Raw genomic sequence first — 104,726 nt, forward strand, 5'->3', positions numbered from 1 at the left:
ATGGAATTACAGGCATTTATTACCACCAACCAGATGGAATTACAGGCATGTTTTATCACCCACCATATGGAATTACAGGCATGTTTTACCACACAACTTTTGGAGTTACAGGCAATAATTACCTCCCAGAAGGTGGATTTACAGGCATGTATTACCACCAATAAGAGGGAGTTACAGGGATGTACTACGAAACAACAGATGAAATTACAGGTATGTATTGCCACGCACCAGATGGAATTACAGGCATGTTTCACGACATACCATATGGAATTACAGGCAGAAATTACCACCCATCATATGGAATTATAGGCATGTATTACCACAAACAGATGGAATTACAGACATGTATTACCACCAACAACATGGAATTACAGGCATTTATTACCACCAACGAGATGGAATTACAGGCATGTTTTATCACCCACCATATAAAATTACAAGCATGTTTTACCACTCACCTTATGGAATTACAGGAAAGTATTACCACCAACAACGGGGAATTACAGACATGTACTACCACCAACTAGAGGGAATTACAGGAATGTGTTACCAACAACCAGATGGAATTACAGGCATGCATTACCACCCACCGTATGGAATTACAATCATGTTTTACCACACACCTTATGGAATTACAGGCAAGCATTACCTCCCAGATGTTGGATTTACAGGCATGTATTACCACCAACCAGATGGAATTACAGGCATGTATTACCACCAACCACATGGAATTACAGGCATTTATTACCACCAACCAGATGGAATTACAGGCATATTTTATCACCCACCATATGGAATTACAAGCATGTTTTACCACACACCATATGGAGTTACAGGCAAGTATTTCCTCCCAGAATTTGGATTTACAGGTATGTATTACCACCAACCAGATGGAATTACAGGCATTCATTACCACCCACCATATGGAATTTCGAGCATGTTTTACCACTCACCTTACGGAATTACAGGCAAGTATAACCTCCCCAAAGTTGGATGTACAGGCATGTATTATCACTAACCACATGGAATTAGAGGCATTTATTACCCCAACGAGATGGAATTACAGGTATGTTTTATCACCCACCATATGAAATTACAAGCATGTTTTACCACACTCTTATGGAATTACAGGCAAGTATTTCCTACCAGACGGTGGATTTACAGGCATGTATTACCACCAACCAGATGGAATTACAGGCTTGTATTACCACCAACCAGATGGAATTACAGGCATGTTTTATCACCCAACATATGGAATTACAAGCATGTTTTACCACACACTTTATGGAATTACAGGCAAGTATTACCTCCCAGAAGATGGATTTACAGGCAAGTATTACCACCAATAAGAGGGAATTAAAGTCATGTACTACGAACCACCAGATGTAATTACAGGCATGTATTACCAACAACCAGATGGAATTACAGGCATACATTACCACCCACCATCTGGATTTACAAGCATGTTTTACCACTCACCTGATGGAATTAGAGGCACGTATTACCTCCCAGAAGTTGGATGTACAGGGATGTATTGTCACCAACCAGATGGAGTTACAGGTATGTATTTCCATCCTTCAGATGGAATTACAGTCTTTATTATCACCCAATTGATGGAATTACAGGCTTGTACACTACCCACTAGTTGGAATTTCAGGCATGTTTTACAGCCCACCAGATGGAATTACAGGAATTTATAACAATTCAAAGGATGGAATTACAGGCATGTATTACCACCCAATCATGGAATTACAGGGATCTATTACAACACACCATATGGAATACAGCCATGGATTAATACCCACACAAATGGAATTACACGCACGTATTAATACTTCCACAGGCAATTACAGGTATGTGTCATCAACCACCAAATGGAATTACAGGTATGCATTACCCCCAATTAGATGGAATTACAGGCATGTTTCACCACATACCATATTGAATTACAGGCATGCATTACCACTGAGAAGATGGAATTACAGACAAGTGTTACCAACCATCAGATGGAATTATAGGCTGTACTACCATAAAATTGATTTATTTACTGGCATGCATTACACCCCGATTATGGAATTACAAGAATGTATTACTACCCACACAATGGAATTACAGGCATGTATTAATATCACCACATGTAATTACAGGCATCTCTCACCAACACTAGATTGAATTACAGGAATGCATTACCACCCATCATATGGAATTACAATCAATTATTACCTCCCAGAAGTTGGATTTACAGGCATGTATTACCACCAACCAGATTGAATTACAGTCCTGTATTACCAACAACCAGATGGAGTTACTGGCATGTATTACCAACCCTCAGATGGAATTATAGTCTTTATTATCACCCAATTGATGGAATTACAGGCATGTATACTACACAAAAGTTGGAATAACACGGATGTTTCACAGCCCACCAGATGGAATTACAGAAATTTATAACAACTCAAAGAATAGAATTACAGGCATGTATTACCACCCAATCTTGAAATTACAGGCATCTATTACAACGCATTATATGGAATACAGGCATGTATTAATGCCCACACGATGGAATTACAGGCATTTATTAATACCACCACAGGCAATTAAGGCATGTGTCACCAACCACCAGATGGAATTACAAGTACGCATTACCCGCAATGAGATGGAATTACAGGCATGTTTTACCACCAACAAAATATAATTACAGGTAAGAATTATAAGCCACTAGATGGAATTACAGGCATGTATTACCAACCACAAGAAGGAATTACAGGCACATATTACCACCCAATTGCTGGAATTTCAAGCATGTCTTACAAACCACCAGATGGAATTACAGTCATGTTTTCTTACCGACAAAATGTAATTACAAGCACATATTACAACCCTTGAGATGGAATTACAGTCATGTATTACAACTAACGAGATGGAATTACTGGCCTGTTTCACCACAGATCATATGGAATTACAGTCAGAAATTAACACCCTTCATATGGAATTACAGGCATGTATTACCACCAAACAGATGGAATTACAGGCATTTATTACCACCGACGAGATGGAATTACAGACATGTTTTACCACACACCTTATGGAATTACAGGCAAGTGTTACCTCCCATAAGTTGGATTTACAGGCAGGTATTACCACCAACAAGAGGGAATTACAGGCATGTATTACCAGCCACCAAATGGAATTACAGGCATGTATTACCACCAACCAGATGGAATTACAGGCATGCATTACCACCCACCATATGGAATTACAAGCATGTTTTATCACACACCTTATGGAATTACAAGCAAGTATTACCTCCCAGAATTTGGATTTACACGCATGTATTATGACCAATGGGATGGAATTACAGGCATGTATTACCGCCAACCACATGGAATTACAGGCATTTATTACCACCAACCAGATGGAATTACAGGCATGTTTTATCACTCACCATATGGAACTACGAGCATGTTTTACCAACACTTATGGAGTTACAGGCAAGTAGCATCTTCTAGAAGTTGGATTTACAGGCATGTATTACCACCAACCAGATGGAATTACAGGCATGTACTACCAACCACCAGATGGAATTACAGGTATGTTTTATCACCCACCATATGGAATTACAAGCATGTTTTCCCGCACACCTTATGGAGTTACAGGCAAGTATTACCTCCCAGAAGTTGGATTTACAGGCTAGTATTACCACCAATAAGAAGGAATTACAGGCATGTACTACGAACCATCAGATGGAATTACAGGCATGTATTACCAACAATATGATGGAATTACAGGCATGCATTACCACCCACCATATGGAATTACAAGCATGTTTTTCCACTCACCTTATGGAATTACAGTCAAGTATTACCTCCCAGATGTTGGATGTACAGGGATGTATTGTCACCAACCAGATGGAGTTACAGGTATGTATTACCGTCCATCAGATGGAATTACAGTCTTTATTATCACCCAATTCCTGGAATTACAGGCATGTATACTACCCAAAAGTTGGAATTACAGGCATGTTGTACAGTCCAGCAGATGGAAATACAGGAATTTATAACAATTCAAAGGATGGAATTACAGGCATGTATTACCACCCAATCATGGAATTACAGGCATGTATTACAACACACCATATGGAATACAGGCATGTATTAATACACACACAAATGGAATTACAGGCATGTATTACTACTACCACAGGCAATTACAGGCATGTGTCACCAACCACCACATGGTATTACAGATACACATTACCCAAAATGAGATGGAAATACAGGCATGTTTTTCCACTAACAAAATATAATTACAGGCAAGAATTACAAGCCACTAAGATGGAATTACTATCAAGTATTACCAACCACAAAAATGAATTACAGGCACGAATTACCACCCAATTGATGGAATTACAGGCATGTCGTACAAACCACCAATGGAATTACAGTCATGTTTTCTTACCGACAATATGGAATTACAAGCATATATTACCACCCTTGAGATGGATTACAGTCATGTATTACAACTGACTAGATGGAATTACAGGTATGTATTGCCACGCACCAGATGGAATTACAGGCATGTTTCATGACATACCATTTGGAATTACAGGCAGAATTTACCACGAATCATATGGAATTACAGGCATGTATTACCACAAACTGATGGAATTACAGGCATGTATTACCACCAACCACATGGAATTACAGGCATTTATTCCCACCAACAAGATGGAATTTCAGGCAATCTTTACCACCCACCATATGGAATTACAAGCATGTTTTACCACTCACCGTGTGGAATTAAAAGAAAGTATTACTTCCCAGAAGTTGGATTTACAGGCAAGTATTACCACCAACAACGGGGAATTACAAACATGTATTACTACCAACCAGATGGAATTACAGGCATGTTTTACCAACAACCAGATGGAATTACAGGCATGCATTACCATCCTCCGCATGGAATTACAAGCATGATTTACCACACACCTTATGGACTTACAGGCAAGTATTATCTCCCAGAACTTGGATGTACAGGCATGTATTACCACCAACCAGATGGAATTACAGGCATGTATAACCACCAACCACATGGAATTACAGGCATTTAATACCACCAACCAGATGGAATTACAGGCATGTTTTATCACCCACCATATGGAATTACAGGCATGTTTTACCACACACCTTTTGGACTTACAGGCAAGTATTACCTCCCAGAAGGTGGATTTACAGGCATGTATTACCACCAATAAGAGGGAGTTACAGGGATGTACTACGAAACAACAGATGAAATTACAGTTATGTATTGCCACGCACCAGATGGAATTACAGGCATGTTTCACGACATATCATATGGAATTACAGGCAGAAATTACCACCCATCATATGGAATTACAGGCATGTATTACCACAAACAGATGGAATTACAGACATGTATTACCACCAACCACATGGAATTACAGGCATTTATTACCACCAACGAGATGGAATTACAGGCATGTCGTACAAACCACCAATGGAATTACAGTCATGTTTTCTTACCGACAAAATGGAATTACAAGCATATATTACCACCCTTGAGATGGATTACAGTCATGTATTACAACTGACTAGATGGAATTACAGGTATGTAATGCCACGCACCAGATGGAATTACAGGCATGTTTCACGACATACCATTTGGAATTACAGGCAGATTTACCACGAATCATATGGAATTACAGGCATGTATTACCACAAACTGATGGAATTACAGGCATGTATTACCACCAACCACATGGAATTACAGGCATTTATTCCCACCAACAAGATGGAATTTCAGGCAATCTTTACCACCCACCATATGGAATTACAAGCATGTTTTACCACTCACCGTGTGGAATTAAAAGAAAGTATTACTTCCCAGAAGTTGGATTTACAGGCAAGTATTACCACCAACAACGGGGAATTACAAACATGTATTACTACCAACCAGATGGAATTACAGGCATGTTTTACCATCAACCAGATGGAATTACAGGCATGCATTACCATCCTCCGCATGGAATTACAAGCATGATTTACCACACACCTTACGGACTTACAGGCAAGTATTACCTCCCAGAACTTGGATGTACAGGCATGTATTACCACCAACCAGATGGAATTACAGGCATGTATAACCACCAACCACATGGAATTACAGGCATTTAATACCACCAACCAGATGGAATTACAGGCATGTTTTATCACCCACCATATGGAATTACAGGCATGTTTTACCACACACCTTTTGGACTTACAGGCAAGTATTACCTCCCAGAAGGTGGATTTACAGGCATGTATTACCACCAATAAGAGGGAGTTACAGGGATGTACTACGAAACAACAGATGAAATTAAAGTTATGTATTGCCACGCACCAGATGGAATTACAGGCATGTTTCACGACATATCATATGGAATTACAGGCAGAAATTACCACCCATCATATGGAATTACAGGCATGTATTACCACAAACAGATGGAATTACAGACATGTATTACCACCAACCACATGGAATTACAGGCATTTATTACCACCAACGAGATGGAATTACAGGCATGTCGTACAAACCACCAATGGAATTACAGTCATGTTTTCTTACCGACAAAATGGAATTACAAGCATATATTACCACCCTTGAGATGGATTACAGTCATGTATTACAACTGACTAGATGGAATTACAGGTATGTAATGCCACGCACCAGATGGAATTACAGGCATGTTTCACGACATACCATTTGGAATTACAGGCAGATTTACCACGAATCATATGGAATTACAGGCATGTATTACCACAAACTGATGGAATTACAGGCATGTATTACCACCAACCACATGGAATTACAGGCATTTATTCCCACCAACAAGATGGAATTTCAGGCAATCTTTACCACCCACCATATGGAATTACAAGCATGTTTTACCACTCACCGTGTGGAATTAAAAGAAAGTATTACTTCCCAGAAGTTGGATTTACAGGCAAGTATTACCACCAACAACGGGGAATTACAAACATGTATTACTACCAACCAGATGGAATTACAGGCATGTTTTACCATCAACCAGATGGAATTACAGGCATGCATTACCATCCTCCGCATGGAATTACAAGCATGATTTACCACACACCTTACGGACTTACAGGCAAGTATTACCTCCCAGAACTTGGATGTACAGGCATGTATTACCACCAACCAGATGGAATTACAGGCATGTATAACCACCAACCACATGGAATTACAGGCATTTAATACCACCAACCAGATGGAATTACAGGCATGTTTTATCACCCACCATATGGAATTACAGGCATGTTTTACCACACACCTTTTGGACTTACAGGCAAGTATTACCTCCCAGAAGGTGGATTTACAGGCATGTATTACCACCAATAAGAGGGAGTTACAGGGATGTACTACGAAACAACAGATGAAATTAAAGTTATGTATTGCCACGCACCAGATGGAATTACAGGCATGTTTCACGACATATCATATGGAATTACAGGCAGAAATTACCACCCATCATATGGAATTACAGGCATGTATTACCACAAACAGATGGAATTACAGACATGTATTACCACCAACCACATGGAATTACAGGCATTTATTACCACCAACGAGATGGAATTACAGGCATGTCGTACAAACCACCAATGGAATTACAGTCATGTTTTCTTACCGACAAAATGGAATTACAAGCATATATTACCACCCTTGAGATGGATTACAGTCATGTATTACAACTGACTAGATGGAATTACAGGTATGTAATGCCACGCACCAGATGGAATTACAGGCATGTTTCACGACATACCATTTGGAATTACAGGCAGATTTACCACGAATCATATGGAATTACAGGCATGTATTACCACAAACTGATGGAATTACAGGCATGTATTACCACCAACCACATGGAATTACAGGCATTTATTCCCACCAACAAGATGGAATTTCAGGCAATCTTTACCACCCACCATATGGAATTACAGGCATGTTTTACCACTCACCGTGTGGAATTAAAAGAAAGTATTACTTCCCAGAAGTTGGATTTACAGGCAAGTATTACCACCAACAACGGGGAATTACAAACATGTATTACTACCAACCAGATGGAATTACAGGCATGTTTTACCATCAACCAGATGGAATTACAGGCATGCATTACCATCCTCCGCATGGAATTACAAGCATGATTTACCACACACCTTATGGACTTACAGGCAAGTATTACCTCCCAGAACTTGGATGTACAGGCATGTATTACCACCAACCAGATGGAATTACAGGCATGTATAACCACCAACCACATGGAATTACAGGCATTTATTACCACCAACCAGATGGAATTACAGGCATGTTTTATCACTCACCATGTGGAACTACGAGCATGTTTTACCAACACTTATGGAGTTACAGGCAAGTAGCACCTTCTAGAAGTTGGATTTACAGGCATGTATTACCACCAACCAGATGGAATTACAGGCATGTACTACCAACCACCAGATGGAATTACAGGTATGTTTTATCACCCACCATATGGAATTACAAGCATGTTTTCCCGCACACCTTATGGAGTTACAGGCAAGTATTACCTCCCAGAAGTTGGATTTACAGGCTAGTATTACCACCAATAAGAGGGAATTACAGGCATGTACTACGAACCATCAGATGGAATTACAGGCATGTATTACCAACAATAAGATGGAATTACAGGCATGCATTACCACCCACCATATGGAATTACAAGCATGTTTTTCCACTCACCTTATGGAATTACAGTCAAGTATTACCTCCCAGAAGTTGGATGTACAGGGATGTATTGTCACCAACCAGATCGAGTTACAGGTATGTATTACCGTCCATCAGATGGAATTACAGTCTTTATTATCACCCAATTCCTGGAATTACAGGCATGTATACTACCCACTAGTTGGAATTGCAGGCATGTTGTACAGTCCAGCAGATGGAAATACAGGAATTTATAACAATTCAAAGGATGGAATTACAGGCATGTGTTACCACCCAATCATGGAATTACAGGCATGTATTACAACACACCATATGGAATACAGGCATGTATTAATACACACACAAATGGAATTACAGGCATGTATTACTACTACCACAGGCAATTACAGGCATGTGTCACCAACCACCACATGGTATTACAGATACGCATTACCCAAAATGAGATGGAAATACAGGCATGTTTTTCCACGAACAAAATATAATTACAGGCAAGAATTACAAGCCACTAGATGGAATTACTAGCATGTATTACCAACCACAAGAATGAATTACAGGCACGTATTTTCACCCAATTGATGGAATTACAGGCATGTTGTACAAACCACCAGATGGAATTACAGTCATGTCTTATTACTGACAAAACAGAATTACAAGCATATATTACCACCCTTGAGATTGCATTACAGTCATGTATTACAACTGACTAGATGGACTTACAGGTATGTATTACCCCCCACCAGATGGAATTACATCATGTTTCACCACATACCATATGGAATTACAGGCAGGCAATACCACTCATCATATGGAATTACAGGCATGTATTACCACCAACCAGATGGAATTACAGGTATGTATTGCCACCCACCATTGGAATTACAAGCATGTTTTAGCACACACCTTATGGAATTACAGTTAAGTATTACCTCCCAGAAGTTGGAATTACAGGCAAGTATTACCACCAACCAGAGGGAATTAAAGGCATATATTACCACCAACCAGATGGAATTACACGCATGCATTACCACCCACCTTATGGAATTACAAGCATGTTTTACCACACACCTTATGGAATTACAGGAAAGTATTACCTCCCAGAAGTTGGATTTACCAGCATGTATTTCCACCAACCAGATGGAGTTACAGGCATGTATTACCACCTATCAGATGGAATTACAGTCTTTATTATAACCCAATTGATGGAATTACAGGCATGTATACTACTCACAAGTTGGAATTATACCCATGTTTTACAACCCACCAGATGGAATTACAGGAATTTATAACAATTCAAAGTATTGAGTTACAGGTATGTTTTTCCACCAATCATGATATTACAGGCAATATTACAACACACCATATGAAATACCGGTATGTGTCACTAACCACACAATGGAATCACAGTCTTTATTATCACCCGATTGATGGAATTATTGGCACGTATTACCACCCAATTGATGGCATTACAGGATTGTATTACTCCCACCAGATGGATTTACAGGCTGTAGTATAACCAAATTGATGGAATCACAGGCATGCACTACCACCCAATAGATGGAATTAGAGGCATGTATTACCACCTAAGAAATGGAATTGCAGGTTTTTATTATTACCACGAGATGGAGTTACAGGCATGTTTTACCACCCACATAGTGGAATTACAGGCATGTGATATTACCAATATATGGAATCACAGGCATGTGTTATTACCCACGAGATAGAATTACAATCATGTATTACAAACCTTCAAGATGGAATTAGAGATATGTATTACCTCCAACCAGATGAAATTACAGGCATTATATTACCACCCACAAGATGGAATTTCAGGCATGTATTATTAACAAGAAATGAAAGTTTAGGCTTGTATTATTAAGAGATTAAATGATGGTTATTTATTTCCGAGATGGAATTACAGGCATGTGTTATTAACAAGCAATGGAATTATAGGCATGTGTTACCACCCACAGGATGGAATTACAGGCATTTATTATAACCCATGAGTTGGAATTACACACATGTATTACTAAGAGATGGAATTACAGGCATGTATTTCCACCCAGAAGCTGGAATTACAGGTATGTATTACCACCCACCAGATGGAATTACAGGCATGTACTATTACCAAGAGGTGGAATTTCAGGAATGTATTACCAAGGTGGAATTACAGACATGTATAATTAAGAGATGAAATTACAGGCATGTATTATTGAGATGGAATTATAGGCATTATTACCAAGAGATGGAATTACAGGCATGTATTATCACCCATGTGATTGAATTTTCAGTGTGTATTACCAAGCCTACTTACTAGTTTTCACTTTATAGCATACATATTTCCCTCCATTGCCTTACTTCAGTATGTATCCCTTTTTGGTCTCATGATCATAATCCTCCTGCCTCAGCTTCCCAATTGCTACATTTTGGCTCTATCTACTGTATTCTTCAGCTTTACTCTGGTCATTTTTCTTTTTCTTTTTCTTTTACTGATATTTATTGAGCTCTACATTTTTCTCTGCTCCCCCCCCCCTCCTTCAATCCTCCCCCAAGGTCCCCATGCTCTCAATTCACTCAGGAGATCTTGTCTTTTTCTACTTTCTACTTCCCATGTAGATTAGATCTATGTAAGCCTCTCTTAGGGTCCGCATTGTTGTCTAAGTTTTCTGGGATTGTGGTTTGTAGGCTGGCTTTCTTTGCTTTATGTTTAAAAACCACCTATGAGTGAATACACGTGATAATTGTCTTTCTGTGCCTGGGTTACCTCACTCATAATAATGTTTTCTACCTCCATCCATTTTCCTGCAAAATTCAAGCTGTCATTATTTTTTTTCTGCTGTGTAGTACTCCATTGTGTAAATGTACCACATTTTCTTTATCCATTCTTCGATTGAGGGGCATTTAGGTTGTTTCCAGGTTCTGGTTATGATAAATAATGCTATTATGAACATAGTTGAGCACATGTCCTTGTGGCACGATTGAGCATCCTTTGGATATATACCCAAAAGTTGTACTACTGGGTCTTGAGGAAGGTTGTTTCCTGATTTTCTGAGAAATCGCCACACTGACATCCAAAGAGATTGTACCAGCTTGCACTCCCACCAGCAATGTAGAAGTGTTCCCTTTACCCCACAACCTCTCTAGGATAAGTTGTCATCAGTGTTTTTGATCTTGGCCATTCTCACAGGTGTAAGATGGAATCTCTGAGTTGTTTTGATTTGCATTTCTCTGATGACTAAGGATGTTGAACATTTCCTTAAGTGTCTTTCAGCCATTTTAGATTCCTCTGTTGAGAGTTCTCTGTTTAAGGTCTGTACTCCATTTCTTTTTATTGGATTATGTGATCTTTTGGTGTCCAATTTCTTGAGTTCTTTGTATATTTTGGAGATCAGACCTCTGTCTGATGTGAGGTTAGTGAAGATCTTTTCCCATTCTGTAGGCTATTGTTTTGTTTTGCTGACTGTCCTTTGCTTTACAGAAGCTTTTCAGTTTCAGGAGGTCCCTGTAGGCCCATATTTCTGTAAATAAGTTAGATGTGGGATAAGGAAAAATTATTCAGTTATATATGTTGGTAACTTAAGTTAAAGTGGAGCAGAACAATGGCAGAGTTATTGAGAATCTGTAAGCGTGATAGACACAGAACTGCAACTTTTATTGATTGCTAAATGAGTAGGAAAGGTAAAGGAAAAATGACTTTTGGCCCAAGAATCACCAAGTTACAGCTGAGATTGAGTAGCCACGTGCTCACAGTAGCCAGTTAATCTAACCGACCTGTAAGTAAAAGGCAAGGAGGAGCAAAAGCAAGTTTAGAGAACAAATTTTTTTCTTTTCTTTTTTATTTTTTCTTTTCTTTTCTTTTTTTTTTTTTTTTTTTGGTTTTTCGAGACAGGGTTTCTCTGTGGTTTTGGAGCCTGTCCTGGAACTAGCTCTTGTAGACCAGGCTGGTCTCGAACTCACAGATATCTGCCTGCCTCTGCCTCCCAAGTGCTGGGATTAAAGGCGTGCGCCTCCATAGAGAGCAAATTTAACCTCACACAGTCTATAGAACAGAGGAGAGGATTCAGAAATTCTCCTAATTTTATGATTTACAAGTTAAAATAAAAAAATTAAAAAATCCACCCGCCAGAGCTCAGAAAGGCAGTCCAACAAAGTGAGCCTGTGTCCTACCCCCTGCCGTGTAGTGCAGCTTCAACTGAAAGAAAAAAGCCAGGTTTAAATTAAGGTAGCCTCTGAGATAAGCAGGTTAAAATGCTTGTTTTCCATTTCACAATTTTGTTGTTTTTTTTTTCATTTTTTTTTTATTGAGAAAAGGAAGAAAAAAAAACAAGTTTCCACCTCCTCCCAGCCTCCCATTTCCCTCCCCCTCCTCCCACCCTTCTCCTCCTCCTCCCACTCCTCTCCCCCTCCCTCTCCAGTCCAAAGAGCAGTCATGGTTCCCTGCCCTGTGGTAAGTCCTAGGTCCTCCCCACTCTGTCCATATCTAGGAAGGTGAACATCCAAACTGGCTAGGCTCCCACAAAGCCAGCACATTGCGTAGGATCAAAACCCCGTGCCATTGTCCTTGGCTTCTCATCAGCCCTCATTGTTCGCCATGTTCAGAGAGTCCAGTTTTAACACATGCTTTTTCAGTCACAGTCCAGCTGACCTTGGTGAGCTCCCAGTAGATCAGCTCCACTGTCTCAATGGGTGGGTGCACCCCTTGTGGTCCCGACTTCTTTGCTCATGTTCTCCCTCCTTCTGCTCCTCATTGGGACCTTGGGAGCTCAGTCCAGTGCTCCAGTGTGGGTCTCTGTCTCTATCTCCATCCATCACCAGATGAAGGTTCTATGATGATATGCAAGATATTCGTCAGTATTGCTATAGGCTAGGGTCATTTCCGGTTCCCTATCCTCAGCTGCCCAAGGACCTAACTGGGGACCTCGGCTTGGGCTCCTGGGAGCCACTCTAGGTTCAAGTCTCTTGCCAACCCTAAGGTGGCTCCCTTAACTAAGAATTGTGCTTCCCTGCTCCCCTATCCAACCATCCTTTATCCCAATCATCCTTTTTCCCCAAGTTCCCCCCATCCTCCCCTTCTCCCTTTTCTCTCCCCATCTCCCCTTACCCCCATCCCACCCCACCCCCAAGATCCCAATTTTTTCCCCGGCAATTTTGTCTACTTCCCATAGCCAAGAGGATAACTATATGTTTTTCTTTTGGTTCAACTTCTTACTTAGCTTCTTTAGGATCACCAATTATAGACTCCGTGACCCTTATTTATGGCTAGAAACCAATTATGAGTGAGTATATCCCATATTCATCTTTTTGGGTCTGGGTTACCTCACTCAGAGTAGTGTTTTCTATTTCCATCCATTTGCATGCAAAATTCGAGAAGTCATTGTTTTTTACCGCAGCGTAGTACTCTAATGTGTATATATTCCATACTTTCTTCATCCATTCTTCCATTGAGGGGCATCTAGGTTGTTTCCAGGTTCTGGCTATTACAAATAATACTGCTATGAACATGGTTGAACAAATGCTCTTGTCATATGATAGGGCATCTCTTGGGTATATTCCCAGGAGTGGTATTGCTGGGTCCAGGGGTAGGTTGATCCCGAATTTCCTGAGAAACCGAAACACTGATTTCCAAAGTGGTTGCACAAGATTGCATTCCCACCAGCAATGGATGAGGGTACCCCTTCCTCCACAGCCTCTCCAGCAAAGGCTATCATTAGAGTTTTTTATTTTAGCCATTCTGACAGGTGTAAGATGATATCTCAAAGTTGTTTTGATTTGCATTTCCCTGATCGCTAAGGAGGTTGAGCATGACCTTAAGTGTCTTTTGGCCATTTGAACTTCCTCTGCTGAGAATTCTCTGTTCAGTTCAGTGCCCCATTTTTTAATTGGGTTAATTAGCATTTTAAAGTCTAGTTTCCTGAGTTCTCTATATATTTTGGAGATCAGACCTTTGTCTGTTGCGGGGTTGGTGAAGATCTTCTCCCAGTCAGTAGGTTGCCTTTTTGTCTTGGTGACAGTGTCCTTTGCTTTACAGAAGCTTCTCAGTTTTAGTAGGTCCCATTTATTCAATGTTGCCCTAATGTCTGTGCTGTTGGGGTTACACATAGGAAGCGATCTCCTGTGCCCATCTGTTGTAGGGTACTTCCCACTTTCTCTTCTATTAGGTTCAATGTGTTCTGACTGATAGTGAGGTCTTTAATCCATTTGGACTTGAGTTTTGTGCATGGTGATAGATATGGGTCTATTTTCATTCTTCTACAGGTTGACATCCAGTTATGCCAGCACCATTTGTTGAAGATGCTTTCTTTCTTCCATTGTATACTTTTGGCTCCTTTATCAAAAATGAGGTGTTCATAGGTTTGTGGGTTAAAATCCAGGTCTTCTATACGATTCCATTGGTCGACTTCTCTGTTTTTATGCCAGTACCACACTGTTTTCATTACTGTAGCTCTGTAATAGAGTTTGAAGTCAAGGATGGTAATGCCTCTAGACAATCCTTTATTGTATAGGATTGTTTTGGCTATCCTGGGTCTTTTGTTTTTCCATATAAAGTTGATTATTGTCCTCTCCAGATCTGTGAAGAATTTTGATGGGACCCTGATGGGGAGTGCATTGAATCTATAAATTGCCTTTGGTAGAATTGCCATTTTTACTATGTTGATCCTCCCAATCCAAGAGCATGGGAGGTCCTTCCATTTTCTGGTATACTCCTCAATTTCTTTTTTCAATGCCTTAAATTCTTGTCAAATAGATCTTTCACTTCCTTGGTTAGATTTACCCCAAGATATTTTATGCAGTTTGTGGCTATCGTGAAAAGTGAAGCTTCTCTGATTTCCCTCTCTGCTTCCATATCCTTTGTGTATAAGAGGGCGACTGATTTTTTGGAGTTGATCTTGTATCCTGCCACATTACTGAAGGTGTTTATCAGCTGTAAAAGTTCTTTGGTGGAGTTTTGGGGGTCACTTATGTACACTATCATATCATCTGCAAATAACGAAAGTTTTACTTCTTCCTTTCCAATTCGAATCCCTTTGATCCCCTTATGTTGTCTTATTGCTATTGCTAGAACTTCAAGCACTATATTGAAGAGGTATGGCGAGAGTGGACAGCCTTGTCGTGTTCCTGAGTTTAGTGGGATGGCTTTGAGTTTCTCTCCATTTAATTTGATGTTAGCTGTCCGCTTGCTGTATATAGCTTTTATTATATTTAGGTATGACCCTTGTATCCCTAATCTCTCCAATACTTTTATCATAAAGGGATATTGAATTTTGTCAAATGCTTTTTCAGCATCTAATGAAATGATCATATAATTTTTTTCTTTCAGTTTATTTATATGATGGATTACATTGATAGATTTTCATATGTTGAACCAGCCCTGCATCCCTGAGATGAAGCCTACTTGGTCATAATGGATAATTTTTCTAATGTGTTCTTGGATTCGGTTTGCCAGTATTTTGTTGAGGATTTTTGCATCGATGTTCATGAGTGAGATTGGTCTATAGTTCTCTTTCTTGGTTGAGTCTTTGTGCGGTTTTAGTATCAGAGTAACTGTAGCTTCATAAAAGGAATTTGGCAATGCCTCTTCTGTTTCTATATTGTGAAATACATTAAGGAGTATAGGTATTAGGTCTTCTTGGAAGTTCTGGTAGAATTCTGCATTGAAACCATCTGGTCCTGGGCTTTTATTGGTAGGGAGCTTTTTGATAACCTCTTCTAATTCTTCGCGACTAACAGGTCTATTTAGATTGTTCACCTGGTCCTGGTTTAACTTGGGTATATAGTATTTATCTAAAAAAGTGTCCATTTCCTTTACATTTTCCAGTTTTGTGGCATATAGGCTTTTGTAGTAAGATCTAATGATTCTCTGAATTTCCTCTGTGTCTGTGGTTATGTCCCCCTTTTCATTTCTGATCTTATTAATTTGCAAATTCGCTCTCTGCCGTTTGATTAGTTTGGATAGGGGTTTGTCAATCTTGTTGATTTTCTCCAGGAACCAGCTTTTTGTTTCATTGATCCTTTGGATTGTTTTCTGTGTTTCTATTTTGTTGATTTCAGCCCTCAGTTTGATTATTTCCAGTCTTCTACTCCTCCTAGGTGAGTCTGCTTCTTTTTTTTCTAGGGCTTTCAGGTGGGCTGTTAAGTCTCCAATGTGAGATTTCTCTGTTTTCTTTAAGTGGGCACTTAGTGCTATGAACTTTCTTCTTAGGACTGCTTTCATAGTGTCCCATAAGTTTGAGTATGTTGTTTCTTTATTTTCATTGAATTCCAGGAAGACTTTAATTTCTTTCTTTATTTCTTCCTTAATCCAGGTATGGTTCAGTAGTTGACTGTTCAGTTTCCATGAATTTGTAGGCTTTCTGGGGGTAGCATTGTTGTTGAATTTTAACTTTAATCCATGGTGATCTGATAAGACACAGGTGGTTACTAATATTTTTTTGTAACTGTGGATGTTTGCTTTGTTACTGACTATGTGGTCGATTTTTGAGAAGGTTCCATGAGCTGCAGAGAAGAAGCTTTATTCTTTCCTATTTGGGTGGAATGTTCTATAGATGTCTGTTAAGTCCATTTGATTCATTACCTCCATTAATTCTCTTATTTCTCTGTTAGGTTTCTGTCTGATTGACCTGTCCATTGGTGAGAGAGGAGTGTTGAAGTCTCCTACTATTAGTGTGTGCGGTTTCATGGCTGCCTTGAGTTTTAGTAATGTTTCTTTTACGTACGTGGGTGCTTTTGTATTAGGGGCATAGATATTCAGGATTGAGACTTCATCCTGATGAACTGTTCTTGTTATGAGTATAAAATGCCCCTCCCCATCTCTTCTGATTGATTTAAGTTTGAAGTCAACTTTGTTAGAGATTAGTATGGCCACACCTGCTTGTTTCTTAGGTCCATTTGCTTGATAAGCCTTTTCCCAACCCTTTACTCTGAGTAGGTGCCTGTCTTTGTGGTTGAGGTGTGTTTCTTGTAAACAGCAGAATGTTGGATCCAGTTTTTTTATCCAATCTCTGAGCCTGTGCCTTTTTATAGGTGAGTTGAGTCCATTGACATTAAGTGATATTAATGACCAGTGGTTGTTAACTCCGGTCACTTTTTTAGTCGTAGAGTTTGTGTGTTTCCCTTCTTTGATTTGTGTTGGTGAAGGGTCTCTAGATGTCTGAGTTATTGTGGTCATTGTTGGACTCCTTGGTTAGTGATTTTCCTTCTATTACTTTCTGTAAAGCTGGATTTGTGGCTGTGTATTGTTTAAATTTGTTTTTATCCTGGAAAATTTTATTTTCTCCATTTATAGTGAACAAAAGCTTGTCTGGGTATAGTAATCTGGGCTTGCATCCATGGTCTCTCAGTTTCTGCAGTACATCTATCCAGGACCTTCTGGCTTTCATGGTTTCCATGGAGAAGTCAGGTGTAAGTCTGATAGGTTTACCTTTATAAGTAATTTGGCCTTTTTCCTTTGCAGCTCTTAATATTCTTTCCTTATTCTGTATGCTTTGTGTTTTGATAATTATATGGCGAGGGGATGTTTTTTTTTTTTTTTTGATCCAGCCTATTCGGTGTTCTGTATGCTTCTTGAACCTTCATAGGTATATCTTTCTTTAGGTTGGGAAAGTTTTCTTCTATAATTTTATTTAATATATTTTCTGGACCATTGAGCTGTGCTTCTTCTCCTTCTTCTACTCCTATTATTCTTAGGTTTGGCCTTTTTATTGTGTCCCATATTTCCTGAATGTTTTGTGATGAGAGTTTGTTGGATTTGCTGTTTTCTTTGATCAGTGTGTTTATTTTCTCTGTGGTATCTTCAGAATCTGAGATTCTTTCTTCTAACTCTTGTATTCTGTTGGTTATGCTTGTTTCTGTAGACTCTGTTTGTTTACTTAAATTTTCCATGTCCAGCCGGCCCTCTGTTTGTGTTTTCTTCTTTGCCTCCATTTCAGTTTTCAAGTCTTGAACTGTTTCCATTATCTGTTTGATTGTTTTTTCTTGGTTTTCTAGGGTACCATTCACTGATTTATTCAATTCTTCAAACTTTCTGTTATATTTCTCATCCATTTCTATAAGGGCATTTTTTTACATGCTGTTTAAGGGCGTCAATCACTTTCATGAAGTCAATCTTTTCTACTTCTTCTTGATTAAGGTGTTCATGTCCTCCCGTTGTGAGGTCGCTGGTTTCTGGTGGCTTCATGTTGCTTTTCAGCTTGTTGAGCGAATTCTTGCCTTGGCGTCTGCCCATCTCTTCTTCCAAATGCTCCCTTATGGATCTTCTTTTACTGGATCAGGTCTCCTTGCCTACCCAAAGCTGGCTCTCCCCAATGTTGGCTCTCCCCAACGCTGGCTCTCCTGGTGCCCCAACACTGGCTCTCCCCAACGCTGGCTCTCCCCAATGCTGGCTCTCCTAGCGCCGTCAAGAGATCAGGCCTCCGTGCTGATGGGGCAGCTTGCAAACAAAGCACCTACCCTGCTTGGTGCAGGCAGGCCATAGAAGCAAAGGAACTCCCACCCAGTTGGGTGCCCCAAGGATTCGGACCCAGTGCCCAGACAGGCTGGGCTGGGTGATGTTATGTGCCGAAAGAGGGCGGTGGGGCCGAATTGGGGAGGGTTCTGGATGGAAGCTGGGTGGGCTAGGAAGAAAGAGGCAGTATGCCGGGAGTAGAGGCCCTGCAGAGAGCCCAAGAAGGATAGTGGGCCAAGGAACCTCTGAGCTCCCTGTCCCAGGCTGGCGCCGGGCTGGGTCAGAAACCCATTTCACAATTTTGCCTTTTTGTCAAAAGTATGCTGTTTGTAGGCAAGTGAATTCGTATCCAAGGTGGATTGATTTCAGTACTGTGCCTCTGTAGTAAAGTTTAAAGTCAGAGATTGTGATGCATTCAGAAGTTTCTTGATTGTACAGGATTTTAAGATTGCTTAGGCTAGCCTGAGTTTTTATCTTTTCTCATAAGGTTGAGGATTGTTTTTTCAAAGTCAAAAGAATTTTGTTACAAGTTTAATGGGCATTTGCATTAGATCTGTAGATTGCTTTCAGTAACATTGTCAATTTTGCCATGTTGGTGCTTTCTTTACAAGAGAATAGGAGATCTTTACATTTTCTGATGGCTTAAATTTCTTCCTTCAGAGATTTAAAGTTCTTGTTGTACAGGTTTTCAATTTGTGTGATTAGAGTTACTCAAAAATATTTATGGTATTTGTGGCTATCTCATTTATGATGTGTGTAGAAGAGATACATTTGTTTTCAGATTCTGTGTATGATAAAGTAATTCTGCTGTGAACATGGTTGAGCACGTGTCCTTGTGACATGGTTGAGCATCTTTTGTTTATAAGCCCAGAGGAGGTATAGCTGAGTTTTAAAGTGGTTTGTTGCCTAATTTTCTGAAAAGTCGACAGCAGTGGAGGAGTTTCTCTTAAGCATGATCTTGGTCATGTTGCAAAGATAAATAAGATGGAGTCTCAGAGTTGTTCTGATTTGCATCTCTCCAATGGTTAAGGATGTTATATTTGAGTAGTTTTTAAATGTTTTAAATGTCTTTCAGCCATTTTAGGTTCATTTATTGAGAGTTTTCAGTTTAGGTCTGTTGCATATTTTTAGTGGATTAATTGTTCTTTTGGTGACTAATTTCCTTAGTTCTTTGTGTGTTTTTAAAGTGGATTAGTGATTAATGAAGATTTTCAATTCTATAGCCTGAGATTATGTCATGTTGATTAAGTCTTTTGCTATACAGAAGCTTCTCAGTTCAAGAGATCTTATTGTTCCTCTCAGTGTGTAAGCCAGTGAGGCTATGTTAGAGTTGTACCAGTGCATTTAAGTGTTAATTCAAAAATTTTCTTATATGAGGTTAAGTATTGTTGGTTTTATGTTGAGGTCTTAAAAAGAAAAGAGAGGAGAAGATGGATTTGGTTCATCTGGTGCAGTTTGGGTACAGACCATAGGTCCTCGGAGACCATAATTCACTTTGTTTATAAATGGAAAAAGATTTTCTGGCCTCCTGGATCCTGGATACTGGTGCGGATACTTCCGTCATAACCGCCAGTCAGTGGCCTTCTAAGTGGCCAAAAACGGAAACTATTACACAGTTACAAGGAATTGGTCAGACTAGAAATCCTGAACAAAGTAGCAATGAACTGCATTGGAAAGATGAGGAAGGACATGAAGGAACCTTTAAGCCGTATATTATTCCCCATTTACCTGTGAACTTATGGGACAGAGATATCATGTCCAGAATGGGAGTATATTTATATTCTCCTAGCATGGCTGTTACTAATCAGATGTTTCAACAAGGATTATTACCTAATCAAGGTCTAGGAAAAGATAATAAGGGAAAGATTGATCCTGTCGTATCAGACAGTAGACCTTCTAGAGCAGAATTAGGGTATTTTTAGGAGAGGTCACTGAAAGGCCTGCACTCCATGCAGACCCGATAATATGGAAAAGTGATGACCCTGTATGGGTGAGTCAGTGGCCTCTAACACAAGAAAAATTGCAAGTTGCCCAGCGGTTAGTGCAGGAATAGCTGGATAGTGGACATATTTCACCATCTAATTCTCCATGGAACTCTCCAATTTTTGTTATTAAAAAGAAATCGGGAAAGTGGAGATTAATTCAGGATTTCAGAGAGGTTAATGCAACCATGCAGCCAATGGGAGCATTGCAACCACGGTTGCCGTCCCCGGCAGCCATTCCAAAAGGCACACATAAGATTATCTTAGACTTGGAAGATTGTTTTTATTCAATTCCTTTAGCGCCACGAGGTTGTCAAAGGTTTGCTTTTAGTATTCCTCCAGTTAATTTCAGAGAGCCAATAAGGATACTTTACTAGAGACATATGGATTGTTACAGCAGTGTCTAAGCCATGCAGGTTTGGTTACCGCTCCTGAGAAAGTACAGAGGCACCCGCCTTTTCAATATCTAGGTCAATGTTATACCCCAAAGAAATTAAGCCTCAAAAGATAAAAATCAGGAAGGATGACTTAAAGACTCTTACTTTCAAAGGCTATTAGGAAATATACAATGGCTAAGACCTTATTTGAGGTTTCCTACAGAAGACCTTGAGCCTTTAAGTGAGATACTTAAAGGAGACAGTGATCCAAATTCTAGCAGGCAGCTTTTGGAAGCAGCCAAACAGACTCTCTCACAGATAGAGCAGGCTATACAGGAACAGCAGGAGTGCTATATTGATTACAGCCAGGCATGGCAAGCATATATTTTTCTACAAGGCTGACTCCTACAGCAGTCTTATGGCAGAACGGACCACTTTTATGACTACATCTGCCTGTATCACCAGCAAAAGTATTAAATCCTTATTTTGAAGCAGTAGCGTGCTTAGAACCAGCTGTAATCAATGTTCCTTACACTAAGCAGCAAATTGAATGGTTATTTCAAAATAGTGACTCATGGGCAATTGTGTTTGCTCAGTTTCAAGGTCAGATTAATAATCTTTTCCCAGCTGACCAGTTACTGCAGTTGGCGCAACAGCATTCATTTATTTTTCCTAAAATAGTAGCAAAGAATCCCTTAAAGGATGCTTTGTTGATTTTCACTGATGGCTCATCTAATGGAAAAGCTGCTTATGTTGTCAATGGCAAAGGACACGTGGTACAGACAGAACCAACTTCAGCTCAAATAGTTGAACTGTGGGCTGTAGCTCTGGTATTTAAGAATTTTGATAATAAGGCTTTTAATTTTTATACTGATAGCTGGTATATTTATGAAGCGTTAAGGATCCTGGAAACAGTGTCATATATAGCAACTGGCAATGAACAAGTTAAAATATTGCTTCAGCAGATTCAAAAAGCCATACAATGTAGAAAGTTACCATGTTTTGTGGGACATATCAGAGCGCATTCAAGTCTTCCTGGTCCATTAGCTGAAGGTAACGCTCTAGCTGACGAACTTACAAAAATAATTGCTGGATCTCAGGTTGAACTTGCACAGCAGTCACATGCTTTGCATCATCAAAACAGCTTAAGTTTAAGAAAACAATTTAAGCTGACCAGAGAAGCTGCTCGGCAAATTGTTAAACAATGTGAAAGATGCCCACAATATTTACCTGTGCCTCATTTGGGGGTAAATCCCCGAGGACTTCTTCCTAACCATATATGGCAAATGGATGTAACTCACATTACTGAGTTTGGAAAATTGAGATATGTGCATGTGACAATTGATACTTACTCAGGATTCATAATGGCCACAGCACAAACTGGGGAAGCTGCCAAGCATGTAATAACTCATTGCTTAAAATGCTTTTCATGCATGGGAACCCCAAAAGTAATAAAGACGGACAATGGATCCGGATATATTAACAAAGTTTTTCAAAGATTCTGTACTCAATGGAATATCGTTCATAAGACTGGTATTCCATATAATCCTCAAGGACAAGGAATTGTGGAGCGTGCACATAGCTCCTTGAAAACACAACTCCAAAAAATAAAGACAGGGGAGTTGTATCCTCAGATGCCACACAATGCCTTAAATCATGCATTGTTTGCGCTAAACTTTCTAAATACAGATGTCCATGAGCAATCAGCTGCGGACAGATTGTGGCATAACGGTACAAAAACCACATTTGCTAAAGCAAAATGGAAAGATCCTTGCAATGGGGTTTGGAAGGGACCCGACCCCATCCTAATATGGGGTCGAGGGCATGTCTGTGTTTTCTCACAGGACGAAAACCAAGCGAGATGGCTTCCAGAGCGACTAATTCGATGCATTCAGCAGAAGGACAACGGACCTGGAGACAGCGTAGCTGACAACCACACCACAGAAGGAACAGAAATAAAACGGCTCCAGGAGGAATCCGGTAACCCAGCCCACAGAGAGGAGCCTGATCTGGACCCGCAACTCGCAGCGCTGCAAGGAGACTTCGGACAGAGAGATCCTGCTGAGACGAGCTGACTGTGGTGTCTGCCTCTGGCTGTGGTGTGAAACCTGTTGCTTCAGAACCAAGATACAAACTGAACATTTGAGTGTTCTCGGTTTATGGGACAGGACTCATTTTGAATAAAATATTAAACCTAAGAACTAAGACCTAAGCTTTCCCCTCAGGGAAAGAAAGATGCAAAATAAAGTATGTCTAAAACCCCCCTTCACTTAACAAGGGGGCAGACTGAGGGTTTAACAGCTACACAGAGACTGAAAATGAGATTTAATAACAGCAAATGGTATTATGCTCTTAACGTACAGCTGCATATAAGGTGATGGGAAAAATCTGATAATGACCAATAGTGCTAAATACATCGGTAATGACTGAAAAGAATATGAAATTATGGTAAAGAAAGAATATGAAAGAGTTGGTAATAACCAACTAAATATGAGATTATGATAATTGGAGAGCTGGTATTGACCGGCTAAATATGAAATTATGAATAATTGAAGAGTTGGTACTGACCAACTAAATGTGAAGTAATAAATAATCAGAGAGCTGGTATGGACCGGCTAAATATGAAATGAATAATCGGAGAGCTGGTTTTGACTGGCTAAATATGAAATTATGAATAATTTGGAGAGTTGGTACTGACTGGCTAAATATGAAATGATATGAAAAATCGGAAGATCGGTATTGACCGATAATATGGAAAAGTCATGATTGTTGGTAATGACCAACCAAACATGAAATTATGAAAATTGGGAGAGCTGGTTTTGACCGGCTAAACATGAAATTACGGTATTAGAAATTTAAAGATCGGTATTGACCGATGATGTGGAAAAATCATGATTGTGAGTTGCTGCAATTGACAGTTGGCTAAAAGAGAGGTTGTGACGATGAATGTTGAGAGTTGATACGCATGCTGAGAAAGTAAACTCTGAATGATGTTCTGTACCAGCGGAAGAAACATTTTTCAACTCAGGTGATTCTATTCTCCTTTAAGATAGGAGAATATCTTTGGGAGCATAATTATTCATAAAGCATTGTGATACATCCTGACAAGATATGGCTGATACACAGGGCCTGAAAAGTATATTTCTCTCCACTAATCTCTTCTCTTTACAGAGGTCAGCAGTCAATGACGGGTCTGAAGCTTCTTCTCCCCAGATGCCTAAGACAGGGGCTTGCACAAAAGATGCCTGTTCCAATGACGGGAAAATTTGGGTAAATAAAGAGGACTTTGCCCAAATCAGGCGCAACTTATCTGTCCTGTTGCAGAAGCACAGGGATTATTAAAATTAATAAGAGAGAGTGGATTGTAGGCCCATATTTCTGTATGGCACAAAAGCCATAGGCCCAGTCTGAGCCGATCATGTAGCTCTGCAGACAAGATGTCTCTGCCTAACAATAGCAAGGATGTAGATCTCCTGAGGAGAGGTGCTGACTGAAACTGGTCAGGATGTTTGGTGCTTCCTTCCTTTGTAATTTGGAGAATGTCTTATAGATGCTAATTCAAGGCCTACCTGACTGCTAGATGCAGATGTGACCAGAGCCCGTGCATTTGGTTGCCTAGGAGATAGCCTAATGTGTTCCGGCTCTATTCACGTGAGGATATATAAGCTGTTTGGGGAATAAATGAGAGATCTTTGGAGAGAGATCTGGCTTTTCCCATGATGACCATGTAAGCTGTGTCAGTTTTATTCCTCGCGACTCCGTTCCAACCGGGTTAGGGAATCTGTGTTGGACCCTCACGGGCTCCCACAGGTCCCATGTATTAATTATTTCTCTTAGTGTCTGTGCTCCTGGGGTTCTATTTAGGAAGTGGTTTCTGGTGCCAATGCGTTCAAGTGTACTTCCCACTTCCTCTTCTATGAGGTTCAGTGTGGCTGGCTTTATGTTGAGGTCTTTCATCCATTTGGACTTGAGTTTTGTGCATGGTGATAGCTATGGGTCTATTTTCATTCTTCTACATGTTGATATCCAGTTATGCCAGCACCACTTGTTAAATACGCTTTCTTTTTTTCCATTTGATATTTTTTGCTTCTTTATCAAAGATCAGGTGTTTGAAGATGTACGGGTTGATATCCGTGTCTTCTATTCAATTCCATCTAGTCACTTTTCAGTCACTCTGCAGGGCTTTATTTGATTTTATGAAACACTGACCTTCCACAAACATAGACATGTTTATTAAATGACTGAGGAGACTTGGTAGGATAAGGCAGAAAGACGGCCACAAGGCTGAAGACTACCTAGGATATACAGTGAAATCCAGGTCAGCCTGGGCTATGTAGAACAAGGAAGATTCTGTCTGAAAAACTAGTAAGTAGATGAATAAGATGCTGGACGGATTTGTGATGTCATAGGGAAGAGAAAGGCCTTCCTTAGTGGAGCTCAGGAAATATATGCTTAGACTACAGCCAGGCATAGTGGCTCACACCTATAATCCTGGCATAAGGGTTGCTACAATTCGGGCGAGCGGAGACTATATAGTTAGACTGGCCTGGCCTACAGAATGAGACCCTATCTCAAAATAAGAAAAAAGAGCCACGAGATTGTGGCCCATATGTTTAATCCCAGCACTAGGCAAACAGAGGTAGACAGATCTTTATGAGTTCAAGGCTAGTCTGGTCTACAGAGTGAGTTCCAGGACAGCCAGGGCTACACTAAGAAACCTTGCCTGGGTGAGGGTGGGTCGAAAAAGGAAAATGGAAAAGGAAATATATACTTAGGCGAGAAAAAAAGACGTTATGAAGAAGGGGTGTAGTGGGGGTGTCAGTGAGGTACAGAGGCCACATCATGGACTTTTGGCCAGATGTAAGCAGTTCCATTCTGCAGGAGCCCCATGGAGGTTTACATGTCATCAGGGCTATAGAAGGGTTTGGGCATGGGCTTAACAGTCCTGGCTGTCCTTGAACTCACAGAGATCTGCCTTTCCCTGTCTCCCCAGTGCTGGGATTAAAGGCGTGTGCCACTACAGCCCTGCTTGGACATGGGTTTAAGAGGAGCAGTAAGAAGGACTGTTGAGGATAAGAATTATTAAAGCTATAGACAGACAAAACATGCCATAGCTCTAAAGAATTCAGGCCCCAGCCACCACAGACAGACAACATGATGAGCTAGCCGGAGGCAGAAGTCAGGGCCTACATGGCAGAAGCAGGGGTCCCTTCTAACTTTCTGAGGATGGCAACATAATCTTCCACGCTCTCCCATTATAGGCAGGAGGCAGAAAGTAGAAAGAAGGGTGGCCACCAAGACCGTTAGTGTTAGCTAACTTCCTCTAGTCAGAAATCTCATCACGACCTGTTAGCCGTGACTCCCTGACAGTGTCTCAGTAAGGAGCCTGTTGGAATGGGAGGGGGAGATTGCTGTAGTCCTGTGGTCTGGCCATCACCTTCTTCCAGGGTGCACCTTTAAAGGCTCTGCCCATGCCTGGCTCCTGCCACTGTGCTTCCTGGCCAACCGGACTCAACATCTCAGCATCCACTCTCCATGCCTTCTCTCCAGGATGGACCGTAAGCCAAAAGAACCCGTTCCTCCCGTGAAGCTGTTTCTGCCGAGTATCTTGGTTACAGCAACGCAAAAGTAACCACCGCAGGTGACTAGTTTTAAGAGCTAGGAGAATCTTCCTGAGGACACAGAACTTGCAGGGACCTCAGGATAAGGAGGTAGCTACCAGGCCAGAAGCAGAGGGAAAGATGACATTCCAGGGAGAGAGGCCTATGGTGGGATTGAGCAGAGAGCTGGCTAGGGCTGGATCACAGCAGCGTGTGCGCTCTATTCCCAAGGGGGCAGTGAAGTCGTGCGTGGAGAGGATGGGGCAAGAGAGGGTGTGGAGACACTGTTCCGATCCTCTACTGTAATGGTGGCAGGATGACAGGGTGGATTCTTTGATTAGGGCTGGGACAGAGGAGCTGGAGGCAAGCGGATAACTTCAATAAATACATGAGGTAGGATCAAAGGTCTTGTCCCCTTGTACATGCGTGGAGGGAAAGAGAAGAGGACGAAAGCAGAGATGACCTTTAAGTTTCAGGCTAAAAGTGCTGTGGTTGGTGACGTAGACGTACGTGACTAAACCAGGGACAGGTGTGAAGATGGAATAATACGTAAAACATCTCGTTCCGTGCCTGGCACCTGAAACATAATAATAATAATCAATAAATGTGATTATTATTACCTCTGTTATTCTGTGTTCCACAATAATGGCTTCTTGGAAACGGTAAGTTCTTTGACCTTAAACATCCACACACGCCCCAAATACATACACACATGCACACACACAGGGGAGGGAAGCGAGGGAGGGAACCTATAGCACAGCCCACAGGAAGCTGGTGTGTAGCACCATCTGAGAAGGTCTATGCTCCCAATGACAAAGCAAAAGCACTCGAAAGCTTCACATTTAAGCTTTTATTCTGAAAAATAAAATACAAAAGTCATTAGGCTGTAAATGTATACAGTCATTTCCCAACTCTCTGAAACAATACAATCAATCGTTTAAATAAGTAAGGTATTTACTATTATCCACATCAATATATTTAAACAGGCACAAGTGTTCTACAAAAACACGAACGTGTACAGACAACAGATTCTGAACGAGACTGCCAATTTTGTTAACCAAATGCCTTCCTTAAACTCTCCTTCTCTTGAAATTAAGACTGGAATCTGGTAAGAACGACAAGGACAAGAGGAGCTGCAACAGAACCGTGTCCCTGCGGGGCTCCTCATCTTGAGGGCTGTGCGAGTCACTGGGCTCGAGAGCCATCACTCAGGGAGACCGGCTGTGGCACCTCCCTAGGGACAGGAGGCTGGCAGGTGAGCAGAAGCGATGGGTTGGGTCACAGCATTTCTCCCTGCAGGAGACAGCAGTTCCAGAGATTTCCCTTCTGTAGAAAAGGCAGCAGTCATCCCTAGGGCAAACACATAGCATGTGGTCACGGGCACAGATCAAAGCTACCCTTCCCGTACCATCCCCACCTGCTTCCCTGTTTGCACCAGTGGCTAGGTGGGCTCCTGCAGTTCAGGGGCAGGAGGACGAACAACCACGCCTCTGAGGGGCATGGAGGACACACTTTGCCATCTGTGCTGTTTCCAGTGCCTGCAAATAACCTCAAGGTACAAAGCAAGAGAACACAGGGCTGCTACAGACGCTTTCTAATGGTGGCGACAGTCACCTGCATCCACAGCTACCACTAATGTCCAACGTGCAAAGCCACCATGCTGACTTCTCATTATGTGCCGTGACCTTAGGAGATGAATGGGCACTCCGGGATCACTCTTCTCGTCAGCCCTCGGTGACCAGGCTCTCAGTCTCTCGGTCCCTCCTAACGTTAAAGACCCCTTCCAAACGCCATCTCCACACTTACTCCACGCTTTCATTTCACAGATGAGGGAACAGACACAGAGTTAAGCTGCTTGGTACCAGGAGGTGACAGAGCCAATGCCAACCCAGGCTGCCCAAGGCCAGAGCTGTGCTATCTGGACACACAGCTGTCTCTGTCGGCCCAAGTGGAGACTCCCACCCAGCAGCACCCGGCGGGCCTCACCTCACTGTGGGAAGTTGCAGGCTCAGCTACTCCAATCGCTTGGTCTGTGGAAGGAACCATAGATACGTTAAAGTCCTGCAGTCAGCTGGAAGAGGTACGACTGCTCTCACCAACACAGCAGCCATGCCTCAGAGGACTGACGGCTAACATCACATTTAAGGTTTAAACTTACCATGCTTGAGAGACTGGAGAAAAGAAAGCCTCTAGCACGCAAGCCCTGGCCTGTGAAGGCTGTGCTCCAGCGGCCCACTCCCCCTTCCCAAGACACCGAAGACTATTCTTAAAATTGACTGGTCTTGTCAAATCTGCTGTTCTAGCAAAATAGTAGGTCATTACACTGACTGCTATTTCTGCTTTTGTAATTAAGCTTGCTTACTCTGCTCAAAAAGATCACTAGGACAACTGCAAGACATATATGTTACAGTAAGACCCTGCCTTCACACAGACAGAATACATACCATTTTATGGGTTTGCCTTTATACATCCTGGGCTGATATGGCTGGGGACTGCACCTTGGGAGAGCTCTCCGGTGCAGTCCTTCGGGGGGCCAGCACCTAAATAAAAAGCCTCTCCTTACTAAAATATATTCATGGTCATGGTGAATGACCCTCTGAGCGACCCCAGACCCATTAACAGCGTCTGCTCAAAGTTTTAGATAAACTCAGCCTGTAACTGTTCTAAGGAAAGAAACTGGACTGGCCTTTCCCACACTCCAGGGACAGACTAAATCCTTGACATCGCCTGAGTAACAAAGATGCCTTTGTTCCTCACAAATCCCATATAGGTCTGTGTGGGGACACAAGATGACAGGGTGGGCTCACTTTCAGAACCTTCCAATCAGCCTGGCCTCAAGTCAAATGCTGGAGCTTTTGGTTATTCGCATAGGAATGAGCACAGGGAGTGTGGGCTTTGACTCCACAGGGACAGGACACGCAGTGTCTCCAGGGCCCTCCAAGACCCAGCCCCTGTACCTCCTCACTTCTGACTGACCTTGAACTCCACTATGTGGAGTAGGCTGGCTGAACTTGCAGTGGTCCCCCGCCTCTGCCTCCTCACTCTGGGATTACCAGCATGTGCTGCCAAGCTTATCAAGTTTCTGTTTCTTGTTTTGTGACAGGATTTCGTGTAACATACAGGGCCTTGAAAACTCTGTGTAGTTGAAGATGGCCTGGAATTTGATGCTTCTGCCTCTAGTTCACAAATACTGATACTACAAGCATGTGCCCACACTTGGACCCATTTCTTAATTAAACCATAATCTTTCTTTTAAATTTTTACTTATTTATTTAATGTATATGGGTATTTTGCCTACATGTATGTCTATGCATCGTGTGCATGCCTGGTTCCCAAAGAAACTAGAAGAAGGCATCAAATCCCCTGGACCTAGACTTATAGCCACATGGAGGCTGGGAACTGAACCTGGGTCCTCTGGGAGGGCAGTCGTTCTTCTTAACTGCTGAGCCATTGCTATAGCACACTTTTTCAAGATTTCTATTTTTTAACATGTGTGTATGTCTGTGTGTGTGTGTGTCTTTCTGCCTGTGTAAGAGTACATACATGTGAGTGTGATGCCCCAAGGGGCCAGAAGAGAGTGTCAGATCCCCCGGCACGAGTGCGGGCAACAGTGAGTAGCCTGAAGTGCGTATCAAGGCATTTTAAAGCTTTTTCTTATTGTCTTATAAGACTTCTCTATATTCTACAAATTACTGTTGTCCCACTGAAGGCTTGTTTTCTACCATTTATTTATAGTTCTTAGATATTTTATTTTTGGAGTTGGGCATTGTGGCGCACGCCTTTAATCCCAGCACTTGGGAGGCAGGGACAGTCATATCTCTGTGAGTTCGAAGTCAATATGGTCTACATAGTGAGTTCAGGACAGCGAGCATTACATAATAAAATGACCTTGTCTCAAAGGACAAAAACCAATTTTATTATTGGGTTGGAGAGACATCTCAGTGGTTAAGGGCATTTGTTGCTCTTCCAGAGAACTCGGGTTTGACTCATAACACGCACATGCGGGCTCACAAAGGTTTGTTAACTCCAGTTCCAGGGGCTATGACACCCTCTTCTGACCTCTGTGGGCACTGGGCGTGCATGAGGTACACAGATATGCACGCAGGAAAAAACAAGCATACACTTAAGAATAATAATTAAAAGTTTAATATTAGATTACTATATTGAGACAGGGTTTACTATGTACCACTGGCCGGCCTAGAACTCTGTATATAGACCAGGCCAGCCTTGAACTCGTAGAAATCCACCTGCCTCTGTCCCCTAAGCGCTGAGTTCAAGGGTATATCACCATACCCAACTCTGGCATTCATTTTTAAAAATTCCTCGTTTGTTTATTAGGTTTGTGTAGACGGGTGTTTGCGTGGATGCTCTGTGGGGAAGTGCGTACCACAGCATGGATGTGGACGGCAGGAGTCAGTTCATCCTTCCCTCTTTATGTGGGATCAACCTCGGGCTGACAGGCTGGGGGGCAATGCCTTTACTCTCTGAGCCACTGCACCAACTCTAGCATTATTTGTTGGTTCTGCTTGTTTAGGATAGGGTCTGGCTCTATAGCCCAGGCTGACCTTGAGCATATTATCCTCCTGCCTCCATCTTCCCAGTGCTGGGGAACAGACGTGTGCTACTATATCCAGCTATGGCAAGTTTTAATAAGCAAATATTCTCAACTCTGGTGTGTAATTTATCATTCCCCCCTCCCCACTGGAGACAGAGTTTCTAGAGTATCCCTGGCTGTCCTGGAACTCACTCTGTAGACCAGGCTGACCTCAAACTCAGAGATCCACCAGTCTCTGCCTCCCGAGTGCCGGGATTAAAGGTGTGTGCACCACTGTCCTGGACTCTATCAATCTTTAAACTCACGAACATGTCTCTTTGACCAAAGACGGCTTCCTCTCTAAGTTCGGGGACTTTCTCTTGCATGATTCTACCCACCCCCTCTCTATCTGGAGCTACTGGGTGTGTGCTGAAGCACAGGGAAGTCGTCAGTTTCGGTCTCAAATCCCCTTTCTTGGTTTCTTCAAGTTTATCCTGCCTCTTAGATTGCTTTCTGGCAATTTCCAAGGCTGTGAGTAATGGTGTCTTCGGGAATCCACCCAGGGCTCTGGGATGTCATGCGCACTTTGGGCCTGGCCCTGCTCTCCCTCTATACAAACATCAGGTCCTTGAGTTCCTTGAGAAGACTCCGTTTCTCCCAACTCCTGCGGACATATCCTAATTTCTCACTCCTAGCAAATTCCTAGCAACAACTGTTGAATACATGAAAGAATGGTAAAGAGTTAAACAGACACTGCTAAGAATATGCCCTGAATGCACTCTGAGACCCTCTGGTACCACACATCATTCCAGACGGCTGCTAACTGACAGTGGTCAGGTTGGGCACGGCCTTCACTCCTGGTGAGAGACAGCGTCGCTGAGCTCCAGAGGAGGCCTGCTTACTCCAGCCTTGCTGTACGCGACACGTAAGATAGTGTTTCCCCTGCAATCCTAACTCAAACACTTTCAGAAACTGAGTTCAGTATGGACAGCAGCACCCTAGAGATAGGAGCCTCAGCCCATGTGGAACATCAAGGCTAATGACAGGCAGTGATGTCTCTTCTCCCAGCTGTTACACAAGTGACAGGGGACCACAGGACACACTGTGCTACTCCAGGCACGCCATGATAATCTCGGTTTTCCTCCAATTCTGGACACAAAAATGGAATGCAAGTGAGTTGAAACATTACAGTTGTAATTATAGATTGGTTTCTTTTTGTTGTTGTTGTTTTTCCATGTCTCCCCATTCACAATACAGACCAGGCACAGTGGCCTGAGCTGAGGTGTACATGGGGTGGCTTTATTATGCCTCCTCTTTCTGTACAGCCAGTGTAAGAACACAGCCTGTGGTAAGCACAAAGAGGCCTTGTTTTTATTTTTAAGACAGGGTCCTACTATGTAGCCTGAATGATCTGGAACTTACTGTGTATACCAGGCTGGCCTCGAACTCACAGAGATCCGCCTGCCTCTGCCTTCTGAGTGCTGGGATTAAAGGTGTATGCCATCACTGCCTGGCTGGTTTCAATTATTTTTAAAAACAAGGATTACAGGCTTTGAACTCTCACATTTGCTGACAGCCAACTGCTGTGTGCATTATGTATTATAGGTCTTTCAGTTTCCAATGTGAGAACAGCTAAAACACCTCAAACATGAATATAATAAAAATACCAAAGGTACATATTATTATTATTATTTATTATTATTACTTTGCAACTTAATGCAAAGTAGATGCTCAGGCATTCTCCCCATTCCCATGTGAAATCTGTGTGGCTGAGTGTGCACTTCCCTAGCTGCGGAAGACCCTAAATTCTCTCAAATCACAGCCGCTCGCTACCGCCAGCACAGGTCACTGTCTTTTCTACTTCCCTTACTTATCTGCTTGTTGGCACGTTGAGAAGGGAGCTGGCCTGGAACTGCACTATGTAGCCCAGGCAGCCTTGGATTTGTGCCGATCCTCTCCTCTCAGCTGATGACTGGCATTATGAGTACAAAGCAGCACACCTGGATTTTATTTCTTGTTTTCACTTTTTATACTTCATTGTCTTTTCCAAAGCTCTTACAGAAAAGAAGAGGAAGGGGAAGTGGTGTACGTACGGTACCTGGGGCTTTTCTTTCAGAAAGTCAGGTAGCTGAAATTCTCCTTTATAGACCTGGAAAGAACAGAGCAGGAGTGAGTTAGGAAACGGGAGCCTCCTGGTATACAGCACAGCCACTGGGCTGCTGCTTCACTCATGAGAGAGCGACCTGCCAGTTCAGGGCCAGCAAGGGAAACAGAACTCAGTGAGACCTAACTCACTTAGAGTCCATGGCAGCAGCTGCCCCAGTGCTCCTGGGCTGGCTGACTGGGAAGGGGCAGGCCATGTCAGGTAGGAACCACAATCAAGTGCCAGAGCTTGGTTAGGAGTGCGCTCCTCCTGGTTGCCCGTCAGTTCTCCAGTTACAATCCTGGATTTGAGCCAATAGCAGTTTCCTCAGTTTGCCCAAAAAGCCTATTTAAGAAATATTAGATGATTCTTAGAGTAACATCTACTTAAAGCTCAGAGATCTCTTCTTTTGAGACAAGGCCATCCCAGAGTGGCCTTAAATGCATTATTTAGCTGAGAATCACCTTGAGCCCCCATTCCTCCTGCCCGTCTCCACTGTGGCAGTGCTGGGGTTCAGGCCCGAATCACTGTGCCTGGTTTATACAGTCCTGGGATGGAATCCAGGGCTTTGGGCTACATCCCAGTTCCACGCAGAAGTTTGAATACTTGGTTCCCCGCCCCCCACCCAGCATGCAGAACTGTTTCGGAAGGGTTAGAAGGAGTGGCCTTATTGGAGGACGTGTCACTAGGACAGGTTTTAAGATTTCAAAAAATTCACACCATTTCCACTGTGCTGTCTCTGCTTCCTGGTTGTGGACTGGGAAATGAGCTCTCAGCTGCGCTCCGGTGCCAGCAGGCCTGCTGCTGCTGCCATGCCGACTTTCATGATGGACTCTAGCCCTCTGAAACCTTAAGCCCAATTAATTGCTTTCTCTTATGTACTGGTGAAAGACCCCAGCTTAGCTACTGTAATGCCATTTTGCAAAGCCTTCACACAAACAAATGTAAGTTCAAGGTAAAGTCAGTACTCCTAGGCGGTCAAACAGGATATCTATGGTCAGACACCAGGCCTAGGAGGGGAACGAACAGTTCTGGGAAAAACTACATGTACCCTAGATAGGGCCAAGTCTGTTATTATTATCAGACCTTCATGTCTCCAGGGAACTTGTCCCCTAAATGAACCCATCGCCTCATTCGAACTGACCAATGAGATCCCTGTAACCATGCATTGCTTCTGTATGCCTGCTTTTGCTACCCTTTTCCTATAAAAAGACCTTCTCCCAGCCTGCAGGCACGCAAGTCCTCCGAAAGGACTTTGCCGCCCACAGGTACCTGTGCCCACCCAATAAACCTCTTGCTAATTGCAGCCAGTGGTTTCGACTGTTCCTTGGGTTAGGGGTCTCCTCCTGAGGGAAGGACCACTCTGAGGGTCTTTCACTGGTGTTTTGTTACAGCAATTGAAAAGTAACTAATCCAGTGTGTATGCATACACGAACACCCCCCCCCCACACACACACACACAAATTTGTGCTAAACTAATTAAGTAGTTATAATTAGGACAATAAAGTTTTACATAAGGGCATACACTATAACAAACCCTAACTTCCAGATACAGTATGACAAAAGCAGTCCTGAGGAACAACACACTCAGAATGGATAAGTAAAACCGGCACAGGAATGTGCATCTATAATCCAAGCAGTTGGGAGGTGGAGGCAGGAGCATCTCAAGTTTAAGGCCAGCCTCAGCTACACAGTGAGTTCAAGACCAGCACAGACTACTTGACACCCAGTCTCAAAAGAATTCCAAATAGGCAGAATGTGATGGCATATGCTTTTAATCCCAGCACTTGGGAGGCAGAGGCAGGCAGATCTCTGTGAGTTCGAGACCAGCCTGGTCTACAAGAGCTAGTTCCAGGACAGGCTCCAAAACCACAGAGAAACCCTGTCTCGAAAAACAAAACAAAAAAAAAAAAAGAAATATACTGTCTTAATTTTGTAGTATTATGAGGTGTGATCTTTTATTGATATGCTAGGTATACTTCTCTGTATATATATTTAAATAGGAAAAATCAGATAACCAAATTAACTCAATGGCGTAATGTTAACAAGTTATTGTTTGCTGGTTGTGGAGGTTCATATCTGGTATGCAGAACTTGAAAGGCAGAAGCAGGAGCAGAAAAAAATATGAGTTTGAGGCCAGCTTTGGCTACACAGTGAGAACCTATGTCTCTCTCCAAATAAATAAATAAATAAATAGCTACTAAAATGCATACACACCCACTGTTTAAGTATAAAAATGTTGGTTTCAACGGTTTGTAGTAGTTTTGCTTCTTTTAGTTTTTTGGTTTTAAGTAGAACTATTAATGTCATAAAGAATGAAAAAGCAGTCTATTAAAAAAAGTTGAAAAAAAAAAAGGTTGACACCAGCATGGTTGTGCACGCCTTTAATCCCAGCACTCAGGAAGCAGAGGCAGGCAGATCTCTGTGAGTTCAAGGCTAGTCTAGTCTACAGGATGAGTTCCAGGACAGCCAGGGCAACACAGAGAAACCCTGTCTCAAAAATTCACACACACATACACACACACACACACACACACACACACACACAGTCTGACAGCTGCCAAGTTCAGAATTACTGTGACAAGAACCTATGGATACTGACTAGTCACCAGATAGCTTCTGAGCACACAAAGAAATTCTCTAAATGGCGAATAACAAACAAACACAGAAGGAATTTGATACTAGATTCTGTTTCGGGATATTTGATCATACTGTGATATTCGAGACTGTTGAGTGAAGTTTACCTTGAATCAGGGGGTTGAACCCACAACTAGCTGAAGGAATTAGACACAGAGAAGCCAGCAATTTGGATAGGGAAAACACACAGGAAGGAAAGGACGGGAACTTGAGTTTGGCGCTTCCTTTGGGTCCGGGGACGAGTGAAGAGACAGGTCTCCAGCCAGAATTAGCTTAAACATAATTTTGTGCAGAACTGGATTGATTTTAAGTCTCAGTTCCTGGCAGACCCTCACCAACAGGACATGCTTTGCCTGCTATTCATCATTAATACAATTCATTATTTCTATCACTTTCCCTTGGGGAATTATGACTTAGTAGTTTCACACGTAGAGAAAACACAACTCTAGCCAGGAATGACAACACAGGAAGGAGCTAGCTTTGAAGTTTACATTTCCAGTCCCTCTGGGCTTGTGCGACTCAGAGAGACTCCTTATCGCCAAAACAGAAATGCTGTCTAACAGCTGGTGACATGCATGTTTACATGTTCTCATCTAAGTGTTCTGGCAGTTGTGCATAGCACAGACTGGGTTCTTAGAAAGTTCAACAGTCTTGTCCTGTCTGGAAGCAGTGGGAACAATGTTAACGCTTCCCACCATTGTGAAGAAAATGCATTAATCAGCTCAGAAGCACGAAAATCCACTCTAAACATATCTTTAATAAAAAAAAAAAGGTTACAGTGCAATAACTGTTGGATGCAGATGAGTCAGAAAGTGATTAATAGGGACTACATGGTCCATAGAAAATAGAAACTTTCTTATCACAGTAAGCAGTACCAATATATGAAAGTTATCGTTAAGACTTGGATTTTCAGGCCCAGGATGGTGACAAGTGCCTTTAATTCCAGAACTTGGGAGGCAGAAAGGGAAGAGAATAGGTGAGTTCAATGCAAACCTGGTCTATATAGTTTATTTGTTTTCAATATATGTGTATGGGTGCTTTGCTTGCATGTATGTCTGTGTACGGCATTCATGTAGTACCTATAAAGCCCAGAACAGAGTATCAGACCCCCTCCGAACTGAAGTTACAGGCAGTTCTAAGTCACCATGTGGGTGCTGGGAATTGAACCTAGGTCCTCTGATAGAGCAGCCAGTGCTCTTAACTGTGAAACCACCTCTCTTGTCCCCAGGATAAGGTTCTGAAGATGATAGTTCACGATGAGTGTGCTGGACCATGCTTGTCGAGGACTGGTGTGGGAAGTCCTTCTGTGTATGTGCTGCTTTTATTGGTTAATGAATAAAGAAGCTGCTTTCAGCCAATGGCTTAACAGAATATAGCCAGGCTGGAAAAGATACACAGAGAGAGTAGGTGGAGTCAGCAGACGCCATGTAGTCTCAGCCTGGAACAGATGTGCTGGGACCTTGCCAGTAGGCCACAGCCACATGGCGATATGCCGATTAATAGAATTGGGTTAAATTAAGATAGAAGAGCTAGCCAATAAGAAGCTAGAGCTAATAGGTTGAGCAGTGATTTAATTAATGCAGTTTCTGTGTGGTTATTGCGAGTCTGCGTGGCCGGGAACGAGCAAGTGGCTTCCCACTACAGAGGACTATGATAGCCACATTGCTATGAGCGTTGAATACCAAAGAACCAGCTAACTGTCATATTAAGACTGGTATCCTGGCCCAGCTCTCTACTATTCTTGTGGAATGGCTAGGGGATATATATGTGTGCGTGCATGTATATATAAATCCTAAGTCCATTTAGTGTTGCTTGTATGAACATATGTTTAGGGCTGACTACTTGGGATTGGATAACACAGCAAGGGGCCTGTCCCTGGAGAAAACAGATCCCTACCTCAGTAGCCAATGATTGACGGGAGCTCTTCTACCTAGTGTGGGCAGGACCTTAGTAAATTTCCCCTAACCACACTGGCATGTTGACTGGTGTGATCACCATGCAAATCCTGTTTAGGTAACTCTACTGCTGAGATTTCATTGGGCAGCATTCCCGCCATGTTTAGGAGATACTATTTTGCAGCAGGTGCTATTCCTACTCAGATATATCACTAGACTACTTATAAGGCAATGGAGGACCTGGAGAGATGGTTTAGCAGTTAAGAGCACTTGTTGCTATTGCAGAGGTCCTGGGTTTGGTTTCCAGCATCCACATGGTGGCTCACAATCACCAATCCTAGGGGATCTGACTCCTTCTGAACTTTGCACTCACATGGTGCACAGACATTCATGCATGCAAAATACTCATTCACATAAAAATGCAAAAATCTAAAAAATAAAAATTCTAAAAGGCAGTGGACAGGGCATGGCGTCACACATCAGCAATTCCAGCACTCAGAGGGTTAAGACAGCAGACTGTGGGTTTGAGCACAGACTGGGTTATATAGTGAATTCCTGAATAATTCAGGCTGCACTGCCAGATCCTGTCTAAATAAAAAAGAAAAGAAAAACAAAAAAAAGCCACCCTGAAAATAAATGAATGAAAAGAAACCAGATGCTAAGGGACACGACATGTACAAGCTACTCAAAACTAGTAAGAAATTACATGTGCAGCTAGCAATCACTGCCGTGTCTGCTGTTGGCTAACATGTAGTATCACAAGTGAGAACACTGCAGCCAGTATTATTTCTGTTTACTGACAATCCCCTCTCCCTCCATTTCTTTTCCTTGGTAGCAGCTGCCCAAGATCCTTGAAATTTAAAAACACTACCAAACTCTATCTAGGCTCTGTTGCCTTTTCACAGTGCTTCTCAGAACGGTGAGAGCTTGTACCTACCAGGTCGCAGCCAGCCCAGAAAGCTTCCCACTTCCCTGTCATCTCCTTTGGGGGCATCTATTACTCATTGGCTATCCCTCCATTGCGTTTCATGTGTGTGAATTTTTGCTAATTATCACCTTTACCTCTAGTCTTTTAAAAATTTTTAGTGTATGGGTGCTTTGTTTGCATGTAAGTCTGCGTATCATGTGTATAGTTGGTATCCACCTGGGCCAGAAGAGGGTTTCAGAGTCCAGAGAACTGGAATTACAGATGGTTCTGAGCCACTTTGAGCGTGCTGGGAATTGAGCCCAGGTCCTCTGGAAGAGCAGCCAGTGCTCTTAACCATGCGACCTCAAGGCAGAGCTACTCCTCCAGCCTCCTCGCCTCTCGTCTTTGTCTTTGCAGCCTGAAAGGGCATCTCCAGCATGCCTGTGCCCCTCACCTGGACGTTTCTACAGCTCTGTTTGTCTTTCCACGGTCCTGCTCCTGCAATGTGCACAGGAGAGGCTAGAGGGGAAATGTCAGGGCTGGGGTCTTCACAGGCTGGTTTGTCCCTTGAGTTGCCTGACTCTAGACAGGGTAGCCCCTCCGATCTGGATGAGAGGTGCAGCAGAGATGAGTCTGATGGAGGAAGGTCATTGGTTAAATAAAAAGAAACTGCTTGGCCCTCATTGGTTAGAAGATAGGTGGGAGGAGTAAACAGAACAGAAGGCTGGGAGGAAGAGGAAGTGAGCTCAAACTCCACAGCTCTCCTCTTGGGAGCAGACGCCATGCTCCCAGCTCCCAGGCAGACACACGCGATGAAGCTCCGACCCAGGATGGACATAGGCTAGAATCTTCCCGGTAAGCGCACCTAGGGGCGCTACACAGATGATTAGAAATGGGCTAAATTAATATGTGAGAATTTTCCTAGAAGAGGCTAGATAGAACTGGGCCAAGCAGTGATTAAATGAATACAGTTTGTGTGTTGTTATTTCGGGCATAAGCTAGCCAGGCAGCCGGGGTGCTGGGGACGCAGCCCCGCCGCTCCTATTACTACATGAGTCAGTCTGGTTTTGTCTCCCTGCTTTAGAAAGTGGCTGTATTTAAGGAGTTACAAGGCATGGTCACAAACTTAGTGGAAACACTGCTCACTCTCTAACAGAGACTTTTTTATGTCTTAAAAATTTATTTTATTTTATTTTTTTTTGGGGGGGGGGTTTCAAGACAGGGTTTCTCTGTGGCTCTGGAGCCTGTCCTGGAACTAGCTCTGTAGACTAGGCTGGTCTCGAACTTGTCTTAAAAATTTAGGGTAGAGTTCGAGATTAGAACAAAACAGAACTCCAACTCTAATTGTTCTGGCACTCACCATGTAACCGAGGCTCTCTCTGGACTCAGTCTCATAAGTACTGGTTACGGGAGTACATGCCACAGCCAGCTAAAAATGAAGCTAATAGGCCAAGCAGTGATTTAATTAATACCATTTCTATGTGGTTATTTTGTGGCTGAGCAGCCTGGAACAAAGAGTTGGGCTAAGGGTCACTATCTCTCTTAATTTACTCAGCTCTGAGAGGAAAATAAAGGTAGAAGCTGGCGTTCAACCCCAGAGAAGCTCACTGTGAGATCTGAATGATCACTCCAGGTAAATAAAGGAGGAAAGACAGAGTTTGGGAAAAACGTATTTATTTCACTTCCTATTTGTGTGTCTGTCACACATGTTCACATGAGTGTTTGTGTGTACATACATGTGCACACGCATGCAGAGGCCAGAGGTCAATGCTGAGTGTTTTCCTCTAGTGCTCTCTATTTTGTTTTCTCAGACAGTCTCACTGAATGGTGCCCCCATTCAGCTAAACTAGCGGCCAGGAATCCTGACTGCGAGGCTATCTCTGAAGCACTGGCCTGGGACAGAAAGACAAACTTAAGCAGGTGCGGGAAGGGAAGGCCCCTCTCTTAGCAGTCTGGCTGAAGTCTCTTACCGGCTGCGAATCAATGAGCAACGTCGCTGTGAAGGCTGCTGACATGGAGACAGGAGGTCTTTTATACAGAGATACTTCAGATAATGTCAGCACAGCAACAAACCATGCTAACACCTGAGCAGCTATGATCCTGACTATGGCTTCACTCTTTTCCCAAGTGAAACGTCTCAGAATCTCACAGACAGGACTGTTTAGTTACAGCACGGTCATCTGCCTTCTCAGCTGGGACCCCATGCAGGAGCCACTCCGGCATCTCACTGAAATTCCTCAGCGTTCCTTCAAAGAGACAATCTAGAACCTTCCAAAATTATACATATAGCAGCAAAAAGACAATGGACAAGTATCTCTCAGGGAACACCCACGGAGTGTATCCTATCCTGATCTGTCTCTGAGCATCTCTAGTTCTAAATCTACGTTAACCTCAAATCAATGTTTTTAAGTAACAATCTTCAACTCCATCTCATACTAGCTCAGAGGGAGGTCAATAATCTGGGCTTCACTTGAGTAGAGATCTTAGACAACAAACTCCTCAGGCAACAGCACAGAGATCTGTTTCTGGCCAGTGCCACTGACATGCTGAAGAACATGAAGAGATGAACATAATGAAGAAAAATGGAAATTCAAGAACTGGAGAATGCATTGTCTGAAATGAGAACATCACCGGGCAGCCAATTAGATTCAGAAGACAAAGGATCAGTGAATAAAAAATAGGTTCATTTAATTTAAAACTAATAAAAAGCCAGAAGGGGATAGGAGATGGTTTAGTAGATAAATCGCTGTTCTGCAAGAATGCAGACCTAAGTTTGCATGGCCCCCACGTAAATACTGGGCGGCTGTGGTGTCTCCCCTGCAATCCTAGTGATTGGATGATGGAAACAAGGGATTTCCCCAGAGCAAGCTGGCTAGTCTTATCTGTGAGATCTGGGTTCAGTAGAGACCCTCCTCAATGAATAAGGTGGAGCGTGAATAAGGAAGACATCTAAGGTGGAGCCTCTGCCACACACACACACACACACACACACACACACACACACACACACAAAGCCAGGCATGGGGCTGCATATGCACCTCATCCCATACAAAATAAATAAATGTAATTTTAAAATTCCCAAAGCAAAACATTTAGCTAAGAGAATTAGCAGCTAGTAAATCCTAATAAGGCAGGCATTGGCTGAAGAGAAAAGATGCCGGGAAGAAATCTGTATCAAGAAAAACATGTGGTCCAAAATGCATAAAATATATAATAACTGTCTGTTTATGGAAAAACTGCAGCCCTTGTTCTACAGCAAACATAATAGACAAACACAAATATAGCTAAAATGAGGAGATAATTGCCACAGCAAATAAAATAAAATACTAAAAAATACTTGATTAATCCAAAAGAAGCCAGGAAAAGAAAGGAACAGAGATAGACAGTTCAAAAATAAGAAACAAACACTTGATGGCAGATTTCATTCAGCTCAACCAGATGAGTAGTTACCATACATATAAGGAAATCAACACCTCACTTAAAGGAACTGTCAGACTCCATTAACCACAACACCATCACTTAAGTCACTTTCAATATCAAGACACAGATTAAAAAAGTTGAAGGATGAGGAAAACAGACCGCACTGCGGCTCTGCTCTTCAGACAAGGCCAACTCCTAGGAGAGACATCAGTGCTGGGGCTACCTCATGGCAAGAGTTAATTCTAATTCCTCAAGCTCTATCTAGCTATTCTCTCAGCAGCACAGATCCGAATGCATGAAGCGCAGGGGACAAGGAAAGAAGAAAAGCCCAAGCATAGCACTCTTCTCAAATTTATAAATCAACTAAGAATTATCAGACCAAACAATATGATGGCATTTACAGAATATCACAACTGCAGAACAGTTTTTTCACATTAACGTGAGGCCACACACTGGCCACAGAGCAATTTTAAGCATATTTAAAGAATTGAAACCATAGTATGATTGTTCTCTGAGCACAGAACAATTAAAACCAGGATCAAAAACCAAAAACAAAATCCCCAAATATTCAAAAGTAAATTTTGTTCTAAGAAGTCTAGCCTAAGAGGACAAAGGAGGGTACAGATTCCTGGAGTGGAGTTGGAGGTGTGATGTGCAGGTTTTCTGTAGGAGGAGCAACCACTCTCAAATACTGAGCCATCTCTCCGGCCCCCATTCAAGAATTTTCCCATGGGATCTGCAGTGCTAGGTGGTCTAAGGTAAAGAGCTGGACAAACTAGATAGAATGCCATGCACGGAGACGGACACAAGCAGAAGCAGCTACACCTCAACATGCAGCGGCACCTTCCAGGCTCTAGCAACTCTGTCTCACCTGCTGCAGTTTCTCTCTTTTTTAAATCTTCTAATGAAGCGTGTGTGTTGCTGTGTGTGCATGTGCATGTGTGCAGGTGTGCCATGCTGTATGTATGGAGGGCAGAGAACAACTTTCAGTAGTAGGGTTTCTCCATCCACCATGGGTCAGGCTGACAAGAGCTTTTTACCAACTGTGGCTTCTGCTGCATGGTCCAGGCCGTTAACCCCGCTCTCCTCACTCACTGCAAGCTCCCCCTTGTCTTGTACTGTGCCTTCTGCACCCTGACCCCTGATTTCCCACCAACTACGACTTCCTCTTTTCTCACTAGGGTAGACGAGGGCTACACCATTCATACTTGGAGCTGCTCTTTGCTTTCTTGAAATGAGAAACAAAGCTGGGGGTGGTGGCGCAGGCCTTTAATCCCGGCACTTGGGAAGCAGAGGCAGGCAGATCACAGTGAGTTTGAGGCAATCTGGTTTATAAAGGGAGTTCCAGGACAGCCAAAACTGTTACACAGAGAAACCCTGTCTCAAAAAACCAAAAAAAAAAAAAAAAAAAAAAAAAAAAAGGAGAAACACTTATCTTTATTTGGGGGGGGGGGGGAATCTCCTACACGAGTTCTGCATTTACAACACCTTTACTCCATCTTTCACGTCTCCCCTACTCCTCCCAAATTCATGACCTCTTCAATTATTGCTGTTATACAGCTTTTCTTTTTAAATTATTTATGTGAACTAATGTTTTATCTGCATGTAAAACATGCTACAAACAACATCCTGACTCTTAAGTTTAGCAACCAGGTCTTTAAACAACATCAGGCTTGCCCTGTGTGCACCAACTCCTACCTGCTCTCTGGCTGGCAGAGCACACATGCAGCATGCAGGCCATCACAGCTGCACTCCTGTTACCTAGTCTGCATTTCTTCTAGCCGGAAACAGGTGCAGCTAACTCTCTAGCCAGCAAGAAGTTTAGACAGTAAGTTTTTCTGCACACTGGATATGAGGATCTTTCATGTACCCAAGTAGCAGTTAGGAACAATGAACCTGCAGCTCAGCCAAAGTCTCCTCAGAAAACCCCAAGAATGACAGCCATCAGCAAATGGGTTATAATAAAAATAATTAAAGCCTTGAGGGTGGATGAGCTTGACGAGAACACTATGAAACAGGAAACTTAAAACTGTGTTCACTAAAATTCAATGTATGCATAAGCCTATATTTCTGAGGAAGGGATTATATTTGGTCATATTCTCAAACAAATTCCTAGGTCTAAAAAGATTTTTAAAAAAAAGTATGGAAGAGGGAGAAGCTGAAATGTGACCCAGGGAGCATTATTTATAAAAGTGTGCCACAATCTGGGGATTAGAGAGTGGTGGGGAGAGGGTGGGATGCGTTAGTATCTCATTTCCAGCTTACTGTGTGAGTCAGGGCAACCTCAACACACATGATTTTGATTTAGAATTGGGCAATGTATCCCTAAGATGTGCTGACTCAGACATCCTAACTCCTGGGCTTCGTACACTCTGTGAAAACCAGCATTTTTAGGTCTGCAGATGGGGATTTCTACATTCCCAGTCAAAATGTGATTGTTCTCCTACTCCGTCCTCCTCTCTCCCCAGCATAAGTAAAGGCATGACTTCTGCAGACAGCCACCAGACTCTGCATTAGAGATGTCTTTGGAACTATATGATCATGATACAGCTCACGACTGCTGCAGACAGCCAGACTCTGCATTAGAGATGTCTTTGGAACTATATGATCATGATACAGCTCACGACTGCTGCAGACAGCCACCAGACTCTGCATTAGAGATGTCTTTGGAACTATATGATCATGATACAGCTCACGACTGCTGCAGACAGCCAGACTCTGCATTAGAGATGTCTTTGGAACTATATGATCATGATACAGCTCACGACTGCTGCAGACAGCCAGACTCTGCATTAGAGATGTCTTTGGAACTATATGATCATGATACAGCTCACGACTGCTGCAGACAGCCACCAGACTCTGCATTAGAGATGTCTTTGGAACTATATGATCATGATACAGCTCACGACTGCTGCAGACAGCCAGACTCTGCATTAGAGATGTCTTTGGAACTATATGATCATGATACAGCTCACGACTGCTGCTGACAGCCACCAGACTCTGCATTAGAGGTGTCTTTGGAACTATATGATCATGATACAGCTCACGACTGCTGCATATTATCAGCATCTGAGTCATCAAAGGCAAAAAAACAAAGCAAAACAGAAAAAAAAGTTTTGAAGATACACAGGATTTGGTTTGAAATACAGCTAACTGGTAAGGCAGACAATGAAATTCAAATTCAGAAGACAAGGATGGGGTTAGCAAGATGGCTCACTAGTTTCCAATGGCTGGCAGTCTGGCAAGCTGAGTGTGATGCTTGGAACCTGCATAAAAGTGGAAGGAGAGAACCCTCTCCAGAGTTGTCCTCCGACTTCCACGTGCATGCCATACACACAGTAAAAGAAAAATGAGAAACAAAAATCTAAGCATGTTAGTATTGCATACATTATTACAAAGGGATCAAAAATGGAATTCATCTTTTCTTTCTCAATTCTCGACCCCCCAGGATGCATTATGAAACCCTTTCAAAAGCCACAGTGGGCATAAAACACATTCTCGAATCACATGGGTTCAAACCACAGCATTCTTCTCAACTACCACTCAAGAAAGCCAAAGATAATCTAGCCAAGACAACTTGCACATGTGAAACTGTACTGAATACTGTCCTGGAAACCTTGAAATATTACTGACACACCTGTCTTAATTTAAGGAAATCCCATCTAGTCTTGTGCACAGGAGAAAGCTACCAGTTACCAGCCCATTAAAAAAGACTGTCAGGGATTGCGAAGTGAGAGGCTAGACTAATGCTGGCTTGCTGTTTAGCAAACTGCAGTTCAAAACTTCAATATGTGAAACAATAAAACTTTCAGAAAACACAGTTCATAAAACACAACCAACAGTCAGATGGTGGTAGCGCACACCTTTAATCCCAACACTCTGGAGGCAGAGGCAGGCGGATCTCTGAGCTCAAGGCCAGCCTGGTCTACTGAGCGAGTTCCAGGGCAGAGAAACCCTGTCTTGAAAAAACAAAAACATGGGGCTGGAGAGATGGCTCAGGATTAAGAGCACTGTCTCCTCTTCCAAAGGTCCTGAGTTCAATTCCCAGCAACCACATGGCGGCTCACAGCCATCTGTAAAGAGATCTGGTGTCCACTTCTGGCCTGCACGGATACATACAGACAGAACACTGTCTACGTAATAAAAAAAGAAAGGAAGGGAGGGAGGGAGGGAGGGAAGGAGGGAGGGAGGGAAAAAACAAAACAGACAAAAGCCCACATATAGACAGCTAATAAACTGTAAATGTTCAATTACATTAATCAGTAAAACCTATTAAAATTAGCAAAAATCTAAAACAAATTGCTTCCATTATATTGGTTTTCAATAATTTCTACAGTATACACGTGTGTTCAGCAACATATATCAAGTAACTAAAAAAAAATCTCAGACACTTTGACTGGTTTAATTTCACCTTTATTAATCTAACCTTGATAAAAAACCCTAAAATATAGAACCTGAGTTCAGTACCCAGCTCCTCTTCTATCTAGTGAGTTAAAGGCCAGCCTGAGCCACAGGAGACTCTGTCTAATCCTTTCCCCAACACAGATGTCAAAAAAAAGTTTAAGTGTTATGTTTATCTTACCCAACAAAAACTTTTAGCAGATATGTAAAATTCTGATTTGAAACCAGACTTTACCACTAATGTATTTATTCAGGTTAGTTCTTTAAGTTTTTAGCTATCTGAAACAACATTCAGTAAAGCTGCAACCCTGTTTATTGTTTATTTTTATTTATGTGTTTAAATGTTTAGCCTGCATGTATGTAGTGCACCACATCTATGCAGTGCCCTTAGAGGCCAAAAAAAGGGCATCTGATCCCCTGGAGCTAAAGTTATAGGCAGTTGTGAGCTGCCATGTGGGTGCTGGGAACTGAATCCAGGTCCTCTCCAAGAGCAGCCAGTGCTCTTAACTGTGGAGACATCTCTCCATGATAATCTGTATCTAGTTTTATTATGTGTAGTGCTTATATATATTGGGGAGAGTGCATGTCCACATGTGTATGGAGGTGGACATCATGCCAGCTTTTCTGTGGGTTCTGGGGACTGAACCCAAGAACTGACATCTGCACAACAAACTTGAGGGCTTGAGCCATCTCCCCAGCAGGGGATAGTATAACATCTGCCCTCAGGGGTCAAGAAATCACACCTCAGCTAAACAAAGCGTTAAAAGTAAAGTGTTCCTTACACGTAAGGAAAGAAAAAGGAACCAGAAGTAAAGCCAGATAATTCTGTTGTTTGTGCAAATTTGGGGTAATCAGCTACGGGAACAAATGTCACCATGCAAATGGAGTCAAAGGACAACATCCTACCAGCTGAGCAGAGCACGTGACTCAACTGTCCCCACAGCTCTTTGAAAGAAGGGTTTTGCTGACATTGCAGACCTCTGATGATAAAGCATTCAGCAAGTTAGAACAATGGTAATTTGAAATAATTTCCTGGTCATAAAAAGTTAGAAACGAAGCAAGAAAAATCTACTCAAAGCCAAATTCCATGTCTTTCCTTAGTTACTTTGAGAATCTCACTTACCCTTCTGGTGTTTTCAAGGATCCTGGGGTCAGGTTTTCCGTAGTTAGGGGGATTGGCATGTGGATCATATCCAAGTTTAGAAAGCATGGGTGCAATTACTGCCATGTCTTGTAGAACATCTGGGGGTATCTTCCCAACCCACTTTGCTAGAGCCCCCATGTTGACAGGCTTGATGACTTGGTCTGTTGATCTTTCCACTCTGAAAAAAAAATGAACAATTACTTACCAAAACTCTAAACAAAACAAAAACATGGCAGTATCCACCTATAATCTCAGCACTCCAAAAGCAGAGGCAGGAGGATCAGGAGTTCCAGATTATCCCAGTGTGTAAAAGCAAGTCAGAGGTCAGCCTGACTGCATGGGACAGAAAGAGAAAAAAGTTAAACAATTGTAAATTCTATTTGATAGCTTTAAATTCTTTGTCAGGGCTGCTGAGATGGCTCAGTGGGTTTAAAAGCACTTAACAGAAGACAACTAACTCTCAAAACTTGTCTTCTGACTCATAAAGAGTGTCACTATTTATTCTCTCTCTCCCTACTGAGCCAAACGATGTGCCCATGTACACCCACTAACATACACACTCTCTCTAACACACACACACACACTCACACACACACACTCACACACACACAGTAATAAACATAATAAAAATGTAAAAGAATGGGCAGCAGACAAGTGTTTCCTTCAGTCTTAGAAAGCAGGCAACATGTGGTCTTGACATGTACTAGGGATTTCAGTTACCATTCTGGCACTCTGTCTCCCTGGAACCTTAAAACACAGTATCTGACACACTGGTGTGATTCAAAACCCACAGCCCAGCCGGGCGGTGGTGGCGCACACCTTTAATCCCAGCACTCCCGAGGCAGAAGCAAGTGTATCTCTGTGAGTTCAAGGCTAGCCTGGTCTACAAGAGCTAGTTCCAGGACAGGCTCCAAAGCTTCACAGAGAAACCGAGTCTCAAAAACAAACAAACAGACAAACAAACAAAACAAACAAAAAAAAACAAAAACAAAACAAAAAAACCTAACCAACGTGAACCAGCCAGTGCCCCATCGATGGGTCATAAGAGAGTCCAGCCTCTCTCAGCACCCACTACTAAAGCTGTCCACAGTCAGGCTGTCTGTCAAGCCGCAGCTGAATCAGTGTGCAGCAACTACTACCAGAACTCAAGTCCTCCATCTGAAGCATCCGTGTTGGAGTGGACATGCAAAGAGGAAGAATAGAAGTCAAGAAACCAAAGCCAGATGACCACAGGGAAATACACCATGAGATGCCACCAATAGCCATATTTTTAAAGACTAGTATTAGAAAATGTTCAGGTTCTGTCTTTGTGAAAGATGGTTTTAAAATGCTTAGGACCAGGAAGATAGTTAAGTCAGTAAAAGGCACTTGTCACCAAACCTGATGTCTTGCGCTCTATCCCCAGAACCTACTAATTCCTACAGGTTGTCCTCTGAGTTCCATATACACACAGTGTCATGTGTATATACACAGACACACACATAAATAAATACATGGAATTTTAATAATTCTAACAAACATACTTTTTGGGTTTTTTGTTTGTTTGTTTGCTTTTGCTTTGTTTTTCAAGACAGGGTTTCTCTGTGTAGCTTTGGAGCCTGTCCTGGAACTAGCTCTTATAGACCAGGCTGGCCTCGAACTCACAGAAATCCACCTGCCTCTGCCTCCTGAGTGCTGGGATTAAAGGCGCGCGCTACCACCGCCTAGCTCAAAATACTTTTAAATGTATCTACACCAGAAATTCAGGTGCTATGGGACTGGAGACACGGCTCAGTAGCTAAGAGCACTTGCTGCTCTTAAAGAGGACCAGAGTTCAAGTCCTAGCACACACTTTGGGTGGCTCACCACTGCCTGTCACTCCAGCTCCAGATGATCTAACATCCTCTTCTGGCCTGGGTGTGTACCCACAGAGCACATGGGTGTACACAAAGACACACACATATGCATAGATAAAATCTTTTTAAAAGCGTGTTATATTGGAGGCTGGAATGATGGCTCAGTAGTTAAGGGCACTTGTTCTTGCAAAGGAGCAAGATTCACCTCCCAGCACCCACATGGCAACTCACAACCATTTGTAACTCCAGTTCCAGGTGGCGCCCTATTCTGACCTCCACAGGCACCAGGCGCGCAGATGGTGAACATACACACATGCACACAGAACTCATACACATAAAGCAAAACATATAAACCTAAAAATAAATATATGTGCTACATACAGATGATATTTATAGCATAATTGTTTACATGTGTGGGCATGTGCACACAAAGACTCATGAACAAAGGCTAACAAACCAGCAGTAGGATAATAAAATTTTATAACTAACATATGAAAGAGAAATAGAAATCAGACTACAAAAAGATGCAAGACAGAGCAAACTGATAAATCTAGGCACCGAAGATCAAGAGCTGCTAACATCACAAAAGAAAGAGAACCACGCACTGATGAATAACATTGCCAAATCAGACTGCCTAAGCCTCTAGGTTCAGCTGCCAACTGGTATAGAGTATAGAACTGAGAAAAATGTGTGTGTGGGGGGGGGGGGGAATCAGCATGCCACAAATAACATTTCAGACAATTATGTATCCTTCAAAAATAAAGTATATGGTTAAAAAGACGGCTGGCGATGGCTCTAAGGTAATACTGCTGCTGCTCTTGCAGGAGACCCACACTCCTTTCCAGCCAACACAACAGGTGGCTCCAGGCAGTGCTTAACTTTCCCGATGCTGCCCCCCTTTAATACAGTTCTCATGTTCTGGTGACCCCAAACATAAATTATTTTCATTACTACTTCATAACTGTAATCTTGCTACTGTTATGAATCTTTTTTCAGATCTATTTATTTTTATGTACATGAGTGCTCAATCTACATGTATCCCTGCAGGCCAGAAGAGGACATCAGATCTCACTACAGATGGCTGTGATCCACAATATGATGCTGGGAATTGAACTCCGGACCTCTGGAAGAGCAGCCAGTGCTCTTAAACCCTGAGCCATCGATCCAGACTGTTGTGAATCTTAACATAAAAATCTGTGTTTTCTGGTCATCTTAGGCAACTCTCATGAAAGGGTCATTTGACCCCTAAGGGGTCGAGATCCACAGGTTGAGAAACTCCGCTCTAGGGGCTCCATCAACCCTTCTTGGTCTCCACAGGCCCAAATAGACATGACATACACACAGAGACATAGAAACACATGAAAATAAAAATAACCCTGCACTCGGGAAGTGTGGATCTCTGTTAAGTTTGAGGCTGGCTATGTCTAGTTCCAGGTCAGCCAAGGCTACACAGTGCACCTCTATCAACAAATAAAACAAAACCTTCAATGTGTGGTAGACAGCTCAGTTAGGAGTGTTCCCTACCCTTGCAGAGTACCTGGGCTCAGTGCCCAGCACTCACACACCAAGCAGCTCCCAGCACACATGTGACATACACTCACCAAGACACAAACACAGACATGTAATATAGAGCCATAAAACAAAAAATTTACAAATTTAAATGTGCGGTAAAGAAAGAAATGGAGCACCTGAAACCTGCAGACTGAAGGTAATTAAGGCATGTCAGTTATTACTGTTTGGTTTTTGAGGCAGGGCATCACATGCAGCCAGGCAGATTACAACTCTTGTTCTCATCACTGCTCTTTCTCTCTCTTTCTTTCTTTCTTTCTTTCTTTCTCTTCTTCATTAAAGCCTCTAACACACGGTTTTCTTACTTCATATAGCCTTTATCTTGCTGTTTGTCTGCTTCATCCACTTACCCCGCACCTTCCACTCAGATGTCACAGGCTTTACCTGACATTCCTCCAGCCGTTTCCACAAACAGCCATCTCTCTGCCTCACTGCTTGTCATCCAGTGTTTATTACCATCTCACAAAACACACCTTTCGCTTGTCTTTTAACATATTTATAGGATGGCTTCTCAGTGTTAATAAGAGTCCCAGGAGGGGAGCTGTGCTGTGTATGTCTCGTTAGCGCTGTTGCCCATTGTGGGGGCACTACCCAGCACGGAAGAGGATGTGTAATAAAAATGCAGGAAATAAAAGGAATGGTTACATTTCAAGTTTATCCCTTCCTTCCTTAAGGTTAAATTTTAACCAAGAGAGCTCAGAACTGAATGACATAATCAGGTGGGTCTTTATTCTTTAATTCACAGATTGAGTAAATTATGTTGACAGTTGCTAAAATAAAAGTTATTGATCATGCTATCTTACCAGTCTTTGACATACAGTTGAATTCCTTTCATTGCTATTGTTTATGGTTTGAGCATCTGGCAGACATTTTAAAAATTTATCTGAAATTTCCTTCCCACAATTTCCACTGCAAATTGTGACTAAATAAAGGTGTCATAAAATGACAATTTTTTTTTTTTTTGGTTTTGTTTTGTTTTTTGAGACAGAGTTTCTCTGTAGCTTTGGTGCCTGTCCCGGAACTAGCTCTTGTAGACCAGGCTGTCCTCGAACTCCCAGAGATCCGCCTGCCTCTGCTTCCCGAGTGCTGGGATTAAAGGCGTACGCCACCACTGCCCGACCAAAATGAAAATTTTTTAAAGATTTAAAAATTTTTCTTAAAGCTAGGCAATAATGGCACATGCCTTTAGTCCCAGCACTTGGGAAGCAGAGGAAGGCAGATCTCTGAATCTGAGGCCAGCCTGGTCTACAAAATGAATTCCAGGACAGCCAGAGCTTATCAGAGAAATCCTGTCTTAAAAAATAAGGAAAAAATCCAGTTATTATGTGTATGGGCCCCTTCCTGCATGCATGTCTGTGTGTCCCATGTGTGGTCATGCACACAAGTCAGAGGAGGGCACTGGATCCAATAGCCTAGAAGGTTCCTGGAGGGCTGCTGGGTTCTGCTACCATCTAAGGAGTCAGGGCAACCAAAGGGCAAAGCCACCCAGCATCAGGAGGGAAGCCAAGCAAACGAAAGTCTCCCCGAAAGCCTCCCCTGTCCCTGTATCTGGGCTCCCACCAGAAGGTGCCGCATACAGTGGGGTAGGTCTTCCCACGTCAATCAGGGCCGACAGGACAGTTCCTGGGGAAGGTTCCCTACTCAGGTGAGTCCAACTTGTGGAAAGTTGACATTAGAATAACACACAATACAGTCCTTGGAACTGGAATTACAGGTGGTTGTGAAGTGCCTTGACATGGGTGCTGGGAGTCACTCGGGTCCTCTGCAAAAGCAGTACTCCCTAATAATTACTGAGTCATTTTTCCACCCCCTTCCCTGATTTTTCTTTGCTTTTGAGATAAGGTCTTCAGTAGCCCCATTGGTGTCTGTCCTGGGTAGTTTCATGTTAACCTGATACAAACTAAAGTCATTTGAGAGGTGAGAAACTCAACTAAGAAAATGCCTCCATAAAATCAATTGTGGGGTACCTTCTAAACTAGTGATCGACGGGGAATGCCCAGCCTACTGTGGGTGGTGCCATCTCTGGGCTGTTGGTCCTGGGTTCTGTAAGAAAGCAGGCTATGCATACCATGAGGAGGAACAAGACTATAAGCAGACTCCTCCATGGATTCTGCATCAGCTCCTGCCCCCAGGTTCCTGCCTTGTTTGAGTTCCTGTCCTGACTTCCTTTGGTGTTGAACAGCAATGTGGAAGTGTAAGCCAAATAAACCTTTTCTCCCCAACTTGCTTTTGGTCAGGATGACTCATCATAGCCAGCAGTCACCCTGACTAAGACAGCCTCCAATTCTCAATGTATCAGACCCCGGCAGCCTTTAACTCCTGATCCTCCAAGCTCTAGCTCGTGTGCTCGGATTACAGGTGTCAGCCACAATCCTTCCCTCTCTCATGACCTAACATATTTATGTAACATTAGACTACCTGTTCTCTAGTGGCTGGAAATAACCTAGTTATGATCACCTTATATATGACATCTCTTCACCACCTTTAGTTTCTTTGAAGCTAATCAATCTGTTTAAATTCAATATCCATCCTATAAAATCAGTGATTGTCTCTAGAATGAAATGAATAGAATAAAAATGCATTTTCATGACTGCTTTAAATATTTTATATCTGATTATTTCTCCTCATCTACTGAATAGAAGAAACTGGGGAAATCTGCTTCCATTCTTCAGAAAGAAAGAACATGTCACAGTTTACAGGAACGGTCAAGGCAAGAATGAGGAGAAAACAGCCTCCCGTGGTGTACTCTTCAGCTCCCCACATGCGGGCTGTGCCTCAGCCTTCATTCTTCTGTGTGGAGACAAAGCAGCTGTGCTGCAGTTCGTCCCTGGTCGTCTTATTTCTCTGTGCAGCAACATCTTGGTGTGTGGCCAGCCAGCCCTGCATTCTTTGCAAACAGCAAATCTGATTTCTTTTTTTTTTTAACGACCTAATGTGGTTATAAAAACACTGCATACCGTTTCTCAAATGTTCCCTCACTAGCACAGTCTGCTTTGGCCCTCCAGCATGAAGTGACAATCACTGTGGTTCAATGCTGCTTACAATTCTACAGAGCCTGTTCTGGACTTCAGGAGTAACCCAAGGGGCCAGTGCTAAAACGCTAACTAAAATCCCGTATGTGAACTGTCTTGATTTGCTTTCTGTTGCTATGATAAGACACCGTGACCAAAAGTAACTTGGGGAGGAAAGGATTTATTTGGCTTACACATCCCAATCATAGTCCATCCCTGAGAGCAGTCGGAGCAGGAACTAAAACAGGGCAGGGTCCTGGAGGAGGCATGAATTGTAGCAGAGACGACGGAGGCCACTGTTTGCTGTACGGCTCTCTCCATGGCTTGCTCAGCCTGCTTCCTTACAGAACCAAGGACGGCCCGCACAAGGGTGGTACTGCTCACAACAATCAGTAGTCCCGCAAATGTTTTCTCTTTATTTTTTAGACTTCCTCATTTTATTCTGTGTGTGTCACTGTTTTGCCTGAGTGCATGTATGTGCACCACATGTGTTGAATGCTGTGGAAATCAGAAGGTGTTAGATCCCCTGGAACTGGAGCTGCAGATGGTTATAAAGCACTGTGTGGGGCCTGAGGACTGAATCAGGATCCTCTACAAGAGCAGTAAATGCTCTTAACTGGAAGCCATCTCTACAGGGCCCCTGGGAGGCGTTTTCTCAACTGAAGTTCCCTCTTCCCAAAATGACCCTGGCTTGGGTTAAACAGACAAAAACAAGACAAAACAAAAAACTCAACTAAGCAGCAAGGGAAACCAACAGACTCATAATTGGATTTAGGTTGATGTTTTTGGTTTTTTGTTTGTTGTTGTTTGAGTGTTTGAGTCATGGTTTTATAAACCTGGCTGTTCTGGAACTCACTATCACCAGACCAAGCTGACCTTGAAATTACAGAGATCTACCTGCTTCTGGCTTGTTGTTAATTTAAAAATAAATGAATAAATAAATATTTCAGGGCCTGGGAGCTGGCTCCATCCATGGAACATTTGCCTTGCAAGTGTGGAGATGAGTCTGATCCTCAGAACCTATGTAAAACAGCATGTGCTTACAATCATAGAGCTGGAGCAGGAGACACAGGCAGATCCCTGGGGCTCAGAACCACAGTGACCGCACTTGAGAAACCACCCACAGTGACTTCTCCACAGGCACACATACACATGAGCATCAGCACATAGGTGTACCTCACATAAATGAACATACACTCCACTTTGCCCTAGTTGTTGCTTAGTGTATAATTTTCTTCAGAATGGACTCTACAAAGTCTGCGTTTCTTTTTGATGTGTGGCACTGAAGTTTGTGTTTGTCAAACTGGTGGTTAGCCAACAACCAGACAGAGTTTCTTTCTGTTTGTTTTTTTCTGTGTAGCTCAGGCAGTCCTGAAAGTCACTCTGTAGACAAGGTTGGCCTTGAACTCAGATCTGCTTGCCTCTGCCTCCCGAGTGCTGAGATTAAAGACTTGTTCCACCATTGCCTGACTAGATAAAGTTTTTTATATGCCTAAACCCACAAGAGCTCTGTGTGTGTTTGGGGCACTGCATTCAGGCAGCTGGTTTCTAACTCTGCCCTTGCCTGTGTTTTCTGTTTCTGTGGAGCCTTGGGCCCAGCCAGAAGTCCTCTCCAGGCAGGCATGCACACAAGTCCAGGACCTTGGCCATCTGCGCTGGCAGGAACACGTCAGAGACCTTGTACATGTTCAGGGTTTCTGGAGTTTGACCACATTGTTATCTACTGCCTCAGGTAGCATGCCAAAACCCCTAGATGTTTCTGGTAACAGGCCTCAATATTCTCAGCAGCTTCAGGGGCGAACCAGTTCTGGGTCAAAAGGAATAGAGAGACCTTTTCAAGGAACTACCAAAAAAGCAAACAAGCACCAATTCAGGCTGTCCATTCAGCCCAGCTGACAGAGTGATGATCAGGGCTGAGGTGAATTAAAAAAAAAAAAAAAAACCTATAAGTATCACCCTTCCCATGAAATTCAGATATTTTATGAGTAAGTACTCCCCGAGATGTTTTTAATAGATGCTTATTTTACATGTATGCGTGTTGCCTGCATGTATGTCATACACTGTTGCTGCAGCCAGAAGAGTGTCGGACTCTCTGTAGCCAGAGTGACAGTAATCAGAGGCTTGGAGAGCTTAGAACCAAACCCAAGGCTCCTCTCCAAGAGCAACAAGTGCTCTTACCTGCTGAGCCATCTCTCCGGCCCCCTAGATGTTTTGAGCTTTTGTGTAATTTCTAGATTTCTAAAAAACTTGATTCTCACAGGTTTGGTTATTTTCCTGTAGGTTGTGTACGTGTGTGTTTCTCACATGGAAGAAGAAAATCCCAGCTCTTTCCTGCATCATCTTTTTTTTATGTTACCCTAAACAGCAAAGTATTTTGTTTTTAATTATTACTTGTTTATTTTGTGTGTGAGCGTGTGTGTGTGTGTGTACACGTGTGTGTGTGTACGTGTGTTGCACGTATGAAGACCAGAGGACAACTTGTAAGGAGTCAGTTTTCTTCTACCAGTTGGGTCCCGGGATCAGACTGAAACTCGGGTCATCAGCCTTGAACACACGACTGACTTTTAGCCAGAATCATCTCACCTGCCCAGGAAACATTTTCAGAATCAGTTTTTATCATAAGCATTTTTAGGTGACCGTGTAAGGAAGAGTATGGAGGCAAGAGGACTCGGAAGAACTGGCTCTCTCCTTCTATGGATATGGAAAGCACCCTTCTCTGCTGATAACTCACTGGTCTCCAGAAAACATTTTATGATTGATTTATTTTTATTTTATGTATATGAATGTTTTACCTGCATGTATGTATGTGCACCATGTGCGTGCCTGATATGTACAGAGGTCAGAAGAGGGCTTAGGATCCCCTGGAATTGGAATTACATACTGCTGTAAGCCATGAAGAGTCAGGAAGAACAGCTAGGTCCCAGCCTCATTTCAGTCTTTCTTTGAAGATTTACTGATATTTATTTATTTGATTGTATGTGTGCACCTCATATGCGCAGCTGTCAGTGGAGGTGGAAGAGAACATCAGAGCCCCCGAAACTGGAGAAGTTGTGAATCATTCACTGGGAGTCCAGGAACTGAACTTGGTTCTCTGCAAAAAGCAGCAAGTGCTCTAACCACTGAACCACAACTCCAGTCGCCAGCAAAACATTTAAAACTATTTGAAGATGCCTCTTTCCTTCCTATTAAATCAACTTAATGCGAATTTACAATGTTGTGAACCTATGATAAAACAATAACAGAAAAGTCTGCACTCAAATAATGTGATAAATGATACTGGGTTTCCAATGAAATGGCAGAAACCATGACCCTTGCATGGAGTCCAGAAGCTGTTATTTCACAAGCAGCCAAGATGGCTGAGACGCAGTTGTTGAGAGAACAAAAGCCTTGGGTTTCCTTCAGCCTCTACACATTAGGAATACATACTGAAAAGTAACACAATCATGTTACAGAGACAGAGCAGAAAATTGTGCACTCAGAATAGGAAAGCTGCAACTGTAAAAACCAGAACATATTAACACATGACAGGAAGACGAGATGGGATTGGTGGCACATTCCTGAAGTTCCAACAGTCCAGAAATATAAGTAGAAGGGTCAAAAATTCAAGACCATGCTTAACTATTGTGACGGCTATTTCTGGTTGTCAACTTGACTACATTTGGAGTGAACTACAATACAGGAGGGCACACCTGTGGGAGACCTTTCGCTTGGTTTGAAATGGGTAAATCCAATTCTAGTCTGGACCTCTGAGGCAGACACCTTTGATCTTGAGGTGGGAAGATTAGTGATGTGGGATGCCCTTCTTTATGCTGTGAATACCATTGGTTAATAAAGGAGCTGATTTGGCCAATGGCCAGGCAGAATAGAGCCAGGCAGGAAATTCAAGCAGAGAGACAGGAAGAAAGAAGACAGAAGTGAGAGAGATGCCAGCCAGCAGTCGCTGGGAAAGCAAGATGTGAGGAACAAAACAACAAGTCTCATGGTAAAATATAGAATAGTAGAAGTGAGTTAATTTAAATTGTAAGAGTTGGTTAATAATAAGGCTGAGCTAACAGGCCAAACAGTTTTAAGTTTTAAGTTAAGTAATTAGTATTAAGCCTCAGAGTGGTTATTCGGGAACTGGTGGACAGGAGAGAAACCTCTGTTACAGACCCGCCTTTAATCGGGGTCATACCTTCTGCTGGAAACCTATCTAAGGACATGGAAGAAGAAAGTTTTTGCTCTTTGTCTGCTTGCCCTGGCCTTGCTAGCTAGCACACTCATTCCTTCACCGGCACTGGAACCTCTTTGGAACTCCAGCATACACTAAAGACCAGCTGACACATCCAGACTTGTGGACTGAGCAACCACTAGAGTCTCGGACTTTACATTCACGGCCAGCCATTCTTGGGTTAGCTGGACTGCAGCCTGTAAGCCATTCCAATAAATCCTCTTTACACACACGCACACACACACACACACACACACAGAGAGAGAGAGAGAGAGAGAGAGAGAGAGAGAGAGAGAGAGAGAGAGACAGAGAGAATCATTCTATAAGTTTTGTTACTCTAGAGAGCCCTGACTGATACAACTATATAGGGAGCTCAAGGCCACCATGAAGGCTGGGTCAGCAGACACTTAAAAAAATGGAACAGAAAGTCCAACGAAAGGCAAGTAACTGGAGCTTTGAGAACAGAGACAGAGGGATTCTGGAGCTGTGATAAGGGGGGAAAAATGCAAACCAATGCATAAAATTCTGTCCAGCCCTTCTATGGCAACAGAACAGAGCCTGCTCCTACCCAGCAGGTGGGAAACTCTACCCAGTAGACAGTACTCAAGAAGGCCTTATTCACAGAAAGCATGAAGTAGTTCAACAAATGAACCATGGACACAAAATTCTAAACACTCAATCTGCCAAGTAATTTAAATGAACTCCAGAACAAGGCTCAATACTTTTAGAGTATTTATAGAAAGTACAAAAATACCCAAGACCCAAAATAGTAATATTCACAATGTCTGGTGCACAAATAAGCAGAAAAACGTAATGAGTAATGAGAAAAATAATCAAACAAAACATGAATAAATCGGGGATTATGAAACACATTAAAAAGCTATTCCATAGACAGTTACCCAAGCAATGACATGAACAACAAAAAAAAAAAATAACCCTCAAAATCTTGATAGGTTTTTTTGAGGGGGAGGGTTGTTTTGTTTGAGGAAGGATCTCAGCTAAGCAGGGTGTCAACTGGCTTGCCTGGAACTCACTATATAGGTCATGCTGGTCTCCAACTCTGTCTCCTGAGCTCTGAGAGTCAAGACATATGCCACCATACCCATCATCTAATCAAAGTTTGAAAAGTATCATGCATTCTTTTTCATTGCTGCAGAAGATAAGATGGAAGAGGGGCTGGAGAGCTGTCAAAGTGAGAGTGCCTGCTGCTGTTGGGAAGGACCCAAGCTTGGCCAACAGTGCCCATGTCGAGCAGTTCACAACCCTGGTACTCCAACTCCAGACAACCTGATAGCCTCTTCTGGTCTCTACTGGTATTGCACTCACATAGCACACAAATAAAATAAATCTTTTTTTAAAAAGATGAATGAGCTTCCAGAATAAAATAGTAAGATCACCAGTCAACACGTGTGTGTGCATGCACGCATGTACACACACACACACACACACACACACACACACACACAAAGAAGAAAGAGAGCGCACAGAGTTTGGGGTTAGCCTAACTGGTTTTTGGTCTTGCTTTGGTCCATTACTTCCTCACAGTACCCCTTCCCTACGCTGTGGAGCAGGAATCTATATTCTGTACCACTGTATACTGGAAGTATGTGATCTGCTTTTTTATCTTAATTTTATAAGGGAATATATAGGAATAAAAGTGAAATTTAAGTATAACCAATTTACTCTCAATTTTTTAAAAATTTATTTATTTGTATTTTATGTACATTGGTGTTTTGCCTGCATGTCTGTTGTGTAAGGGCGTCAGATTCTTTGGAACTTGAGTTTCAGACAATCATGAGCTGCCATGTGGGTGCTGGGACTTGAACTGGGGTCCTCTGGAAGAACAGTCAATGCTCTTAACCACTGAGCCGTCTCTCCAGCCCCTACTCTACTGAATGTAGCAGCAACTTCTATTCGCATGACCTCACTGTAGGAATAAAAGTCACCAACAGATTATCAGTGCCAGGACAGCTAGTTCAGGAGAAAGAAAGCAGACACTGACATCTCACCAATGCTAAAATCACTGTTGTATGCATACTGAACTAACAATCTTCTTATATGAACTAGGTGCCCAGATTTTGGAGATTGTCTAACCTTTTGTAAAAACACAATGTATCTTTCACATACCCAAAAGCAAGGAAAGCGGTTCAGTCCTTTGGAAAAATACAAGAGCCCACCAGGGGCAAGCTCTGGAGTCTAATCTGGCCTTGCTCTTTCTGTGGTTGATCAACCTCCTACCTGCAGGAGATAATGATGTCCTTATCCGTCCCTGTGACATTTTCTAAATTCAGCTTGGTGATGTGACTTCAGTACAGGGTTTGCCCAGCAGCCCTGTCCCCAGCACTGCACAAACACACTTGCCTACATCTTTTCTCTTCTTTCTTGAGACAGGGTCTCTGTGGCCCTACCTGCTCTGCAACGCTTCACAGACCTGGTTGGCCTTGGACTCACAGAAGCTTGTCTCTGTGTCCCGCGCGCGCGCGTGTGTGTGTGTGTGTGTGTGTGTGTGTGTGTGTGTCTGTGTCCCGTGTGTGTGTGTGTGTGTGTGTGTAGCCTGAGTGAATGGCACACTTCTACATCTCCATCATTTGAATACAGGGTCAGAAAGAAGAAGAAACACTGCATGTACTCACTTTGACAGAGACACTCCCCCAGCTTTCCCGATCATTTCCTCATGGTGCAAAACTGAATGGTTCCACGGGATCTGGAGGAACTTCAAGAGCGTTCTCATCCACCGTTCAGGGTGTAAGACAAGCTGTTCATAGTGGACCATCATGCACTTTTTATACCCAACCTCCACACACTGGTTGTACATGGTTTCTATGGCCCGATTCCACTTGGTCAAGCAGTCCCTGTAGCTGTTCAAGTCAAATCCCGCTATGGTTACTTTTCGAGAAATCATGGAATGCACAGATGCCCGGCCATCTCGGATCATCAGGAGAAATTTGGCATTGGGAAATAACCTAGCAAGGTAAGTCAAAGATTTCAGGGCAAAAGGATCTTTGTTACATAAATAAGGCGCTGGCTCCCCGTGTTTAACAATGACCTCCAGAAGGAAGGCTTGCATGGCAGAATCCAGCACTTCATCAGTGACACCAGCCTCGTCCAGGCGGATCTTCTCTTTACTGGACCGGGACCACATCTGCTTCAGGGCAAGGATCCGAGGGATGACCCGGGTTTCCTCTCCACAGCGGATGTCAGGATGTGCATCCAGCATAGCCCTCATGAGCGTTGTTCCACTCCGGGGCACACCTCCAATAAATATTAAAGGCATATCTTTGTGATAGGTGAATGTTTTGTTGTCTTTGCTGTCCAGGTCAGGTCGCACAGTCGTCTTGGGGTTCTCCAGTCTAGCTGGCTGGCTGTGTTCCTCTATTCGGTGATGGCACTCCATGGCATGCTGGCCCAAGTAAAACACTGTCACAGAACTAATCACCAGACATGCCAAAAGTAGGTTCTGCTTCAGCTTTCCCACCATCTTGATGTGGTTATCTTCTTTTTAAACATATATTTTACTCAAAATTATTTTTGTCAAGAAATGTTCAGGCCATGGAGATTCTACTTCAGAAAGATGGTCAGCATCTGGTAGAAAAACAAAGATTACATTATGATTATACCAGTCAGCAATGGTTCTAGCCAGAAAGCAGCAGAAGCGACCTGGATGCTTGACTCTCCTAAGAATGTAAGATCCACAGATGTGAGCAAACAGTGAGGCACATGGTGCAGGTCTATAACCCAGCTACTCAGGAGGCTGAGACCAGCAGACTGTATTAAGGCCAGTCTACATTCGAGGACAGCGTGGGTAACTTCGTAAGTCTGTCTCAAAGTAAAAGGATGCTGGGAATACAGCCTAATGGCAGAGTGCTTGCCTACCATGAAGACCCTCTAGAAGAGAGCCCCATCCCCTCAAACAAACAAAAAATGCTTATAATTAGAAACAGCTTTTTTTTTTATTTAACAAACATGAAGCTATGCACCTGGCTCATAACAGAAAAACAAAACCATTTTTAACAGCAAATTTAGCAAATATTTAATACATTCCACTTGTATTCAAATTGCTACACACAGAAATACACATCAATCTTCTAGCTGTTCCACCTCCCTACCCGCAGAGAGTATGAGTGTGAGTGTGTCTGTGTTCTCTAAACATACCCTACTGACTCTGTTTTCCAGCAGGATGCTAACTAAAACAGAAAAAAAAAATCTATGTGGAGAAGTAACTGGATATACTAGAGAAGAAATACATTCCAGGCTGGGGAGATGGCTGAGCCATCCTGCTGCTCTTGCAGAGAACATGGGTCCAATTCCTGGCACCCACATGGTGGCTAATAATCATCTATGACTCCAGTTTCAGGGGATCTGATGGACTTTCCTGGCTTCCACAGGTGCCAGGCACATGTGATACATACATATAGGCAGACACACACACACACATAGACAAAATACCCACACACATAAAATAAAAATTTTTAAAAATCTTAGAAAAGGAGGAGGAGAATATATTCTGAGAGTCAGGACTTCCAGCTCTGGCCCAGTGACAACGCAGCCAATCCCCCCTCCCCTCAGCAATTATAGCTTGATTAACAACTGGGCCTTTCAGTGCTCTGGAAATCAAACAACCTAAGAACATTTACAACTGAACACTATAAAAGCAGGTCAGAACAGCGAGTCTGTAACTCCGCCATCCCCCAGCTCAGTAGGTAACATGAGCAGCAGGACAGTGAACAGTTGGCACTGGTAGCTTTTGCTCTTAAGTGGAGGGAGCTTGTTAATCTGAGGTGGGGAACAAGACACGTGCCCAAGTGCACTGTCAAGCTGAACAAAGTGAGCAACTCTAGAAGGCTGAGGCTGTGCCGGCTGAGCAACGCAGGCACAAAGAAATCAGGAATGGAGAAGTTTGTACGGCTCAGATTTACAATCCTAAGATTTTGAGGCAGGTAAAATGCCAGGAGTTTGGTGCTAGCCTGGGCTATATACTGAAATCTAGGTCAGACTGGACTAGTAAATACCGTCTGAAAAAAAAATTAAAGAAGGAGAAGGGGGAAAGGGAAAAAGAAAAAGGGAAAGGAAGACGTAGATGTACAAACAGCCTGAACTTGACAGCTCCCCTGCTCCAGGCCAGATGTATGGGTGGAAGAGCTTAATGTCTCAGTGGTCTAAGCCACGCACTAATCAAACACCTGCACACAGTATATAGTGTATCTACACAGACAAGCTTACAGAGAGAAGAGTCTGCAGAAGCAGGAATTTAACTGCCAACAGGCAGTATGGACTTTGTCCAGTAGATGAAAATCTCCTGAATGTCCTGCTGTCACAGTTGCACAACTATAAATCTAATAAAATCATTGAACTCTAACAATGGGTGAGTATTATGACATACAAATCACACCTCAACACAGCTGTTTTCTAAAAATGAATACATAATTAAAAAATGGTTTAATGGTCTCAGCGAGCTATACCAACCAAAATCTGGTTTTCGTTTATTCATTTATTAATCCATTTGATGCAATGGAGTGTCTAGTATTCTGTCAGGCATTGCACAGACTTCAATCAAGAACCCTGAGAAATATGCTGAGATCAAAAAAAAAGATTGACTTAATTTAAAAAAGACTACAAGGGGCTGGAGAGATGGCTCAGAGGTTAAGAGCATTGCCTGCTCTTCCAAAGGTCCTGAGTTCAATTCCCAGCAACCACATGGTGGCTCACAACCATCTGAAATGAGATCTGATGCCCTCTTCTGGCCTGCAGGCAGACACACAAGACAGAATATTGTATACGTAATAAATTAAAAAAAAAAAGACTACAAATAAAAAGCATTAATTAAGACGACTGGTAGCAATACAGCATTAAAAAGTCTTCATACAAAATAGTAACCATTATATGGAAGGCACTCCTAAGATGTTATCCCAGGATTTAATTTAAAAGGGAGTATATGGGAAGGAAAAAAAAACAATGGCAAGAAGACCAAGAAACAGAAAACAGAGTAAGAGTCAACCCTGGAACAGCAACATTCTGGTTGATGAAATTAGAACTATATTATAAGGATGATGGGGACCTTCCCAAACTGGAAGAGGGGGGCATTCTATAGAGCTGAGGGTCTATTTCACCCAAATGACGGCAGGCCCAAGGATGACACACAGCATGACAATTTTAAACATATAGGAAACAACTCAGCAGGACATAAAAAAAAAAGAATATAAGAAGGGGGCTGGAGAGATGGCTCAGTGGTTAAGAACACTGGCTGCTCTTCCAGAGGACCTGAGTTCAATTCCCTACATGGCAGCTCACAACTCTCTACACAACTCAAGTAGATTTGACTCCCTCACACAGACATGCATGTCAAACACCAATGCACATTAAACAAACAACAACAACAAAAAAGAACCAAAGGGCCAAATAACCAGCCAGATGTCTCAACTCAATGTTTGTCCTTGTGTGTGTGTGCGTGTGCGTGTGATGTATGTGAGTGTGTGTCTGTATATAGAAGTCAGAGGGCTGGAGAGATGGCTCAGGGGTTAAGAGCATTGCCTGCTCTTCCAAAGGTCCTGAGTTCAATTCCCAGCAACCACATGGTGGCTCACAACCATCTGGAATGAGGTCTGGTGCCCTCTTCTGGCCTGCAGACATACACACAGACAGAATATTGTATACGTAATAAATAAATAACTATTTAAAAAAAAAAAGAAGTCAGAGGTCAACCTTGGTATCATCCTCAGAAGCACGAGCCACCTCCTGAGACAGAGATTTCTCTTGGCCTGGAACTCACCACTTGTTACACTGACAAACCAGTGAGCCCCGAGGCTCGACCTGTCTCTACCTTCCCAGCACTGGGATTACAAGCAAGCACCACCACACTCGGCGTTTTTTTTACATGGGTTTTGGGGGTCAAATTCACATCCTTGTGCTTGCTAGGCAAGCACATTACTAAAGCCTTCCCTCAAATCAGTCTTTCCTTAAAAAAAAAAAACTTACTTATTAAGTAAACAGTGTCTTATTATATATACAGTATTCTATCCGCAATGCATGCGTGCAGGCCAAAAGAAGGCATCTAATCTCACTATAGATGAGCCACCATGTAGTGGCTGGGAATTGAACTCAGGACCTCTGGAAGAACAGGCAGTGCTCTTAACCACTGAGCCAACTCTCCAGCCACCAGTCTTTCTGTCAAAGTGGCACTTACTTAGGCTACGATTTGAAGAATGAGTAGGAGTGAGGCAGCATGAAGTGAAGGGCATGCTGAGCTCAAGAGCCCATGTTGAGAAGGCATTTGAACACTGTCAAGGAGAAAAGGCCAATGTAGTTCCAAGGCAGGGAACAAGGGGGCAGATGAAGAGACGAAAGCAGGCAGGGCTGGACTCCAAACCTCACAGTGCCAGTCAGGATGATGATTGTGCAGCATCATTAAATGTGACTGATTGTAAGCAAGAGGCACTTGATCAGACTTAGGATCATTCTAGCCAAAACAACCTTGACAACGAATAAAGCTGAAGGACTCCCACTTTGAAGTTTCAGAACTACAAAGCCACTGGAATGACGCCGACCTAAAATGACTAACAGAAACAGAGACTGTCCAGAGCAATGAGTTTATTTGGAAATAGCAAGAGACCGTGACCCAGGATTCATGTGCCATGACAGGGCATTCAAGGGGAACTGTTTAAAGACAGAGGGCTAGAGAGATATTTCAAGGAGCAAAATGCTTGCCTTGAAAACACTAGCACATTTCCACCCTCAGAATCCATGCTAAGGCACACATGGGAAAACAGGTAAGCATCTGCCATGCAAGTCAGACAACCAGAATTCAATTCCTCCAACACACAGGAGAAGCAGAGAGCTGTCTTCCAGTGGTTTTTCTTTACCTGCACATACACTGTTTATATACACATGTGCACACATGCACACAACATTTGTGTGTGATCTCAGCAAAGGGAGGTGGAGACAGTGCTGGTCAGCCTGTGTAACCTGCTTGGCAAATAAAAGGTGGGGGGCACCAGAGGAACGACACTGGAGGTAGTCATCTGGCCTCCCAACATGTGTGTGCCCACATGTAGTCCGGACAGACTGAAACTGGGAGAGCGCTTGCCTGGTATGCATGAAGAACTGAGATCATCCCCAGCACCACATAAACCCAGCATAGTGGTACATGCCTGCAATCCCTGAACTTAGGAGGTGGAGGCACGAAGATCAGGAGGTCAAAGCCAGCCTTGCATACATACAGGAGACCCTGTTTCAAACAAACAAAAAGTCACAAAATTGTGTAGAAAAAGGTCAGTTTTACTATATGTAAGTTTTCGTTCTTTTATTTTTCTCTTTTGGTTTTTCAAGACAGGGTTTCATTAAAGAAACCCTGGGATTTCAGGTGTGCATCACCACTGCCCAGCCTGATTCTTCTTTTACTTTTATTTGTGTGTGTGTGTGTGTGTGTGTGTGTGTGTGTTTGTGCGCGCGCACGCGCGCACGCAGGTGCTGGAGGAGTCTAGATGAGGGTGCTGGATGCCCTGGAACTAGAGCTGCAGGAAGTTGTGAGATTCGCCCGACATGGGTGAAGAGCAGAATCCACGTGATGCAGGAGCATAACCACTGAGCCGTCTCTCAAGCTCCTGTTTTTTCTTTTTAGTGAAGGAAAATTTGAGGGGAACTGTGATATTTTGGAAAACAAGAAAGTGAATTGACCAAACGGTACTCAGTGGTGTGGGTCCAGTGGCAGGGAACGAAGTGAACAACAAGTGTTACTGGTACCGACAGAGAAATGATTCTAGGAAAAGTTCTCAAGTCTAGTTCACAAATTCTTCAATGAAATTTTCCAAATGACTGAAATCTGGACAAAGCACACTCAACTCAGTGAAACAGGGCAGAGCTAATTTTCGGGGCTTTAACAATCGTTGCTTGATCTTTGGGTTGTCGCGGGAGTGTCTTCCTAACGGGATCCATTTGTTTCAGGGCTTTCTGAGCATGCTACAGGAAAGCAGAGAAGCAAAACTACACACAATTATTCTGATTGAGCAAGGCTTTCTGATAAAAACTTACACATTTCATATTTTAAATTATATTTAACTTGCTAACTTTTGACAACTGTCGGGACTCAATGGATGACAGATGACTCAAAGTTACCTTAGCAGCAAGGAAAGTCAACTGAAGGCAGGGGTGTGACTCTGGTAGTGTTTGCCCAGCATGCATAATGCCTTGGCTTCTAGCCCCATGAGGGGGGAAAAATCCACTCAGTTGTAAAACAAAAACAAACAACTAGCTACCCTTCTAAAATCAAAAATAAAAAGTAGATGCTTACCAAAACTTAACAAGGTGAGCTGGCCATGGTGTCGCATGCCTTTAATGCCAGCACTTAGAGGCAGAGGCAGGTGAATCTTTCTCTTGAGTTCAAGGCCAGCCTGGTCTACAGAGAGAGTTCCAGGACAGCCGTGGCTAAACCCTGTCTCAAAAAAGTCAAAGAGAAAAAAATAAATAAATAAACAAGATGGCCATGGCTACTGTCCCAGTACTTAAAAGCTAAGGCGAGAAGATGAGGAATTCAAAGCCATTCTTAGCTTCAAGGTCATCCTTAGCTACTTATGGATTTGGAAGCCAACCTGACCTAGAGACTCTAGCTCAAAAAAAGAAAAGGTTAACATGGCTGATGCCTACAGTGTAATTAGAAATTAGCAATTTCCCAATAAACATCTCAACTACCTATCCTGAGCATACTGATAGTATCAGAATATATCTCAGAACATAGATCTTTGTGGCCCTACATGTGACTTTTGCACACTTAACAGGCCATCAAGGTCACCAAATGGCTGCTCCAGCTAAGGACAGAAGGATCAGTTGGGCACCTCAGCCAGACAAAAATACCAAAAAAAGCCAAGCGATGGTGGCGCACGCCTTTAATCCCAGCACTCGGGAGGCAGAGGCAGGCGGATCTCTGTGAGTTCGAGACCAGCCTGGTCTACAGAGCTAGTTCCAGGACAGGCTCCAAAGCCACAGAGAAACCCTGTATCGACAAACCAAAAAAAATCCAAGAAACGGTCTTTCGCGTCTGCAAAACATTTTCCTTATTTTTACTAACTTATGAAGTTCGACTTCCTCTTTGGATGTTTCTCAAGTTGGAAGACCACAGGTCCAGACTGCAGCTCTGCTACAAGGGGCCTCGGGTCACCCTACTTCACAGATGACCAAGCTGAGGCTCAGGCAGTATGTTCTCCTCAGCACTTCTGCTACAAGGGGCCTCAGGGTCATCCTGCTTCACAGATGACCAAGCTGAGACTCAGGCAGTATGTTCTCCTCAGCACTTCCCTAGGTCTCACCAAATCTTCAAATGTCCTTTTGCATTTTATCTTACATATTGTATTTACTCCAAAAGACGTTCAATCCCTATAGCCCAAAGACTTTGTCTACGCGCCACCTCCACCACAGCAGGCGTAGTGGAAAGACAGTGCTCATCACACGCAGTCATCTTCAGTGAGCTTCCAAAAGGACCCATCTGGCAGCAACATTCTCTAGCTAGGAGACAGTGTCAAGCATGAGGTCCCTACTCACATCGTGATGTTATTCCTCTCAAAGCCTTGGCAAGTAGCCCTTTAAGAAAGCATGGGACCGGGGATATGGTTCAGTGGATAAAACCCTAGCCAGGCAAGTGTGAGAGCTGGAGCCTAGAGCACACATAAAAAAGTTGGACAGGCATGGTAGCTGCCTGTGATCTTAACACTTGGGAAACAGTGACAGGGATTCCCCAAGGCAAGCTGGCCAGTTAAGACTCGCCAAATCAGTGAGAGACCTTGCCTCAATAAAGTGGAGAGAGATTGAGGAAGACACTATTGAGTCCAGGCCTACACACAAACCCTAAAGAAAAAAAATGACATGGCAGGGCTGGAGAGACAGCTAAATGGTTAAGAGCACATACTGGCCTACAGTGGTGGCGCACACCTTTAATTCCAGCACTCAGGAGGCAGAGGCAGGAGGATCTCTGTAAGTTTGAAGCCAGCCTGGTCTACAGAGCAAGTTCCAGGACAGTCAGGGAAACACAGAGAAACCCTGTCTCAACAAACAAACAAGCTAACAAACAAAGGGCACATACTGTTCTTTCTGAGGACAGTTCACACCTGGCTGTAAGCCCAGCTCCAGGGGGAATCTTAATAGCTTTGACCTCTGTGGATACTTGCCTACACACTCACATATTGCCCCCATGTACATAATTAAAATAATAAAAAGAAATCTTCTTAAAAGACATTGAAGTAGGAGGACTTGTTGGGAAGAAAGGGTCCAGTAGGAGAAGGAACTAAGAGAGGACCATGGGAGGGTATAGTGAAATATTTTATATATGTGAATATATTATATGCAAATATTTCACATATATACTACATATATGTGAATATGTTATATTCGTATATTTTATATATATTATATATATGAAATTGTGAAAGGCTAAGTCAGTCAAAAAAAGAGAAAAGAAAAAAGCACAGTAAAGGCTGGCCTGACCATTTCCTTACACTTCTACCAGTGTATACATGCAAGTGTATATGGACATCCGTGTGATAAGAGAGAGGCCTCTTCCCAGCACCTTAAATGCTGTATCATGTCTTTTCAAAAAAGTAGGAGCAGTGTTTTCTCAGCTGGGGCCTTTACAGAGATAAGGCTAAATACAACCAGCACAGACCTTAGAATGCTTAGTTTCATTTTTAGCTTCAAGAGGAAGACAAAGAATTGACATGCTGCAAAACATAACTTAACACTCTGACCAGAACTGGTCCACTGCAGCCTGTTCTTCCTCTTTCATTGCTTATGTACAGTCCTGGAGAACAAGGAAAAGGCTTTCCATGCTAGGCAACCATTCTACCCGCACTCCCCAAAATCTCCGCAAAATTTCCAAAGTACTTCAGCACTGAGCTGGAGAGATAGACGGCTCGGAGGTGACCAGCACTGGCTGCTCTCCCAGAGGAACCAGATCTGATTCCAGCACCCACATGGTGGCTCACAACTCTGTAACTCCAGGCGCAGGGAATCCTCCTCTTCTGCCCTCCATGGGCACTGCATGGATGTGGTACACAGGCACAGAAATAGGCAAGACACCAAACTCATAGAATAGATGAATATTAAAAACAGCACTGCCAGATGTGGTGGGGGACACATTTAATCACAGCACTCGGGAGGCCAAGGCAATTGTGTCTCTTTGGTTCGTGCCTTGTGGCAAGCTCCAGGCCAGTCAAGGCCATATTTGAGACCCTATCTCAAATAAATAAATAAATAAATAAATAAATAAACAAACAAGAAAAATGAATTAAATAAATAAAATAAAACCAGTAATGACTGGCCAGCAAGATGAGTTCATGAGTAAAGGTGCTTGCTGCCACATCTGACGATCTACATTCAATTCTCTACACTCACATTAAAATAGGAGAGAACAGACTCCTGCAAGCTATGCTCTAAGCTCCACACACACACCAAGGCAAAGTCCACCCACCTCTCCTATATACATATACACATAATAAATCAGTGAAATTAAAACGCCACACTGTGCATGTGCAGAAGTCAGAGGACAGCTTGAGGGAGTTGCTTCTTTCCTTCCTTGGGCTTAAACTCAGGTTGACAGGCTTGCTGTCAAGTGTCTCTACTGATTCATCTTGCTGGCCCTGCTACAGATTCTGTAGTTTTTTTGTTGATTGGAAGTAGGGAGCAGGAATGACTCGGCAGTTAAGAACATTGACTTCTCTTCTAGAGTGTAGTGATATTTTGTTTGTGCTGTAACAAATGAAGTTTGCCTGAAGATCAGAGTGCAGAGCTAGCCATAGAGGCCAGGCAGTGGGGCACATACCTTTAATCCCACCACTCAGAGACGGACCTCTCTAAGTTCAAGGCCACCCTGGGCTCTGCTAGACTGAGTCAGTCTAAAAGAGAAACAGAGCCAAGCAGTGGTGGCACACACCTTTAATCCCAACACTTGGGAGGTGGGGACAGGAAGTGATGTGGCTGGGTGGAGAGAGGAATGTAAGGTGGGAAGAGACAGAAGCTCAGGACTCGGTCTGAGGTTTCATAGAGATGGCATTCAGTCTGGGGACTTATAGAGACAGGATACCTATTTGGTCCGAGGATCTCATAGAGGTAAGAGCTAGTAGCTGGTTGCTCTGCTGTGATCTTTCAGCTTTCACCCCCTAATATCTGACTCTGGGTTTTTATTATTAAGATCAATTAGAAATCAAGTTATACCACAGGACCTGGGTTCAAGTCCCAGAACACGGCAGCTCCTAACTGTCTAAAACTACAGTTCCAAGGGAACTGACCCCTCTTCTGGCTTCAGTGAGCACGAGGCACTCATGTGATACACATGACATACTTGCACGCAAAACACCCATATGCATGACATAAAAATAAATACATCTCCCGTCTTCAACACAACTCCTAAAGCTAAGGCTCACGGAATAAGTGTAGAAGAGCGGCAGGAACATTGTAAGACCAGAGGGCAGGCAGGAAGCTGCTGTGAGGTTTCCTCTCCTAGGAATGTGAGAGAAGCTACACCATGAAGCTGCACCAACGTAGATGCCCAACCATGGTGTGAACAAGGATGACACCTACAGATATGCTGATGTGGAAGAAGGAAAGCTCAGGAGGCCTCAACCCTAGACAAAGAACTCCAAGGAAGGACCTGACTGGAGGCAGCACACTTCAATAAGCATGCTATGGTCAGGAGGAATGCGAGCTGGCCAGGCATTAAGAACTGCCCCTAACATCCAGGATAGACTCCACGGCGGGGGAAATACAAGCTAAAAGCCCAAGCACTTTTGAAAGATCAAGTTAAATAAAATAATGTCTAGGGGTTGTATTAAGAACACTGGAGGGTGCCGGGCGGTGGTGGCGCACGCCTTTAATCCCAGCACTCGGGAGGCAGAGGCAGGCGGATCTCTGTGAGTTCGAGACCAGCCTGGTCTACAAGAGCTAGTTCCAGAACAGGCTCCAAAACCACAGAGAAACCCTGTCTCGAAAAACCACAAAAAAAAAAAAAAGAACACTGGAGGCGTCAGGTGGTGATGGCGCACACCTTTAATCCCAGCACTTGGGAGGCAGAGACAGGTGGATCTGAGTTTGAGGCCAGCCTGGTCTACAAAATGAGTTCCAGGATAGCCAGGTCTACACAGAGAAACCCTGTGTTGGAAAAACCAAAACAAACAAACAGAAGAACTCTGGAGGGTAGGTGAGTGGAGGAGGACATCTAACGAGACTAGTGAGCGGACCTGCTGAAACTCAGCAAGGATCACTGTTGGCTCAATATAATGATCCATTTTTTAGATACATAGGACATTTGTCAAAAGACGATAAGATGAGGCCAGCAAAATGGTTCTGCAGAGTGGTTAAAGGTGCTTGCCCCCAGTGATGCAAGCCTGGGACCTGAGCTCTGTCTCCAGAACCAGTGTAAAGGTGAAAGAATCTATTCCAGAAAGTCGTCCTCTGTTCTCCACAAGTGCACCATGGTACGCACGCACGCGCGCACACACACACACACACGTGCACACATGCAGGCGGTTTTGCTGACTCAGTCCTCTTCTGGATTCTTCAACTCAAGTCTAACAGTCAGCTATAACCTATGGTAATCAACACATTTTCATGCGCAAACACACACACACACAAGGGAGAGCTGATCCAACAATTTATTTCCATTCGGCCACTCAATCAAGCTTATGCCTTCCTAGCAACTTTGTAGAATTAATCCAGACAAGGGAAAGGAGACGAGAAGGGGGCGCCGAGTCCGTCTCACAGCCAGGTGGTCACAGGAGATGGGAGCTGAGCTCGGTCTGAGTCACGGCATGAGACAAAGCACTGAGTCACAGTTTCCTCACCCACAGAACAAGAGCAATGACAAACCCTTTCACAGCAATCAGGGTGGAATTATGGAAGGAAGGTGCAGGGAGTGGAGGAAACAACACACCTGCAAGGCTCTCCCTTCTAAAGAGTAGCTTCCAAGGCGCCCACACATGCTGGTCCTTGTCCCCCACCTTGCCTGCCCTCAGGACTACTCACACCAGCGCCAGCTTGTCGACAACTGCCTGTGCTCGCCTCCTGTGCTGTTCCCCTTTTCCTTCACACATCTCCTCAGGGAGGGCCGCTGACTCTGGGTACTCTTTTTCCATCCTCCAGCCCAAAATCAACCACTTCCCCTTTCTGCAACCTCAAACGACTGGGTAAAAACATCTTGTGTTCACTCAGACAGACCACTGTGAGTGGTTAGTTTACTCCAGCAGACTGCAATCTTGGTGAAAACCCATCATCATCCAGTATGCTGTGGATACGTGAACAGTAGGTGAGGATAAAACCAGGAACCCATGGGTAAATATGAAGCAAAGTGTTTCCTAAATCTTATAGAAACACCTATAGAGTCACCTGAAACAAAGAAATATTCAACAGGCCGGGCGGTGGTGGCGCACGCCTTTAATCCCAGCACTTGGGAGGCAGAGGCAGGCGGATCTCTGTGAGTTCGAGACCAGCCTGGTCTACAAGAGCTAGTTCCAGGACAGGCTCCACAACCACAGAGAAACCCTGTCTCGAAAAACAAAAAAAAAAAAAAAGAAAAAGAAATATTCAACAAAATAACCAAAATAAAACAAAGAACTACAAGTAAACAGAAACAAAATCATCTGAAAGCAATGTATTTTGTGTGTATGGGTGTGTCTGTGTACCACGTATGCCCTGATGCCCATGGAGGCCAGAAGAAAATGTTGGACCCCTTGGGACCAGGCTTACAAATGGTTGTGAGCCACCATGTGGGTGCTAGGAATTAAACCAGGTCCTCTGGAATAGCAACCAGTTCTCTTAACTGCTGCACCATCTCTCCAGCCCTATTCTGCTGTTAGTTCACTATCTTCTTCTTGATAGGACTTCTCTGTGTAGCCCTGGCTGTCCTGGAACTCACTCTGTAGCCCAGCCTGGCCTCAAATTCAGATCCACCTGCCTCTGCTTCCTGAGTGCTGGAATGAAAAGCATGCCCAACCACTGTCTGGCCTTCTTTTTTTCTAATCAACAAAATAACTATAGAATTCATGGAAGGAGCAGCAAGACCGTTCAGTGGGCAAAGACACTTGGCACCAAGCCTGTCAGCCTGAACTCAATCCCAAGGAGGGAAAGACGCAATTCCCTCAGCTTGTCCTCTGACTTGCATACATTTGCACTGTGGCATGTGTGCACACAAGATAAAAATATAAACAAATTATCCATAGCCTATGGCTGAGCCTCAACTTTCTTCAGTCAGTTCATTCACTACCCCAGGGTGAAAATGCACTCACCATCCCCTGCTTAAAACCTGTGGTGGGCAGTTCCTCTCAGAAAGTCACCCACAACCAAAATGTAAGTCCTCTTTGGGATCCAGCCCCAGCCTTCATCTGCCTTGGCCTCTAACTCTGGTCTCCCCTTCTCCCACCCAGTGCTGCCCATGTCAACTGAAACATCTCTGAAGTGCTTGTGCAAGGCACCACCACATCTATACCTAACCCCCACTCATCCTTTCAACTTCAAAGCCATCCTCAGTGCCATGGTACTAACATCTACCACGCCTCTCCGTTACATTAGATGGTTAATTTGTCTGCTTTTCCAATCAACTTTGAGCTCCTTAAAAGCAGGACTTTTTATTTTTTTATTTTTAAATATGAGTATGTGTGTGTATATAAGTACAGTGTCCACAGAGGCGAGAAGAGCACGTGGAGATCCCCTAGAGCTGGGGTGACAGGCAACTGTGAACCATCTGATGTGAGTGCGGGAACTGAACTTAGATCCTATGTGCGCTTAACCACTGAGCCATCTCTCAAGCCCCCAAAACTGGAACAAATTTGTTCTGAATGCATTAGTTTCGACTGCCGAGAAGTTAGTGGTGCTGGTGATGGCTGTAACTAGAGCCTGTTGTGATTTCCTGGAGATGCTGCCAACACTTCACCCTTTGGCTTACTCCACAGACTACAGCATACTGTAGTATACGCATATTGGCTATTCACTACAGCACAGAGTGGTCACATTAAACGTCCTCACCAACACTCTAGGTAGCTAACACCTTCCTAAGGTTAGACTACTGGTCCTTTCTTCCAAGCTTAACGTTATAATTTCGCCACCCTTAGAAAGGCTAGAAACACAAAGTTCACCTTCTCTTTCTTTTCCTTTGAGCCACCACTGGTTTGTTTCTTTCGCACGTGCATGTCTGTGGAATGCATGCATGCATGTGTGTGCTTGAATGTGATTAGGACTCAAAGTCTTAATCACTCTCCACTTTGTTAACTGAAGTGGGATCTTTCATAGACTTTGGCTTGTCTATGAAATACACTCACCATCCCCTGCTTAAAACCAGCTCACTCCTGGGATCTTGTTTCTGGCTCCCAAGTGCTGGAAAAACAGACAGTTGCCGTTATTTCCTGGTTTCTACACAGGTTCCAGGAGTCTGAACTCTAAACCTCATGCTGTGTGGAAAGCGCTTTATGCACTGTGTCATTGTCCCAGGCCTTGGAACCCATTTTTTAATTGTACATGATGTTTGCCTACACGTATGTCTAGGCATCACATGCATGCCCCATGTCTGTGAGGGCCAGAAGAGGGCACTGGGTATCCAAGAACTGGAGACAGAGATGGTTGTGAGCCACCGTGTGAGTAATGAGAATTGAACCTGGGTCACCTGGAAGAGCAACAGGAACACTCACTTATGCACTGAGTCATCTCTCGAGCCCCTAATCCACTCTTTATCTATTTGTCTATTACATCTGCTTGTATCAACTCACACTCTCACTAATACATAAGACAGAATCTTACCCTTATTTTGATCACTTATGCTTGATGCAAAAAATAACAAGTTCATGCACTGTGGAATTGGAAGGGAGCACCAAATTAAAGAAACATTTCTAAGAATAATTTTAGATGGGAAGAAACTGAGGCTCAGAAGGATGATTTTCTTCCTGAGTCTACTTGGCAAACTGCTGGTAAAGCCAGGAGCCAGCTAGGTCTGACTCTGTACTACGGTGCTTCCCAGACAGACACACTAGGGACGACGTGAGCAAAAGCTATGTGTGCACTGTTAGAGAAACAAAGCACAGTTAAGATTTTCTAAAGTTGTCTTCCATAAGCAAACAGTTCATATTTTCTCTGGAAGAATCATCTCAAATATACTTAGAATGATGAGAGAAAAACCTAATCCACGCACGCACGCTTCACTTTCACAGGTGGAAAGCATGCATTCCCCACGGGTTTTGCCTCTCCACAGATTGCACCTGCTTAAGTGCTGGAGAACTAGGTCTGGTCTTGAGGTAACAGATCTATATGGAGAATAGAAAGTGCACATACAAGTGTCTTTCCTGTTAGGTTTTTTTTTGGGGGGGGGAGGGTAGGATTTTTTTGTTGTTGCTAGGCGGTGGTGGCGCACACTTTCAATTCCAGCACTGGGGAGGCAGAGGCAGGTGGATCTCGGTAAATTCGAGGCCAGCCTGGTCTACAGAGCAAGTTCCAGGACATTCAGAGCTACTTAGAGAAACCCTGTCTTGTTTGTGGTTTTGTTTTGTTTTTTGAGACAAGGTCTTACGATGTAACCATGGCTGACCTAGCACTCAGAGATCCACCTGGCTCAGCCTTCTGAGTACTGAGAGTAAAGGAGTAACCACCGCACCAAGCTAGGATTTGTTATACACATGTATGTGCCTGTGTAAGTTTATGTGTACTTCATACACACAAGTGTTTTCAGAAACCAGAAGTCGATACCAAATCCCTGAATGTGAGGTTACAGGCAGTTTGTGAGCTGCCGGATGCGAACACTAAAAAACCAAACCAAGGTCCTCTGCAAAGCAGTGTGAGGGTTTGAATAAGAATGGCCCCCAAAGGATCATATCTGAATGCTTCAGTCACCTGGGAGTGGCACTATTCGAAAGGAGGAGTGGCCTTGTTGGAGGAAGTGTGTCAATGGGAATGGGCTCTGAGGCTTCAAGTGCACGCCAAGCCCAGAGTCTCTCTCTGCCCATAGATCACGATGTGGCTCTCAGCTACGGCTCCATCATCTGCTTGCATGCCGCCTTGCTCCCTGCCATGATGAAGATGGATCAAACCTCTGAAACTGTAAGCCAGCCCCCAGCTAAATGCTCTCGGTCACAGTGTCTCTTTACAGCAACAGAACGGTGCACGTGCACTACCCGCCATCTCTCCAGCCCCAGCATAGTTTCACTATCCCACATACATCGGTTCTCCACTTCTGTTGTGGAAATTACTGCCACCAACCTAGTTACTCACAGAAGAAATTCTGCCGTCTTCTTCTTGAGAAGACAGACATGGAATTGCTCACCAGAAACCACTATAATTACAATGTTTATGAGCAACATGGAAATGCCTTATTATTATTTTATCTTCTTGCACCTTTCTGAGGACTTCATGACAGCAGCCTGTATAACTTCTCTAGGGTAGGAAACATCCTTCAATCCGGTACTGAAAAATTAAAATGCAATCCAGAGTAACAATATCTTAAACATGGGCTGTTTCTGCCATGAAATCTGACTCCTACATTTCAAATACACAGAGCACATAAACGAACGTGACTCACCATCTGCCTACGAAGAGCTGGTGGGGAAGGAGACAAGAGATCCTCCGCGTGCCATGATGGTCACACGGGAGGTACGAACAGACCTGAGAAGTTTAGGGAAGAGCTAGGCCGACGGGCTGAGGAAGAGCAGGACAGAGGAAATGGCACTACAGCAGAAGATCCCTAACAGCCCCATTTGGTGGGGAAGGGCACGAGCAGAAGAGGGCAGAAACACATACTGAGGGACTATTAAACAGTCAGCTGACTCCCAGTGAACAGAAATAACAGCACAAAACAGAAACAGAAAAACAGATCTGTAGCGTTTCAGAGTTACCAGTGGCCTAAACAAATGTGTTAAAACCTAATGCTTGAACCCCTTCTTCTTCATAAGCAGAAGGAGAGGTAGGAAGGAGGAAGCAGTTCAACCTAGGATCTTCCAAAGTCTGCTCTTCATGGGAGTACAGGCACACCAACAAAATCCTCAACATTAGCTTTCTTAGAACTCTGAAAATTCACCAAAGGCTTACAAAAATCCAAGGAATGTTTATACAAGAGAGAAGCCCGACGCTCAGCAAGCAGTGAGCCCTATAGCACTATAACTGGCCTCACCCCCTTCCCCCAGCTCTGAGGAAATCTTGAAAACCACCAGCCTCATAGCCATCTTTGGAACACCAGTAGCCACCGGCTGGGGCAGAGCAGAGCTACAGCTCCCAGCAAAACAGTGCTGAGTGGAATTGGAGCTCCCTTCATATGGACGGTCACATCCCCAAAGCATCTGCTAAAAATAATCAGAGACAACTAATTAGTGCCACGGCTTCAGGCAACAGCAACCACAACTGGAACAATCAAGACTAAAGATTTGGGGAATGAGATATTCAGAGAGCTTAGAAAAGCCCCCCAAATGCATGCAAATGTCTCTCAGCTGCTTGACCTGCTGTTCTGTGCAAATAGGAGATGTGGACTGAGGCACAGTGGTCAAAAGGAGTGTCAACACACACACACACGCACACACACACACACACACACAAGCACTTCTAGGATGCTGGAGTATGGCCTTCCAAAGTTTGCTTTGCATGGAAGTAGACAAACTGGTTACCACCAGTTTTCTCAGCAACCTGAAAATTCACCAAAGGCTCACAAATATCCAGAGACTGCTTACAGAAGAAGGAAGGCTGGCGCTCAGCAAGCAGTGAGCTCTGTAACAGATACGGCACTGGGTCGCTCCCTTTCCCTTCGAAACCTGTTCCTTTTCTGGTATTTCCTAACAGAATGAACAGAAACACCATTAGGGCAGCTACCAAAGCCCCACGTGGGGAAGTCTTAGGGCTTGAAATGAAAATCAGATCAGTGGCAGCATGCTTGCTTAGCATACACAAGACCCTGAAATGCCAAGTCCCCCAAACTCTCCATCCTTAAATCTACCCCTCAGCTTCGCTGGCCTCACCCCCTGCATCCGGCACTGTGGTGACCTCCACGAAGACAGTCTCGTCTCTGTCTAACTCATCTTCCACAGTACTACCAGTATCAGAAAACTCTTTTCAGAACAGATCCTCCAAGCTGGAGAGAAGGCTCAGTGGTTGCTGATCTTGCAGAGGACCCAAGCTTGATTACCAACCGTGAGGAAGCTCATAAGCACCTGTAACTCCAGCTTCAGGGGATCTGACGTCCTCTTCTGGCCTTAACAGGCATTACACTCATGTGCACAAACCTATGCAGCAGGAGGCCGCTTGTTGGTTCCTGGCCACTTAGTCCCCAAATAATCACACAGGAACTGTATTATTTAAATCACTGCTTGGCCCACTAGCTCTAGGTTCTTATTAGCTAACTCTTACATATTAATTTAACCCATGTCCATTAATCTGTGTATTGCCTCATGACAGTGGCTTACTGTAAAGTTTCTGCATGTCTGACTCTGGCAGTGGATCCATGGCTTCTCTCTGACTCTGCCCTTCTTCCTCCCAGCATTCAGCCTAGTTTTCCCTGCCTACCTAAGTTCTGCCTTGCTATAGGTCCAAAGCAGTTTCTTTATTCATTAATGGTAATCACAGCACAGAGAGGGGACTCCCACATCAAACCTATACACTCACACACAGAGATACACATACTATTAAAAATATAATAAATCTTTTTTTAAATCTATTCTCAATGGCCATTCATGTAACCTGCTAGAGTAGAGGATGTAGAAGTAGAAGCCCATCTTGATTTCAAAGCTCTACCCTGAGAAAGAGGAAGATATATAAACATAGTGGACATTAAGCATTAAGATAACCCAGTGTGGTGGCTCATATCTGTAATCTCAGCATTCAGGACCCTGAGGCAGGAAGACTGTAGCAAACTCTGGACCAGCCTGAGTTGAGAATGAGATCCTATCTCAAAAAGAGATGGGGTGGGGGGAGGGATGATGGCTAGGGAAATGGTTCAGTGGGGTAAAGTGCTTGCACACAACCATGAGGACCTTAGCTTGGATGCCCAGAACCCATACAAAGCCAGACACAGTAGTGTGTACCTATAACCTCAATGTTCCCACAGCAAGGCGGAAGGTGGAGACAAAGAATCTCTGGAAGCTTGCCAGCCAGCTAGCCTGACATATATGATGGAGAATTAGAAGAGATTTTGCCTTAGACAAAACAAGGTAGAAGGTGAGGACCGAACACGTGTGCATCCATACTCACACAAATATCCAAAAAGGAAGGCAAATTGAACGGTTTTCTATAAGCAGGGGTGGTGGTGGCACACACTTTCAATTTCTGCACTTGGGAGGTAGAGCCAAGAGGATCTCTGAGTTTGAGGTCAGCCTGGTCTAAAGAGCGAGTTCCAGGGCAGCCATGGCTACACAGAAAACCCTGTGTCAAAAACCAAAAAGGAGGAGGAAGAAAGCTTTTCTATAAACTAGATACACAAAGAGATATGACCCAACCCCTTTCTTTCCCCTTGATTACACTTGGAATCCCCAATCCATCCTGCTGTCTCCCAGGAAAAGGGTCAAGACTCCTTTTGGAGGCTGAAGAAATTTTTCCACTGTTTAGAGTGCTTGCTGGGGGCTGGAGAGATGGCTTAGAGGTTAAGAGCACTGACTGTTCTTCCAGAGGACCCGGGTTCAATTCCCAGTAACCATGTGGCAGCTCACAACTGTCTGTTACTCCAATCTAGGGGATATGAATCCCTTGAATAGACAATACCTGCAGGCAAAACACCAATGCACACAAAACAATAATAAATAAATTATAAAAAATATTTTTTTAAAGGGTGCTTGCTGTATAGCCATAAAGACCAGAGATGCCCTCTTCTGGCCTCTATGTATGTACTGGCACAAGCAACCCCAACACATATACATGTGCAAACACTCAGATACACAGTGTATATATACATAAATGCATCTTTAAAGATTTATTTTTAATTTTGTGAAAGTTTGTGTGCATGCGTGTGCATACTTGCATGTGGGTGCAGATGCCCCAGAATGCAGGAGAGGGCACCATATCCTGTGAGCCATTGTGAACTGCCCAATATGGGTTCTGGGAACTGAACTTAGGTCCGTTTCAAGACTAGTACAAACTCTTCACTCCCGAGCCATCATTAGCTACGACTCCCTGGTTCTAAGATTTCTAAGGAGAAATGGATGTGTGTGTGTGTGTGTGTGTGTGTGTGTGCGCGCGCGTGCGCGCGCGTGCGCTTGCATATGCTTAGAGACCACGGGTAGAGAGAAGAGGGAGAGACGAAGAGTCATCCAGCAAAGATGAAAACTGAGACCTGATGTTCACCAGAAATGGAGACTGAATAAACATCTTTGAAAACCATGAATAGTTGGGCAGTGGTGGCTCACGCCTTTAATTCCAGCACTCGGGAGGCAGAGGCAGGCAGATCTCCGTGAGTTCAAGGCCAGCCTGGTCTACAAGAGCTAGTTCCAGGACAGGCACCAAAGCTACAGAGAAAACTGTCTCAAAAAAGAAAAACAAAAAAGAAAGGAGGAAAAGAAAACCACAAATACTCTGGGCAAAGTGGCACACGCCTTTAATCCCAGCACTCAGAAGGCAGAGACAGGTTGTCTCTCTTTAGGGATGAGGAGCCCCTTCCTGAGATAAAAGTTTAGGTCAGAATCAAATAAGCACAAACAACAGGCAAAAATGGCAAGCCCTTAAGAGTCCTAATACCCACCAATTTCTTCTGTTCTCTGAGAGAGAGAGAGAGAGAGAGAGAGAGAGAGAGAGATCAAAGGATCTTCAAGTACTCTAAGCAAAGCTGGGCCTACCTTCCTTGTGCTAGGCCTACCATGTGAGTCACCATCCATGAGCACTTTACACATAATGGGTACAATTTACCTAAGGACAAATTACGATATATATTTTACATCGTTTATTTACTAGGGTATGGGAGGCTCCAGTGGAGGTCAGAGGACAGCGTGCAGAAGCCAGGTCTCTCCTGCCACATTTTGGGCTCTGAGGCTCTAACTTGGGTGGTCAGGTTTGGCGGCAAGAGCCTTTACTCCCTGAGCCATCTGCTTGTCCCTAGCAGTGTTTAAAGCATAAATCTCAGTTGCCCACTGTGGTTCACGCCTGTCATCCCAACAAGTGGGAGGCAGAAGCTGGGTTGTTTTGAGTTCAAGGCTGGAGGCAGAAGCTGGGTTGTTTTGAGTTCAAGGCTACACAGTCTGTTCTGGGCAACCTAGAACCAGTTTGAGGTCCTAACTCAAGCGGGGAGAGGGCTAACTAGAGCCATTGCTCAGGGGGGTTGGAGCACTTGTTGCTCTTGCAGAGGATGACAGTTCAGTTCCCAGTACCCACGTGGTGCCTCACAAGCATCCATAACTCCAACTCCCGGGCACTCAACGCCCTCTTCTGGCCTCTTGAGGCACCAGGCACACATGTGGTGCACATACATACATGCAGACAAAACATGCATACATCTTTAAAAAGAAAGGGGGAAAGGAACTGGCGTTAGAATCGTGGGAAGTGTCTGAAGGGTCGAGGGTCGAGCAGAAGAAAAGGCAAAATCTGGAGGTTTACTAAAGTCAGAAGACTTGAGCAGAGGAGAGAAATGAAGGGTCTCCAGGTATGATTCCCCATGAAGCCGAACCTGCAACTGCCATGGAAAGAGGGAGTCACGATGGCTCGTGCTTGCCATCCCAGGCCTTAGAAGATGGAGGCCATCTACATGATGAGCAGGAGGCCAGCCTGGGCTAAACGGTGATTCCGAGGTCAGCCTGAGCTACACAGTTAAGTTTGAAGCCAACCTAAGCTACACGCAATGAGGTAGAAGACAATGTGGGCTGCATCATCATGAATTGAGTTCGAAGTCACCAAGGGGTAATGACTGAGTTCAACGCCAGCCTGGGCTACAAAGTGCGATGTCTCATAAAAGAGGGAGGGGGGTTGTCTCAAAAAACCGGGATGACGGTCTCTTTCAGGCTAGGGATGCCGAGGGAGTGTACGCAGGTGAGGCGGGATGCCTGCTGGACGGATGCGGGGGCGGCAGCAACGCCAGGGACTGCTGGGCAAAGGCAGCGGGACGCGACGGGCGGCCAACCGGGGCGATGGGGGAAGGGGCAGGCGGGATGAAGGATGGAGGCGTCCGGGGCTCGGCGCCCGGAGAGCGGCGCCGCGCTTACCTACGATGGCGGAGGCGCAGCCGTGACGCCGCTCTGGCATCTTGGGCTTCGGCCGTTTCTCCCGCCGCCCTAGCTGGTGGCCATGGCGCCCTCCCCGGGAGCGCTTCTTCACCGCCAGGCGACGGCCCTGCCCGGCCCCGCCGAGAAGCGCACCCGCGGCCGCCTCAGCAGCGACTGACCGCTGTCGCCGCCTCCAGCACCAGCCGCCCGCCGCTGCGTGGCCGCAGGATCTCACGCCCGCCGCCATTGGCTACCCGGACTCCGGCCGCGCGATGTGTCTGCCGCTCTGATTTGTCGGTTCCGCGGAGAGGCGGAGTTTGGGAGAGAGCCGGTGGGGCCGGCGCTGAGGGGTGGGTGGGGTCTGATATCCGGGCCCAACGTTAGGCGAGCTAGGCTGAGCGGAGGTGGGGGAGCTACCCCCGCCGCTACCTGCAGGGGTCGTGCGTTGCTAGAGAAACGGAGCTGGTGGCCTAACTGGGGGGGGGGGGGGGGGGGGGGGGGGGCCAGGAGCTGTCTAAGAAGACCAACATCCCTGAAACCCAGGCAGTGACACACAAAAGAGCGTTCCTAGCAAGGCTCCCTCCCTGCCTGGCCATCGCTTGACACAGCAGTTAAGCACACAAATCAGTTTGCACAATATTCCATACCACAGGAAAGTATAAATGAGGGCTGAGGATGGAGCTCAGTGGGTAGAGTGCTTGCCCAGAGTGAAGCCCTGGGTTCCATCCCCAGCACTGCATAACCTGGAAAGGTGGTGCACGCCTCTGATCCCAATACTGAGGTGGTGGAGGCAAGAGGATCCTCAGCTGCACAGGGAGTTTGAGGCCATCCTGGACAGCGTGAGATCCTGTCTGGAGACAGATAAAGCGTATAAATGCAAGGAGCTGTGATGACCCGTATCTGTAATATCTCCGAAGGCTGTTTGAAGCCAGTCTGGGATACAAAACGATTTCCAGCCCAAAAGTGTATAGTACAGAACGAGATCTTATCCCAGCCTCCCTTTGCTCCCTGCCCAGAAGCCACGCAAAGTGGTGCACACCTATTACCCCAAGACTTAAGAGGCCAAGGCAGGGTGCTATTCCAGACCAGCGGGGGCTGCATAGCAAGATCTGTCTCAGAGTTTAATTTTTTTCAAACAGGAAGGCTGGAGATGGAGCTCAGATGCTCAAATGCTCTGTGTGCAGAAAGCCCTGAGCTGCCTCTCGAGCTCGATATAAGCTAGAAACGGTGACGCGCACCTGTCACCACAGCACTAGGGAGGCAGAGACAGGAAGGCAGGGAGTACAGGGTCAGCCTTGTCTATGTGCTGCATCCGAGGCCAGTCTGAGCTATAAATAAATACGTAAATAAATAAACGGTGATAAGCAAATCATTACACAAAAGAAGGACGCTGTGGAAAGGGAAAAGAAGTGAGAAGGAGAGAAGGCTGGATTTCAGAACCGAAAATCAGCCATTTCCGCTTACAACCCCCATGCACACTGAGGCCAGGTTTTACCAAAGCCACAATTTCAATTCTACTGATGTGGACGGGAGATAGCATGGGCTCAAGGACAGAGATGCCAAATCCAAAATTCCTGTCATCATCCTCGAGCAAATGTCACTTAGAGAATGATGTCCAATCTTAGAAAAATTTACTGAGAAGACTAAAGGAGGGAGCCATGAATGTTCGTGGGCACATCAGTTATTATATCCCTCCCCCTGCACACAAAAGAGTAAAATTCAAGATGGATGTGGTGCTGGGAGGCTAAGGCAGAAGAATCAGGAGTTCGGGACTATATAGAGTTCCAAGCTACATAGAGAGACCCTGCTTCAAAAAAAAAAAAGAAAGAAAGAAAGAAAGAAAAAGAAAAGGGGAGCCCACAATGTGGGTCTCTGTGGCTCGTGGCTATACTCATATACTCCCTACACTTGGGAGGTGGAGAAAGGAGAGTAAATATTTAAGGCTAGGGGGCTGGAGAGATGGCTCAGAGGTTAAGAGCATTGCCTCCTCTTCCAAAGGTCCTGAGTTCAATTCCCAGCAACCACATGGTGGCTTACAACCATCTGTAATGGGATCTGGTGCCCTCTTCTGGCCTGCAGTCATACACACAGATAGAATATTGTATACATAATAAATAAATAAATATTTTAAAAAAATATTTAAGGCTAGTCTTAGCTACATAAGCCAGTTTGAGGCACCCTGAGGCTACAAGAGACCCTGACTCAAAAACAAGTTGGGTCAACGATCCAGATTGCTATGTCTTCCTAAGGATCAGCGTTTGATTTCCAGCACCCATGTCAAACGACTCACGACCACCTGTAACTCCAGCTCCAGAGGATCCGGCACTCTCTTTGGCCTCCAAAGGCTCCAGAGGATCCAACACTCTCTTTGGCCTCTATAGGCTCCAGAGGATCCAACACTCTCTTTGGCCTCCATAGGCACCCGCATGTGTGTTCACATACACAGAGAGAAACATACATATACACACAGACAAATGATGTAAATGTATTTAAAAGCTAAAACCAACCACGATGCTCATCAACTGATTCATAGCAATCAAAACATAAACAAGATAATGGTCAATCATAAAAAAGAATTAAGAATTGATACACAGGGTCAGCAAGACGGCTCAGTGGGCAAAAGTGCTTGCTGTGCAGGCCTGACAGTGTGAGCTCCGTCCCCAGGCCCCGCGGGGAGGGAGAAAGAACCAGCTTTCACAAGTTGTCCTCGACCTACACAGACACACAATGGCACAAGCATGCCTACACACATACACAATAATAACAACAGCAACAATAATAATTGAAATTTTTAAAATAACTGAAGAGTCAGTGAGTAAAGGTGCTTGCCATATAAACCAGGCAATCTTAGTTTGACCCCCAGAACCCTGATGACAGCAGAGGACCAACTTCACAAAGTAGTCCTCTGACCTCTAAACGTGTGTGCACACATATATACATACATACATACATACATACATACATAGACACACACACCACTTATGCCCCATGATGTGGGAGTTATTTCTTTCTAATCTGTTGCTTTCATTGGTTAATTAATAAAGAAACTGCCTAGGCCCATTTGATAGGCCAACCCTTAGGTGGGTGGAGTAGGCAGAACAGAATGCTGGGAGAAAGAAGCTGAGTCAGAGAGTTGCCATGATTCCCCCACTCCAGACAGACACAGGTTAAGATCTTCCCTGGTAAGCCACCTCGTGGGCTACACAGATTATTAGAAATGGGTTAGATCAATATGTAAGAGCTAGCCAATAAGAGGCTGGAACTAATGGGCCAGGCCATTTAAAAGAATACAGTTTCCGTGTAATTATTTCGGGGCATAAGCTAGCCAGGCAGCCGTGAGCCAGGGCGGCAGGAACGCAGCCCGCAGTTCCTTACAACAGCCCCATACACAATAATAAATAAAAATTTAAATTTATCTGTTGGGAGGTCTGTGCAGGTGTATGTGTGAGCACGTACATGCCCCAGTGAATGTGTGGAGCTCTTGGGAAACTCCTTTCACCACGTGGGTCCTAGGGATAGAACTCAGCTTGCCAGTCTTCATTGGCCTGAGCCATTTTGCCCACCCAACACTGACATCTTCTCATTCCTGTTCCCGAGCTGAGTCTTTCTCTACAGGCAACCCTGAGGAGGTCGAGTCAAAATCGTAGGGATTTAGGACAATCTTGGCTATACAGCAAGTTTGAAGTCAGCCTACTTCTGCATCCTGAGTGCTGGGATTAAAGACATTCGCCACCATATCTGGCTTTTTTAAAGATAACAAGCCTCTCCTAGAAAGCTCGCTGTTAAAGCATGTAGAAGCTAGCCCTATGACACACTTCTCTTTGAACCTGGCATCCCTGCTTGCTGGGTAAGTGCTCTGTCACTGAGGTATAGTCCTGGGACCCCTCATCCCTCCTTGTAAAATTTGAGATAAGTATCACTAATTTGCCCAAAATGGCCTTTAAATTTGTTAAAAATTTTACATTTTACTTTGTGTGTGTGTGTGTATGTGTGTGCAAGCGAGCTTGTGTGTGCATGTGGTGTGTGTGTGTGTGTGTGTGTGTGTGTGTGTGTGTGTGTATACACAAATGCTATGCCATACTTATAGGGTCAGGCGGCAACTTGTGGAAGCTGGTTCTCTCTCATTCCACCCCATGGTTCCTAGGGAATGAACTCAGGTTGTCCAGCCTGGCAGTCAGCGTCTTTACCCATGAATCCTTTTGTTGTTGCTGGGCTGGAAAGATGCCTCAGTGATTAAGAGCACGCACTGCTCTTGCAGAAGACTCCAAGTTCAATTCCCAGCATCCACATCAGGCAGCTCACAACTACCTGTAATGCCTGATCCAAAGAATCCGATACCTCTGGCTTCTATGGGCACCACATTCATACATACATATAAACCTTCATACTCAAAACATACACACATACAATTAAATTTTTTTAAATTATCTTAGATTTTTATTGCATTTATTTGTGTGGCAAAGGGATACACACATACCATGGCTCACACACAAAGGTCGGAAGACAACTTTCAAAAGTTGATTCTCTCCTTCTATTTATCATGCGGGTCCCAGGGATCAAACTCAGGAAGCCAAACTTGGCAACAAACACCCTCACTTACTGAGCAATCTCAGCAGCCTGCAAGCTAGCCATTTTGGTTGTTTGATTTCTGTTCCGAGACAGGGTCTCAGGCTAGAGACATAGCTCAGTGGTAAAGAACTTGCCTAGTGTGTACAAGAACCTGGGTTCCATCCCCAGTACAAAAACAAAACACAAAATACAAAATAAGCAACAACAAGTAAGACAGGGTCCCACGTAGCCCAGGCTGGCCAGGAACTTGATATATGACCAAAGATGTCCCAACTCTTACTCCTCCTACGTCACCCTTCTCAGTTCTGGGTTTAAGTGTGTACCACTATGCGTGGCTAGCCCAGTTTGGCCTTGAATTTGTGATCCTTATACCTCAGCTTCCTAAGTAGCTGAATCAACCAAGACTCATCCTGACAATAAATATTCTTAGACTGGAGAACTGGCTCAGTGGTTAAGAGTGTATACCACACTAAATTAAAGAATAAAAATAGGGGTTGGAGAGATGGCTCAGTGGTTAAGAGCATTGCCTGCTTTTCTAAAAGTCCTGAGTTCAATTCCCAGCAACCACATGGTGGCTTATGACCATCTGTAATGAGATCTGGTGCCCTCTTCTGGCCTCCAAGCATGCATGCAGGCAGAATATTATATACACAATTAAAAAAAAGAATAAAAATTAAAAAAAGCTAACGCCCTGAATATGTTTGCCATCCTGCCTGTGCACCTGTTTCCTGCTCCAGCCTTATCTCTTCCAGGGGACCAGAGCAGACTCATAAACTCTCCACAGAGACCACAGACTACAGGCACCCTTGAACAACAAGGAACTCAGAAGGCATCGCTCCTGTCTGTTTCGGGGAATAGCCCCAGCAGTACCCATAGTCTCAGAAGTGAGAAGAGGTGCTCGCTGGTACCCAAGCAAGGAGCCAGAAGTGTGTCCCATTCAGGCAAGTAGCTGTGAATCTTCTTCGTCGGAGAGAAGGTCTAGCTAAGGTTAAGGACATCACATCTTGCTACAACAATGTTTGAGGACAGATGAAAAGGCACCATAGACCTCAAGCACTCACAGTTGGTTAACAGCATTGCTTTTGAAAGAGACAAAAATGCCGAAGCCTAGTGGCACAGTTCTGTAATCCCAGCTACTACAGAGGCTAAGGTATGAGGAGTGAAAATTCAAGGCCAGCCTGGGGTTCTAATGTGAGTTCAAAGCTAGCCTGGGGAACTTGATGAGCCCTTGCCACAAAAAATAAAAGCCACAAAGAGAACTTCACTTGCACTCCGTAAGGGGCTAGGGGCACCGCTCAGTGGGAGAGCTCTTCCTAGAATCCCCCAGTGAGGGGCTGGGGTGTGGCTCAGTGGTAGAGCACCTGCCTAGAATCCCCCAGTGAGGGACTGGGGTGTGGCTCAGTGGTAGAGCCCCTGCCTAGAATCCCCCAGTGAGGGGCTGGGGTATGGCTCAGTGGTAGAGCACCTGCCTAGAATCTCCAGTGAGGAACTTCAACAGTACAGGCTTTGTCCAGCTCACTCAATGCCTGGGTTCCATCCCCAGTACTGAAAACAAAACAAACCTAAAAACTGACAGGGCTCCTGTTATATTGTTGTTCCAGGATCTGGCTTGACAAAAGGATGGTATAGTGGGGCAGAGGGGGAGGTGGGGAGCTCAGAAGTGAAAAACTGAGCCCCTGAGAAGCTAGGAATGGGAAGGCTGCAGCAAAGGGCTTACACGTGGAAATGGTCCTTGGAGGGAGGGAAGGAACCTCAGAGGTGCACACAGACATGGCCATGAGGGGGACTGTGGCTACAAAGAGGGCTGCGAAGGGCACGGAAGTGATATGACAAAGATGGTTGTCTGTCCAACCTTCCACTCTGACCTGCCACTGCTTGGGTGGGGGTGGGTGGATGCGTGGGTGAGCAAGGAATGAATGAATGACAGCTCTGTGGCCATTCGTGGGGACCAGAGGCAGGGGGAAGAAATGGGAGAGCAGTGGGGTCCTGCCAGGGGAACGAAGGGAGACTCTAGGTGAGGGCATCAGAGCCAAGATCTGTGATGTATGAACTGAGGGTTAAACTTGTATTCCATAAAGGGATCCAAGAACCTTGGCTAATTTGGGACAAGAAAGCGCTTGCTTACCTGCAGATAGCATCAAAGAGGCAGACGGCAGCAGGAGACCCCTCACCGTCCATAGGCTGAGTGGAGGATACGATTTCAAGGAAAAAGAGAAAAAAGAGCGCGCCTCCTCACTTTTTCCCACCTCTAGATCCCAGAGCCCTGGCCAGGTCAGGCCCTTCGGCCACATCAGCAACTAAAAAGCCAGCCCAACCTATGAGCAGGCATTTTCCAAACGGCTGCAGAATGCTGCACCTTCCAAAAATACCACTTCGAGTAACTCATGCCAGGGAACCAGGGCCACATGCCCAGGCTAGAACCAGCCAATGGGACGTCCTATGCCCCAGGAGACGCCATCACATGTTCTACAGACCCCACAGACAGGAAATGCTTACTGCCTGGACAGGAAGGCAGACCAGGATGAACCTACAACAAAGCCTCAGGCTGAAAACTTCAAGCATCCTCTAGATTTACTAGGAATTTTTTGTTTGTTTGTTTGTTTAGTTAGTTGGTTGTTTTGTTTTGTTTCATTTTCATCATATAGCCCTGTAACTTGTGGCAAACCTCCTGCCTCCGTATCCTGATTGCTAGGATTATAGGGATAAGCTAAGACACCTGGCTTTGCTCATTTACTTTTTCTTTTGTTTAATTTGTTTTCTTTTGTTTTCAGACAGAGTTTCATGTGTCCTGGGCTAGCCTCAAACTTAATATATTACCAAAGATAGTTTTGAGCTCTTGATTCTCCTGCATTAGCCTTCAGAGACGTAGATAACAGGTCAGCCCCACTGCGATGGCAATGAGACGGGGACACAGGTCAGCACTGTTGCTGCTGTGATGGCAGAAAGATTGTCCCTCGACTAGGAGGCAGTTACTTAGTTCACGTACTTTGTGAGTGTTCAAAATTTTATATACATTTACACATCCTTTAGAAAAAATAAAGACTGGGTGCAATGGGCTTACATTCACAGTGAGAGACAGGCAGATCATGAATGCAAGGCTAGCCTGGGCTACGTGGTGTATCCTTGCTTCAAAAAACAAAACTGAAAAAGAACAGCCGAACCCTTTATTTAGAAAGCATAGTAAGCAATAAAATAAATGATGAGAAGTAACCAATGTGAAATTAACTCCACGGTGCTTACTCTTTAGCGGGGAACGAGATGTGGGAGCAGTAGGTGTGAATAATTATAATATTTGTGAATATGGAAGAGAGATGGCTGACAGGCAGACAGATAGGCACTGTACGATAGATGTGGTGTAGGAGGTTCTTCTGTCTGTGTGTTGATTTTATTGGTTAATGAATAAAGAAAACTGGCTTGGCCTACAGCATAGGAGGAGGAAGACAGAGTTAGGAGAAGCCATGGATCCGCCGCCTGAAACAGATGCTGGGAACTTTAGCTGGTAAGCCACAGCCACGTGGTGATACACAGAAGAATAGAGATGCATTAGTTTAAGATATGAGTTTAGGCAGAAATATGCTTAAGCTATTGGCCAAACAGTATTGAAAATAATATGGTTTTCTGAGTGGTTATTTCGTGGCTGGGCGGCCAGGACGGACAAGCGACCCTTCCGCCAGCATAGATGGATGACTGATGAGGGATGGATAGATACATTGATGGCAGCTTCCAGATGATAGATAAATGGATAGACGATAGATAGATGTCTAGACAGACAGATGATAGGTAGATGACTGACAGATGGACAGGCAGATAGATGGACAGACAGACCTCACCATCATTACCACTACTGATCCATTTGAAGGTAAACTTCAGACGGTCTTTGTTCTTTTCCCCAGAGACATCATCAGTATCACCTAACAATAAAAGCACTCTTTTAAAAACATTTTATCTATATGTTTATTTTTTTAATTTTCAAGTGTGTGTCTGTGTATGCCATGCCAGTGTAGTGCCCACGGAGGCCAGAAAACATAGTTGAATCTGTGGAGCTGGAGTTACAGATGGTTGTAGCTACCCATTGTGGGTGCTGGGAACTGAACTCTGGTCCTCTGGAAAAGCAGTATTTGCTCTTAACAGCCGAGCCATCTTTCCAGTCACAGCGCATTCTCTTATATAATGACAAAATGAAAGAAATTTAAAATGGGCCTGTTGGTGCTTGCTTGCAAACCCAGCAGGAAAGAGGCTGAAGCTGCAGGGTCCTGGACTAGCCTGGGCTACATAGTAAAACCATACCTGAAAAAAGATAAGAAATCTAGCATTAATTTGATTCTATTATCTAACAAACAACATTCTCACATAGTATTTCTCCTGAATTATTATCTTGTCTCTCTTACTCTGGACCATGTCCTCTCTCTTCCGGTGAGAAGGCATGGTCATTGTTTGTCCCAGTTGAGGGACTCCACCTTTATGCATCTCCTTCGGCGAAGGCAGAATCTGCTGAGCGTCTCCAGTATCATGTCCCCATGGGCCTTTGTGACAAACAAGTTAAGAGCTACTTCGAGTCCACGGAAATATTCTCGTCTGACTGCTGAGGATTCCCTGCCTGGCCCTACTACGCTTGGCGGCCTTTCAAGGAAAGTGGAGCTGGCCAGTGTTCAGGATGTGAGGTGACCAAGATCCGGTGCCAGGTTGGACAGGGAAGGGAGAGTAACTAGAGCAGAAATCTATACCTAGAACCACAGACAGATTGCATGCTGAGCAGGGTCTCACTGGAGCAGGCATCAGTGAGGCTTACCTTTCAGCCTTCATGGCTAGGACGGGGGCCAGTTTGTAGGAAAGGAAGGGGCCGAACACCAACAAGTCCCTCTTCGCCCTCTACTGGTCCCTGATGGTCCCTCGGGGTAAATATGTCAGAGACAGAAGTGCAGCATCTTTTCCCCAACTCCAAGGAGGGTGGCAGGCTTCTGGGTCTGGTGTGGCCTCCTCCGCTGCAACTCCACATGCCCCTGCCAGTTTGCTCAGCTCCTGCAAATACTTGCTGTGCTGTTTCTGCAGGCCTTGGTTGATGGTAAGAAATACAGATAGGTTGAGGGCAGGGTTCTTTTCTTATCTCCACAGGAAAACACTCATCTTCAAAGAAATTAAGGGACCCTGAATATTTAATTACTGATGGATGGACACATTTTGTAAGTATTATTTATATATATATATGTCTTATTAAACATTTCTTTATAAATATGTAGAGCTGGTTTTGAAGTTGGACTCTGGCTCAGTCCCTCTCCAATTCCGAGCCTGTTAGTAAGAGAAAAACCCAGAGTTTCTGGAGTTTCTGTCTCATGTCAAGAGCCATGATATAGGACAGAAAGAAATATGAGTTTAGAAAACATCTTTGCTTTTCTTCATATCTATCATACTTTTCATTGAATATATCTATCATGCCTTTCATTGAATATATATGTATGTCTATATATGTCTATATGATTAATGTTTAAGTTTTTCACAATGAACAAGGAGTTTTTCCTGAAGTGACATTTGAAGTTTCCAGGAAGAAGATGGGGCCCCATAACAACAACTCCACCTGGTTGATAAGACGTCATGATACTGATAGCGCTACTACAAGACCTGTTTTGGGTACCAGCTGCACAAGACGATCCCAACTTGGTTAGCTGAAATGGTGCACATCTTGTACAACATTCTGGCTAGACCTCCACAAAATACTCAGAGACTATTTGCAATTTCAAAAGACATTGATCCTGAAATTTAACCATCATTTTACTTTCACAGGATCCCCCAGAAAGAACGTCGCCCCCATGACAGCTGGAAGTAATTCTAGAGGACGACATCCTCTCTCCCAGTAAAGTTTGCCCCTGGGTTTAGGGACATCATTTAGGGGTTGGGAGGTTGGGGGAGGAATTTTATAAGCTCAGGGATCATTTTGAAAAAAAAAAAAGGAGGGAATGATGGGATAATAGATTTATAATTGTGAGTTACTATTTTTAGACAAATATATTGGTATCGATTCTTGTATATTGATACAAAGTTAAATTATATTGACTATTGTATGCATGCATATTTCTACCTCTGTTTAAAACATTTTTTATGTATTGACATATATTGTATTGATATATATAGAGAGAGTATATTTACCATATTGCAGTGTACATTTCTACCTCTGATTAAGATACTTATATAATGTTTGTGTACTGATATATATTTACCATATTGCAATGTATATTTGTACAGTGTTTATATTTGGAGGTCATTATCCTCATTTGTTACACAGTTGTTTATTGTCTTAGTCTTTAAGTTAGATATTGAGAATTATATAGATTAATAGTCATCTAAGTTGTCATTTATAATTAGACTAATCAGGTTCTTTAGATATATAGAGATTATACTCAGTATAGAGAGATAATCTTCAACCTCTTCAAAGAGCTGTAGAAAATGGCCTTTAATCTAACTCAGAGTTTCGTGATAGTGAGACACAATTGCTCCTGGCAACACCACTCTATTCCCGAGAGAATGTTGAGCACCAAAGACACTCCACCTGGAGCCTTTCTTTTTGGCAGAACTGGCCTTGGGGCAAAGAAATGCCCATACCTCAACCACTGACAGAGATACAAAGAGTGCATCAATGGATAAAACAGGACTGTCATATCCTGCCAAGACAGGGTAAGATAGTTTTGAAAAGTTCCTTGCCTTTAATAATGGTATGTCAGTTATGTTAGGCCTTAGCCAAAGTTGGTTAACTCAACATTGCAAATGAGACTTTGGGTAATTGCCCAGGTAGTCAGTTGTCTCTGTCAATTGTTGCACATTTTGGATATATCTCGTTTGTTAAGTAATATTTATTCCCTTCTCAGATCTTTGATGGAGTTGAAGATTATATAATTGTAGTTACTCTCTACATTATTTAGACTCCTTGAGATAGAATGTTTAGCAAAACTTTTGTTCTCAATATTGTTCGTTATATTTATTATTTGTTATTATTGTATATAGTTGTATTTGGTTTAGTTCTGTCTTATTTAGACAAAAGGGGGAGATGTAGGGATAAGTCCCGCCCCTTAGGGGGCGTGTTCGCCCCGGGCTAATGTTTACATATAAATCTGGAGAGCGTGCTCACAGCGCTTGCTTCTGCTTTTCTGGTCTCCACTGGAATGGTGGTTCTGTAAGTCTATTTCTCTATTAAAGCTGTATATATTTTTACAATCTGTCTGCATTCGTTTACGCCATTACAAACATGGGTGCTGAAAACCAAACTGTCAGGTCCTCTGGAACAGCAGCGGGAACTCTGAACCACTGACTTTTTTTTTTCATGCATGGCTTTTTAACACAGGGGCTCTGGGGATCAAACTCGGGTCCCTCTGGGCTGCACTACTCTCCAGTCCCCCAGAGGTGTGCCTCTGAAGACAGGACTCAGCTTCGGCTCCTGCCCTTCTCTCTCTGCATCCTGGTGCTGTGGGATGGTGGTTTTACCCTGTGAAAATTTGTTTCTTGTACTTGTTTAATAAAATGCTGATTGGTCAGTAGACGTGCAGGAAATATAGGCGGGGCAACCAGGCAGGAAGTAGAGGCAGGACAATGAGAACAGGAGAATTCTGGGAAGAAGAAGAAGAAAGATTCAGTCTGCAGTTGTGACCCAGCTGCAGAGGGAGCAAGATGAGACTGCCTCGCTGATAGAAGGTATTAAGCCATGTGCCTAACACAGACAAGAATTATGGGCTAATGTAAGTTATAAGAGTTAATCAAAAGCCTGAGCTAATAGGCCAACCAGTTTATGATTAATGTAGACCTCTGTGTGTTTTGTTGGGACTAAATGACTGTGGGACCATGCATGACAGAAACTTCTGCCAACATCCTGGTCTGCTGGAACGTGAACCAGTCTGCTAGAAGTTCCTTCACATGCCTCCACTACCATTACATCTTCCTTAAACACATGAGGACAGATAGACATGGAATGAAGCACCCTAGAATTGCAAGCCCCAAATTTGCACTTCCCTTTGATACATGGTTTCTTTTAGGTATTGTGGTCTAAGAGATACAGTCTACAGTCATCTGATAGGAGAACCTGAATTGAGAAATTGGCTAAGTCAGATTAGCCCATGGCTATGTCGCTGGGGGACTGTCTGTTACCTGATACAAGAGGGCCCAGCCCACTATGGACAGCACAGGAACCCAGAGACAGGGACTTGGAGGCAGTGACCTGGAGGCAGGGACTTGGAGGAATGGTGCTTACTGGTTTACTCAAAGTCTCAGGCTTGACCAGCTTCTCATACAGTCCAGGATCACCTTAATAAGTATAGTCATGCCCACAGTGCTGCCATATAAAATAATATATTCATAAACCATTAGGAGTGTGTGTGTGTGTATGTGTGTGTGTGTGAGAGAGAGACACACATACACACCACACACACGGGGCGGAGGAGGTGTGTCTCATACAGCCTATAGTGGAGGCTGGTCTGGAAGTCACAATGTAGCCTAGGCTGGCCTTGGACGCTTGACAATCCTGCTCCACTTTTCCAAGTGCTGGGTTACAAGCCTGCCCCATCACACCTGGCTTCCATTTTTGTGCTTATCATGTCTTCAGTGTGTCAGAAATAGATCACCTCACAGACTAGAGCTTCTAGAAAGACTGGGATTTTTTTGAATTTAGTTTTGACATTTTTTTTCTTTTTTCATTTTTCTTATGTGTGTGTGATGTGCTTGCATATTTTTGCATGTGTGGGGTGAGGGAGCATGCGTGTAGGTGTGTGTGCATCTGTGCATATGGAGGCCCAAGGCAATGTTAGCACCAGCCTGGATTATTCTACCACGTTATTCACTGAAGTAAGGTCTCTAGATCAAGCCCAGAGCTCACCAATAGAGTAAGTCTTGCTAACCAGCACGCTCTGGGGATCCCCTGTCTTTGCCTTTGTAACTGGGGCCAGAGTTACAGGTAAGCCACCACATCCACTCAGAATTCACGTGGGTTCTAAGGAGAGAACTAAAAGGCTTGTACTTGTAGAGAAAGCGCTGTAAACACTGAACCATCTCCCCAGGTTCCTGCAGTGCATTTTCATATAAGCCTAAAATCCATTTACTGAACTCTAGTAGGAAAAACGCTGAGTCATGTGATCCCCTCCAGTTCCAGCTCCAGGGCTGGAAGGAAGAACACCCCCATGAGTTCACACACAGTGAGTTCTAGGGCTGGAAGGAAGAACACCCCCATGAGTTCACACACAGAAGGAAGAGCTCCCCTATGAGTTCACACACAGAAGGAAGAGCTCCCCTATGAGTTCACACACAGAAGGAAGAGCTCCCCTATGAGTTCACACACAGAAGGAAAAGCGTCTCTATGAGTCACACACAGAAGGAAAAGCGTCTCTATGAGTTCACACACAGTGAGCTTCAAGGCTGGAAGGAAGAGCGCCCCTATGAGTTCACACACAGAAGGAAGAGCGCCCCTATGAGTTCACACACAGAAGGAAGAGCGCCCCTGAGTTCACACACAGAAGGAAGAGCGCCCCTATGAGTTCGCACACAGAAGGAAGAGCGCCCCTATGAGTTCACACACAGAAGGAAGAGCGCCCCTATGAGTTCGCACACAGAAGGAAGAGCGCCCCTATGAGTTCGCACACAGAAGGAAGAACACCCCTATGAGTTCACACACAGTGAGTTCCAGAGCTGGAAGGAAGAGCACCCCATGAGTTCACACACAGAAGGAAGAGCTCCTCTATGAGTTCACACACAGAAGGAAGAGCTCCCCTATGAGTTCACACACACAGTGAGCTCCAGGGCTACTCTCAGCTACCGAATGCAACCCTGTCTCAAAACCTCAAAAGGAACCTTTAATCCCAGCACTCAGGAGGCAAAGGCAGGTGGATCTCTGAGTTTGAGGCCATATGGTCTACAAGAGCTAGTTCAGGACAGACTCCAAACTACAGTGAAACCCTGTCTCAGAAAAAAAAAAAAAAACCAAAAGGAAGAATATATTGACACTTTTATAAAAAATTATGCATAATGTAAAAGTTGATTTGCTTCTTCTTTAAAGGATTCATTTTATGTATGTGTGATACATTAAAAAGGAAAGGTGATATATGATAGATAATAGAGTTGATAGATCATATAGATGACAGATTTGAAAGTATAGATGATAGATAGATAGATAGATAGATAGATAGATAGATAGATAGAAGATAGATGATTGATAGGTGGATAGATAGATAGATAGTAGATAGAACGATGATTGATAGGTGGATAGATAGATGGATAGATAGATAGATGATTGATAGATGGATAGATAGATAGATTGATAGATAGATAGACAGATAGATAGATAGTAGATAGATGATTGATAGGTGGATAGATGGATGGATAGATAAATAGTAGATAGATAGATGATTGATAGATGGATAGTAGATAGATAGATAGATAGATAGATAGATAGATAGATAGATGATAGATGGATAGATAGATTGATGGATAGATAGATAGATAGATAGATAGATGTTTGATAGATGGATAGATAGATAGATAGATAGTAGATAGATGATTGATAGGTGGATAGATAGATGGATGGATAGATAGATAGTAGATAGATAGATGATTGATAGATGGATAGTAGATAGATAGATAGATAGATAGATAGATAGATAGATAGATGATTGATAGGTGGATAGATAGCTCTTGAGCAGGTTGTGCATTCCTATAATCCCCAGCACTCAGGAGGCAGAAGCAGGAAAATTTTGAGAGATCTTCTTAGAGAGATCCTGTCTCAAAAACAACAATTTAAAAAAATAAAAAGAAAGCTAGATGTGGTGGCACCAACCTATAATCTTGGGAAGGAAACAAGAAAAGTGATTAGAGATGGTACATAGGTAGGTAGATAGACGGACGGACAGATGGACCGACAGACAGACAGATAGACAGACAGACAGACAGATAATTTAATTTCAGGGAGCCTATAAAGTGTTCTGGGCATTTGTATCTAGGCTACAGTCCCTGGAGTGAAAAGGATCCGGATTTCAGGAACTGGAAATAGGAAAGCTGGAACTGTAAGTTCTGAACGGATGAAGACACATTTTACTCATTAGTGTTGATGCGGGCCAGATTGCTTTCCAAGAAACCCTGCCCTCTCGCTTTTTCCAGGCCTTCTTAATGGAGGACACTGAAGAACTAGGCCAGCCTGGAGGGAACGCTGGGCCCTCGCACGGTGGCCAGCTCTCAGGAGGGGCGTATGCAAGCAGGGTGTGAGGCGTGAGAAGAGACTCCAGCGGCCACCCCCTTCCAGAGAGACCACATTTCTCTGGCTCTGGCGGCCACCGGGGAGGCCCGCCTCCACAGTCCAGCTACGACCCTATTTCCCCTGTGCTTCTGAAACCCAACCAGAGCTCATTTCTCATCCAGAACTGCATTACAAAACGTGGCAGCTGTAACAAGTGATCTCATATGTCACACAGAGCTGTAAATACACCCTTCAGTCTGGCTCGTTGCTTGTTTGCTTGTTTGGTTGGTTTGAGGTGGAGTCTCTCTGAGTAGCTCAGGTTGCCCCAGAACTCATTTTGTAGTCCAGGCTGGCCTCCAACTCACGATTTCCTCGCCTGAGCCTTTTATGTGCTGGGCTGACAAGTGTGTGTCACCAAAACTGCTTTTAAAGCTATGCCGCTTAGCCTTGTCTGCAAACTTAATGGGATTAACAGTCACCATGGAAACCTACCTCTGGGCACATCCATGAGTTTCTAGGCTGTGTTCACCCAGGAGGGAAGACTCGCTCTAAATGTAAACAGCACCAGCTTTGGGGTTGAGGGCTTAGGCTAAACAAAACAGTAAAAAGTGACCCCAGCACCCGTATTCATTTTCCCTGCTTCCCGACAGCAGGTGCTTTGTGACCATGACTTCGACAAAGAGAATTTTCCTTGAGTGGCTCTGTCATGACAAAGTAACTAAATACCCCCCCCCCCCCACACACACACACACACTCTAAACTCATCCATTCCGATCTGGAGAAAAGATCATAGAGAGTCTATGGCCAGCCTCACACTAACGACTGCTATGTAAGCCAACCTTTTCCCATTGCTGGTCCTGACACCAAGTCCTGACACAATACAATTGGATGACAGAAGGATTTGTTCTGGCTCACAGTTCGAGCAGATACAGGCTTCTGTGGTAGGGAAGGCACGGGGCAGGAGCATGAGGCAACTGGTCCATTCCATCTTATCTGAAAGCAGACAGACACACGACGGTGCTCAGCTCACTATCTCCTTTCAGTGTAGTCCAGGAGCCCAGCTCACGTAACGGTGCTACCCACTTCAGGCGGGTCTTCCTCCCTCATGAACCTTCTCTAGAAACTTCCTCTCCGCCACACCCAGATGCTCGTGGCTTCAGTCATTTGGTGATGTTAGACATTACACTCTGCTGAGTGCTGGGAGGGAGGTTAGATAATAAAGGAGCATCTAAGGACTCGGGAGAAGTTGGCCTGGGAGCCTCTGGTCACGCCAGGCAGAATCGCCAGTGGCACACTTTGCTCTGGAAGGGGTTCAGCGCCCCAGCTGGGCTGTCCTGGGATGCTGGCTGGCCTTTCTCTCACCCCATCCTGCAGCGTAGCAGACACTTCCCATCCACATAGATCTGCTCCAGCCTAGGGCTTGAAGCACAGAATCTACCCCGTACTCTGAGAGACGACAAAGCCTAGAAAAGCTAGGGAGGTGGCTCAGTTGCTAAAATGCTTGTCACGAAAGCACGAGGGCCTGAATTTTACCCTCCAGACCCCAGGGAAGAAAGCTGGGTGCAGCAGAATGCGCTTGAGCTCTCAGAGACGTGGAAGCAGGTTCTAGAGAATGCCTGGGTGAACTCTATCCTAAGTCGTAATATTGTCTCAGAAAGTAAAGTGGGGACCGAAGAGACACCTCAGTCCTTAAAAAGCACGTATCGCTGTTGCAAAGGATCCATGTTTGGTTCCCACAACCCAGGCCAGGTGGCTCATGACTGCCTGTGACAAAGGGGGAGGGGAACCCACAAATTAGGAAGTTGGGAGGGTGGCTCAGTGGTAGCGCACTTGCCTATCATGTGCAAGGCCCTTGGTTTAATCCACAGCACTGAAACCATATAACAAAGAGAATGTCCTTGAGAATCTTAAGACAAAGGCCTCCCGTGGGTTTGTGTGTCCTATAACCCACCCACCGAGTAACCAGCGCTTGCGGTGGTTACTAGTCATCTAGATTTGGCGGAACATTGAAAGCAATGGCACAGAGGCTCCCCCAACGGAGAGCCCCTAAGCATTCTGAGATTGGGATGGTTGGGATTCCAACGGGGGTGGTAGGAGAATCAGAACTGCCAGGGGGATCTGTCCAAAGCATTTATTAGATCTCACTTTCAGAAGACATATGAGTTCATGACTATTTTTGATTACATAGTGAGTTTGAGGCGAGCCTGAGCTACCTGAGATCCCATCTCAAAAGAAATGAGGAAAAGAGGGAGGGGTGTAGGAGGAGACTGCTTGCTCATTTCCCGGCAGCCCAGACTGAATAATCACACAGAAACTATATTAATTACAACACTGTTTGGCCAATAGCTTAGGCATATTTCTAGCTAACTCTTACATCTTGAATTAATCCATTTCTATTAATCTGTGTATCACCATGAGGCTGTCATCTACCAGTAGTTCTGGCATGTCCTCCTTCAGCAGCTACATGGCGTCTCTTTGACTCCGCCTACTTTTCTCTATATCTCTGTTCAGATTTCCCGCCTGGCTTTGCTCTGCTAAGCCATTGGCCGAAGCAGCTTTATTCGTTAACCAATGGTAATAAAACATATTCAGAGCGTACAGAGGGGAATCCCACATCAGAGCGGCGGGGGGGGGGGGGGGGGGGGGGGGGGCATAAGGAAGCAGGCTCCACGAGGAATGCCTGTCAGTGAGGACAGGAAGGCACACCCTGCGAGGGATGGGCAAGATCTAAGGGTGATGTCTACACAGACACAGTGGCATTGGTGCTGGTGACAGGAGCAGGTGCAGTTCTGCGTTGACAGCCACATCCGTGGCTCTGCAGTGAGAATACTGGTAACCTCAAGTTAGTTCTGCAACGTGGCCTGGGCACTGTGCCTGGAGGCTCGGTTGCAGGTGGTTCTGAGTTACCTACTCTCCTGTAACGAGTGCTTTTTCTGTGCAAACTAACTGCAGGAGGTTTTGCTATATGTCATGAAGTCTTATCTGACCCAGTAAGCAGGACTAAGCAATGAAGGCGGTCTGTATCCAGATGAACTATAGTTATAGATGCTTGGTATTTAAAGTGTGTGTCATCCTACACGGATCCCCCCGGAAGGGGAAGTAGACAAGATCTCCTCAGTAAATTGGCATGTGGGGGAGGAGAAGGGTCATAGGGGGATAAGGAGGGGAGAAGGGGAGTAGGGAGGAGAGCATGAGGAACTGGAAAGGCTGAGTTGGGTAAAGGACAGAGAAGGAGAGTCAAGAGATACCTTGAAAGAGGGAGCTATCATGGGGTTAGCGAGAAACCACAGACTAGGGAAATTCCCAGGAATCCACAAGGATGACCCCAGCTAAGAATCTAAGCAATAGTGGAGAGGGTGTCTAAACTGCCCCTCCTGGTAATCAGACTATGGCTACCTTAATTATCACAGAACCTTCATCGACTGATGGAAGCAGATGCAGAGATCAACAGCTTAAGCACTGGGCCAAACTCCTGGAGTCCAGTCATAGAGAGGGAGGAGCAGTATTATGAGCAAAAGGGGTCAGGACCATGATGTGGAAATCCACAGAACAGGTAAGCTGAGCAAGTGGAAGCTCACTGACCCTGGACTGACAGCTGGGGAACCTGCATAAGACAGAACTAGACCCTCTGAATGTGAGTGACAGTTGTGTGACCTGGGCAGTTTGTGGGGCCACCAGTAGTGGAACCAGTATTTATCCCTAGTGCATGAACTGGTTCTTTGGAGCCTACTATCTATGGAGGGACACCTTGCTCAGGGTATACAGCGGGGAGGGCCTTGGTCCTGCCTCAAATGACGTGACAGACTTTGCTGATTCTCCATGGGAGGCCTCACTCTCTCTGAGGAGTGGATCAGGGTGGTGGGGAGAAGGTGGGGGAGCGGGAGGGAAGGAGGGAGAGGGAACTGGGATTGGTATTTAAAATAAGATTATTTCTAAATAAATATTAAACAAACAAAGTGTGTGGCACCAAGGACTTGGTAACAAATACATCATTTGGAGGTTGGGGCTGTAGTTGTACAAAGTCCTGAATTTGGTTCCCAGCAATACATCAAGCAGGTATACTGTCATATGCCTGTAACCTTTGACTCGGGAGGTGAAGGCAGGAGGATAAATTCAAGTTAGGCGGGGCGGTGGTGGCGCAGACCTTTAATCCCAGCACTTGGGAGGCAGAGGCAGGCGAAAAGTTCAAGTTCGTCCTCAGCTACACAGCAAGTTTGAGGTTAGCAGAGGAAGCATGAAAACCACCTCAAAAACAAAATAAAACCAACTAAAAAAGAAACACACACATAAAAAAATGAGTATTTCTATAAACTGGTATGGAGTAACTTCCAGAAGATATTAAATAGATATATTGAATTGCAGAATATAGTAGAATTGCAGAACAGAGCACACACAAGTTCTAGAACAATCTAGGCTATACTGTCTCAAAAATAAACAAAAAAGGGATATAAATTAGTAACAACGGAAAGAAAGCAAGAATTGAAAGCAGATTGCACATAATGAAATCAATTTTATTTCGAATTTGCTCCACAGCCACACTGCAATTTTGTAAAGAATAAAGCCCAGTAACTGAACACAGGATTTGACTCTGTACCCTCAGCTGGGGGCAGAGGATGTGGTGGGGAGGAAAGAGAATCAACAAATCCTAAACTGTTTTTTTGTTGGTGTGGGGTTACTCTTATGAGGCAGGGTCTGTGTGGCCCTGGCTGTCCTAGAACTCACTATGTAGAACAGGCTGGCCTTCAACTCACATATATCCACCTGCCTCTGCCTCCCAAATACTGCAATTAAAAATGTGCTCCACCAAAGCCTAACTTAAACTTTTTTTTTTTCCTTTTGAGACAGGGTTTCTCTGTGTAGCCCTGGCTTTCCTAGAACTCTCTCTGTAGACCAGGCTGGCCTCACACTCAAGAGATCCTCCTGCCTCTGCCTCTGGGGTGCTGGGACTGAAGGTGTGCACCACC

General features: G+C 43.9%; 1 protein-coding gene and 1 non-coding gene across 3 annotated transcripts; both read right to left on the reverse strand.

Moving 5' to 3' along the window:
- Nucleotides 1-28,022: 28,022 nt before the first annotated feature.
- Nucleotides 28,023-84,200, reverse strand: Tpst1 (tyrosylprotein sulfotransferase 1). Of its 2 annotated transcripts, XR_005974056.1 has the most exons (7): nt 83,997-84,200; nt 61,521-62,469; nt 48,242-48,440; nt 33,814-33,864; nt 29,626-29,721; nt 29,168-29,211; nt 28,023-28,531 (listed from the first exon to the last, which is right to left on the reverse strand). XR_005974056.1 is itself a non-coding variant. In XM_041648976.1 (6 exons), the coding sequence occupies exons 2-5, from the start codon at nt 62,363-62,365 to the stop codon at nt 29,194-29,196; spliced, it is 1,113 nt and encodes a 370-aa protein (XP_041504910.1). In that variant the 5' UTR covers nt 62,366-62,469; nt 83,997-84,200; the 3' UTR covers nt 28,023-28,531; nt 29,168-29,193. The 2 variants fall into 2 exon arrangements, 1 of the variants encoding a protein (XP_041504910.1); XM_041648976.1 differs by lacking the exon at nt 29,626-29,721.
- On the reverse strand, nt 32,948-33,080 carry LOC121446679. The gene has a single exon (XR_005974110.1). It is a non-coding gene; the product is annotated as a small nucleolar RNA SNORA51 (small nucleolar RNA).
- Nucleotides 84,201-104,726: the final 20,526 nt, after the last annotated feature.

Source organism: Microtus oregoni, unplaced genomic scaffold (genome assembly GCF_018167655.1).
Source record: "Microtus oregoni isolate MIOR12 unplaced genomic scaffold, Mior012 000003F_ref0000135, whole genome shotgun sequence".
Classification (NCBI taxonomy): domain Eukaryota; kingdom Metazoa; phylum Chordata; class Mammalia; order Rodentia; family Cricetidae; genus Microtus; species Microtus oregoni.

Excerpts from the sequence above, each read along its gene's own strand:
- Tpst1 (XM_041648976.1), bottom strand. The coding sequence starts at position 62,365 with ATGGTGGGAAAGCTGAAGCAGAACCTACTTTTGGCATGTCTGGTGATT. Across the intron at positions 48,441-61,520 it reads GGGGGAGTGTCTCTGTCAAA|AGTGGAAAGATCAACAGACC; the intron begins GTGAGTACATGC and ends TTTTTTTTTCAG. Across the intron at positions 33,865-48,241 it reads TCCTTGAAAACACCAGAAGG|GTCTATAAAGGAGAATTTCA; the intron begins GTAAGTGAGATT and ends TGTTCTTTCCAG.